The sequence below is a fragment of the Pecten maximus genome, chromosome 5 (genome assembly GCF_902652985.1).
Source record: "Pecten maximus chromosome 5, xPecMax1.1, whole genome shotgun sequence".
Classification (NCBI taxonomy): domain Eukaryota; kingdom Metazoa; phylum Mollusca; class Bivalvia; order Pectinida; family Pectinidae; genus Pecten; species Pecten maximus.
The window spans coordinates 13,000,068-13,124,723 of record NC_047019.1 but is presented as its reverse complement, the minus strand read 5'-3'; the positions used below and the strand labels follow the sequence as shown (position 1 = coordinate 13,124,723).

General features: G+C 36.3%; 5 protein-coding genes and 1 long non-coding RNA gene across 10 annotated transcripts in view; 3 read left to right on the top strand and 3 right to left on the bottom strand.

The window, feature by feature from the left end:
• Window positions 1-23,645: 23,645 nt before the first annotated feature.
• On the bottom strand, window positions 23,646-74,972 carry LOC117327213 (alpha-mannosidase 2C1-like). The gene is made up of 30 exons (XM_033884078.1): window positions 74,775-74,972; window positions 71,138-71,257; window positions 69,693-69,818; window positions 69,211-69,334; window positions 68,552-68,622; window positions 67,688-67,865; window positions 67,231-67,328; window positions 65,755-65,846; window positions 65,480-65,586; window positions 64,895-65,005; window positions 64,233-64,325; window positions 63,836-63,952; window positions 62,513-62,608; window positions 61,037-61,128; window positions 60,704-60,757; window positions 59,951-60,077; window positions 59,373-59,546; window positions 58,571-58,601; window positions 57,885-58,106; window positions 51,075-51,154; window positions 47,124-47,215; window positions 44,187-44,291; window positions 43,292-43,361; window positions 42,515-42,601; window positions 41,341-41,484; window positions 36,952-37,061; window positions 36,407-36,486; window positions 31,986-32,158; window positions 28,694-28,797; window positions 23,646-25,159 (listed from the first exon to the last, which is right to left on the bottom strand). Exons 2-30 carry the CDS (start codon window positions 71,233-71,235, stop codon window positions 25,030-25,032), a joined length of 3,186 nt encoding a protein of 1,061 aa, XP_033739969.1. The 5' UTR covers window positions 71,236-71,257; window positions 74,775-74,972; the 3' UTR covers window positions 23,646-25,029.
• A 351-nt stretch (window positions 74,973-75,323) lies between these two features.
• LOC117327209 lies at window positions 75,324-88,513 on the top strand. Of its 3 annotated transcripts, none has more exons than XM_033884076.1 (6): window positions 75,324-75,432; window positions 76,729-76,848; window positions 78,195-79,148; window positions 85,265-86,155; window positions 86,999-87,118; window positions 88,158-88,513. In XM_033884076.1, the coding sequence occupies exons 1-5, from the start codon at window positions 75,402-75,404 to the stop codon at window positions 87,022-87,024; spliced, it is 2,022 nt and encodes a 673-aa protein (XP_033739967.1). In that variant the 5' UTR covers window positions 75,324-75,401; the 3' UTR covers window positions 87,025-87,118; window positions 88,158-88,513. The 3 variants fall into 3 exon arrangements, with proteins under 3 accessions (XP_033739967.1, XP_033739966.1, XP_033739965.1); XM_033884075.1 differs by having other exon boundaries at window positions 85,265-86,261; XM_033884074.1 differs by having other exon boundaries at window positions 85,265-86,261; window positions 86,999-87,178.
• A 5,208-nt stretch (window positions 88,514-93,721) lies between these two features.
• Window positions 93,722-101,544, top strand: LOC117327210. Its single transcript, XM_033884077.1, has 5 exons — window positions 93,722-93,841; window positions 96,097-96,216; window positions 96,473-97,418; window positions 99,486-100,471; window positions 101,054-101,544. The coding sequence occupies exons 3-4, from the start codon at window positions 96,590-96,592 to the stop codon at window positions 100,412-100,414; spliced, it is 1,758 nt and encodes a 585-aa protein (XP_033739968.1). The 5' UTR covers window positions 93,722-93,841; window positions 96,097-96,216; window positions 96,473-96,589; the 3' UTR covers window positions 100,415-100,471; window positions 101,054-101,544.
• A 1,464-nt stretch (window positions 101,545-103,008) lies between these two features.
• Window positions 103,009-104,346, bottom strand: LOC117327211. Its single transcript, XR_004532598.1, has 2 exons — window positions 103,855-104,346; window positions 103,009-103,797 (listed from the first exon to the last, which is right to left on the bottom strand). It is a non-coding gene; the product is annotated as an uncharacterized LOC117327211 (long non-coding RNA).
• A 4,277-nt stretch (window positions 104,347-108,623) lies between these two features.
• On the top strand, window positions 108,624-110,888 carry LOC117327208 (sex peptide receptor-like). Its single transcript, XM_033884073.1, has one exon. The coding sequence runs from the start codon at window positions 108,774-108,776 to the stop codon at window positions 109,977-109,979; it is 1,206 nt and encodes a 401-aa protein (XP_033739964.1). The 5' UTR covers window positions 108,624-108,773; the 3' UTR covers window positions 109,980-110,888.
• A 6,206-nt stretch (window positions 110,889-117,094) lies between these two features.
• Window positions 117,095-124,656, bottom strand: part of LOC117327207 — a 98,943-nt gene continuing 91,381 nt past the window's right edge. For all 3 annotated transcript variants that reach the window (XM_033884070.1, XM_033884071.1, XM_033884072.1), the window contains one exon: window positions 117,095-118,276. In XM_033884070.1, the coding sequence (XP_033739961.1) occupies window positions 117,457-118,276 (820 nt within the window). In that variant the 3' untranslated portion in view covers window positions 117,095-117,456. The remainder of the gene's footprint in view (window positions 118,277-124,656) is intronic.

Sequence of the window (124,656 nt, the reverse complement as noted above, 5' to 3'; positions counted from 1 at the left end):
GTAATTGTGCACTGGTTGAACAATTTTAAGGTGCAGCTTTATCAGATATTCGACACGAACTCGCCTAAAATATATACGATAACTTGCGCAGTTGCTGCCGAACATCTGATTACTACTAGATAAATCTTCTGAAGCGTACAATGCGACTTACACGTCCACTATACTGAATCGTAGACAATAAAGAGGAAGGAAATGTTTGAAAGGCTGATCAAAATGTATGCCTAATCAAACCGGTGTAGCTTTAAACAAATTATTATCTCTGAAGCCCGTGCTTTTGTCGAGTTTTGTGCAAACTTGTTTATGAATGAGCTGATGGAACAACCGATATGAAAAGAAACCCGTATGCAATTTTCAAACATGTACATGCGATACTCATGCTACTAAATTTCCGTTCAGAACAATTTTAATTTGAACCTTAAAGTCGTACCTTTAAATGGAACGGTTTTGTGTTTTTAACCTTGAAAAGAACATGCATGCTAATGTGTTAAATTGTAAAATAGACATGCCTTGTACAACACACAGCTGTTCTTTCTTCTAATAGTTTGATAATCTGCATACAGAATGCATGCTTTCTGACGATGAACATGGTTTCAATGACATTTTTCGTCTTAAGAGCAACTCAGTACAAACAGGTTTTGTTGTATGTATTGCATAAAACAAGATAGACTGGTTAAATTTGAATTAAATCAGTTGCCGGAAAACAAATAACCCTAGAGATTTCGTGACAAACGCAAATAGTTAATGCGTTTTCCTGCTTATCAATAACAAGGCAAACTACCGTGAAAGTGTTTTTTGCAAAAGCATAAACATAATATCAATACATTTATAGGGATATCTGGTTTTTTCTTTTGCTGCCTAAGATTTCAATTTTAATGAAATTAAAGAATAAAATTGCTTTAACAATACTCATAAGATAATGTTTCGTACATGTGTTGTCTTACTATCAGCATGGTAATAATCCATAAAAATACGTACGCAACAAACAACAGAAGTATGGCGTCAAAATTGCGAACCAATATTACCAAAGTTCTCCCGATTTATCGTGTCTCCAGGACATGTTATTGAGTAGACTTTTATAGAGTGGGTCTCTATTATCAGGAACGATAAGAACTGGAAAGCTTTAAGACTCATTACAAGAATAAATAATGGCATTCTCCTTATTCCTACGTTAACCACTTTGGTTAGAAACTGGCGATATAGGATGATACATTGTCGGGACGTCTGTCCAAGAACCTTGGTATCAACAACATGACTATCGTACACATTGGTAACTTTATATAAAGCTGGCATGATATTCAAAGCGAGATTTGATTCTGTATACCCTAGACGTTATATAGGTTTTCAGATATTTTGTCTTCGAGTCATGGATTAAAGCGAAACCGTGTAACTTTTATTGTATGAAATAAGATATGGCAACATTTTACGTTTATTTCAGTGATGACTAAACAAAAACCCGATGGAGCCTTTTGTAAAGAAACACTCTTTGAACTATTAAAGAGATGTTTTCGCATCAATAGCACGTTATTGTGGCTTTATATTCCCGTTGAAAATAAAATATTCTGTGGAGTATTAAAGATAAACATTTTTTACCAAGCAACGCTAATATGGAGGCCAATACTACAACGTTAAGTCAAAATATTTAAATCATGAGTTTGCGTCAATCAAAATGCCATGGACCAGTTAATTACCATTACGGCATGTTGGTTAAGGAGTATTACCCTAAAGGTAAAACAATTATCGAGCCGCGCCTGGCGTATCCAGAATAAGGCCTGCTAAGTCCTACGTTATCGTGCATTCTTAAATTATTGCGTATCGTTACCATTAACTATTTCGCTAAATGCAATTGTTCACTTTTTTGCCGTGTAAATTAACCCACTAATTGGATCTGAAAATGTTCTAATTACAAATAATTATTTTGATCACACTAAAATCCTACCAATCGGTAACGTCTAATTACCTACAATATTCCATTTGAGACAATGAGCTGTATATGACGATACTAAATCAGCGGTAATCTGAATGTCAGCCTTCCTGTTAATACTGAAACTATCAAAATACTTAATAGCCTTTTATCTAATACTGCACTATAGACCGAGCTCGCTGACAAGTTTAAGTAATCGTTGATGGCATTTAGGTGTCCCGATACTCGTTAAGTGTTTAATGGCTAAATCTTTGCACTAATTTTAGTCTTTAGTATACACAAATGCCTTGATAGGACTGCTGGTACGAATTGTCACAATCGATGATGCAATCATATAACATGTATCAATTGTATAGTTACATTTCACGAATGAGCTTTGCTTTGAATTATCAAACCTAACATTAATTTAGCCTACGTGGCTGGGTCGACCTAATAAGAATTAATATGAAAGGTGCTTCTGTGTACACATTTCTATGTTCAAGTCCGAAGGTCAAATCCCTATCAAATTGTTGGATTGATGTAAGACACTGACTAATTCGCTATGGTTTTTGTCTTGACGAGCGTCTAATTATAAGCATAAGATAAGTTCAAAGGACAAAAAACACAAGAGAAAGTACCCATATGATAATGAAATATGAATTCTAACTTAAATTCGATGAAGTGAGCGGTATAACCATCACAAAATAATGACGTTTTTGAAAAAAGCAATGAATAATAGGACCAAATGTTTCTGCAAGTAAACGTCTTCGATTTCTTCGTTGACATCCGTCTTTCAAATCCAATCAGGCTTTAAGCACATGATAACAATGATAATTAGGATGATAACAACGGAACCACCAGTTATATAAGTAAACATCGAACACGTGTGACGTTTAATGACATTCCTTCTCCGATATACCAATATGACATGTACAGGTGATATTCACGTTCCTCCTAATGGGAACATGCTCCTTGGAACATGTGCTGAACGGATCCTAAAATGCATTGTGTCGTGAATGCATGGGATAAATATTTTCTTCCATGAGTATCGATATTTCCTTTTCCTAATTGAATCAGCCGTACACTATGCAAAAGCATAATTTTAGTACATATATCCGTATGGGTCAATGTCATTTTTTTCAAATATATTTTCCTTTGATGGGGCCCATTAAAAGATGTTGTTCATAAACATCAATACATGGAGAGATGTTATCTTAATGTATTACCATACAAGTATAAAAATATGTTGAAAATGACTTTTCTTAACCTATTTTGCCAATGCGATGGTGTCTGCGTTCTTGTGGAAACGTTTTGCTCAGATATTGCTACCCCTGATAGGTACATCTAAAAGTATTCAGCTCTTCATCACACGATTTTGAATTGATGTAGATGTACATATATGACCAAAAAAATCAACAACAAAAACATGATCTTGCTTAATTGATTTCGATCAACATGTATTTCCAACACATTAATTGCCACAATGCAACACACAAACAGATCATTCACTTTGTCGGGCTTTTTAAAACATTCCCAACAAGAACAAATCTACAACTAGATATGTTGATCTCCTGTACACAGAAGAACAAGTCTATCATATATTATATTTGAAATGACACTGTGTTAAAATGGCTAATTGGCAACGCTAAATCTCTCATTAATATTCCGAAACATGACACTAATTAGGTAATTATGGCAATATCAAGACGGAACCTCCGGTCATTTATATCCACTCGAAGTGAAAGTGAAAACATCCGCAACATGTGCAGAGACTGACAAAGGGTAATTAGAGAGCCCATTGAAGAAGGCATTGCTTTCAACGTTCCACGCGAAATCTGCAAGATAGCAGGAATATCAAAGTGCTCTCGAACTGAGAAGTGTTGAGGATTGCTCTCCATAGGGCAATCATATATCGTAGTGCCACATTGTTGTTGACTGGCGTAATCAATGTAAGACAAAACAGGGGGCGTGCCAGTGGGGCTCCACACTTGCTGAAATGGATTACAGTCTAATAATTGTCACCTTTCATTATAACTGTAGGGAATATTAGGCTTCAAAAACAAAGGCGAGTCATCGAACGGCGTGGGGAATCGGAAATAATTTCACTTACTTTCACCTCAAACTAGCGCCGAGTCCCCACATTAAGCCAAAGACTATTTAGAACAGAACGATATAAATAAGTTGGGAGCATGAACGGAATTAGATTTTAGTAATTTAACAAAATAAAAGCTAGTTTTATTTAGCGGAGGCGTGCTTTAAAAGTAGTATAATGTTGTTATACTCTGTAGCAGTGACTGTTGGAATTTCTCTTAATACATGCCGGAACAGCGTCTTCCACGACATCGTAATTAGGCTTACTAATACAAAGACTAAATCAACCTAACCTTAGCAGGATATGAATTCGTCCTGGTTTAGATCAAATAAAGATTTCTGAGATTTTAATAAAATTGATAAAATAGCTTTAACAACCTGCGTTTATATATGTACCGAAATACATTTCCATTACGTTCTGAATGAATGGATTTGAAATCGAGAGAATAGAAGTAAAATGAAGTTCGTTACAGTCTTTGTGAAGCTCGGTCTCCAGAATGCTGACGAGCAAAACCAGCACTATAGCTAAATGAAGAACCGCATAAATCCAGATTTAGATAAATAGGAAAACTGATTTTATTGGCTCTAATGGTAAAGGAAATGTTCCCCTGATTAGATGAAATTGATATTGTATTACTAATGTAATCAGGAAAATACTTATTCTAGCTGCTAAATTAAATATTTTGTCGGGATGAAAGTACTCCTAACATACAATGTATGTACTTGTACAGGCATGTGATAAGGCAAAGGTCATGAGTATAAAACAATATCTGGTGACACACATTAATGTATAATCGTACATCACAATGTCTTTCATGATAAACAATAAACTACTAAGTCCCCAGAGTGCAGATTGACCATAAAACATTTGAGCCATGTTTAGGGGTCGTAATTTCGAACCAAAGATATTGTCTGTAGAGTGGTTTATTGTTCGTCTTTGTGGCCGCGCGCCTCACTTACTATAGAAACGGAACACGGAACGTGATCGCCAATTATCTCCAATACGGCATCACTGCTGCTTCCGTCGAGCCGTTAAGCACTGACCAGGACCGTAAATACGTCACGGACATTCGCGGTGAACAAACCAGCTAATTGAAAGTCTCAAGTGGCCTAAATCTACGCGATTCCCACTCCACAATTGGGGATAAACACCCTGATCTACAAGATTTGGACGGAGCACGTGCACTACACACTACCGATATCGTAGATACGATATGCTCAGACACAACGGCTGTGTTGATTTATAGAAATAGGTGACGATGATCCTGAACGACTGAAAGAAAAGTTAGGAACCAATGAAATATGTGGCGGGATTAAAAGAAATATTTCATGTAGAAAGCAGAAATTAATTTTGATGGCATTAAGATATTCATTTGGTTATAGATTTAGAACAATACCAGTTATATTGATATTGGATAGTTAATTTAAGCATATTATTTACTAAAGTGAATGTTTTGGGTAATGTGTATACAAACAGTACAATTGTAAAGCTGATCTGTTGCTACCAGAATATATTTTTATATCTTTCTAGTCCTTTGTAGTGTTTATCAGATGAAAGGACATTACACCCAAAACAGACTAAAACTGTCAATATCATTGTTGTTTGCGAAAGTGTAAATGCGAGTCATACCTCATATTGTCCACTACAATCGAACATCTAAAGAAATAACATATGCCTTGCCAATCGTCATGTTCTCTTTTTTAGTTTTTTCATCATGAAGGGATGGAAGCATATCTCTGTGTTTTCAAACATTTTTGCTGTCACTAAAATATTCAACGTGCAAATTCAACAGTGATTTGTCCAGGCTATCAGGCAAAAATAAAATGTTCTCATACTCGAAGCACACGAAGCAACAAGTATGCGTATTATTACACAAGCAATACATGTGCCCTACCGACTCCCGCTAAAAATAGTAGTAATGACCTTCACCTTCACCCAAAATCCTTGAAACTAAAACTATCCGAGATACTATGGTCCTTTTTCGTAGTGTGATGTTTTATCAAAATTTCTCAAGAATGAAGCCGCTAGAGGGTTGACAAGCTTTGGCGTTACCAAAAGGCTATATTCCACCCGGTTTCACCGGCAAAGGACTAATGAAGAGAACTCGTAAATACATCACAGGGCCCGTCCTTAATAGAATGTAATGAGTACGAAAATGTTTACACCTGTTTATCACCAGAGTATATTATATAATGATATTTTATATTTTAAGGCTGCTTTGGAACTTCCGGTTCCCCATTATACCTGAAATAGCAAAGGCCATCTCACTGTTTTAGAACACGGGCGTTGAGTTAGCATGTCACTACGGCTGTGTGTGAGAGTGACGAAACATGCATATGCCATTTAAAGCAAGAGTAATCCATTTATAAAATTGTAAGTGGTAAATGGAACCTCTCAGACTTTACACAGGGAACAAGGATTACACAAAATTCGTGCAGGATTTCCACTAATGAATAATGCATTAAGTCGGTAAAGTGTTAAAAATGGAATGGAATAAATTAGTATTTTTATTTGTGGTTTGTGATACTTCTTTAATCTGTCTAAATACCACTATTTCAGAAAAACTATATACTGAGGAAAAAAAACAACTGTTTAATTCAGTTTGTATTGGGTCAGTTAAAAATGCAAGCTTTCGAGAGATGCAGTTTGTTGTTGAAGACCACAACGATCATGTGAAAGTTTTATAGTCAGTGTCATGGTCGCATTGGCAATATTCTGTTTCTTGGAGCATGTTGAAATGCCTATAGTGGTTCTGTTGTCCTGTGATTTGACCTAGAATTGCATGACAGGTGTTGTCGATGAAACAGAAGACGCTTTCTCATCCGAGACATCTGGTCTTATTATCCTTGTCCTTTTTAAGCATTTTTGAAAAAAAATATTTTTGTTCATATTTCCCCTTCGTTTTATCGAATTTTAGCAAGAATTACTGTTTTTTCGCTGTCATGTCATTGGTTTGCTCATCTTACTAATCTCCGAAGAGAATTTTCAGAGAATAAGAATGGCAACCGAAAGAAAAGAGTCTCTAAAAGTACATGTACTACTTTATATCATCCCTTTTAAAACCACATATATAAAGCTACATTGACAACCCAGCGACATCTGGGAACCGATCTGATCCCGGAACTAATCAAATCATTTGTGCTGGTCTACATGTCATGACAGGTCAGCCTTGTGCTATAAAGGGAACCTTTTCCTGACATAAATCTCCGATTATCCTGAAGTTTGCGCCTTGTGTCAACTGTAAAGGGCGTTAAGGTTTTCAGATATTTATAACTTATATATAGGCTGGGGAACGGACATGAAGTGTCCATTACGATGACTGTCATTTTAATTAACTTCTGGGTATGTCGCGTCTACGTTATCTCGTACCAAGGATTTCACGACTACGTCTAAATTGTGTATAATGCATCCCCAGAGACCATTTTCCCACGGCTCAGAACATGCACAGGTAGATGTTACACCTCCGCATTCTGATATTCCTACAGAGGCGAATAAATTTGGAATCTTCTCTTTCGTCTTTTTTTCATATAGAACATCCTTCTTCCTGACGTTTCCTTTGACACTGCCTCACTTTTCGCCTTCACTTACGCGTTAGCTCCTGTGGGTAAGGCTTTGGTTTCTGTCCTCTGTCCGAGAGTTACCGGAGTCTATAAAACGCTTTACTTGAGCTGCTGTTCCTGCTGACCTCTTAATATTAAGAGAGTGGGACGACTGGTTCGTCCATTGTTTGTATAATGTGACAGGAAGAGGTATGCTACGTATGATAGGTGAAGATCCGAGGTGCGCGATGCGATGCCTCCTACCTATGTGAGTTAGTGTTTCTCGGAATATTGAAACAGCTCGGTCTATGTTGCCGTGGTTATTTCTTGTCGTAAGTTTTCAGTATAGTAGGCATCATACTTCAAGGAGACCCCGCCTCAAAAATGGCACTTAAAGGAGCAATGAACCCAGCAAGTAAACAAAAAAGAAGCTGATGTCCTTAGTTAAGACCAACTCTCGTGCTTTACAGCATATCTTCTACACAGGAATCGTTAAACGGCTAAGAATGTATATCATAATTGTCTCCCAGGAACACTCAGAAAGAAAAACATTGTCTGGTTTTATTTTTAGTATCTGAAGTATTTGTGTTGAAGAACTTATGAAACTTTATATTACATTGAGCGAAAAAATGGCACTTTTGAATGATGAAATTCGGTTGATAATTATAACCGATAAAACGGTATACTAGTTTCCGGATAAAAAGGCGTAAAAGTATATTTTTTATTTATGATTATTACAATGAAAATAACACAAATTAAGATCTTTTCTAATAAACTGATTAAACTTTTGTTGTTTTCCTGAAAAATGGACATGCATCTTTTACGTGATCCTATAGCTACTAACTATCTTTTGTTCCAATTAAATTACCAGTCGCAATGTTCAAACACCAGGCTGTATTACAGTCGCAATCATGACTGGAATCATACCTGAATGATAACTATTTATGGAAATGACTATTTGGCCTAAGATGAAGTGTCATGTGTCGTCTGAAGTATTGTGATTTAGTTTTCTTGTGTTGACGTAATTTCATGAATGATAAATGCTACGTCACACAAGAGGGTAGTTGTACTCTAAAGCAAATGTGCTGGGAAGTCCTACAGACAAATTATTGTTTCCCTGACGAGACGTTAAGATTAAACTTACTGTCAATCAAGTCGTTTCCAGGCCATTTACGTCGTGTATAAGGAAGAACAAGCATGACAAAATTGTTGTATTGGGATAATTTGAAATGGATACGGATTATATGAGGGTTTTCATTATTCCCTTTTTATCAGATTTCATTCCTGAAAGGAATTAAATCAACGGCAAAACATATTTTACTCAACATATTTTCGTTATGAATGGCAAATTGGGTTTAATCATGTGAAATAACAGGGGTAAATTGTCATATAATGATAACAAATGAAGGCTAATATAACTTTCGAGTAAGCTTTTATACAACATATTTCAATACAGACTCTTCGCTTCAGTAGTTCCCAACATCCCGTGATCTGCATTTTATGTCAGATAGAATGATAAGATGTGTGCAGTATATCATTCTAATATGTTTCGTAAGATTACACAATAGATCACAATGTACTTTTATGAAATTGGGACCATTTTATTTACAACATAATATGCTTACGATGAGCAGTTGTCAGCATGTCTCCACCTTCATACAGACAGCAGTACTCTACAGATGACCTCGTGATCCAGATATATCAATTTATACCGAACATGCAGAGATTCGATTGCCTCTTTAGAAATATGACGACATTACCATTGACCAATCATTGGACCTGTTTCTGGACCAATCAGGTCAATGGTTGACCATCACGTGCTAGATTATTTACAACTTACAATCAGAGTGATCGCTGCCAAGCGACAATGGCCGTCTTTCGATCTATAGATGAACAGTGTCAGTATCAATTGATTAGACTATTGCCGTTCTCCAAATCCATATTGTGCTATTTTTCTTCTGTTACGGCTTTATTTTGTTTGATTAATTTCTTGGAGAACATCTAGCGATACAATGGCAGCGTTCCTGACGGCTTGACACGGCCCTCTTTCAAATATTGCCTTTAATTTTCCACCAATCAAATCTTGTCTGCGCATTTCTCTTTTCATTGAGCTTGATAAAGGAGACCCATATTACCAATACCTTTCTTTGTCGTTTGGCATATGATGAAACGAATTGAGTGTCTGAGAGAATATTTCCTCTAAATAAAACATACTTTATACATGTATTTACTTTGAATGTGTTGGGTACTAGTAATGTTATTCGTTAAACCCTAGACAAATGCTGTCTGAAACAGACGCATTTTCGGACGAAAATAAACGGTCTCTGCGTACACAGTGATCCATTCAAACTTGTGTCTTCGTTCAAATCGGTATATAGTGTACATTTGGCCGATTGCTCAGTGGGAAAGACTCTTCGACCTAAGTGTTCAATTATTGCAAGTTCATGAAAACTGTCGACGTCAGGTCCTGTACTCTAGATGCAATATGACACGACAGCTCAGCATAATGATAACTTAATGATAATGAAATGTGTTTGTTTTCAATTGAAAAACTGCAACTCGTTATGTAGCTGCTGCTCATGGCGAATTATGTTTCCTTTTCCCAATTAAGATGTTTTTGGTTTTTTAAAATCGAAGGATATTAATTAGTCGCTAAGATGAAATTGGGGCTATAGATCAGGTTTAGAAACCATTGCACTCTAACTGTGATATAGTGTCAATACTGAGGGAGAGAAACGACGGAAGCGGCATAGCTTTCCGTACCATTAATGCTGAAAGCAGCATCATTCCAGGAATATACGTGTTTATCTGTCGAAAAGGAAAGCTAGTCAAGAAAATGCTAAAATGAAGTTCCAGACTAGAACAAAGCATAGTAATTAACAGTCCTAATTAAAACAGGCTAAAGGACATAAGAGAACTTCCTCTTACACTACAGGTATGCATCATAAGAGATAAGGGGATCAGCACTTATTATATAAATTGTATCATTTACTTCAAACACACAATAGAATATGATCGATATCATAATCCATCAGGACTGAAAAATTGTTGTCCTGCAGGTAGGGCGTCAACATTGTTCCTGTTACCCCCGTTGCATGATCGTAGGAGGCGACTAAATTTGGGATCTTACCTGTTCTCTGCTTTCTGAATAACTTTTTTCTTGCTAAAGTCTCTCTTGACAATACCTCACTTTTGGCCTTGAGATAAGCATTCGCCCATGCGAGGAAGGCTTTTGGCAATGTCCCCTGGCCGAAACATACCAAAGTCTTTAAAAAATGGTAGCTTCTACTCCTGCTTAGCGCTAAGCATATTATGATTGGGACGACTGGTTCGTCCGTTGTCAGTATAATGTGACCGGGTGGGGTGTCCTGCTGGGTGTCTTCGGCAGTATGCCTCAGTGAGGTAGCACTTTAAATCGGCAAACTTTCCGGCCTATCACAAGAAGAATCACCACACGTATGCATATTGCACGCACGGGAGGCCGTCCTTCAATAACCTTAGCTATCAATAGGACGTTAAACAAATCAAGCTAAACCAAACCAAACCAAATTGACCTGTATTTTTAATTTTGGCCATCGATCTGTCTGCCCTCAATTTGAAAAGGAGTGCAGTACACAGGAGAGAAAATGGAAGCTTCTAAATTATATTTCATTTCATTCAAACAAAAGGTAGACTGGAAACATCGATGATTAGTCTCCTGTGATTTTAACACAAATTCAGCATTATCCCCTCCTGTTTCAGTATACTTCATGTGGACCTGTAGATTAGTCAGTACTTAGAGTTTCACGTTAAAGTAACATCATAACAGTCGCATTGTCAACCTTTTTCATTAACGACATAAACTAGTTTTTAGGACCAACTTCAACATCATACTCTGAGTATATATTATGTGTTTTAGAACTTTTAAAGTGTATATACAGTTTTAGGATACTAAAATATTGTGCAACCGGAAGGAAGTCGCGAAAGATAAGTTTCAGTTATGGGAAAACGCCACTATACATCACAGAAGTCACAGAAGACTTATATTGATGTCATCCAGTGATTCAGTGATTCAATGATAACAGACATCATTCGCAGTTGCTGGGTTGGTTTGAACAGATTCAAATAAGAGCTCTTATGTATAACATCACTTTATTTCAATATAACTTCATGCGTTGCTTTTGTTTATCTGTTTAAATTGTCTTTCGTGTTAAATGCAGATGACAGCCATTTGCATTTGTAACGTAACAAAGTCAAATTACTGAATATTGAAAAAAACAAATCTTTAGAATTTCAATGTGCAAATAAACAGGATGTCAATCAGAACAGGTATGATATAGCCGGAACAAAAACTAATGCTCCGGTTCTACCATATATGGATAAATGAGAGAGAACCGTTTGAGAAACACATGACACGTGACAGGAAGTTGTAGATACCGATATAAGAACACAACCCCAATGTCAATAGTTAGAATAAGTTAGTGAATTTGACTGAAATTATTTACGACTGTATGCTTAAGATGACAAATAATGGTATTCAACACAACAATGTTCTCTATCCTTCAACAGCTGTACCCACGGGGTCAGAGCTTTTTAATCACGGTATTGCCAATAGTATCAAGACCTTGACATGCGCTGAGGTATTAGATAGGGGATGGCATTTTAGCGACTGATTAAACTATTGAACTCGTCAAGTGTCACTCCTAATGTCGAGCGAATCGCGAAACTGAGTATACGAGAGACAACTGAGCCAGATATACATCCGGGCACTATTGTCTGAACAGTGCTGGTCGGGCACATGAGATTGTACCACGTCAAACATTTGTTTTGATAAATGTAAATACGTCAACATATTGGATAGCCAGCCGATAATGTTTGAATAATCACTTACACAAGTGAACCTGTCAACAGTAAAAACTTCAACACCTCCATGGACCATTCTGTTTCAGCAGCGAACTAAACTTGCATTGTAAACTTTTTTTATTTTTAATTTTAAAAGTGCACTTTCATTGTTGATGAAATATCTGGCATGTTAATGGATTTGAAAATAGAACTAAAATAATGACGAATTCACACTGCATAACAATGCGAGGATGCAGAAAATTAGATATTGATCTGTAAAAAAACTGAATCCAAAACAATGTGAAAGGAATAACATTTTATGACCAGAGTTATGTAACGGTATGGCACATATAGCGACATTGTGTTGGGCCAGCAAGCGGAGGAGAGTCCTTCATGGGGATATGAATGACAAGGGCTCATGTAAAGGGATATGAAGACTATGTAGAGTCATGTACAGGATACGGAGACCACACAGTGTCATGTACAGGATACGGACACCACACAGTGTCATGTACAGGATACGGACACCACACAGTGTCATGTACAGGATACGGACACCACACAGTGTCATGTACAGGATACGGACACCACACAGTGTCATGTACAGGATACGGACACCACACAGTGTCATGTACAGGATACGGACACCACAGTGTCATGTACAGGATACGGACACCACAGTGTCATGTACAGGATACGGACACCACACAGTGTCATGTACAGGATACGGACACCACACAGTGTCATGTACAGGATACGGACACCACACAGTGTCATGTACAGGATACGGACACCACAGTGTCATGTACAGGATACAGACACCACACAGCGTCATGTACAGGATACGGACACCACACAGTGTCATGTACAGAATACGGACACCACACAGTGTCATGTACAGGATATGGAGACAACACAATGTCATGTACAGAATACGAAGACCATGCAGGGTTTTGGATAAGGAGTGTAAACAAATTCCAGTATACGATACGAGGCCCAGAAGGGTTGCGTCTTCACCTTCAGTAGTGACCGCCAATCTTTCGACTTCCGGTTGTGTCATTTCTTTTAGTAGTGGTCGCCAACCCTCTGACTTCCGGTTGTGTCATTTCTTTTAGTAGTGGTCGCCAACCCTCTGACTTCCGGTTGTGTCTTCACCTTCACTAGTGACCGCAACTCCTAAGACTTCCGGTTGTGGAGTTGCAATAACCAAACCCATACCCATGTACTGTGATTTAGTGTTAGCGTCAAGAACCCCTCTATATAACAAAGGATTGTCGGCGGGGCAGACACCCTGCCATAATAATAATGATCGAATTGATAACCAAAAGCGGTCTTGACTCTGGGAAAAAGAGAAGCCCGGAATACTTTGATAAAGAGCTCGAACAAGAATGATTCGTTTCCTTTTATACAAACAAGGTCGACCCGTTTTCGCATTAATCAGTCTCGGTGGATTTAATGATATAGTTTGCATGTCCGTTACTGAGGGTCGTGTTCCTGATCAGGCACGCTTCCTCTGGTCGATTTTAGTAACGTGAGATAATAATAAGCGTGCCTTTTCTGTTACGGAATAACGTCGGAGTGTAATAGCTCGCAATCTCTAACTTAATATGTGAATTTTGTTCAGTTTACTCAACGCCGTCCATATTCAGTCACATTCATATGCAATCGGCGTCCGCTTAATATCAAGGGCACGTACAACAATTAATGATATCATTGAACTATTTTGCTGTCCGAGATTACTTAATGTAATTGAGATATAAGCTCCAAATCGGTATCAGAAGTGGGCTGGTGTTTAGCTGAAGGTACATTAGTATGAGATCATCCAAGTGTGGTATCCGATTTAAAGTCAAGTTGAACATATTGATACGCAGTTCCTGGTTGTTACTCATGACACGTGACCATACAGGAATATATTAAGTTAGTCCGTCTATCATCTTGCCATGATGCAAGACTTGAACATGAATGTTTGGATGAATGTTTGGTAAACCCAGAGAAATATTTATTTTGTTATGGATTATTTTGCGAGTGCTTGTCAACATTGATATCTATGTAACAGGACCACTGTGCTATTTACTTTTCATTCACATTTCAATTACATTTCAATTAAATAGTCATGGTTTATTTGACCACTTCATTCACCAAACATCATTTAGTTTGTTCTGAACAGCAAGCTTAATATCACAATAATATTGGTGACGTCACAACAGCGATATGACGTCACAAATGTGGTCTCGTGAAGAGTGGTGTAAAATGTCAATGTAGTGCATTGTGATGAGAAGATTCATCAAACAGTCACCTCAGCGGCTACCGAACGTCATACCCATCGAACTGGAATAAACAATATCGTTACACGATTTGTGCAATATACCGACATACACTTCATAACTTGTGTTTATAGTTAGCATTTCTATTTTAACATCAAACATCCTCCTTTCACATCTCACGCAAAAAAAAATGTTACATAAAAAAACATGTCTACCACAATGCGATCGGGGTTCTGTTATCGCCTATAAGGTTAGTTTGTCAATGAAGAATATATTATAACAAAATTACGTCACAATCGTAGAAGTTCCCGGATGTTAATGGCCATAGACAATGGTTATCTGGTAATGAACAGGCAGACAGAATAAGCGGTAAATCTTTCCGCTTTATATACAAGTATGGATTGAATCAAAACATGTTCAGTCTCAAGAATGTATCAAAAAGGATAAAATGTCTGTGAATGTTAATTAAAGTCTCTACAATGGTCTAGCACGAGAGGAAGAAACTGCCCATTTCGTTATAGATCGTCGTTTGTAGCGGCATACAAACCCAGGGCATAGGTGTATAATTTGTAGTCGCTGACAGACACATCATAAGGACTCCGATTCATGTCCTACTGTGTGTTGAAATGAGTAAGGTCAAGTCCTCTGACAGAGTAAAAGAGGTTACCTGTGTCTTACTTAAAACGATAATATAGGTAATTAACTGGCCAAGCTTTTACCTGTGTAGTCAGTAAAACACTACACAGTCGGTGGTTATGCAGAGTTTTGAATATGAGGATATCTTATTCCAAGATAACCGCAATATTGGGGATTACCGGAAACGACACGAGGTATACCTACTCAATGGAACCACAATAATGGGGCATAGCGAAAAAGGCATGAGAACATACTCCATGGGTACCGTAACCTTGGAGATTACCGGGAAAGGCATGATAACATACTCCATGGGAACCTTAACCTTGGAGATTACCGGGAAAGGCATGAGAACATACTCCATGGGTACCGTAACCTTGGAGATTACGGGAAAGGCACGAGGATGACCTACTCCATGGGAACTGTATCCTTGGAGATTACCGGGAAAGGCTCTAGAACATATTCCATGGGAACCGCAACCTTGGGGATTACAGGGAAAGGCTCTAGAACATATTCCATGGGAACCGCAACCTTGGGGATTACCGGAAAAGGCATAAGACATGACAACTTACACTATGAAAATTAGTCAGTTTGGATAAAATCCATATTCGTATCTGATGAATTTGCAAGTAATGATTTGAATTAAACTGACTCATCAACACAATAAACAAATAAACAACAAGGTCATAAAAGGTCATGTGGTAGCATTCAATACAAGGATTTACCTTGAAGGTTGAAAATAAAACATATAGAGAACCATTCGCCAGAACCAAAGGTACATTATAGATGTGACGAAAGTTATAAGTAAAAAAAAGCTGAGTCCACAACAGCTGTTACAGGGTGTTAGTACATTTTCATTGAGAACGAAATTTTAGAAGAAGAAAAAAACATCAAATGTACAAGTACGTACCCTAACCTAGATAACATGTACAGCGTTAACAAATTCAATAGATCAACAATTCCAGGCTTGAATGGTTTTATAGAGAACAAGGTCGCGCGGACGGAACTTTTGTTAAATCTCTACGGTAGATGTGGCGTGACATGTACCACTTTAACAACGTTCACTAATCGCTGCACGCGACGCCATGTTTTTTGTATCCCATGGTGTCAGTCTGTATCTGAATTATCTACAATATAATTTAAACACAGGCGCGTATCTGTCGAACCGAGAAAACAAAATAGAGAAACAAAATAGATAGACATAAAAGTATCTCTCGCCCTACCAAATTTCGCGAGGTTGAACCTCGTAATACCCAGTGACGCTATAATGCCATATCTGCGAGTTATCGCCTATATACTGTCATATCTTATAATACGGGGATAAAAATAAGTTTGTTACATATCATTACTGCAGCAGAGCAATCCCTTGTGTGCGTACAACATAGTCAATTCATACAGATTAAACAACGTTATATCTATGTGAAGGCCGACTTCCATTCGTTTCAGGAAATTATATCGAAGATAAAGGTAACAAAGATAAGGTATGTGTCCGGCTTTCTGTAAACAACCACTGGACCCAAAAAATAACAGTGGTCCACGATACAACCCGAGGACACAAATAATGTTTCCATTGGCCACCTTCTACCAAAATCGCAATAGAATATATTGCGTAAAGCTCAAAACCATACAGCATGAAGGGAGAATAGATACAGCTGTCTGTATTGATCTAATAGTGAAAACGCACGGCTAATGTCCGGAAATGCAAACAATGGTGGCGTAACTGCCTGATTCCAACTTATTCAAAGCAAAGACATTAAACACTTTAGACACACATTCATAATTACAACTTCGATATTCGTACGTGTCCAGAAACAATATATCAGCAAGAATATTAATTATCCTACGAATGCATTTCCGAACCAACTTCACACAAGGCATGAGTCTACTGGTCGATGATACATTGTACTTGGGTATACGGTTCAACGCTTTACGAATTAAAAACATATGCAAATTAATTAGACGATATTATAACATCCGTGAAGATGATTACTTATTCCTTATTCCATTACTTTTTCAATTCCATCATTACATATTCGTTGCTTATTCCTTATTTCATTACTTATTCGATTCCATCATTACATATTCGTTTCCCCTTTACAATTAGCACTTTAAATGGTTCAAAACTTATAATTAAAGTTCCTATTACCTATTCGAACATTTCATTCCTTATCCATACCTTAGTACTTATTCGATTCCTTCATAACTTATTCGTTTTCTCTTTACTAATAACGACTCTAAATGGTTCAAAACTAATTATTTAAGGATTAACATCAGTTATTTTTTCTGTTATACAGTCATAACAGAAAAAACTGGAGTGTACTCTAAATAAACCGCGAAATAAACCGCGAAGCGGTTTATGAAGAGTGTACACTCCAGTTTTTTATGTTATGACTGTATAACAGAAAAAATAATTAATGTTAATTCTTATAATTTAATTTCGTCTTATATACACCAAGATATTTCACTTTCTTTGGCGAACTCTTTTCTGTGATAAATTATTACGCAACGTCATCAGCCAATCAAAAATGACGTTACATTTCGCAACGTCAAAAATTTTGTTATGGAGGTATAACAAAATTATTTCAGCCAATGAAAATGCGTGTTTCATACAAAATTAAATTATTAAACATTCCCATCATCCTGTCGACCATTCCATTCCTTATCCATACAATATTACCTGTTCAATTCTCCCATTAGTTATTTGATTCCTTCTTTACTTATTCGTTTTCTCTTTACTAATTAACACTTTAAATGTAATAATTAGTAATCCACTTCACGGATGTGATATTATACTGTTCTTAAACACTACTCGGTATTGAGTTATAATACATATGATTGAAACATGCTTTTACTTTTTAAAGAATAATGCGTACGAGATGTGCTACTATTTCATGGAATTAACACCTGAATTTTCAAAAGTAACTTTACCTTCTCCATTGAATTCATTCAAATATTTAGGATTGGTCACACACGGGTCATTAAACATATATAATTATGGCGTGTATGGGCTGGACAGATCAGGAAGGGACATGATATATGACTTTACCTTTGTGCACTTGGTTAAATTGTTCAAGCTTTGTTCAGACACAATCATCACCTTTACAAACGTCTTGATGACATCGATTTACAAATTCATAGAAGACTTCGTTAAAACTCTTGTTCCTCATTGGTTTGACCATAAGAAGGGGGGATATTGTCGCCCTTTTATGCTAGAAATTTGCACCTACGCTTCCGTACTTCCTGGCACACGTTGACATTTCTCTTAACCAAAACCAAGTCCCGAATACGATAGACATCATTAATAGCATCACAGCTAAGATGTAGTGGGATTCAAAAAGTCACTGGCCTGCCAACGTATCAAAATGACACGTACGGACGGGGACGGCTATGGTAACCAATTAGAAACAGCATTTACTTGTGATGATTGTCACAGCATGGGCTTGTTTAGAGGGATTGGTACTTGTCTCCAGGTAGAGAATTTCCAGTGTCATCGAGACGTACCAACTGTCACCGCGTGTTATCAATGTTATAAGCGGCAGAACATATACTGAAGCGGAAAACAAGCTCAGTAGATCTACGTACATTGTAGATATAAGCGACAGTCGAACCATTGGATTCCTCGCTTTATTCCTGTACAGAGCCTGGTCGTTGTTAGTAATAGTTTTGCTATCTTAGAGAGCATTGAAGTCGATACGTGGTGGTCCAATAATGAAAAGTCAATTACATAAGTCGACGTAAGTAAATAGTACAGTGATTTATCTAGATTTAAAAAGGGTGTTTTTTAAGATGCGAGACATATTTGAAAATAATTTCCAAATAGATTGAAAAGATTTGAATCAACGTCAGTCCCAGTATATAAACGCCAGTGTATTTGTATTATGAAGTATACAGTTTCCGTAACAGTGCATGATTTCAGCATGTATTACAGATAACACGACATGGAACATCAGATTAAACATTTCCAGACATTGTTCTCCATTACCATGTAACGAAAGTACATAAAGATTGTACACACATTGTTGGGAAAAGCTAGAGCCAGTTCTATCACAAGAATATATATCAACTGTGCATTTATCATTTATCATTTCAGAAGCAGATAATAAAGGAATCGGATAACAATCAATATTATTGAATTATTACACAGAAAGAATCGAAGAACTTATCACAAATTACCGATATCCTCTTCGCATTAAAAATACTCATGTATGCACAAAATAAAGCAATGACGTAATACAAGCAGCATGCCATAAAATAAAACAAACAAAACAAGAATATAGGATTGGTGTCAGATATAAATAAAAATGTTAATAGAAAAAAACGAAAGGGCGTGTCAAAGTTAATTTGTACTTACATGGTTCAGGCTTACCTCAACCAAGAAGTATTCACTTTAAAAAAATTGATACATACACATATTCAAGTAGAAATGCCTATGATTTTATCATTTTTAGCAAACAAAGTATTTCCCGCAATAATGAATTGTCTTAGTTCCCCTTTATACGCCAGAACAGTAGATTTTATTATTAGTTTTCATCTGTGACACACACCCATAAAAATCGTAAGTCCGGCCAAGATCAGAAATTGAAAGGTGTTTACGAATTTGCAAGAAGCCTCTGTACAACATTGTATAACACGTCACATTAAGCAGTGAAATATATATACATGTATGTCTAACTTGACACTGTGTTAGATGCAACAAACTGTTTAGATAAAACATCAGAGTGCAAACGTTTCGTGTAAACGTTTGTCTTTGTTATCCTAACCGTATCTTGAGTGAAGGCCGAGAAAAGTGTTTAAATTCATGATCTAACGTGTGGTGGTCATGGAGTTCATGATTAGTGACCAGCTGTATGACGTCTGTGACAAGACGTCAAGGTTATCGGGTGTCGTTGGTCGAGAACGTTGATTTGACGGTGACCTGGAGCGGGGAAACAATAAAGAGACTAATTACGGAGCACTCATTGCGGAATCTGGAGTGTCAAATGTCCAGTGTTTAGTGAGCATTTACCACTGTGTTGTTGAACTGGACTCCATCTAGAGTTCAGAGGTTCAGGCTAAGAGTCACAGTTGTTGCATTTTCCTCCCCTTTTTACGGGGGACGCACAACCTAATAGCAAGGCAGGTGGTATAGGTCCACGTGTGTGTCTTCGAGGACGAAGATTCTGCAGGAGGAGGGAGGAGTGTAGCGGAAATGGACTGAGTTGAACTCTAGTGGCCAGGTAGCTTGGCTCAATGTTTAGAACATTTGTCAAGAGTTCCGAGGTACCGGGCTCGAGTCTCGGTTTGGTCGTTGTATTTTTCATCTATCAGAAATACATAAAACCTTCTACCAGGGTATTTCTCACAATACGAGATTGTAGGCGGTTACTAAACGTAGGGCTTTATTCAAATTCAGTGGTTTCTACTGAGAGAATACTGACAAAACCACAACCGGTTCGCTGTCACCATCACAACTTTTTGTAAACTTTTATAGTTTCTTTCCTGACTGTTTGTGTTTTGTTATTGTCGGTAACCTCCAGACATATGTCCCCATATGGCCCCGTCAAGACCGCTTAAAACCAAGAAAACCCGTACATATGTCCAAATGTCAAACGTAATAAGGATTTTTACTGTAAGTCCGGGTTAATAACAGGCCAAGTATAAAAGTGAACCCGTATTATATTCGTAAGGAAACGTACATTACGTCAAATACAAATGTAAGAACACGCCAGTGCTTATGGAACAAGGCTACGTGTTATGTTTTTGTAACGTAAAATCAAAACAAGAGGCCGAAGGGGCCTTAATTATTACTCGCCTCGTTCTTATATCGGTACACCAGTTCTACAACAATGGTTCCGGTGTTCAAAACACTAAGAATCCTTAGCTTAGCTGAGATTCATATGTATATGTAAGTTCCAATTATTGACACATAGTCACCATGCCAGTTCTGATAGCATTAAAGAAGGATTGGAATATCTACACATCGTTGTTGTAACGTGAATTCCGACTAGAAGTATAACAGCAGGTCTGTTACAGAGTTATAGGTCAGATTAAAGAAGCCGGTACAAAACACACAAGATATTAACAAATTTCAATACAAAATTAATTTCGTTAAGAGTTCGATATAGTTGCGCAAATTAATGAATTAAAACGTTCCACAGCCGTGTTGTCCTTTGAATGGTTATGATAATGTTCTATATAGTATGGACAACGCAAAGGCGACAGAGGAAATTCAACAAAAGATATAATTACACAAATACATGTACGTGTGGAGATGAGAAGTAAACCTACGATGTAATAAATTTAATAATTTTCAATATTGTATTTCAACAGAAAGTCAAAGTTACTTATATTTCAAACTATAGGAGTTGTGAAAATCGTATGATGGAATTCAAAATTCAAATAAATTGAATTAAGACATTTGAATACCTACATGTAATTCTAGCATTGTAAAAACTTCTTAGAGTGAAAAGATACCATCCAGAGGCATTTGCAAGTATTATGCATTTTATTATTATTCAATTTATAGCTACAGATGTCTGTATTCCATTATCCGTTGGCGGCGCCGTCGTCACGTGATCATGTCTGGCTATTGCGATGTCGTAAAACCGGAAGCAAACAAAATGATATCGTGCGCCTTTTATCTGTTGTCATTCTCAAAAATACATGCAAAAGCGGCTTGGATTTCACTTGAACATATTTTATTTTTATTCTAATCGCATTTTCGGAGTCATGATCTTCCAATCGGCAAATAAAAGAATCAACAGCACACATTTTCTGTAATGAAGCCCGCCTCTGAGACCCAATAATGGTAGCCATCAGCTTTGATCTGTACCGTTTTTAGATAGAAATTGCCAGATTAGACGCAATCTGTGAAGGCCTCACGTCAGGGGTATAGTTTTTGCTGACATTCAATGTAACATTGGCGTCCGAGTCCGAGTGTAGGATAAAGAAAAAATGAACATTCATACTTCCATTATCTTTACATGCAGACAGCTATATAAACCTGTAGTGCAATCATCACATATGCATGTGGTAGCAATATTGATTTAATGAGTCTTGTATGAAGCACATGTTTACATCAATTTCAGACATATACAACTACACGTAGCTTAACTTACTTGCTTTAATACTATATGTGATATCTAATAAGTTCTTGGATGAAACAAACATTTCCGGGACCTGCTTATGGTAACACTATGACTATGTATCTCTATTGTTCCAATAAATATTTATAAAACTCTCGCTTTGAATTGTGTCATATATGAAGTGAAACAGATAAACGTTGGTTATTACGAACCTTCGCTTTTAATTATGACGTCTTCAAAGTAAAGTTGAAAAACATTACGTTGTTGCCATTGACTACACAAAGGAAACTGACAAATTTTCGTGAATCTCCCTTACCTTATACAAATCATGATTACCCGCTCATGTTGGAGACCAAAATGAATCATAAATCATGTTTATTTTACTTAGATCCAAACCCCTTTACGTAGCAACATGGACCTAATTTTGAGCTTTTAGTACCGGCAGAAAAAGGGTGCTTTGTACATCATTCTTGTTGTGATGCTTTTGTTTTCAATAGATACTTTCTAAATACTTTTCTACTGGTTGGAAAGTATGGTTTATGTAAGGATTCTCATAACACAACCAATGAACGTTAATACGTGATGTTTCGATGACTAATACGTAATGTACACTGTCACCTTCATTAAACAGATCAAAAAAGACAAAATTGTCTGATGAAGGTGACTGCATGTGATTTTTCATATAAGTATTTTTACATAAATTACACATATCAAGCAGTATGGCCATTGTATAGGGACTGCATGTTGATTTACTGATCTTTGTACAGCCAGCCAATTGGCTGAGGAGATTGAATGAGCTCTAAACTCTAAAGTACCAAGGTTTCAAGACTGAAATAGCAATGTACATGTATGTCCATTGAGCGACTGTATCATAAATCTGTTCACTACTTTCACTGGAGTCTGTTTGGAAACCGTGTGTACGAATAAATACGAAACTATCAAATGTGTAGCGCTACAATCGCATTTAACTAATACATACACAAACCGCATAACATTGAATTAAATAAGGCAGATGAGGTATGTAGCTATTGAGAAAGGGATAATTCAGTTATTATATAAAAGTGTTTACTGAGTCGGGAAAGTGATAAATAATGTTCGAAAATACTCCCTGTTTGAATATCCATTTTGGTTTCCTTAAGGTAGTTAATGGTCTGGAACCTTTTTTCAAATAAAAAATCATAACATCTTTAAAATTTGGTTATTTTTATTTCACCAAAAATAAAGATTAGCATTAATGGTTAAACATCCTATTTTCATTGTTAATATAACATAGCCTATGTTTATTAATAATAAGGAATATATTTATTCCTGAATAAAATAATAGATTTACATAAAAATTATACACCTATATAACCATGTAAATATATAATCACATCAAACTATATCTATTGTATATGGCTATTGTTCAAAACAGTGATTGCCTTACAAGGGGTAACGTAATTTAATGATAATTAATTTACAGCGATTAATTGTTAATCTCATTTTTAAATACCTGTTCAAATATGAACAACATCACCAATTGATCACAGGAAAATGGTTCTTATTGACAATAAAACATAATCGTTTGTGACTGTATTGCTTTAGAATTATATGCATCATGTATATTTAAAACATTCTTGTGACTTATTTAAGGTAGCAGGTCTTAATGTGATCAAATATAATACTCTGACCTACTATGCTGTATGACAATTTGTTGATACTAGCCTTTGACTTTGTAGTCACTTTTTAACATTTAATAGTAAACGATTGTGGCCCAAGTCACATTAACAATCTCTGAAGACATTTAAACCAAGTCATTGAGTCATACGTCATCAATATGTAAGTCCAAAAGCCTAATGAAGTCCATTCATAAAATTCATAATACTTATTCAAACAAAACTGATTGTCATCCACAAGTCATTTCATATCAAGATCCACAAGCATAATTGTTCTGCACTGAAACACTTTTAAACAGTTCACTGTTCAAAATTTTCCAAGTGTCCAAGCTTGGAGGGAACAGGGGTCATTTTTCATCTTTTAACTTAATGAAGAAAAAACAAAAAGTTTTTTTCTATAACCGTTGTATTACTCAATATCTTTACTAAATGTTGACTTGTGTTCCAGAATCGGATGTGAAAGTCCTATTTGTTTGCCTTAATCAAATAAAAGACAGACTTATCTGTGTATTTCTATTAACACTTGATTTTCCTGTGATTAATCTTTCATTTTTAAGAAATCTGAAAATAATTGCATCTTTGCAGTTAGTATGAATTCTAGTACTTTTGGAGAACTTGTGAGTAAATTCCAGCACATTTACAGTACTGAACCTCCATATTCCAGCACTTTTACTAAATTCTAGCACTTTTCCAGCTGAACCCAAATTTCAGCAATTTTTAGCTCTGACCAAACATTTCAGCAAATTTCCAACTCTGACCCCAAATTCCAGCACTTTTCCACCACAGACCCCCAAATTCAAATACTTTTACAGCACTGATCCAAAATTCCAGCACTTTTTCACTACTTAACCCGACATTCAAGCACTTTTACAGCAGTGACCCCAAATACCAGCACTTTTCCAGCCCCAAATTTCAGCAATTTTTCAGCTCTGACCCGAAATACCAGCACTTTTCCAGCACTCTTCATCTTCTGTACAAACCACGTTTTATGAAATGAAGACAGAAAAATTCCCAGAAAGTAGCAGATTAATTGTCACATGACCCTCCAGATCTGGCGACCTCTACTGAAGGTCAATGATAAAAGAGAGAACCTGAAATGGTTTGATGGTGAATGTAATTTCGTTATTTCCCACATCAAGGTCTTCACTGGTGGTTTCGTCATTTGGTATTGAATCCTCTAAACCATTGCATCTGAAAAACATTTAAAAGAAATTAAAATTGAAAGCGTTAATACACATGTACATGTCGTAACACTCAACTCCAGGGTTCAATGGTCAAGGCCAGACAGTGAAGGCCTAGAAAATCTACAACTGTTCCTTAATGGCATCAGTTTGTTTTACACTTCCTTTCCTTATGTTGTAATAATATATATTTATGTTGGACAGGCACTTGTAACACAGAGACTTGAGAATTTGTAACAGTTGATATGTTGACCCCCGGAGAACATGACACCTATTGATGTGGTATAGATAAACTGACCTATACTCCTAAACGTCACAGTTGGTTAAACAATAATATACACTGCTTAAAAATCCAGGACCCTGTGACAATGATTAAAACATACCAATGATAACACATTCTCATGTCCCTGTGATGTAGATAAAACATTTTTGTGTGCAGAAGGTCACCACAATGTTTAGTGTGACAGAAGACCATGTTTTGTGACAGAAAGCCAAACATATTTCGTATGACAGAAGTGAAAACAAACAGATCCAAGCTTTAGGGATACCAAGAGTATAATTTAGATTCACATGATTACAGGAATTGACAAGGGTTCACAGTGCAAGACTTCAAAACGACCCAGTGTACCAGTTTTTCGTATTGACCTCTTCAGAGATAACTGGCAAGAACAAGTCAAAATCTGTTTTGTGGAAGCAACAAAACCATGATGAGCCATGCAACCAAGGGTATTATTTAGATTTGAATTATTACAAAAGCTAATGAGATTTTACAGTGGGAGATTTCAACATGACAGAGTGTGTGGGAACGGACAAGTGGGGTAAAAACTAGTGTAATCCTTCCTCAAACTCTCTCTAATCTGATCGATATTGATTAACCTCCGACAAAAACACAGCTTAAATCTTAATAGTCAGACTGCCTCTCTCTCTCTGTGACAAAGATCCTCTAACATTGAAAGATTGCATTTTTCAAGTATGAAAAATATAGCATATACACATATACATATTAAACAATTTTTTAAGACAAAGATTGACTGTTCTATTTTGATATACATGTAGCTGGTATTATTTTAGCTATATATTATAGCTCTAATACTATAATAAAAGACTTTGTTCTTCATTTCAAATGTATTCATCCACTTTACCTTAATTACTCAGGATGATATCTGTTGTCTACTCCAAATGTCCTAAACATGGCTATATGTCATCTACTCTAAATATCCAAAACTTGTCTGTCTGTTATTGACTCCAAATGTCCTAAACCTATCTCTCTGTTACCGACTCCAGCTGCCCTGAACAGGAATGTCTGTTATCAAGTTAACTGTCCCAAACTTGGCTGTCTGTTACTGACTCTAACTGTCCTAAACCAAGCTGTCTGTTATTGACTCCAACTGTCCTAAACCTAGCTGTCTGTTATTGACTCTTACTGTCCTAAACCTAGCTGTATGTTATTGACTCCAACTGTCCTAAACCTAGCTGTCTGTTATTGACTCTAACTGTCCTAAACCTAGCTGTCTGTTATTGACTCTAACTGTCCTAAACCTAGCTGTCGTTTATTGACTTCAATTGTCCTAAACCTAGCTGTCTGTTATTGACTCCAACTGTCCTAAACCTAGCTGTCTATTATTGGCTCCAATGTCCTAAACCTAGCTGTCTGTTATTGGCTCCAACTGTCCTTAACCTAGCTGACCGTTATGGACTCCAACTGTCCTAAACATAGCTGTCCGTTATTGACTCCAACTGTCCTAAACCTAGCTGTCGTTTATTGACTTCAATTGTCCTAAACCTAGCTGTCTGTTATTGACTCCAACTGTCCTAAACCTAGCTGTCTATTATTGGCTCCAATGTTCTAAACCAAGCTGTCTGTTATTGACTCCAACTGTCTTAAACCTAGCTGACTGTTATTGACTCCAACTGTCCTAAACCTAGCTGTCTGTTATTGACTCCAACTGTCCTAAACCTAGCTGTCTGTTATTGACTCCAACTGTCCTAAACCTAGCTGTCTATTATTGGCTCCAATGTCCTAAACCTAGCTGTCTGTTATTGACTCCAACTGTCCTAAACCTAGCTGTCTGTTATTGACTCCAACTGTCCTAAACCTAGCTGTCTGTTATTGACTCCAGCTGTCCTACACCTAGCTGTCTGTTATTGACTCCAACTGTCCTACACCTAGCTGTCTGTTATTGACTCGACTGTCCTAAACCTAGCTGTCTGTTATTGACTCCAACTGTCCTATATCTGGTTGGAAGTGCCTCTATTCCACTGGATGTGACACTTCTCCGACGGTTGACCGAGTTCAAACCGTTCTGTTTTAGTTTGTTATTGTAACTGTTGTTGTAACAAACTCAGTCTCCTTCTTTCTCAAGGACATTATCCAGTTAAGCTGGACCAGAGAATGATCTACAGTAAGTCTGTTTGCGGGGATGGTAATTACTGCTTGGCTTTAACCTGTGACAGACTTTCAACAGCACACAGACATTCACACAATCAAATCAATTACACTATTTCTACATAACGTCATTCTACTCTTCCACCAATGATAACATTACCAATGTATCTATCAAGTCAGATTATATATTCGGCAAGTTTTACTCATCAGCACCAGATATTTCCCCCTGGTTTTTCTGTTCTGGTACTATGTTTTTTGCACCAGTCAAGGTTGAGTTTAGGACAGGTACCATGCAGAAAAGGTCCATTTATTAGATATGTTTCAAATCATTTTTATGTTACATGGGCCATTTCATGAAATATTACCACCCTGCAAGCAGTAAATATAAACCTTACCTTCTTGTTTGATCCAAATATATATTGCCCATGACACAGTTTTCAGTTTTACTCCAAATATTAATAATTCTGACATTATCATTACACACACATCCCTTTCAGTTTACAATATCTGTCATCTCTTTGTTAATGCTAGTGATGTTGTTGATGCTTGTGTTTTGTGTCTTGGCTGGTTTTGGTGTTGTTGCTTATGTGTTGATGCTTTTGTTTGTGTTGGTATTGATGTTGTTGCTTGTGCTGATGTTTGTGTTGGTGTTTGTGTTAATGTTGATGCTTGTGTTGATGTTTGTGTTGATGGTTTTGTTTGTGTTGTTGTTGATGTTTGTGTTGATGATTTTGTTTGTGTTTGTGTTAATGTTGATGCTTGTGTTGATGTTTGTGTTGATGGTTTTGTTTGTGTTGTTGTTGATGTTTGTGTTGATGATTTTGTTTGTGTTTGTATTGATGTTTGTGTTGATGTTTATGTTGGTGTTTGTGTTGATGATTTTGTTGGTGTTTGTGTTGATGATTTTGTTGGCTATACCAGGTAATTAAAATCAAAGGATGCATTTGATCAAAGTACTGTAGTAACTATGAAGGTGGTTTAGATATTTTTGTCCCTTATAGATATATTAATGTAAAATCCTTTTATTCAAATTAATTTGTAAGCCACAGATTTTCTAAACTTTCAATTTTTCCTAAGGGGATTTTTAACAATTAATATATCTAATACTAAAAAAAATAACATTACATATTATGTACCTGTATATAAACTTTAAATTACCTGTATATATTGGTGAATGGAACTGATGAAGTAAGACAGGCCCGTGTCTCTCCTCCAAATGCTTCATACAGACGCAATACAAGGCTATTCATCTTCTTCTCGCACTGAAAGTAAACAAAGAACAAAATAAACAACAAATCGTCTATTGTAGTTGTAACTGAAATTTACATTCTGTATCAATGTATATCACTATCAGACTGATGAACAAGAGGCCCATGGGCCTAATAAAAGTCATCTTTTGATATTTTGGCAGATTCAGTTCCAGTGACTTGAATTTGAGGTCAATGCCCCAGCATGATAAAGGAAGGTCTAGATCATTCATTTTAACAATCTTGATAACCCTTCATCCCAGCATGCAAAAGGGACAATATCAGTGCTCTGGAGCTCTCGCTTAATGACAGAATCTCATTAGAGATTCTAACATATTTAACTCCTGTGACCTTGAATGAAGATCAAGGTCATTCATTTGAGCAATCTTGAAAGCCCATTACCCAAGCATGCTATATGCCCAAAATCAGATATCTAGGCCTCCTGCTTAATGAGAAGATGTCACCTAAAGATTTTAGCATATTTGACCCCTGTGACCTTGAATGAAGGTCATGGTCATTCATTTGAACAATCTTAGTATCCCTTCATCACAGCATGTTATCTGTCCAAAACTACATTGTAGGTCTGTAGGCCTCTTGCTTAATGAAATGTTGTTTAAAATATTTTTGGCACATTTGACACCTGTGACCTTGATTGAAGGTCATTAATTTGAACAATCTTGATAGCCCTTCACCCCAGCATGCTATATGACCCATATATTTTGGTATATTTGACCCCTGTGACTTTGGATGAAGATTAAGGTTATTCATTTGAACAATCCCCAGAGTGCTTCACATCAGCATGCTATATGCCCAATATCAAGTTTCTAGACCTCTTGGTTAGTAAGAGGAAGCTGTTTAAATATTCCAGCATATTTAACCCCTGTGACCTTGAATGAAGGTCATGATCAAGGTCATTTATTTAAACAATTTCGATAAGTCTAAGACCTCTTGGTTATATTGAGAAGAAGTTGAAAATGTAAACCGTTTACGAACAGATGACGACGAACAGAAGGCGATTAGAATTGATCACTTGAAACCGTGTCTCAGGTGACCTAAAATGACTCAATTCTTCCGTACAAAATAATTCTATCTTTAGGAAAGTAACCTTTAAATAGTTTCAATCTTATGAGTTCCTGTAATGATTGATATCATGACAAAAACATTTTCACAATGTTTTCTATAAAAGTACTTTTATATCAACTTAGATCCATATCTATTTGTCACCTGTCCAATTAGTGCTCAAGGAGTTCTCTCAGGGACTCATCACAAAAGTCACTAATGTACTTTTCAAGATATTCAATGTGTCACAAAATTGTGAAGATTTCCATAAAACCCATTCTTACTTAAAACATACGTCACAGCTGTGATATCATAATCTTGATTACATGTACACAGGTCTCTAACCCTGTTCACAACAATTACTTCTTATCATCTATCTTCACATTACTTTTTAAATCTCAATAAACTAAATATGGAAATTAAACCCTTGAATTTCATCAAACAAATCCATCAATCTTCTATTTATATGAGTTTTCAGTTATCATTTTTAATGATTTCTCTAGCTGATCAATTTTCTGATCTTAACAGTATTAAACCTATCATATAACAACTCGGCCTGTCATAAAGGTAGGTTGATAAATTAAAACCATTGTCGTGGTTGTTCCACAAGAGCATCATAAAAGTCTTCCCATCACTCATTTTTAATCAATTTATGACAGTTTCGCACTTTTTCCTCTGTCTGAATGTGAAATCAGAAATAAAGAAAATGCATGTGTTGAATCCGGGAACAGATACCAGAATCTTCAATCTATATTCGTGTTATACGAGTGTTATTCGAGGTACTAGAATTTAAATCGATCAGATTCACATCACAGAATATCTTGTCTCTGTCACACAGCATGACTAGATTGAATATCAAAGTTTTCATTGTTCATCACATCAATTTTACAGATGTGTCAATATGGAGCCTCTATAATTTCGAGCTCCCTCCTACAAAACTTGATTCTTAGCTTCCTTTAAGTGATCATTTCACTTTATCATAAATTATAATTTAAACCAATTTAATCTCATTTCTACAAATGTCCATTAATATTTTCTTTAGTTTATCAATAAGGATCCCCAAGTCTATCAACTTGAGGTCAATGGAACTTTTTTAATTAAATCCTTTTAATGGTGAACATATAGGGAGTAATCGTTTTCTCTAAAAAATTTTAAGATTTCAACCCTCACACAGACTTTTTTAAAAACTTTTATCAATGGTATTATAGCATTGTTGATTTGTGATATAAGACTTTTAATCTGAAGTTGAGTGCTGACGTACTTCACCTTAATGAACTCATGAGACAAGTACACTGAATGTATGAAGTTCCAGTGACAAGTAGTACTGCAGGAGATAAAGGCCGGACAAAGTACAGAAGGACGGATGGAAGGATGGACAGATCAATAGACACATAAAATCAAATTAAGTCACCATCTCTCCTAATCCTGTTGGGGGACAAAAACTGTTAATTTCCATTCAATTACTTTTTTCAAATACTTAATAGTAATAAGCTTTTACCATGGCAATTTTCGTTTTTGCGGTCCAGCTCTTTTAAGAAATAAACAGGGACCTGGCAATTTTATATTGTTTTCAGAAGAGCCTTGACAAAGACTTCCAAGGCCTGTATCAACATTTGCAGGTCTGTCAAGTTATATGTTTGAAATATTACATTTAAAAACCGACAATTTGGTTTGTCCGCATAAAAGAACACGCCCCATATCTATTCACACAAAAATCCTGGCTCACTTTTGCATTTTTGTAGAATCCTCAATTTTAAGTATTAAGCTAAAAGTTGTTCAGAAATATGCCCTTCAAAACTTTAATACTGATCTTTTACACTGGGGGAATGAGGTATTTATTGGAGGTAATGACAACATGGCATATTCCACAAAAACATATTCAAAATACAACTGCCTCTTAGTCTCAGACTTATTGAATTTTTGAAATTCCCATACAAAAGTGTACATTGTGAGTTGATTAAGATATTTATTACGAACAATTAAGAACTTATCCTTATCTACATTCAGCATCCAAACTCTGAAGTCTCCAAAGTAGGAATGGTTGGAAGAAAAATGTTCCTTCTTCTGATGTCAAAACCTGACTGTTACCAAAAAGGGTTCATATATTTGCCACTAAACTACTGATGCAGTACTTAACATCTTACCCTTTTCACAGTTTCCAGGATGACCTGTGGGGTGTCCAATTTGAAGAAACTTGTGGGGTCCGGAGGTATATTATTCCCCGGAGTTGTCTCCCCTGTGTTATCTCTCTGCTGTACATACAGAGGGCAGTTGAGGTTATAGGCCTGCTGTATCACGCCAGCCTCTTGGAATGTTCCTTAAAAACATGAAAGCATCCAAAATATTGTTTGTACCATTTGAACTGGTCTAATTATGAGGAAAAACGACAAAATAATCTTGGAGGAAAAAAAAACGTATTTGAGCATTTTTTTTTTTTTTTTATATATACAGTTGTATATATATAAGAATTTTTATATTTTTATCTGTATATTTTTATCTTTTTAACTATTTATTTATATATATATTATATATTTTCATAACTTCAATAATAAATCAATCATACGGAAAGACCAGGGAAGATTTGTCAGTTTAAAGAATGTTTAATTTACATAATGATTATTTTTTAATGAATTTGTAGGAAATAGAAATGATTCAGAGTGATACTTTAGATACAATATGTTTTGGCTTGACAATGAAAAACCACAACATTACTATTATCATATAGTTTGAGTTCATTCTCGTAAAACTTGTTGTCAACAACTGAAGTCGTAATGCTGTGTTCTTTTACAGTTATTAAGTGTGATGTACTGGTGATTCAAACAATCAGTGTCTGGGTACGATGATAGCCCTGACAGCTATAGAGCTGGATTGTCTATTGTAAGTGATATGTAACAAAACATGTAACGACAGTTCTACTTTATCAAACTGTCAGCAGTTTGTAGAGAGTGTACAAAACCTGATAACATTTCTACAGGATAAGCCTGTATTTATGTTTCAGCCAATTTGCCAAAAGGCATGACAACATGCTATCGTACACTTGGATATTTCAGGCACAAATTCTCAATCTTATAGCCCTGAAATTCCTCCTCATAAATGTCTGGCATTTAGATCTGCTGTGATGCTGAGCCAGATTCACCATTGAAAATTCAGCAACAATAACTCTGCGCATGATATTTTGCCATTAAAACAACAGCATTACACATTGAATTATACCGTATATCTATTATCAACTTTATACTAAGTGCACATGCACTTTAATGGATAAGGCTGTCGATAGAATGTAAATAAATCTTCGTTTTATATTATAAAATATAATCATTTTCTATGCTATTGGTAACAGTCATCAAACATCTCAATTCAATTGAAACTGGCTTCAATTCTTCGACAAGATTAGAAAATTATTGGCATATTATTGAAATATTTGATTCTATATTTAAGATTGTTTGCTTGAACACAGAATGAAAATTCACATACCCAAAATTTCCATGAATGAATGCCTGGCTCTTATAAATCTTTCATTATATTTCTAATAGCAAAGTCTCAATTGAGATACACATAACACAGCTACATGCATGTACAGTCATATGACAATATAGCGTACATGTTTAGATGAAAACATTTATTAGGGACATATTTGTTTATGTATACACTTATACATGTATATTATGACAATTCATGCTGACCAAAGATGCTGTAAATAGCAAATTAAGATGTGGTAATTCAGCTCAAATCCAAAATCATATCAAAACCATTCCTCAGAACTAAATGCACCATATTATACTGTACACTGTACATGTATAATAACTCCTAATTCTAAGACAAGGGCAGATAATCAGGTAGAATGAGGTAATAAGACATATACATGTAGTTCATGTCAGACAGAAGAAACTTATCGGGTAATTTTTTAAATGATGTAAAAGGAAAGAAGATCATTTTTATTAAGTTTCTCTCAAAGTTTTAGTTAAAACAAAGTACAGAAGTAATACCTTAGCATTAATTTATACTAGGAATCGCTTCATACAATCATGCAATGGGATACTGCAGGCGATTTTCATTTCAAGATATCTTTGACATAAAAACTGGCCTTTCAAGAATATCTTGGACATCAAAACTGGTTATATGTGAATACTTCTGACATCAAAGCTTTATGGTTGCTTACGAACATATTGACATCAAAACTGGTTGATTGAGAACATTATTGACATCATGACTGGTTATTTGGGAACATGTTTGTCATCAAAACTTGTTTGTTTCTGAATAACATTGAAATAGAAACCAGCTGTCTGAGATATAAACTACAATATCTGCATTTATTTCATAATGAAACAACCAAGGATCTGAAAATGTCACAGTGACGCAAAACTGAAACACTCAATCATGCCGTTATCTTACAACTGGATCAGTTTAAGGCTGTTCTGGACCAATCACCCTAAAATATGTAAATCTCTACATAGTTTCTCAATAAATTTCCTAATGGGTAACATTGTTGACATCTTATTTCTATTGCAAGTCATCAAGAATTCATTGTTCAAGCTTGGCTTGGTGATGTGAGGAGGGATAAGATATCTAGGACAACCAATGCTAGGGAACCTACTCGTCCTGCCAAACATTTCAAGTATAACGCCATCCATCAAAGGCTTCACGCGAATCATATTCAGATTACTCAAGCTCAACTAGGTGCTTGTAACTACATCCATTTCTGCTTCATTTCCATTGTAAAATGAAGTATATGAGAACAGCTGATAGGTTTGAATTAATCAATTTGGCATTTTACATATTAGATAGATGTAATGGTATACCTACAGTGCATGTATACATGTACAGGTCGTGTATACTTTTCAATAATAATTCTGTAATGATGTAAATATGTTGTTTATCGCACTATTACATAATTTATAGCTCTTATGGTTTTTATCCTTTCACAGTTAACTTGTGGAATGTCTTTAACTTAAACATTTACATATAATGTTTCATCATACAGTAATGTAATAATGAAAGTTTTTAAGGAAAAAAAACTGAAAAAAAAAAAAATAATCTGAAAATAAATGAACCCTTTAAAGGAATTTAAATGATCTTTTGTTTGTAATTCCTGTGCAAAATAAAACTTAACTTGGAAATATGAAAAGCAAAAAAAGTTTAAAAGAATTTTGTGTTACAATAAAATATTATAAACTTATTGTGTGCAATTATCATATATTACACAATGTAGACTCATTGTTGAAACAATACTGACTCGAGTTGGAAACAGGGTCTGATCTAGAATTTACTAAACCAGTTTAATAATTTAATATACCAGGAGCCATAAGGCAATCCTCAGATAAAATTATCTAACAAAATAGTACAGTCATGTGACATCACATACCTACAGGTGTAATGTATGATTATATAAGTAAACTATAAGTGTTACTACACATATCTTACGATATTAATGACATTGGCTGTATGACATGGTAGAACGCGAGAGTTATGTGATAAACAGGAATTCTGACATGTGCAATATAGTTAGTTCATTTCAATATTTTGTATTTCAAATAAAAGATAATGTGAAAAATATTTTTTTTCTTTTAAATAAAAGATAATGTAAAAAAAATATTGTTTCTTTTAAATAAAAGATAATGTGAAAAATATTTTTTCTTTTAAATATAAAAGATAATGTGAAAACTAATGATAAAATAATGAAAATAATAAAATGTGTTTGAGAAGAAAACAATAGGACTACTGTTTTGGTCAGCAGCTGTATCTTTATTCTTTAACCCGATATATACATGTATGTGGAGTTCTGTGTAGGTCAATCTCCTACAGAAGACCTACAGAAATAATTTAGTTTGCCTGGACAAAGAGATAACTAAGTCAGCATCTAGTTTCTCATGAATATAAATATACGATATTTCCCTTTCACAGGAAATGAAAACCTTATACAGATGACTGACAGTATGACCTAATTTTCTCATTGTTTTTATCTTTTGTTGACCTTTCCGTGGAAGACAAAGGAAATATGTTCTGGTCAATTAAACTTCAGTCATTAAGTTTCATGAATAAAAATAATTTAATTTGTCAGTACAGATGTAATCTGAATGAAATTGAATAAGTTTTTCTTTTAATATAACAATGATCAACTCTATTCGAAATATCTAAACAATTTATCAGTGACAACCAGAGTTTAAGTTTGATTAATGTCTGTGAATACATTTACACAATCTGTGTATTTCCATCATGTCCATAAATCAAGATGTTCTTCCTATGATTTTTGTGTTGTAAATATGACACATTTTCCTGATATGGGGTCATTATAGTGATCGAAACCTCAGAGTAACTGATTTACACGACAATACATTATATACGGTCTCCGCAATCTAAATGGATACAATTAATCTATGAAATGTAATTTTGGAAATTACTTTATGGATAAAAATCAGTCTTTCCTCACCTTTCAAAACATATTGACTCATTTCTCTAAAACATCAGATTGACAATGTTTCTTTTAAAACTCAAATTATTTTTCTCTATTATTTTTGAAATATTAATTTATCAAACATTTTGAAATGGAATGAAATAAAATCCTTACCAGTATGGGGCATAATTGCGTAGGTGAACTTATGTGTTCCCATATCAGCTTTCATATCAGGTGCTTTGGGAGAGCGAAGTCTGCCGAAAAAGGAAAAAATTTAACATTAAAGCATATTCTATAAAGTAAACAAGAGGCAAAATGGGCCTGCATCAGTTCAGTTAACCAAAAGAAGTTGTTGTGTTTTAACAAAGTTGACTCGATATAGTCACCTTGAGTATAGGTAAAGGTCGTTTCATTTCTAAAACTCTAAAACTGATTTTGTAACTGACTTTTGTAAATTGGCCACTGTGACCTTACATATGGGTCAAGGTCATTTCTTATTGCAAACTCTAGTTTGTGGGGAGTCATGTCCCAGGAAACTTGTCAAAATCCTGATTCTATGCCTTTTGGTTAATCAAGATATCAAATACATGTATGAGTTAAAATCATTTTTGTTGACAAAATTTGTTCAGTTTCCACACCTAACTGATGATAGACAATTATGGAGAATATTCATTTATAGGGATTAAGTTACAACAGTAATATGGATCACTGAGACTTACAGTGACAGTCGGAGTACATTGTCTAGACAGGAGTAGCCATATTTACTGTCGTTGAGTATGGCCAGGCCAAATCCATACTCGGAAATATCTGCCCATTTATGTCCACACACCTGAAAGATAAAGGAACAAATGTATGAAAAAAAGGTGCAGGCACTAATACAATTGGAAACTTAAGTTCAATAGAATAACTACATTGTAAATACATTCTCACAAACAACAACAACAAGAGAAAATCAGAGACATTACAAATTTATTGAAGTCAGACATGTCATACAGCAATTACCGGTACTAAAACACAACATTGTGACATTATCCAAATGAAGGCAATTTAAGTGTTTAGGATAATTTTCTCCCTTCAATCACCGATTGATCTCCCATTTACTTGTTCAAGATTTCTGTACATACTCCCTAGAATGTGATATCTCTGTCAACCCCTTGCTGACGTAATGGTGACAGTAAAATAAGATCAAGGCAAGAATCTAATGAAGTCATGGGAACAATTTAATGGTATCGAGTCAACATAATGTTGCATTGCAATATTTTTTTTCAATGTTGGAACACCTGAACATATTGCTTAATCAAAATAATGTGATGGAAGAAAATAATCACCCCAAACTTCAGGACATGACAGAGAAATATTCAAACCTCAGGATGACATTTTTGATTGTCTAACCGTCAGCTGAGCCTTTGGTTAGACAACTTGGAATTTTTCCCCTTGATCGTGTTGGTGATTTCTCTATCACATCCTCAAGGTAAGGAATATTTCATTAATCTACATCGTACCAAGACAAAAGATTCAAAGGTCAATCAATATCTACCAAGACAAAGATCCAAAGGTCATTGAGTATCAAAGTTAAGAATCCAAGGACAATATCAACCTATAGACAAATGATCAATATCTGTTAAAACAAAGAGTCAAAGGTCAATATCAAATAAGACAAAGGGTCCTACATCAATATCTACCAAGAAAAAGGGTCAAAGGTCAATATAATCAAAGACAGAAGGCTCAAGAACATAATCTATCAAAACCAAAGACCAAAATTATCATTATTTGCCACAATTCCTAGGTAACCAAGGGTACCATTAAATGCCTCTCAGCCAGTTTCCAGGTAACTATGGTAACTATTAAATGTCTTACAGTCAGTTCTCATGTAGCCAAGGTGACCATTAAATGTCTTACAGTGACAGTTCTCATGTAACCAAGGTTACCATTTTATGTCTAACAGTCACAGTTGTCAGGTTACCATGGTGACCATTACAGTTTTTTTTCTAGTAACCAAGGAGGCCATTACTGGTAAATACCTTACAGTCAAAGTTCTCATTTTACCTTAATCAAAGGATTGATTGGTAAAACAATAATTCTATATTCATCTTGTCACAAGTGATTGCTTGCAATTAACATTTAAATCTCACAATTAATGATTTTATCCATCGGTTTTTTTGTTGTTATTTTTTCAAGATGAGAGTACATATCTACAGTCATTTTCAGGGTGCTCAGAAGAACATCTAGATAAAATAACCTATTACTTATACATCATGAACATGTTTACACACCTGAAACAAATCCATAACTAAAACAACTACATTGAGCAATGAAAGCCAATAGGCATGCGGATACATTATTATACTTTGGAAACATGTACAGTTGTAATAAAACTACATATAACTTCAATTTTCTTAAACTGGGAAACCAACATTAACTGTACACCACTTATTTCTTACAGACTAACTACATCATTAAAACTCTTTGAAGTCAGATTCTTATAATGAAACCTGCCATTTCATTTCTGAAAGAAGATGCATTTCTTCTTCTCCATAGGATAAATGTCTTGTGAAATATTGTGTCCACAACTACAATCTGTGCCCACTTATAACTAGTACATTCTTTTGTTAATCCTCTACACCAGATGTATACCCCAGGGATGTCTTATATAATAAAAGAGGTTTTACTTACTGAGCAACCTGTTGGTTTCTCGATTCTTCAATATACATAATAATGAAGCTAAAATAAATATGTAACATATTCCCACAGCATCAACACAAAGAAAGATAACTCTCACCAGTAATCCAAATAACTTGTTAACTCTAACCAGTACTCCAGATAACTTGTTAACTCTAACCAGTACTCCAAATAACTTGTTAACTCTAACCAGTAATCCAAATAACTTGTTAACTCTAACCAGTACTCCAGATAACTTGTTAACTCTAACCAGTACTCCAGATAACTTGTTAACTCTAACCAGGTTTTATTTCTATCCATACCTGGGCTAAGTGCAGGTTCTTATTTATCCCTACTTATGTAAATTTGAATTATGGAACACAGGGTGAGGGAAATCCGTTGAAGGTTTTCTGTTCAGATAACTTCCATTTCCGTGGATTCATTGCTTTAAACATCACTTTAATATACATGTATGTCAATGTGTGTTTCAGGCTGGTCTTACGTCCTGGAAAAGTCTACGCTCATCATAAATTATCTGGATTTTGTTTGAATGAATTCATTATCATACCAAGTTTAAATTATGGTGTTGCATTTATTTTTAAAATATATGCATAAGTCAGCTAGCATACAAATACAATCAAAATTTATTTTCACTGAACAGAAATAATATCAGGTCTGAAAGGTTCAATACTCTCCTCTTTCCTTTGTAGCAAATTGTATTAATTTACAAACATATATTCACATATTAAATCATTAAGATTAAACCACTGATCACATCAGGCAAAATCACCGGTGAATTTAGCACCTGGCTTTGACTGTCATACCATAAAGTCAAAAGAAGATGAATGCTTCACTTTTATTACTTATTTAGCTCAATTAAACTTAATAATTTCACCTTAAAGCATGCAGTATACAATTTTCTTCATTAGATAATACAATGACATTTACAATACTTCACTATATTTCACACCTGACTACTAGGAGGAAATGATCTTGTGGTTGCTCAGGCAGTGTTACTGAAAAGGTATTAGCAAGGATGGACATAGTTCAGTATTGGATCAGGTCTCTTGGGTTTGAAAAGGTCACATGTGTGAGTAATTTATATAATTAGTAATGAATCAGGAGGTTTATAGGGGTTTGGCAAGGTCAGGGTGTTAGTAGTTCAGTACTGAATCGGGTACACAGGGGTTTGACAGGGAGAAGGGTTGGAATAGTCCAGTACTGAATCAGGTACACAGGGGTTTGACAGGGTGAAGGGTTGGAATAGTCCAGTATTGAATCAGGTCCACGGGGGTTTGACAGGGTGAAGGGTTGGAATAGTCCAGTACTGAATCAGGTACACAGGGGTTTGACAGGATGAAGGGTTGGAATAGTCCAGTACTGAATCAGGTACACAGGGGTTTGACAGGGTGAAGGGTTGGAATAGTCCAGTACTGAATCAGGTACACAGGGGTTTGACAGGATGAAGGGTTGGAATAGTCCAGTACTGAATCAGGTACACAGGGGTTTGACAGGGAGAAGGGTTGGAATAGTCCAGTACTGAATCAGGTACACAGGGGTTTGACAGGGTGAAGGGTTGGAATAGTCCAGTATTGAATCAGGTCCACGGGGGTTTGACAGGGTGAAGGGTTGGAATAGTCCAGTACTGAATCAGGTACATAGGGGTTTGACAGGGTGAAGGGTTGGAATATTCCATTACTGAATCAGGTATACAGGGGTTTGACAGGGTGAAGGGTTGGAATAGTCCAACACTGAATATGGTTCACAGGGGTTTGACAGGGTGAAGGGTTGGAATAGTCCAGTACTGAATCAGGTACACAGGGGTTTGACAGGGTGAAGGGTTGGAATAGTCCAGTACTGAATCAGGTACACAGGGGTTTGACAGGATGAAGGGTTGGAATAGTCCAGTACTGAATCAGGTACACAGGGGTTTGACGGGGTGAAGGGTTGGAATAGTCCAGTACTGAATCAGGTACACAGGGGTTTGACAGGATGAAGGGTTGGAATAGTCCAGTACTGAATCAGGTACACAGGGGTTTGACAGGGTGAAGGGTTGGAATAGTCCAGTACTGAATCAGGTACACAGGGGTTTGACAGGGTGAAGGGTTGGAATAGTCCAGTACTGAATCAGGTACGCAGGGGTTTGACAGGGTGAAGGGTTGGAATAGTCCAGAACTGAATCTGGTACACAGGGGTTTGACAGGGTGAAGGGTTGGAATAGTCCAGTACTAAATCAGGTACACAGAGGTTTGACAGGGTGAAGGGTTGGAATAGTCCAGTACTAAATCAGGTACACAGGGGTTTGACAGGGTGAAGGGTTAATTGAGCGAGTCCAGTTATGACAAAGGATGGATTAATTATTGTCAGTGTTAAGGGTCCAAATACATGCATACTTACCTATGTGCTGTTACTGACTGAGGGCTAATCAATAAGTGGTACACAACACTCACCTCAAACTGGGCCCAATCCCAGGAAGTGTTGAAGTGGTTAGGTCGCTGAATGTGACCAAACTGAATGTCATATGAGGCTGCATTGGCAGTGATTGAGGTGGGAAACTCGACCTTGAGGAACTTTCTGTTTTCATGCCACATAACCTGAAAACATTGAAACATCAGGTGTTAAAAGTAGTATGCAATATGTTTCCTTTACATGCCTGCATTTCACATCTGACATTATAAGGGAGCTATGAGGAACCACTTAACTGAGTTCCACATTTGAGTCAGTTTGATTGTATTGTGTTGCAGCCAATCAACAATTTGAGTCATTTAGGGCCAATTGAGTTAAGGATTTATGGCCTTCAAAATGAGTGAATATATACCAGTATATATAAATAAATTTTAGTTGTCCTTGTAAGAGTAAATGAGAAATTGAAAACAGCTTCAAAATATATTGGTGAGGATATATGAAGCCCTTTGACAGCTGTTCAATTAAATATTCTTGCACTTATTACTTATATATGAGGTTTCAATTTTGAGGTTGGGAGTAACTCGAATTTCATATTTAAAGAAGGGAGTAAATAAAGCTTCATATTTGAGGTAGAGAGTTACTTAAGTTTCACTTCTGAGATAGGTAGCTAGTACTTACCTGAGTTTCACATCTGAGGTAGGGAGTTACTTACCTGAGTTTCACATCTGAGGTAGGGAGTTACTTACCTGAGTTTCAGATTTGGGGTAGGGAGTTAATCAAGTTTCACATTTGAGGTAGGGAGTTACTTACCTGAGTTTCACATCTGAGGTAGGGAGTTACTTACCTGAGTTTCACATCTGAGGTAGGGAGTTACTTACCTGAGTTTCACATCTGAGGTAGGGAGTTACTTACTCGAGTTTCACATCTGAGGTAGGGAGTTACTTACTTGAGTTTCACATCTGAGGTAGGGAGTTACTTACTCGAGTTTCACATCTGAGGTAGGGAGTTACTTACCTGAGTTTCACATCTGAGGTAGAGAGTTACTTACTTGAGTTTCACATCTGAGGTAGGGAGTTACTTACCTGTGTTTCACATCTGAGGTAGAGAGTTACTTACTTGAGTTTCACATCTGAGGTAGAGAGTTACTTACTTGAGTTTCACATCTGAGGTAGAGAGTTACTTACCTGAGTTTCACATCTGAGGTAGAGAGTTACTTACTTGAGTTTCACATCTGAGGTAGGGAGTTATGGCATCCAGGACGATGATTTGTCTGAGATAGCTTTTATCACTGATCTTCAAAGAAAACTTGAAAAAAGTGAGATGGAAATTGTTTATTAAAGGAAAAAATACATAAACGAACATACTGGGTATTGCTAAAGTAATACATGTACCCTACTGGCCCCCGCTAAAAATAGTAACAGTGACATTGATCCAAAATCTCTGAAATTTTAACTTGTCCGGGATATTACGGTCCTTTATTATTGTGTGTAGTATCAAAATTCCTAAAGAAAAGATGCTGCTAGAACGCTGACAACCTTTTGCATTATGTACATATATACATATGCAAAACTGATGAAGAGGAAACTTCCCACTGGTGTCAATAGTAGGGAATAAAAGGGCCTTAATAATATATATAATATATATCCTAAAATATGTTTAGTCAACCAATCAAAATCAGGGGATAAAAAGGTCTATAGCATACTGTAAATAAACACAGACCTAACTTCAGACTTTTCCGCACTGAATGTACTAACTACATCATCTGTATACTGTCCTATATATGGCAGGTATTATTGGTGCATACAGATTCATCACTAAATTCAGTTATGCTCTAAAATATTAATTACAATGTCTCCCCAATCAAGAAAGTATTATCGCTATCTAACAAAGTTTTTTGTGTAATACATATATGCTTTTTAAACAAAATTTACATACTTCCATATCTTTAAGCATATGGGATATTTAAAAAAAAATGTCTGTTAGAGATACACCCACCTCTAGTGATACTCTGATAGGCCCAAGGTCATTGATCTTCACACTCTCGATTACTTCTGTTACTGGTTTTCTGAAAAGGTCAAGGTCAATTATAAGATATTGTGTAATCTGGTATATCTCCATGATATATTTCACAATTTCATCTGTTGATAAAAAAAAAAAAAAAAAAAACACTGAAGAATACGGTCAAACTGTATCATTACAGTTATATAAAAAAAATATTTGCATACTAAGAAAATTAGCACCAATCAAAATTATTATCAACAATTTTGTTTAATAAATATACCATCAAGATACACATTTGCATTTCTATGAACAAATTTCTTAAATTTCATATTTCTGAGATTCTGAGATAGTCCCTCACAGAAGTGAAAGTGAGGACAGACAGACTTACAGATTCTAACATGGGTCTGTTCCGTGAACAGGGATATCTCAACCCGAGTGTAAGAGTTTGGCCAGTCGCACGAGGTTTGCCGAGTGCTGACCAGCCAAATCCTTACATGAGGGTTGAGATATATCCTTGTTTACGAAACAGACCCATGTTTGATTTTGCAAGATTTTATGAAATTTTTCATCACGCCATCTTTAATGCTCCTTGGAATGTGCGTCAAAATTGATGACATCATCATTTACAACATGGTAACACAATGTAAAATAATATGACATTACGTTATTGAGAGCAGCGTCATATAGTGCATGCCAGCTGTCTTTACCCCTTCTGGGTGAGATTGATTTAACTTTTCCCTAGCAACCGCAGGATTACTCTGTGAAGTATGTGAGAACCGTACTTTCTACATCTATATAGCTGATGTGGGGTCCTAATAGGTAGGCTAATATTTAACCATATCACCATGTTTAAAACATACAGATGACGAAATAAAGTTGCTGTACTCACCTAGTCTCTAAGTGATAGTCCATCACATCCCAGGCATCCCAAAATAGGGGCACGTCGTCATACATCACAAACTGGTTACCATGGTGACTTGTACTGATAGCATTTCTGTAAGAAACCATAATCACATTTGGAGATTATCAGCAGCTTTTGGAGAACACAGCTCATTTATCTAGAAAATATATATTTTTTGTATATGTACATTGTGTCACAATCGCTTGTATTTGTATATTTGTCATGTGTGTCTGTATATATTGTGAAGTGTTGTTACTACCTGTATGGCGTAACGGATGTTCCGTAGAGGGGGAGTGAGCGCGCACGAGCAGGAGCCATGACAGTGCTCTAACAGGCCGTGTCGACGGATTCGAAGGATTTAACATTATACGGGCACAGAAACCTTACAGTCTGTGGTAAGTATTGTTTTAGCAATTAGTAGTTATATATATTTTGTGATAATCATCGTTTATTTTGTGTAAAAGCGGGTCATTTTACCTTGGAATGTTGTTCATGCATTATGTCAACGTGCGGTCCAATCATGCATATCGTTCAATGATTTGTAACTGTTGTAAATAATTTATATACATTTGTTCAATCATACTTCCAAATATAAACATGTATATTAGGTATTTGGAAGGTATTTAGGTTATATAACTTTATAAAACTTCAGTGCTAGTCAAATTTTATTGTATGGAAGCCCATAGGGATCGTACGGTTAGTTTTTGTATGATTAAGTTGAATTGATACATGGACCAGCACTTTTTCGGGGTAAAAAGTGTCAATATTACATTTCCTATACTTGTATTCATTATTCATGTCATATCTATAGTATTTGCGATACATTTTTAGAAATAATATTTGAAATGTATACTTTGAAAGTAGGTGCAATATTATATAATTTAGCATTATGCGTGGTTGTGTATTTGTGTGTAGCAAGTGTGTTTATATCTCCACAGCAATAATGTGGACTGGAGAGATGTGAAGCCGGATGGTCAAAACCGCCTGAGTCGTATTACAGGACCAGATGCTGCCATACTGGACTTCAGGAAATGATAACACATGATGAAGACAAGGCACAGTTTGCCGAGTTTGTGGGGACCCAGATGGAGAGTTTTCTGACGACGGGATATCATACGTCCGTGATTGACGATATATCCTTCATACAATAATGTCAGCCGTCCGTGCAGGGGTTTGTGCAGACAGACAAGAGGTATTTTGTCTGTGATTTCCTGGTAGGATTTTGCCACGTATTACACTGAGTGTACATCAGACAGACAGACTGGTGGCCTATATCTGTGATCAGAATATGCAGCTGATCTCCATTTTGTGTAGTTTTTCTGGAACATAGGAGACGTGTGCAGAGACTTATTAATTGTGTGTAAGATGTGAGAGTGTGATATGAACATTTGTAGTTATCTTGCTGTATTTTGTATATTGTGTTGTGTATATAAATTTACTATTTTTGTACATATGTGTTATTGAGTTTTCTTTTCCCCAACTGGAGAACAACCTCGCTTGTCCCACGTTACAAAATTTTGTTAAATAAAATACATTATTTATCTAAATTTGTTTGGCTCCTGTACAATTATAAGATTCGCCTCTTAAGAAATGTCATATACATCTCGGTAAAAATATTGTTATAACAGTTCTAATTAATCTCATCATTTGTCCCTAAACCTCTTCCCTGAAGATGCTGCAATAGCCATGAAAATATAAGGTTAAAATAAAAAAAAACTCAATTTTGATTGCCACACAGAAATTAATGTATTTGAAGCATTGGGAATTCCCATGCTGCAATGCCCTACACATCCCTAACCTAAGGGTAGGTTTGAAGGGTTATATACTGAGTATTGAATTTCAACAGATGGTATCAAAAGTTTTACCTGGAAACATGTTTAAAGAGTAATGGCCTAAAACGAAGCAGAACACCTGCAGGTATGCTGCTTTGTCCTCATCAGTTTCACAGGAGAAACATGTACATTGTATTTTAAAAAGATGTTTTTAAATTAGGGTCAGAATAAGAAGTATATTTCAGTAATTTTTTCACCTTGACCTACCCTTCTGTATCTAGTACATCACGTCTACTACATGACCATGACTTACCTGCTAATTCCTAAAGCAGTTATTTCTAACACACGACCTTGACCTACTTGCACCTGGCCAATACGCTAACCTCCACCACAAGACATTTACGTAACTGTCTATACCTGGTACAATGATATTTACTATGTGACCTACTTGTATGTATTTAGTACATGACTTTGACCTACCTGTCTGTTCCTGGCACAGTAACCTTAACCACATGATCATGACCTTGACCTACCTGTCTGTTCCTAGTACTGTAACCTTAACCACATGATCATGACCTTGACCTACCTGTCTGTTCTTGCTACTGTAACCTTTACCACTGTTCATGACCTTGACTTCCTTTCTGTTCTTGGTACTTTAACCTTAATCACAGTATCATGACCTTGACCTTCCTGTCTGTACCTGGTACAGCATCTCTACCACATGACCTTTACCTACCTGTTTGCTCTTGGTACTGTAACCTTAACCACATGATCTTGACCTTGACCTACCTGTCTGTTTCTGGTACAGTAACTTTAACCACCATGTGAGTTGATCAGTACTGAATCAGGTCCATATTGGTTTTACCAAGTTAAGGGTGGGAAAAATTCAGTATTGAATCAGGATTGACCCACTGGGATTTGACCAGGTTAAGGGTGGGAAAAGCTAAGTATTGAATCATGTCCATAAGGACTAATGAAATCTAATATGTGACCTTCGAATCACCTAAATGTATGTCATTTGCACAATAATCTCATACATATGACCTTGACCTTCCTGTCTGTACCTGGTACAGCATCTCTACCACATGAACTTGACCTACCTGTCTGTTCCTGGTATAGTTACCTTAATCCCATGATCATGACCTTGACTTACCTACTTGTCCCTGGCACACTTAGCTCAAGTAGATGACCAGATGAGTTTATAACAGCAGTCAGGTATTGGTTCTCCAGCTCATAGACATCTCCCTAAAAATAGACATTGATCACTACTGCCCAGCAAAGTCATTACAAATCTATTACAAACCCATTACAAACCCATTAAAAACACTGTTTCCATTAAAATTGGCCATTATTTCTCGTTTCCTTTTTTGGGACAAACCTGGAGTTAAGTTATGTAATGGGCATTATTTTTCTAAATTTCAATTACTTTCCTATTAATATTTTCTTTGTAATGGTCATTAACAAAATAATGGCCATTACTTCATGTTTTGTATTTTTTTTAATGGCCTTTATTCTGTTTGTAATGGCCATTAGAGTGGAGTCATCATAATGTTATGGCCATTACTAACTGTGGATTTTATGTACTCCCATAACATTTTCCATTTAATACCCACAACAAATTATAATCACAATGCAATGGCCATTACTTATTGGTAGCTTCATGTAATGCCCATTACATTTTCCATTTAATGGCCATAACAAATTAGGGTCACAATATAATGGCCATTACTTATTTGTACCTTCATGTAATGCCCATTACATTTTCCATTTAAAGACCATAACAAATTATGGTCATAATGCAATAGCCATTACTGAATGGTGCCTTTATGTAATGCCATTACATTTTTTTTATTCTGATGTGCAATTCCTCATAAGTAACATTTTTTTCATGTAATGGCCATTACAATTGTTACAAATATCATCACATCATATTGTAATACATAATTATGACAATATTCAATATACTACCATGAATTGTTGGCCTTAAATTAATGTATTATTTCAGTATCTTATTTTTTATTATATTGTTATTGTTTAATTCCATGTCTATATTACAATTTTGTTGTTAGCTTTAAAGAAGAATAAGGAAACTGTACAGGCTTACTAAACCCCTTTACAATAAGAAAACTTCAAATTTCCCACCAAATTTTCCCGCCAAATTTTTCCCGCCCAATAACTTAAGGGCAGGAGAGTTCCAATACATGGCAGCCATGAGGCTTTTCTCACACAGATGAACATGTTATTTTACAAATGAAGGGAAGTATTTATCTTTAATACCTGGTTCATGATTAATACAAGACTACCAGGAAATGATTTATTCAACTCTGGAAGTATGTCAACCTGTTTATAGGTAAGAATTAACTTAAAACCAATCACCATGCATGTGACCTAAATTTACATAGTGTACATTATATTCAAACAGCTTTGCCATTTCTTAAATTGTATTGCCTATTTATCTAAATTGTACAACCACACATCATATGTACATTGAGAATTAATGCAATAATGAACATAAATCACTCTTACATGTATCTGAAGAATATTAAAAGGATTTTGGGTCCACATGATTGTGTACAATACCCATTTTTGAAGCATTTATAAATTTGAAACAAATGATGGATCAATTTGAATGCAATTTTTAATGGAAGGACTACAAGTACAAGGATATATTGTCAAACATGCATAGTGATACAGTTCATGAATGACTTTGATGAAAATAAGTGGTAAAATGCATTTTCTAAATTTTCTGAATGCGTCTCATGGTTACATGTAGGTCCATTAATTTTGTATACCTGTATATATATAATGGCCATTACACTTTTGTTTGTAAAAACGTAATGGCCATTACAATTATGTTGATCTCTGAACAGTTTTTGTACTTTAAAAGTAATGGTCATTATATTTGTAAAACTTATGGCCATTAAAGTGTATTTTCTTGTAATGGGTCTATTAGTTTTGTACACCTTTAATGGCCATTACACCTTTTCTGCGAAATGTAATGGCCATTACAGAGTACACTTCAGAAAGTAATGACACTGTTAATGGGCATTACAAAAATGGTTTTGCTCCAAACCTAATGGCCATTACATTACACCAAAACGTTTAATGCCCATTACATTGAAAACTAATTATTGATGGCCCTATTACATTGTTATGGCAATTACTTAGTGAAAACTTTAATGGGTTTGTAATGGGTTTGGCCATTACTTTAGGGGCCATTAAAGGTGTACAAAAGTAATCCCAACATATGTAATGGCTTTTTAATGGGTTTGTAATGGGCAATTTGACAGTAGTGGATGTCACAGGTACAAATATAGAGACATTTTATATTAATTACTGACAGTCGAGAGGCCCAGGTACAAAGACATTTTACATTATACTGACAGGAGAGAGGCCCAGGTACACCCAGATACAGAGAGATTTTACATTATACTGACAGGAGAGAGGCCCAAGTACACCCAGATACAGAGAGATTTTACATTATACTGACAGGAGAGAGGCCCAGGTACACCCAGATACAGAGATATTTTACATTATACTGACAGGAGAGAGGCCCAGGTACACCCAGATACAGAGAGATTTTACATTATACTGACAGGAGAGAGGCCCAGGTACACCCAGATACAGAGATATTTTACATTATACTGACAGGAGAGAGGCCCAGGTACACCCAGATACAGAGATATTTTACATTATACTGACAGGAGAGAGGCCCAGGTACACCCAGATACAGAGATATTTTACATTATACCGACAGGAGAGAGGCCCAGGTACATCCAGATACAGAGAGATTTTACATTATACTGACAGGAGAGAGGCCCAGGTACACCCAGATACAGAGAGATTTTACATTATACTGACAGGAGAGAGGCCCAGGTACACCCAGATACAGAGAGATTTTACATTATACCGACAGGAGAGAGGCCCAGGTACAGAGACATTTTACATTATACTGACAGGAGAGAGGCCACAGGTACAAATTCAGAGATATTTTACATTATACTGACAGGAGAGAGGCCCAGGTACACCCAGGTACAGAGATATTTTACATTATACTGACAGGAGAGAGGCCCAGGTACACCCAGATACAGAGATATTTTACATTATACTGACAGGAGAGAGGCCCAGGTACACCCAGATACAGAGATATTTTACATTATACTGACAGGAGAGAGGCCCAGGTACACCCAGATACAGAGATATTTTACATTATACTGACAGGAGAGGCCCAGGTACACCCAGATACAGAGATATTTTACATTATACCGACAGGAGAGAGGCCCAGGTACACCCAGATACAGAGATATTTTACATTATACTGACAGGAGAGAGGCCCAGGTACACCCAGATACAGAGATATTTTACATTATACCGACAGGAGAGAGGCCCAGGTACACCCAGATACAGAGAGATTTTACATTATACTGACAGGAGAGAGGCCCAGGTACACCCAGATACAGAGAGATTTTACATTATACTGACAGGAGAGAGGCCCAGGTTCACCCAGATACAGAGAGATTTTACATTATACCGACAGGAGAGAGGCCCAGGTACAGAGACATTTTACATTATACTGACAGGAGAGAGGCCACAGGTACAAATTCAGAGATATTTCACATTATACTGACAGGAGAGAGGCCCAGGTACACCCATGTACAGAGATATTTTATATTATACTGACAGGAGAGAGGCCACAGGTAGAAATTCAGAGATATTTCACATTATACTGACAGTCGAGAAGTCACTAGTACATATATGGAGACATTCTATAATACGAACATGAGAGAGGCCATATACAGGTACAAATACTGAGACATTTTGTATTAATTACTGACAGTCGAGAGGCCACAGCACTATAACACAGAGAAATACAATTGAATAGCAGCTGCATTCAGTTACTTGTACCTAAGGAATATATTTACACTTAAGAAAAAAAATCATTATTATACGTATATTTTTCTTTCGCTAATTTTTCAATATAACCATACTTTATCTTTTCTAACATCTGGACAGGGAATCTGTTTACTGAAGGATAAAACAATCATAAAACTGGATTATCATCAATGTCACTGAAAACCATTAGTATCCCCACACAGTACTGTACCTGTTTCACCACTGTGACGGGGAACTGACATTCCTGGGGTAGAAGACTTGTATAACCACAGCTTGGAACCAACACAATGGCTGTAATATGTACAAAACACAGTGATACACCTAGGTCTATAATATATACTGTAAACTTACACATTTTAGTGGTTATCTTATTTTAGTGGTTTAACACTCAAAGTATTACTCTAAATTAGGTGCTAATTGTAGTTTATCTATATTGTTGTTTACTGCAAGCATTGTGTATTTGCGAATTTAGGATGGCAAGTCACTCCATTTTAAGCCACAAAAACTTGCTATTAGACTAGGCAGCTGATGCTCAGATACATGAACGTCAAATCATACCTTTTCTGTTTTCTTATTGTTTCCGATCCTTAAGTAGATCGATACACATCGTAATATGTACATTTCTACATAAAAAGCTTCTATGTTATATATTACAGTATACCTATCCACATACTAGGCCTATGATAATTGATTATCATAGGAATTCCTTCAAATGAATGCCAGAATATATTATATAAAGGTATATATTATAATTAAAATGTTACTAATTATGTAATTAGATGAACAAACTTATTCTTAGAATCTATAGCCCCCACTTTTCCCCTTTCATGAGGTGGTAATCTGATAGTATTTGTTGTCGCTATTGCACAGAAACTTCCAAAAATTGCATTTTTCGTTAATCATGGGGCCATAACTCTGCCAAATATTGTCCGCAAAAGAGTTGTGATGGAACATGGCAGAGCCATTTAGGCATTTAACACAGTTTCAAGAAAATCTGAAAATATTTGTTGCCCTTTTTGCATGGAAACATAAAAGGGGCCATAACTCTGCCAAATAACGTTCGCAAAAATTTGGAATCTAACATCACCGAGCCGTTTAGGCATTTAATAAAAAATCCGATAATATTTTATGCTGTTATTGCACAGAAACAAAGTGTGATAGACCAACCCAAATCAATATCCCCCGTTACGGTGAAAGCGGGGGATAAAAAAGCAATTTTATGTATATCACTTAGAAAACAAAAAGAAAAACTAGAAAATGTCTGTTAGATATAAATGCCCCCACTGCCACTTGACATCCCAAAATAGAGTTTGGTGAGGATTGCATTGGCAGTTCCAGAGATAAACTAGTTACATTGCATCGGGACGCAATTGGACAATATAATAATCATGATCAACAGGCATGCTTAAATAAATATAGCTGATTTTGTTTTACCCATGTTGTTTTTGACTGGATGCCGATTTTTAACGTACCAATTAAGAATGTTACTGTTACTGTAGACATCTATAACTTACTGTAGACATCTATAACTTACTGTAGACATCTATAACTTACCATGACTGTTACTGTAGACATCTATAACTTACTGTAGACATCTATAACTTACCATCACTGTTACTGTAGACATCTATAACTTACCATCACTGTTACTGTAGACATCTATAACTTACCAAGACTGTTACTGTAGACATCTATAACTTACCATCACTGTTACTGTAGACATCTATAACTTACCATGACTGTTACTGTAGACATCTATAACTTACCATCACTGTTACTGTACACATCTATAACTTACCATTACTGTTACTGTAGACATCTATAACTTACCATTACTGTTACTGTAGACATATATAACTTACCATTACTGTTACTGTACACATCTATAACTTACCATTACTGTTACTGTAGACATATATAACTTACCATTACTGTTACTGTACACATCTATAACTTACCAACACTGTTACTGTAGACATATATAACTTACCAAGACTGTTACTGTAGACATATATAACTTACCAAGACTGTTACTGTAGACATATATAACTTACCAAGACTGTAACTGTAGACATCTATAACTTACCATGACTGTTACTGTAGACATATATAACTTACCAAGACTGTTACTGTAGACATCTATAACTTACTGTAGACATCTATAACTTACCATGACTGTTACTGTAGACATCTATAACTTACCATGACTGTTACTGTAGACATATATAACTTACCAACACTGTTACTGTAGACATCTATAACTTACCATGACTGTTACTGTAGACATATATAACTTACCAAGACTGTTACTGCAGACATCTATAACTTACCAAGACTGTTACTGTAGACATCTATAACTTACCAAGACTGTTACTGTAGACATATATAACTTACCAACACTGTTACTGTAGACATCTATAACTTACCATGACTGTTACTGTAGACATATATAACTTACCATGACTGTTACTGTAGACATATATAACTTACCAAGACTGTTACTGTAGACATATATAACTTACCAACACTGTTACTGTACACATCTATAACTCACCAAGACTGTTACTGTAGACATCTATAACTTACTGTAGACATCTATAACTTACCATGACTGTTACTGTAGACATCTATAACTTACCATGACTGTTACTGTAGACATCTATAACTTACCAAGACTGTTACTGTAGACATCTATAACTTACCAAGACTGTTACTGTACACATCTATAACTTACCAAGACTATTACTGTAGACATCTATAACTTACCAAGACTGTTACTGTAGACATCTATAACTTACCAAGACTGTTACTGTAGACATCTATAACTGGGAATATCAAGACTGTTACTGTAGACATCTGTAACTTACCATGACTGTTACTGTACACATCTATAACTTACCAAGACTGTTACTGTAGACATCTATAACTGGGAATATCAAGACTGTTACTGTAGACATCTGTAACTTACCAAGACTGTTACTGTAGACATCTATAACTTACCAAGACTGTTACTGTACACATCTATAACTTACCAAGACTGTTACTGTAGACATCTATAACTTACCAAGACTGTTACTGTAGACATATATAACTTACCAACACTGTTACTGTACACATCTATAACTTACCAAGACTGTTACTGTAGACATCTATAACTTACCAAGACTGTTACTGTAGACATCTATAACTCACCAAGACTGTTACTGTAGACATCTATAACTCACCAAGACTGTTACTAAAGACATCTATAACTTACTGTAGACATCTATAACTTACCATAACTGTTACTGTAGACATCTATAACTTACTGTAGACATCTATAACTTACCATGACTGTTACTGTACACATCTATAACTTACCAAGAGTGTTACTGTAGACATCTATAACTTACCAAGATTGTTACTGTAGACATCTATAACTTACCAAGACTGTTACTGTAGACATATATAACTTACCAACACTGTTACTGTACACATCTATAACTTACCAAGACTGTTACTGTAGACATCTATAACTTACCAAGACTGTTACTGTAGACATCTATAACTCACCAAGACTGTTACTGTAGACATCTATAACTCACCAAGACTGTTACTGTAGACATCTATAACTTACCAACACTGTTACTGTACACATCTATAACTTACCAAGACTGTTACTGTAGACATCTATAACTGGGAATATCAAGACTGTTACTGTAGACATCTGTAACTTACCAACACTGTTACTGTACACATCTATAACTTACCAAGACTGTTACTGTAGACATCTATAACTGGGAATATCAAGACTGTTACTGTAGACATCTATAACTTACCAAGACTGTTACTGTAGACATCTATAACTTACCAAGAGTGTTACTGTACACATCTATAACTTACCAAGAGTGTTACTGTAGACATCTGTAACTTACCAAGATTGTTACTGTAGACATCTATAACTGGGAATATCAAGACTGTTACTGTAGACATCTGTAACTTACCAACACTGTTACTGTACACATCTATAACTTACCAAGACTGTTACTGTAGACATCTATAACTGGGAATATCAAGACTGTTACTGTAGACATCTATAACTTACCAAGACTGTTACTGTAGACATCTATAACTTACCAAGAGTGTTACTGTACACATCTATAACTTACCAAGAGTGTTACTGTACACATCTGTAACTTACCAAGATTGTTACTGTAGACATCTATAACTTACCAAGACTGTTACTGTACACATCTATAACTTACCAAGACTGTTACTGTACACATCTATAACTTACCAAGACTGTTACTGTACACATCTATAACTTACCAAGATTGTTACTGTACACATCTATAACTTACCAAGACTGTTACTGTAGACATCTATAACTTACCAAGACTGTTACTGTAGACATCTATAACTTACCAAGACTGTTACTGTAGACATCTATAACTTACCAAGACTGTTACTGTAGACATCTATAACTTACCAAGACTGTTGCTGTAGACATCTATAACTTACCATGACTGTTACTGTAGACATCTATAACTTACCAAGACTGTTACTGTAGACATCTATAACTTACTGTAGACATCTATAACTTACCAAGACTGTTACTGTAGACATCTATAACTTACCAAGACTGTTACTGTACACATCTATAACTTACCAAGATTGTTACTGTACACATCTATAACTTACCAAGACTGTTACTGTAGACATCTATAACTTACCAAGACTGTTACTGTAGACATCTATAACTTACTGTAGACATCTATAACTTACCAAGACTGTTACTGTAGACATATATAACTCACCAACACTCTTACTGTACACATCTATAACTCACCAAGACTGTTACTGTAGACATCTATAACTCACCAAGACTGTTACTGTAGACATCTATAACTTACCAAGATTGTTACTGTAGACATCTATAACTTACCAAGACTGTTACTGTAGACATATATAACTTACCAACACTGTTACTGTACACATCTATAACTTACCAAGACTGTTACTGTAGACATCTATAACTTACCAAGACTGTTACTGTAGACATCTATAACTGGGAATATCAAGACTGTTACTGTAGACATCTGTAACTTACCAACACTGTTACTGTACACATCTATAACTTACCAAGACTGTTACTGTAGACATCTATAACTTACCAAGACTGTTACTGTAGACATCTATAACTTACCAAGACTGTTACTGTAGACATCTATAACTTACCAAGACTGTTACTGTAGACATCTATAACTTACCAAGACTGTTACTGTAGACATCTATAACTTACTGTAGACATCTATATCTTACTGTAGACATCTATAACTTACCAAGACTGTTACTGTACACATCTATAACTTACCAAGACTGTTACTGTACACATCTGTAACTTACCAAGATTGTTACTGTAGACATCTATAACTTACCAAGACTGTTACTGTAGACATCTATAACTTACCAAGACTGTTACTGTAGACATCTATAACTTACCAAGACTGTTACTGTAGACATCTATAACTTACCATGACTGTTACTGTAGACATATATAACTTACCAAGATTGTTACTGTAGACATCTATAACTTACCAAGACTGTTACTGTAGACATCTATAACTTACTGTACACATCTATAACTTACCAAGACTGTTACTGTACACATCTATAACTTACCAAGACTGTTACTGTAGACATCTATAACTTACCAACACTGTTACTGTAGACATCTATAACTTACCAAGACTGTTACTGTAGACATCTATAACTTACTGTACACATCTATAACTTACCAAGACTGTTACTGTACACATCTATAACTTACCAAGACTGTTACTAAAGACATCTATAACTTACCAAGATTGTTACTGTAGACATCTATAACTTACCAAGACTGTTACTGTACACATCTATAACTTACCATGACTGTTACTGTAGACATCTATAACTTACCAAGACTGTTACTGTAGACATCTATAACTTACCAAGACTGTTACTGTAGACATCTATAACTTACCAAGATTGTTACTGTAGACATCTATAACTTACCAAGACTGTTACTGTAGACATCTATAACTTACCAAGACTCTTACTGTAGACATCTATAACTTACCAAGACTGTTACTGTAGACATCTATAACTTACCATGACTGTTACTGTAGACATCTATAACTTACTGTAGACATCTATAACTTACTGTAGACATCTATAACTTACCAAGATTGTTACTGTAGACATCTATAACTTACCAAGACTGTTACTGTAGACATCTATAACTTACCAAGACTGTTACTGTAGACATCTATAACTTACCAACACTGTTACTGTAGACATCTAAAACTTACCAAGACTGTTACTGTAGACATCTATAACTCACCAACACTGTTACTGTAGACATCTAAAACTTACCAAGACTGTTACTGTAGACATCTATAACTCACCAACACTGTTACTGTACACATCTATAACTCACCAAGACTGTTACTGTAGACATCTATAACTTACCAAGACTGTCACTGTACACATCTATAACTTACCAAGAGTGTTACTGTAGACATCTATAACTTACCAAGACTGTTACTGTAGACATATATAACTTACCAAGACTGTTACTGTAGACATCTATAACTTACCAACACTGTTACTGTAGACATCAATAACTTACCATTACTGTTACTGTAGACATCTATAACTTACCAACACTGTTACTGTAGACATATATAACTTACCAACACTGTTACTGTAGACATATATAACTTACCAACACTGTTACTGTAGACATCCATAACTTACCAAGACTGTTACTAAAGACATCTATAACTTACCAAGACTGTCACTGTACACATCTATAACTTACCAAGATTGTTACTGTAGACATCTATAACTTACCAAGACTGTTACTGTACACATCTATAACTTACCATGACTGTTACTGTAGACATATATAACTTACTGTAGACATCTATAACTTACCATCACTGTTACTGTAGACATCTATAACTTACCATCACTGTTACTGTAGACATCTATAACTTACCAAGATTGTTACTGTAGACATCCAATTGCAGTAAATCCTGATCTAGCTTTAATCTTTTGGATGAACTTTCTGAGATTTCCTCGCTTTCATCTACAGGCACAATGATTACATCTGACCGCTCCCAGCTAAGGGTGTTGACCACTAGTGGACAGAGGTCAGACTGACCAACAGTTAGATGGGAAAAGGCACGGTTCCATAATGCATTTCCAGACTTCAGTATATCTGAAATTAATCATGTTGTCTAGTAGGATGTGTATGTATAAGAGTCCTATAGGGCTCGTACCTTTCAAACACTAATGACTTTGAGCAAATAAGTAATTTATAAGTCTTCAGTGACTTCTACAAGATGAAATTTAAAAAAAATGATCATTTAAAGATTCAATCCATTTACCCCTGTAAAGAGTACCTGGAACAACTACCGTTTAAGTCATATTATAGATTTAAGTGGTATATACCAATGATATACATATATACCAGGTACATATTTTCCCAGTAATGCTATTTTAGCTATTTTCAATCCGAAAATATTATGCTATTTTTTTTTTTGCACCTAATATAGTTCTTTCTTTATACTCTTTCTATTAGAAAATAATTTGGGTGCCCCGATTGATCAATGTGCTAATCTGTTAAAATTTGGAAATGCGCTAAAATATGCTGAACTGTCCGTGATTGATGGAGAAACTTACCTATGTAGTGATTATTTGCATCCTTGTATACCTTGATGGAACAAAGGATAAACATAGCAGAAAGTTACATGTATATCACAACAAACAAATCTATGATCAGTGAAGTAATAGTGACAGTACAGTTAACTATAAAATTTTCAAGGCCCCTTTGGCTACAAAAGATCACAAAAAAGAGATGTCAAATATATGTCAAAGAATCATTGATGGAAGTGAAATGTTAAATGTCATATTCAATATATATACTCATTCCATCGTTACTGAACCAAATGTTCACTTACATATAACAGACCTACATGTATCAGATAGATTTTCTTTCCTACAGCACCTCTAGTAAATACATGTCCTTACACATGCTCATCATGACTTGGTTTTGTGACTTTCACTAAACCATCTTTTTAAAAATTTTACAATTTTATTGTACATGTGATATTTGTTACTCCCATACATTGTTTGCTGTATAAACACATCTCAACTTGGCTAATGCTACATTGTCATACTTATAACACCATCATATTGACGTAACCAAATTAAGGTCTATTATTCAAAAAATATATTATAACACATATAACACAAAGTAAAACTATTTATACACACTAGGATAAACTATTATTGACCTATAATCATTATTAATTATTACCCTGTTAAGTAGCTTTTGAACACACCAATTTTGTTAAATAGTACAGTATAATTTTGCCACTGAATTCAAACCTTATTAATACTTAGCATAAAAAAACTGATTAGCATACAAATTTCATGAAATTTTACCATATAATTTGCCATTGACCTTAACTAATTAGCATACCAGTTCTATAGATGACCCAGGAAGTACATCATGGAATTGGTTCAGCAGTAACAGTTTCCAGAGTCTGAGGAGTTCGTCTGCTGGATAGTCGTAATCATCTGCGGCCAGCGCCAGGCTGTTCAATAACTCAACATCATGGAGCAAAATCTCACATCTACGATTGAGTTCTTTTATCTTAAAATGAAAAATGACAAAAAAGATTGAATCAAAGAAGCATGTATAGCACATCAATAAAACAAAATTAGAATAAACATTTTCTTTTAAGAGTCTTATATTTTAAGATGCTACACGTACATCTCTGGCACACAGCGATTATCGCCTAAGTATGATCAATTAAAAACAGGAAAAAGTTGGTATATATTTCTTTGTATACAAGAAGTTATATACTTTATGCTGTTACCACCATCCACAAGTCTGTACTTCTATTTTCATTCAAATTCAAAGCTCATAATTAACTGCGTCCTAAAGAAATTCTATAGTGTTTTGCCTCTTTTTCATTTTGAATTGCTATTGTTTGGCAATGTCACATAAAGAGTCCGATAGATAAATAAACTTTTTAAGGTAGGTAATAGTCAGACCTTGGCTTGGGTGGTATATGTGCCATTGTGAAGCTCTAGGTATAGCTCTCCTGTCCATTTACATAATTTGTCACCATCATTCTTCTCAACAGTGGAGAAATATTCATCAGGTGTGCTCATCTTGACTCTGTCCAAGAAGAAAAAGACTTTATCTCAGCATGATGGGTATTGCTAAATCAGCTACATGTGTCCTACTGGTGCTTGCTAAAAACAGTAACAGTGCTCTTGACCTTGGCCCTAAAACAGACAGACGGGGAGAAAACCTATGGTCCCCCTGTTTTACTGGATAGGGCCTATAACACATGCACCATATCAACAAGAGGCTCAAAGGGCATGTATTGCTTATCTAGGTATTCCAAAATCAGAACAAACTATTCTCCTTGCATATATTACAATTTTTTTTTAATATTTTAGGATGTCTTACAGTAAACATGGGTGGGGGGGGGGGGGGGGGGGGGGGTTAACATTTTTCCTTATAATAACAATGTTTTGGTTATAAGGATGACTCAACTTAAATTCAGTTGAAAAACACTCAGCACTTCGTACTTCACTCACTTTCCTAACGAAATATTTATAAGAATTTGCTATATTTCTCTAATTACAACCCCCCACCCCCACCATAATGAGCCTAGTGTTATTTGCTAGTTAATTAATGGTTATATTTACATCTGCACTGCAACTACAGGAATTTAACTAAAACTAACGACCACTGAGAAAGTGGAGAAGATATTTACACCCGGTAGAGTTACCTACCTTGGCAGACCGTCTGTATCCTCTATCCTATGTAGTCGCTGGAGCATGTCCTCCCTGTCACATAAAACACAGCAATTATCTTGTTTGTATGTAAAATTAGTGCAAAATGACCTTCCATCCATTTTTCATTTCATTTATAACTTTCAGTTTAAAATTGAAAGTATTCTGCTAATTCTATTTACAATATCTAAGATATATACATATTTTTTTAAATATCTAAATGACAATCTGAAATTTTTTTTATTGAAATAATACAAAAAAAAAGAAAAATTACTGCTGAAGCAATAACAATAATAATCTCAATCAAGGTATAAAGAATGTTAGAGATCTTACGAAGGACCGTTGCCGCCGTCACCATAACCAAACAGGTACATACTGTGACCAGACCGCCCCTTGTCTTGGTAGTTAGACAAACTGAACAGTACCTAGACATATCAACATATAATAATAATTAAATTCCAGTAAATTTACTAATTTTTGTATATATAAATTTCAGCACATTGCCAAATATTACCACAAAAATCTCAATGATGAATTGGAGCACAAATACTTCTTAAGTTGTCCTTAAGGAGGATTACAACATAAATTGTCCCTATGAAGGATAATAGGACCTAAATTGTCCCTATGAAGGATTATATAAATTGTCCCTATGAAGGATTATAGGACATAAATTGTCCCTATGGAGGATTAGGACATAAATCTTCCCTATGGAGGATTATAGGACATAAATTGTCCCTATGAAGGATTATAGGACATAAATTGTCCCTATAGAGGATTAGGACATAAATTGTCCCTATGGAGGATTAGGACATAAATTGTCCCTATGGAGGACGTAAACTGTCACTATGGAGGATTTGATGTAAATTGTCCCTATAGAGGATTATTTAGGACATAAATTGTCCCTATGGAGGATAAGGAGGTAAATTGTCCCTATGGAGGATTAGGACACAAATTATCACTTTGGAAGAATAGGACATAAATTGTCTCTATGGAGGACGTAAACTGTCACTATGGAGGATTTGATGTAAATTGTCCCTATAGAGGATTATTTAGGACATAAATTGTCCCTATGGAAGATAAGGATGTAAATTGTCCCTATGGAGGATTAGGACATAAATTGTCCCTATGGAGGATTATTTAGGACATAAATTGTCCCTATGGAGGATAAGGATGTAAATTGTCCCTATGGAGGATTAGGACATAAATTGTCCCTATAGAGGATTATTTAGGACATAAATTGTCCCTATGGAGGATAAGGATGTAAATTGTCCCTATGGAGGATTAGGACATAAATTATCACTTTGGAAGAATAGGACATAAATTGTCCCTATGGAGGACGTAAACTGTCACTATGGAGGATTTGATGTAAATTGTCCCTATGGAGGATTATTTAGGACATAAATTGTCCCTATGGAGGATAAGGATGTAAATTGTCCCTATGGAGGATTAGGACATAAATTGTCCCTATGGAGGATAAGGATGTAAATTGTCCCTATGGAGGATTAGGACATAAATTATCACTTTGGAAGAATAGGACATAAATTGCCCCTAAGGAGGATTAATTAGGATGAAAATTGTCTCCAAAGAGGATTAGGACATATAATGTCCCTATAGATGCTAATTTATTGTTTTGAGGCAATGTGACATATCAACATTTAGACTTACTGACAAAATGTACATTGTAAGGGAGACAATCATGATCAAATAATGCTTATAATGGTAAGATATGTATTATTATAATCCAGCTCCAGAATATGTCACCATTACAAAATTTAAGTATTTGACCTGCAGTCAAATAGAACTGTATACCTCTTTGACATGGCCTTTCATCTCGTACGAGTCACCAGGAGGGAAATGGGAGAGGACTTTGCTGCCGTCGATGCCCTGCCACCAAAATGTGTGGTGCTGAAACAATATAACCCATAGGTTGTATTTTTATTAATTGACAATTAAGCTACATCAAAATGCCAAAATTCATAAATATGATATATTATACACCTTTTTACAGCCCACAAATAAGTCCCATTCTTCATCTGTGCAGGATTACCAATATAAAATATTATAATTTAAAAGTGGCTAACAAAAAAGACCTTCATAACTTTTCATACTAAACTTTTGCACTAGGGGAAGGGGTTTATTTGAGAATAAATACAGTATGATGAATTAGGGCAAAGTGTGTTTCTGCTTATTACCAATTTATCCTGTTATAAGCCCAGGGGAAAACACAGATATGATGGGCTTATTTCCAAAAGTGGGCTCATTTATAGATAAATACGGTATAACAACAAATCAAATATTCTTAATGTGCTATTTTTTTTGCTTGTAACTGAAATGCCATGTTGAAAACGATCAATCTTCTATCATTAGGAATCTGTTACAGCAAACTTATCCACTATATATTTACAGGGAACTTACAGCAAACTTATCCACTACATACTTACAGGGAACTTACAGCAAACTTATCCACTATATACTTACAGGGAACTTACAGTAAACTTATCCACTACATACTTACAGGGAACTTACAGCAAACTTATCCACTATATACTTACAGGGAACTAACAGTAAACTTATCCACTACATACTTACAGGAAACTTACAGCAAACTTATCCACTATATATTTACAGGGAACTTACAGTAAACGTATCAACTGTATACTTACAGGGAACTTACAGTAAACTTATCCACTATATACTTACAGGGAATTTACAGCAAACTTATCCACTACATACTTACAGGGAACTTACAGCAAACTTATCCACTATATATTTACAGGGAACTTACAATAAACTTATCCACTACATACTTACAGGAAACTTACAGCAAACGTATCCACTATATATTTACAGGGAGCTTACAGTAAACTTATCCACTATATATTTACAGGGAACTTATAGCAAACTTATCCACTATATACTTACAGGGAACTTACAGTAAACTTATCCACTAAATACTTACAGGAAACTTACAGCAAACTTATCCACTACATACTTACAGGGAACTTACAGCAAACTTATCCACTATATACTTACAGTGACTTACAGTAAACTTATCCACTTTATATTTACAGGGAACTTACAGTAAACTTATCCACTATATACTTACAGGGAACTTATCCACTACATACTTACAGGGAACTTATTGACAAGGCTCCAACTGAGTTTCTGAGTCAGGAAGCGTTTGATATTACAGATGTTCATGATCTGAGGAAGTTGAGCGGAGTATCCGAACGTGTCTGGCAGCCAGAACTATTACAAATCAAGTATAGATATATATATCAGTTAGAATTCAATGTTTTTTAGCCACAAATCTATTTAAAATTGTGATCAAATCATGAAAGGCTTTGCTGATAAAAAAAACTTTATGACAGGTTTCAAAACAACAAATAGAAACAACCCACTGTATCATACATTCTGTACAAATTGTATTGAACACAAAATTTCATAAAATTTCGATTAAATCATGATCACCATTTAAATATAAAGAATCAAGCCAACTGAATGTATTTACAAAGAGTAATGTTACTACCTCTGAACATGTTTTGCCAAATTCTTTTTGAAAGAATAACTGTCCATACAAGAACTGTCTGATAAAGGATTCTCCACTAGGAATGTTTCCATCCTGTTTTGAGAAAGAAAAGCGGTAAAGCATTAAACAATAAGATCACTCTCAGCTCAATCCTTAATCCTAGAAAAGAACTTTTGTAATAAAAAAATCTATCTGTAAAGTATCTGTAACCCTGGTAAATACTAATAGCTGCAATATATTGCACGGCAAGAAAGCTCTTCTCTTTAGTTTGATCGGTTGAGCGTAAGACTAGTAAGCCAGCGGCTCCATGTTCGATCACTAGAAGAGCATGCAGTGATTTAAATCTAATGATCATACACTCTGTTATATAACTCTGTTACCATGGTAACATATATATGCAGCATTAAACAAATTGAAATATCTGCTGCTAAATGGAAATACAACTATGATATTCCATACTAAATCAAACTGTACTTTGGAAATTAAAGTTTCTCAACCATATCTGACTTAACCAAATCGATCATCAAGTTCTTCCATAAAACTGTGATGATGAACTGAAACAATACACTGTCTTGGAAACATATGTCTATAAAGTGGTGGCAAGGTATGCAAGTTTTCTTGTGAAATATTTCATTAAAATTATACCTGAATCATATACCTACCATTTCTACCCACGTACCACCAACCGGTATAAACCGACCCCTCTGTACAAAGGACTTGATTTTGTCATACATGACTGGGTAGTGCTGCTTCACCCACTCAAACTGTTGTGCCTAGAAAACAGAAACCTTGATATTGTTTTTTATCAAGAGGGAAACAGTCCATGTAAATTGGTAGCTCTGCAGAAATTCACAATAAAGAAGTCTTTTCTATGACTTTGACAACCTTACCTTGGCATTTTTAAAATATAGCAAAATGTATTACACCCGTTAACAAGAGGCTCAAAGGGCCTGTATCCCTCACATAATGGCATTGACTGCTTTAACAATTTCTGCCTTATAGTTAATTCAAGAAGTTTCTTGAGTAATTTAACAATCTAAACCTAAAGTCTGTACATTACATACCTGAGTGATGTAAATCTGACATGACTACAAAGTCTGTACATTACATACCTGAGTGATGTAAATCTGACATGACTACAAAGGTCTGTACATTACATACCTGAGTGATGTAAATCTGACACGACAACAAAGTCTGTACATTACATACCTGAGAGACTGATTAACCATCATTATATCTGTTAATACCTGTGAACACGTGAATGTGAAGTCTGGGTACTGTTCCATCAGCTGTAATGTACATGACCAGCTCCTCGCACACTTCCGTATCGTCTCATCATAGGGCCACAGCCACGCTGAAACAAGATTATGTTCATATCCTTGAATTTGTTAGTGAAACTAAAGTATTGGCATTGAATTATAACTTGACAAATACCAGAGACAAGAGAATATATCACTGAGGATAACGTACCTGTTCAAATTTAGAGGAGTATTCCATAGTATGCCATCACTTAATTAATTACCTGTGTCTATGTGAGCATGTCCCATAGCATGGAGTGTGTGCTGACTAGCTCCATTTCCTTGTTTAAAAAACTCTTCTGCTATTGCATGAGCTCTTGAAAAGGAAATAAAGACAAAATTAGTACGCAAGCATTGTACATGTGCGACAATTTCAGGGTTTTGAAAAAACATTATTTCCATTGATGAAATGTTTTAACCGTTTAATTATATATATAGCTAGCTTGTATCAGGCAAATATGAAATATAAAGTAAAGGTCTTTCCCCTCAGTTATCTACTATTCTACCATGTTTGCTATGCAACGCCAGTTTTGATTGGTTTAAAACCATGTATTATTTTCCAATAATACACGCTTGTGCCAATAATACACGGTCGGGAGTCACAGCTGTAACGATTTTATATATCTAATATTCATCCGTTTTAATAAAGGTTACTATAGCCGAGTGGGCTAATGGGTTAGTCTTTCATTCATTTTTATCACGACGCGAGTTCAAATCCTACGGAGGTCCACCTTTTTTTTTCTTTTTTATTTCTTTTTTTTTTTATCCTTTTTTTTTTAATTTTCAAAATCAATGCCATATGAAAGATGCTCTTGATCGTAGTACTGTATTGCCTGTATATTTCATCAACAAATAATGCAATACTCAAGAAATAAATTACAAGGTTTTCTCTGGGTTTCTTTGCTGTTTTTCTATTAGAAAGAGGTCGATCTAAGAACTAAACACTACATGGTAGAATAGAAATAATCAACTTTGACTCATGTATTGTTGCAGGATATACAACTCGGACTCGGATATTTTGCAATTTTAATTAATAACTCAGGCCTGCGGCCTTCGTTATTAATTTAATTGCAAAATATCCTCGTCCTCATTGTATATCCTGCAATAATACACGAATCATCGTTAATTTTTTCTTAAATAAATCTCATTAAACGAGGAAACATTTCTCTGCTTGCCATACACTCAAAGTTTGAACCAATCTTTCCCATGAAAATGCAAATAACATGTCATATGATTGCAATTCATTTGGAAATGATCACTTATACAGATGCTGGTCTCCTTCAGCAATATGCTGAGCCTGAATGTTCTTGTAATGGATTTACTTTGTGTATACTTTGCCTGCATTTCTCGAGTGTGTTATAAGGTATGACTTATATGTACCTTTGGTAGGTAGAGGGGTCCCTGTGAGGTTTGACTTACCTGTGATAGGTAGAGGGGTCCCTGTGAGGTATGACTTACATGTACCTTTGGTAGGTAGAGGGGTCCTTGTGAGGTATGACTAATACCTGTGGTAGGTAGAGGGGTCCTTGTGAGGTATGACTTACCTGTGGTAGGTAGAGGGGTCCCTGTGAGGTATGACTTACCTGTGGTAGGTAGAGGGGTCCCTGTGAGGTATGACTTACCTGTGGTAGGTAGAGGGGTCCCTGTGAGGTATGACTTACCTGTGGTAGGTAGAGGGGTCCCTGTGAGATATGACTTACCTGTGGTAGGTAGAGGGATCCTCCACATTACAGGTATTGATGAGCTTGTTCACAGTATACAAAGCTTGATAACCTCGCTCTGTGTTTTCTGGTAAATGCTGAGAAATAAATTCAAATTGATATGATCTAGCTAGTACGTTTTGATAATCAATTTATATTTTCTTTATTGATAAAGAACCTTAATGCATATTTACCATCTGGATTAACTACTAATAATTACAAACATTTACTATAATAAGAAAATATAATAATAGAAAATCAGGAATTCCCTGGAAAGCCTAAAAATAGAAAATAAGTAAATCCCTGTTCCATTCAAGCAATGACTTGTTAGATTGTTATGGTAAAAATAACTTTGAGAGGAGTTTAGAAATCTTTCTCTGAACAGAGAAATGACAAATGACTTCAACAATTGTTTTATTTCTGTTGATATATATTGACTTGATAATGTTATATCTACCTTAGCCATATCATGTAACATCTCCACATCTAAGATAAGGTTGTAAATTCTACGGTCAAATATGGCAATTTCTGCCTGAGCCAGGGTGAAGAACCGATTCGAGTCTGGATGTTCTATCATGCCGTTGTTTCCTGCTCCAAATAGACCATTGCAGGCCATCTCTATGTGGATCTTCTGTCTGCGGACATACAATTAAACTGTATAGTGTGAAACCTGTCTATAACGACCTTGATTTCTATCTGAGGTCAAACAACATTATACATTATATATATAGCATGACATCAATAAACTAGTCTCGTCTGGTAGCTGCATAGCTACACACCCTATGTCTGGGGACTTGAAACAATATTGTATGTATGACATATAAAAACCTGTCATACAATGATACCTGTCTATAACGACTTAGATTTCTGTCTGCGAACATACAACAAAATAGTATGACATGACACCGCCATAGAACCTGTCTATACTGGCACCTGTCTAAAATGACCCTGACTAAGGATTTACTATATGATGTGACAACATAAATCCTGTACTTACTGATACCTGTCTATAACGACTCACAAGGTTAGAAGAATGATCATATAACATACAGCTGGTAAAATTGTATTAGAAATCATCATTTTTTTCACGGTAGAAATGACAAACCATTGCAAATATTCATGTGAATCTGACCAAATAAACAAGAACAAAACTGAAATGCAAATGATCAGTGTCATGACAATATCAACAACAATCTCAATGGACAGTGTTAAAATTTATCATCAAGAATTCTCATCTTTATACCTTTCTCATATGATGATGTGCATAATGAAGGACATAAACAACAATGTCATAATTATCAAAATCACCCCCGCTACATACCTGCATTGGTTCTTCCATATTGGACCATTAGCCAAGGGAAATGAATGTCTCTTGTGTTCCCCACTCAAACCCTGTACAAAACAAAAATAAAATAAACTCTTTACTAGTGAGTCTTATTGGTTTATTCATGTTAATTTATTCAAATTACATTATAAAATGTTTCATTACTGTTTATTATATCATATATCACATCTTAACCTCATCTACATGATAATTAACTCCCTTTAATTATTATAAATGTACCGTCCCTTCAGTAAAATGAAGAAAACTTTATTTATATTACAATTGAGAAAGTGGTTACATATTCAGCTTATATAAATATTGATATATATATGCCCATATCGAAATGCACCAGGGATATCTTTCTGTGGGAGGAAACTGGAGTACGAAGAAAAAACCTACATGGACGGACAGGTGACCAACATACAATCAAATCTCAGTTCACTTTATCTGCCCGAACAGATATGCTATACTTCCACACGAGCGTCTCAGTATATTAATTGACCTAGCCAACTGGAGGTCTGTTCTTCCAAACAAGTGTCTCAGTAAATCATTTATCAAGTTAATGGAGAACTGTTTATCTACCTGAAAATGTGAGTCAGCCTTCCACACAAGTATCTGAGTATAAACTAACTTTACTGGGGGTTGGGTTTATCTACCTGAACAGGTGAGCTGTCCTTCCACACGAGCGCCTCTGAGTTAGAATTCCACAGCAGACACACTTCTTGTCCCACCCAGTCCTCAGGCACTACGATGTTCAAACAGAACCAATGTGTTGACCAGCTGAGAACAATAGAGAGGACCAGCATCGCATTAGTATATCAACAAGTATTTGTGCAAACAGTTGGGATATATCACGGCAGAATCTAAAAATTTTAAGAGACATTTCGTTTTAAATGCAACAGAAAGGAGAGAGCAATTCTAGTTAACAAATAATATGAGTTTACAATTAAATCTTCTAAAAGACACTTCTTTAAATGCTACAAAAACAGAAAACAGTTCTAGTTCACAAATAGTATAAATATTTACATAATAATGACATCATATATGACTCAATTTATGAAAATGAACTTTAGAGATCAGTATTAATTATCACATATATACAGGTATTACATATCAAGTGTAGACGCATGAAACATACGTTGGTCCAAATGACTGTCCGATCTTTGTTTCTGTATAAGTTCCTGCTAAAGCTTCCTCTACTGGGATTCTGCCTGGAGCCTCAAAGTGTGAAATTGATGCCAAACTCGCTTTCTTGGGATACAATCTGCAAAGAAGAAGAAAATCAGTTCTTTCAATATATATACATTGTGTATATCTATGTGTTGGTGATCCGAAGATATAGATTTGAATTTCCTGTCGTAGTTGTACTGAGAGAAATATATAATATATGTACAATTCGTATCCATGTATGTAAATACATTGCGATCCAGGCATTCATATCATTTTATAGACGACTTCCACAATGATCATGCCAGGGTATCGGGCTGATCATCACTGTGCCATTGAAACGTTCTTTTTTAAGAACGCTGATGTGGCGCAGCGGTATTAGCTACGGGTATTTCTGGCTTGGCGATTGGGTGCCGTGGATCGTGAGTTTGAGGCCCGGTCAGGGCACGAATCAAAAAGTTGTCTTCCTTCGTCATTTGTGTTGCTAAGTTATATATATATATATACTGTAAAAGTGGAAATATTCGCGGTGTGGAAATTTTCGCTTATTTCGCAATCAGTAAATCTCAGCGAAAATTTCCACATGCAAATATATTAACACATAAAAATACTAAATATAAAAGATACAAGTAAGCGCAAAAATATCTTGACGGCGCGAAAATATCCACACCGCGAAAATATCACATTTACAGTATGTGTTGATCTGATGTTAAAAGAAAGTTCATTCTTCCTAATATTTAAATTTTGTTCAATATTCAGATATGTTTTAACCACAAAAAGAAAACCTACAGAACCAAATTTGGAGCACATACAGTAATACTACTTTTATAATTTTCCCATGCACATTTAATGAACTCTCAGGAAATGATGTTTGATTATACGACAGTTGGAACTGAGAACTAGCTAGCTGTACCAGGCCCTGAAACAGTGTCTGCATTCACTATTACACCTTTCATTTCATCCTTTCAGTGATCGATAATGGCTTTGAAGAGTTGTTGTGACTAATGAATTTAATCAATAATTAGTTGGTTAATCTCTATAATGACTTAGTCATTATAGTCAGAGGTAAAATGATTAGAAAATCAAAAAAATGTATTATTTATTTTGTGATTAATCATGGTTTTGACTATAACATGAAATTTTTTAGGAATTATCGAGAGTTACAGCCAACTTAAAAAAATAATAAATTAACCAAATCACAGAGAAATTTAAATCAAAGAAAACAAAATTTTAAAATATAGCTTGGTGTCTTAAGACATATATCTACAACTTTTCTACGTCCTGGTTAATGTTTATGCAGACGTTCCCTTTCATTTAAGATATTATGATGATCGATCATTAATTTTAAAGTGATTGTCAGCAATAATGGCTTGGTTTTCACTCAAGCTTTGTAGACAAATCAACTGTATCCTGTACCTGCTTCTGAGATTGATGTCAGTGAAGTGATGTTCTGATATGAACTTCTCTGCTCTTTCCAGAGTTGTCCGTTTGTGTTTAATAACAACAGGCTCCATAATGGCTGCTGATCAAGATAACCTACAACATTAACTCATATATATAAATAAACATAATGATCAATGAAGTACAGTTAAGTGTAAGCTAATTAACCTTTACACCCTAGTGCACTTCTAGTGCACTACATTTAAGCTACAGGTAAACTAGTAGTGCACTACGTCCAGTCAGGTGTGACCACAAATCCCCCTATACAGGTAATGGACAGTGCCACTGGACACCTGTGTTAGATACCTGTAGTTGTTAACATATACGAGTGTAGGACAAAAGCCCCCCCGGACATTACCCCCCCCCCCCCCCCCCCCCCCCCCCCGGACATCAGCCCCTCCGGACATTAGCCCCTCCAGACGAAAGCCCCCCCGGACAAAAGCCCCTTCTTTATAAATCTAGCTGATATACTTGATATAAATCTATACTTTTGAAAAACAGATACTCTATATATATATTGTTGTTTTTGTCTCTGAAATTTGGAGAATAATTGTGAGGAAAATGAAGGTCCTTAGTTCAATGTCAGTGTAGCATTATATGTCTGTGGTTATATATATATAAACATCATAATTTTTTTTTTTTAACTTTATATTATTACGTAAGCTAAAAATTTCAGGAAAGCTCTCCATGATGAACAAATTGTTACTCATTAGTCATTACACATAATTTTTGACTTCCTTATATACTGCAAATATTGATAATCAAAGAAATGTCTACAAAAGCAATAAACATTAAATTTTGATCCCTATTTGCAGTGTCTCAAATTATAATATAATAAGTACCTAACCAAACATGTTGTTCTGTGTTGTAATAAGTTTAATTTAGGAATGATTAAAATCAAAGAAACAATGAAGCCATTAATGATATATTTCTTTCCAGGAGAATACAACATCAATGAAAAACCTACCAAACACCTGTGTAACAGCTTATTATTTATGTAACAGCTCAAGTAGTTGTTGTTGGAACCGGTTGTTTACATTGCCGAAGCCACTGATGACATATGTATATGTAGCAATTAAAAGTCATAAAAAAATAAATATCATTTATTTTTATGAAGGGGCTTTTGCCGAAGCCACTGATGACATATGTATATGTAGCAATTAGAAATCAATAAAAAAATTAATATCTTCTTTTTTTTATGAAGGGGCTTTTGTCCACTTTTTGATTAGTGTGAAGGGGCTTTTGTCCTAGGGGCTAATTTTCGGGGGGGGGGGGCAATGTCCGGGGGGGGCTTTTGTCCGTACCTCAACATATACAGACCTGTGTAAATTGACTGCCTTATACATGTATCTGTCATCTTGACTTTACCAGGTATATTTAAATGTTGATAAAATTTTATATAATGTTAACTCAAAATAAAATTGGCTGCAGTTCTTATATGATATATTACACAAGAGGAATAAAAACTCTATCAATTGGATTTGTATTGGGTTTTTTATCATTTTTTAAATTTTTTTAAAGATTTCATTATAGTGTAAAAATAAGGTTTATCTTCCTGATTTCAAAATTTTGATGCTTTTCATTTATTTTTTTAAAATGTTATTGATATACATTTTATATTAACGATTAATTCTATCTTAGGCCTTGTTGACTGCATGTTTGTAGATTTTTTTCTCAATTAGTACACCGTATATGTACATATATTTTAATGTTTATTATTTTATAAGACAAAAATATTCTTAAATTCAATGTATTGTTACTTCACTAATATCTGTTAATTCAATCATGAAATCATTTCATAGTACATAATCAAGAATCAGAAGTTTCGTATATTCTCATTTATGTTCTGTAAGAGACATATCTACACAACAAGTTATATGTGCATGTACCTATGTATAATTGGTATTCTCAGGACTACTCCTACTCTCAGGACCACATGCCTGTTGTCATGGCCACCTGGGCCCCAGGGCCCAAACCCCACCTTACCACTACCTTAAGGACCTCCATAACACCTTACCTATATATATGTATCAGATGAGGATCAGTCTTAAGGTGTGCCTGTTTTAACACCTGGCTATAGCCAAGTCCCCAATTACCCCCCAGGGGTCCATTTATAGCATGCTGTGCCAGACTCCTCTGCCTTATCTACCTGTAATTAGCATCTAACACTACCAATATATAATATCTACCTGTGGATGTTTTTCAAAAATGTATAGGTTTTTTTTTGTGAATCATCAAAAATTATTAATTTTTATTATACATTTTTCTTCACAATAAAGATATTCAATAACTATACTTTACTGTATATGCTGATTTTATTTAATTACAAGAAGAGGCAAAATCCCCATCAGTTATACATTTTAAGGTAAAGAACAATTAATCATTTTCTTAATGCAATAGGAAAAATTTAAATGCTGATCAAAATGTATCCGAAAATTTAGTTTTTAAACAATATTGCAAAAAACATGTTAGTATGAACTGAAAAAAAAACTTTGGCTTAATTATAATTAAGGTCCACATGATCCACATGTGTATATAATATATTTGTTAGCAGGTAACTTTATAGAAGAAAATTATGAAATTACAAATACAAGTGTTGAAGAATTCAAGTGTTGTATGACAAGTAGGCCTACAGCTCCAGATACATGAAGTGTGTTATATCGCTTAAAACTGCTGCCCTCCCCAAGTTTGCCAGTGTATGTATTTCATAACAAAAATGACATTAATTGTTCACTCGGGCCATTATCTCATTCTGTGTTACCTGTAACTGATAGAGACAGTGTAGTTTTATTTAAACAACTAGGTTACTGCACGTTCTGGGTTGAAATTAACATTTCTGGCTATCTGGAGATCTGAATGAAGTCTAGATCTTCTTGTACTTCCTCAAAGCTCATTCAGTTTGGAACAATTTCGAAAATCTGGAAGGGACTCAAAAATACAGGTAAGCACCAACTTGCATTCACACATCAATCTACCACAACCGATGGTTAAAAGGAAAGTGTCAATGGTCCGACCTAATGAGATGACCTGTACTATCCACTTTTAGGAAATACAAATGCCATCATGGAACCCAAGATTACGTTTGAACCTTCAGCTGCAGACAAATCTGGAGGCATAAAAGGGATATGTCACAGTTGACCGACTCTTTTAATTACACAGTTGACCGACTCTTTTAATTAACTCCTAGGGGTCAATTAGTGTCACTGACCATAGCTAATTATGCCCTTTGTCGAGTCTGTATAGTGGACAACGTTTTAGTCAGAATTTGAAGCATCAAATTGATGCACGTCATGTCCAAGGCACTTGAATAATCGGGAGTCTCCAGCCCAATCACTGGGGCACTGAAGACTGCATGGTAAGGCTGTTTGTACAAATAATGTACTTCCCGGCCCGGCCTAAGTTCAGAATATACAAAAATGCAGATCTACACTTCATATGTATACTCTACAAGTCTATGTCTGTGGTACAATGTATTAGCCTATTTATGGTTTTTTTTTCTCTTTATAAATACATACAGATACAGCTCTACACTGCTTACATCCATAAATAACTAATTATATAAACTGACGTCCAGTACAATTCTGTATTGCACTGTGTGCAAGTGTTTACCCACCTCATCTATCTGTATCTCTAGGTACCGTGACACTATGGTAAACTGCTATCAATAAAAGCCACCATCAATGCACCATTACAACAGAGGTAACCTCACGTGTGACGCTACTATCGTTTTAGCCTAGGCTATCTAACTGGTCCTCTGGCACCGTGCGGAAATGGAGCAACAGGACACAAATTGTACATCCGCTTTTGTGAGTTTTCATCACTGGGTTTCTCTAATGATTAAATAGTTTTTCAGTTTGATATTATTGATAACGTCAACGTCATGTTGATTTAGGTAAAGAGAATAAAGTCTCATAACGTGTCATACTGTAGTAATAGAAGTTTCTGTGTAGGTCTATCTTTGGATTTTTAGTCATTCTACTTTCGATTTGTTTTTCAAAATATAGTCCCTATTATGCTAAAATAGTTCATCAACAAATATTATTATTAAATGTATATATTATCTATTTTGTGGAAATTCATATATATTCTAGTGTTTTCGGCTAAATTATGTTACTAAATATAAACAGTGAGTCTTGTAAACTTCCACGCGCATTATTTACCTGGAACTATTTTCAGGTTGCGATTTATATTGATAAAGCAAAAATGACGTTGCTGGGTACACATTTTCCAAGACAAGAAAATGGATAGGCCTGAACGAACCATGGGAGACGGTAAGTACTGATTCACACGTATCATATATTATCTCCAGTGGCATAATTATTTTATATTGTCTAGATATGAAATTCTTAATCGTCTGGTCTGCGGCTATCGAAGTTATTGGATAGTCTTGTACAAGTCCCGAAATGTTAGAACTGACTACAGTACATTTAGAACCTGTCTAAAAATTGTAACCTGTCTAGAGAGACCATCCATATCATGTTACTACAATAATAAAACCTGTTTAGAGAGACCATCAATTATGTTACAACAATAATAAAACCTGTCTTGAGGGACCATCCATTATGTTACTACAATAATAAAACCTGTCTAGAGAGGCCATCAATTATGTTACTACAATAATAGAACCTGTCTTGAGGGACCATCTGTTATGTTATTACAATAATAAAACCTGTCTAAAAAAACCATCTATTATGTTACAACAATAATAAAACATGTTAAGATAGACCATCCATTATGTTACTACAGTAATAAAACCTGTCTAAAGAGACCATTTATTATGTTACTACAGTATTAAACCTGTCTTGAGGGACCATCCATTATGTTACTACAGTAATAAGACCTGTCTAGAGAGACCATCCATTATGTTACGACATTAATAAAACCTGTCTAAAGAAACCATTTATTCTGTTACTTCAATAATAGAACATGTCTTGAGGGACCATCTGTTATATGTTACTACAATAATAAAATCTGCCTTGAGGGACCATCCCTTAGCTATTGTAGCTGCTTGATATACTACACAGTATTAGAACTTGTCATGAAAAGATGTTTTGTTACTTTATTTGAATACTGCACTTGAACTTGAAATTGTTAAAATACATGTATTGATTTGAGCCTTGGGATTAAGATATATATATGGCCTAAGTGATCTCACTTAAAATGACTGCATGATCATGAGACAAGATGGTTTTTTTTCTGTTTGTGTGAATATATTAAAGTGATATATCATTTAAAAGTTATCTTTAAGTGATATATCATTAAGTTTTTTAAGTTGAATCACTTAGTGGTTTAAGTGATAAATTATCAGCCATTCAAACTTTTGAGTGATATATCACCAAGTTGTTTAATTGATATCATTTATACAACCAAGTGATGTCATTAAATGGGAATAAATAGTAAAAGGCGCCTCATATTGATAACCATTGAAACTTGATAAATGTGGTGAATAGTGTCAGCAATATATGCAGAATAGATTAAGAAAAACATATTGTTTAACAAAAAATGTGGCTTGGAACGAAATGACATTGTGTACATTGTTTTTTTTTTTTTTTCCTTTTTATTTTCAGAGACAGATAGTTTGACTGCTGGAGCAGCTTGGCTGCAGATCCTTTTGAACAGACCAGAAAAAGAAATTATCAAAATGATACAGCAAAACCCCCAACTTGTGTCCCAAAAAATATCATTAAGTAAGTAAAATTCCATCTTTGAGTACTGTGTATAAAACTGATATGTACAATCAACTTAAGAATATTGAAGTTGACAATAAACAAATTTTGGCAACAACAATTGTTTCAACCTGATTTACTTCACTACAGTGTGTAGGTATATATAGCCTGAATAAGGAATAAAAAGCTCCAGAAATAATGAAATGTTTTTTCCTGAATATTTCTTATTTGCAAGGTATACTTTATATATGTTGCATGTTATTTGTTTAATCATATCTAGAATTTATAATCGTACTGGAACCGCCTGAATGCTGGTGGCCAGATAGCTCAAGTGGTTAGAGCGTCTGTCTTGAGTTTGCGGTCCTGAGCTGCAAGGTCATTAAATTTTTCCTCTGTTATTAGTCAAACGACTAAGATATGTAATTTTCTTGAAGTGGACTATAGTTTCAGGATTACCTCCCCTTATAGCCATGAGAAGTGGACTATAGTTTCAGGATTACCTCCCCTTATAGCCACGAGAAGTGGACTATAGTTTCAGGATTACCTCCCCTTATAGCCACGACAAGTTGACTATAGTTTCAGGATTACCTCCCCTTATAGCCATGAGAAGTGGACTATAGTTTCAGGATTACCTCCCCTTATAGCCAAAGTGGACTATAGTTTCAGGATTACCTCCCCTTATAGCCATGAGAAGTGGACTATAGTTTCAGGATTACCTCCCCTTATAGCCATGAGAAGTGGACTATAGTTTCAGGATTACCTCCCCTTATAGCCAAAGTGGACTATAGTTTCAGGATTACTTCCCCTTATAGCCATGAGAAGTGGACTATAGTTTCAGGATTACCTCCCCTTATAGCCAAAGTGGACTATAGTTTCAGGATTACCTCCCCTTATAGCCATGAGAAGTGGACTATAGTTTCAGGATTACCTCCCCTTATAGCCAAAGTGGACTATAGTTTCAGGATTACTTCCCCTTATAGCCAAGCAGACAGAAAAATATTATTAGCATTATGACATGCTATTCACCTATTCATCCAGCCCATTCAATGTAATAATGGTTCATATCTACTATTCTAAGCAAGTGATCAAATTATCTTCAGGAAAACAACTTAAACTCTGAAGAGGTACTAATTCATATTATCTGAAAAGGAAGGACCATATTTATTTATAAAATCTGTGTACATTAAACCCTGTAGTCCAAATACATGCATAACATCACAAATTCAATTGTTCATACATTTACCTACACAATTTTTTTTTTTAATTTCTATTAAAAAATATTATGATAATTATAAGTTTTGTGCACCCCATCTGATTTAATTAATCAAACTTGTACTATGTACATTTACTTGTTTTCACAATTTCAGCATGTTTGAGTCCGTTAAATGTAAACGAGAGCCCAGAATGTAACTGTTCCCGTCATCTAGAGACTTTACAAGGACAGGGAAGTCAGAAAACGGAAGAACTCTTAGCGGAGTTTCACATGTCAATACTGCTGGGTGTCTGTCCACATGTTCTGTCCATTCTCCACAACTATGATGAAACATCTTCAGGATCAACAGCCAATAACCCTCAGATCAGAGAAAATATTCATGAACTGATATCTCGGTTGTATAAAAAGCATAAACCTTCTGCTGAAGTCAACATGAACCAGAATCTTACTGATCCCAGTGAATGCTCTGTGAGGTCGTTCATGCTCAAGAGCCTAGTCCCATATTCATGTACAGCCAGCATTTCTGCTATTCACATAGTAACAGCTCTTGGAAAACACCAACTTCTTCGGAAAATTTTGTCAGACAGGGTGACACCAGTTGGCAGTTTATGCTTTCATTTTGAATCTGGATACCACAGTGCTTCTCCATTTCATATCGCTGTATTTCATAGACAGTATAAGGCTATTGATATTCTGGGGAAAAAAATTCCGCAAATGCATATGGCTTGTAACATGGATCAAAATTTTGGTGGAGGAAACATCACCCCATCAATATTGGCAGCACAAATGAGTGATCTGTCTGCTTTGCAGCATCTTTTGAAATACAGAACTCCTAAACATAGTTTGAACTCTGAGACATTGCTTGCTTCTCTTGAAAATCGATCAATGGACTGTGCCGAGTTTCTTGCTAAAAAAAAGCATGCTTGCCTAAGCAGAAGCTTCCTGAGTCAAGAAGTGGCCTGCATCTTTGATTTACAGGAGTCGGATCAAACCCTCAAACTACTTAAAGAATTAATCATGAACCCTGCAGAAAAAAACTTCCTCAAACTTTTAATAGATTATTCTTGCTTCCCTATCGACAGGATTATTTCTTTTAGCGTCCACCTAGGTAAGATGTCAATAGTCATTCAGTGTGTTTCGAAACTGGCTGTAACCATCTGTAGGAAATGTCAATAAATTTGTGTGTAATGTAATAGAATTAACATATATATATAGGCAGCTTCACATTGGGTATACATGTACTTTTATTTTGCTTTTCAAACATCTTTGACTGTATGTCCATGTGTCCAGCCGCAACCTTGTGTTAAGGTTTTAACTGATTTAACTGTATAATGTTTAATGAAAAACATGAAAAATATGAATACCGTTGTAGTATGGTAAAGTGAAGCCAATGGTAAAGTTCATTTTACCATGCTTCAAAATACCATGCCATATCCCGATAGCTATGACTTTATCTTTCTGTGGTCAAGATCTTAAGTTAAGGTTTCAGTTAAGGTTTCAGTTAAAGTTTTGTAATCATCATTCACAAAAGAATTGTTTACATACACTTTGTCTTTGGGGCTGACATTGATGTTGCAGAGTAAAAATATTTTCATTTTCAGCTCACTTGGTCTGCAGGGCAGGTGAGCTTATGCCATAGAACTGTGTCCGGTGTCCTGAATCCATCTGTCAACATTCTCTAAAAATCGCTGCTTAAGTCATGAACATCCTAGCTGATTTTTACAAAATTTGGTCAGAAGCATCCTAGATATTGGTAACGAGGAACCAATTTTGTGTAAATTGTGGGTTTTGCCCCTGTGGGGCCTGCAGAGTGGGGCTCGCCAATAAGGGAAACTAATTCTTTAAAAGCTTTCTTCTTCTGTAGGAATGAACGGATTTTGTCCATATTTGGTCAGAAGCATCCTTGGATGAATGGGAACAAATAGTTATGTATAAATGGTACTGAGTGTGGCCCCTCAGAGGCCTGTAGGGGGTGGCCCAATAGGGTAAATATAGCAAAATTCTTTAAAATCTTTCTTCTGCAGCCATGAACCATCGTTTTGGTGAAGGAGAATCAATTTTGTATAAATATTTGGTTTAAATTGAACAACAAATCAACTGACCAGAAGTGAAGTTTAAAGGTCGTTGTCAGAGTTGTATGTTTTCACTGGTTAACATTTTGTAATGACATTATGAAACAATGTTGGTGAGAAATATACATTGAATCAACTGACCAAATACATAGTGAAGGTTACTCAGTCAGAGATCAAGGTCAAATATTGTATTTTTTCACTTGTAAACATTTTGTTATGATCTTGTGAAGTAAAGTTTGTCAGAACAGTAAGTCAACTTATCAATGGTTAAGGTCACTGGGCCAAAGGCCAAGGGCTAATTTGGTATCTTTTCACTAACAAAAACATTTTATGATAGCATTACAAAAAGAATGTCAACTAACTAAATGTTCAGGTTGAAGGTCAAAGTTAGTGTGTCCAAAGGTTAAAGGCCAAGGTCAAAATTTCTAATTTTCTACTGATGAACATTTTGTCATGACATTATGAATAAAAAGTTGGTCCGAGATTAAACAAGATGTCATCTGACCAAAGATCAATTTCATTGTGTCAGTCTTTAAGGCCATGTGTGTCCTTAAAAGGTTAAGGGCAGAGCTGATCTCTGACATTGTCTCCTGATTAGATTAAATAAAGTGAATATTATACCAGTATATGGAGGTGGAAGGAAACAAGAGTTCCGTCAATGTCAATTGCAATTGCAATTGCTTTTGAAGTCCAAATGTCAAAATATCTCTCAGCGATATGGGCAGATAGCTTCTTGATGATTGTCGGGTGTGTATAGCTACATGACGGCCGGGGCCTTTAAACTGACCTGTCAGTGTTCTAGTTTTCTTTGAATTTTCTTTGAAACCAGAGCACTACATTTATTAAAGGAAAGCTTTGACAGTAATACATGGTTATACATTCTAATCTTGCATGTATCAATATCATAATATATAGTACATTTTGTACTTATACATGCGAGATTAAAATTTATTTTCCATATTTTATAGCATGGTACAGTAAAGTTAGTATTGACTATGTGTAACACATAAGGAAAATCTTTATATACTTTTCCCGCTACCAGCTCTCACTGTTATTGATGTCCTTTGATTGTGCACTATATGCATTACAGGTACAACATTCATAACTTGTTATACGAAGTAAAGATGGGGGGGGGGGGGGGGGGGGCGGCACTGGAATCAGGTTGTCTGTCCGCCGTCCGTCAGTCTGTAGACACAAAGATGTACCAGCTTCTCCTCCTTAACTACTGAATTTCAACGAAACTTTATGGCAATAACCCTTATACATTGTAGATGTGCAATGTTGTAATTTTGTGGTTACCATGCTTACCAAGTCACTATACTTCGTTTTTTGGGTGAGGGGGAATTTTGTCCAGTCAACTCCTCATAAACCTGTGAACTGCTTCAAGTCAAACTACACAGGAGCTAGTGATAGGGACCATGTGTAAATGTGCATGTATGATATTTCTCTACAGAATTTTAGGTTTCCATGGTTACCAGGTTGCAATACCCATATTATTGTGGAAAACTTAATTGTCGAGACAACTCGGACAACTCCTATATAGCTATCAACTGATTTTATTTGAAATACACAGGAATGTTAGGGACCCAAAATGTATACATATGCATGCAGTTTTTTAGCCCACCATCATCAGATGGTGGGCTATTCAAATCGCCCTGCGTCCGTGGTCTGTCGTCCGTCCGTCCGTCCCTCCGTCCGTTAACAATTCTTGTTATCGCTATTTCTCAGAAAGTACTGAAGGGATCTTTCTCAAATTTCATATGTAGGTTCCCCTTGGTGCCTAGTTATGCATATTGCGTTTTGAGACCAATCGGAAAACAACATGGCCGACAGGCAGCCATCTTGGATTTTGACAATTAAAGTTTGTTATCGCTATTTCTGAGAAAGTACTAAAGGGATCTTTCTCAAATTTCATATGAAGGTTCCCCTTGGTGCCTAGTTATGCATATTGCGTTTTGAGACCAATCGGAAAACAACATGGCCGACAGGCAGCCATCTTGGATTTTGACAATTGAAGTTTGTTATCGCTATTTCTGAAAAAGTACCGAAGGGATCTTTCTCAAATTTCATATGTAGGTTCCCCTTGGTGCCTAGTTATGCATATTGCATTTTGAGACCAATCCGAAAACAACATGGCCGACAGGCAGCCATCTTGGATTTTGACAATTGAAGTTTGTTATCGCTATTTCTGAGAAAGTACTGAAGGGATCTTTCTCAAATTTCATATGAAGGTTCCCCTTGGTGCCTAGTTATGCATATTGCGTTTTGAGACCAATCGGAAAACAACATGGCCAACAGGCAGCCATCTTGGATTTTGACAATTGAAGTTTGTTATCGCTATTTCTGAGAAAGTACTGAAGGGATCTTTCTCAAATTTCATATAAAGGTTCCCCTTGGTGCCTAGTTATGCATATTGCGTTTTGAGACCAATCCGAAAACAACATGGCCGACAGGCAGCCATCTTGGATTTTGACAATTGAAGTTTGTTATCGCTATTTCTGAGAAAGTACTGAAGGGATCTTTCTCAAATTTCATATGTAGGTTCCCCTTGGTGCCTAGTTATGCATATTGCGATTTGAGACCAATCGGAAAACAACATGGCCGACAGGCAGCCATCTTGGATTTTGACAATTGAAGTTTGTTATCACTATTTCTGAGAAAGTACTGAATGGATCTTTCTGAAATTTCAGATGTAGGTTTCCCTTGGTGCTTAGTTATGCATATTGCGTTTTGAGACCAATCCGAAAACAACATGGCCGACAGGCAGCCATCTTGGATTTTGACAATTGAAGTTTGTTATCGCTATTCCTGAGAATGTACTGAATGGATCTTTCTGAAATTTCATAAGTAGGTTTCCCTTGGTGCCTAGTTCTGCATATTGCGTTTTGAGACCAATCTGAAAACAACATGGCCGACAGGCAGCCATCTTGGATTTTGACAATTGAAGTTTGTTATCACTATTTCTGAGAAAGGATTTAAGGGATCTTTCTCAAATTTCATATGTAAGTTTCCCTTGGTGCCTAGTTATGCATATTGCGTTTGAGACCAATCTGCAAACAACATGGCCGACAGGAGCCATCTGGATTTTGGACATTGAAGTTTGTTATCACTATTATGGAAAGTATTTTTAGGGATCTTTCTCCAAATTTCATATGAAGTTTCCCTTGGTCTGGATTTTGACAATTGAAATTTGTTATCACTATTTCTGAGAAAGTGTTTAAGGGATCTTTCTCAAATTCATATGTAAGTTTCCCTTGGTGCCTAGTTATGCATATTGCATTTTGAGACCAATCTGAAAATAACATGGCCGACAGGCAGCCATCTTGGATTTTGACAATTGAAGTTTGTTATCGCTATTCCTGAGAATGTACTGAATGGATCTTTCTGAAATTTCATAAGTAGGTTTCCCTTGGTGCCTAGTTATGCATATTGCGTTTTGAGACCAATCTGAAAACAACATGGCCGACAGGCAGCCATCTTGGATTTTGACAATTGAAGTTTGTTATCACTATTTCTGAGAAAGGATTTAAGGGATCTTTCTCAAATTTCATATGTAAGTTTCCCTTGGTGCCTAGTTATGCATATTGCGTTTTGAGACCAATCTGAAAACAACATGGCCGACAGGCAGCCATCTTGGATTTTGACAATTGAAGTTTGTTATCACTATTTCTGAGAAAGTATTTAAGGGATCTTTCTCAAATTTCATATGTAAGTTTCCCTTGGTGCTTAGTTATGCATATTGCATTTTGAGACCAATCTGAAAATAACATGGCCGACAGGCAGCCATCTTGGATTTTGACAATTGAAATTTGTTATCACTATTTCTGAGAAAGTATTTAAGGGATCTTTCTCAAATTTCATATGTAAGTTTCCCTTGGTGCCTAGTTATGCATATTGCATTTTGAGACCAATCTGAAAATAACATGGCCGACAGGCAGCCATCTTGGATTTTGACAATTGAAATTTGTTATCGCTATTTCTGAGAAAGTACTAAAGGGATCTTTCTCAAATTTCATATGGAGGTTCCCCTTGGTGCCTTGTTATGCTTATTGCATTTTGAGATCAATTGGAAAACAATATGGCCGACAGACCGCCATCTTGGATTTTGACAATTGAAGTTTGTTATCTCTATTTCTCAAAGTACTGAATGGATCTTTCTCAAATTTCATAAGTAGGTTCCCCTTGGTCCCTTGTATTGCATTTTTGGACCAGTCTGTCCTGAAAACAACCTGGCAAACAAACAGCCATTATCGTTAAATCTCAAATTTCTTATATAGCTAGGATTCCCTTGTTTGAAAAGTACTGGAGGGATGTCTCAATTTGCACAGATTAGTAAAATAAAGGGAAAAGTAGAGAAAAGATCAATCTGACATGGAACCTATGAAGATCATTCAATGGTGGGCGCCAAGATCCCTCTGGGATCTCTTGTTTCTCAACAAATCTAGGTTACTGTGGTAACCCGTTCACTAAAAACAGGTTTTTGTTGGAAAATCTTCACCAGAGGGGCGGTAAAGGAGCGAGGCGTATGAGTTGGCCATATGGACGACAGTTCTAGTTGTCACTAGGCTTAGTTTTTATACTTTATACCTGAATGTTTGTATTTTAAATTTGTTCTTACTAGTCAATTTTTTTATTCAAGCACGATGTTGTTTTGGTCATCTTTACCCTTTGAATTTTCACTTGAATGGTTTTGGCTGTTGTCTTTTCATAATCCGAGATGCTAAAGTTTAACCTATAGAAAATACATTTCACATTCCCATGAACTTAGGTACATGTACAGTTGAAATATGAAGATGACGAATTGTGCTTCTTAAGGTATTAGAGACAATTTATTATCGTTACGTGTTATAGGGATTATACATTGAGATGTACACTGTACCTTACGGGTGATATTACAGAATCTATCTTGGTTGCGGATGCTGAATATATAAGACCTACACTTTTACAGTTCATTGGCACACTATAGCTAGATCGGATATAACGAGTATGAATTTCTTACTTCAATTTTATGATTTTACTTCAATTATAAAACAAACAAAAAATAGGGTCAGACGGTCCTTTTATACATCGATTTGCTATACTGTTGTTAAAACAATACATACAGTCACATCTATTCGGTGTATTTATTCGCTTCTGTTCTTAATATTTTCAGAAGCTATCGAGACAACGGAATATCTACTTCAATCCACAAAAGCAGCCTCACTGACACGTTCTCCACTTGGTTTTATGCGCCTGCTTACCATGGCAACTTTGCAAAACTCTCCTGGTCTTCTAAGCGTACTGGTCCGCTATGTTGGACCAAAACGTTTGCCCCTGTATACACTCGATTCCTCTCTCTACTGGGCTAAAGTTCTGCAATATGACAAATGTGAAAACATCCTGGCAAAGTTGTTATTAATAAATAAAGGAAATTTTGAAACTGACATTACATCAAAACCTCCATTTCCTGCCATATTCCACGAGTCCATGGAAGTTGTCCAAACTGACCTGCTTGGAACTGTGAGGAGGCTGAATGACATTGGTTATGATATCAATGCCACCACTGGCAAAGGTGAATCATGCTTAAACGCAGCCTCAAGTGAGACATATCTTGCTGCTTCAGTTAAAAAGTATGGGCCACTTGTTAGTCTTCTGCTAGAACTAGGAGCAGACGTATTTGCTACAGGAATGTATAACGTCCCAGATCAAGTGATGCACCCTCCGATGCTGTTACGCCTGCTGTGGGCTAATGTTGATATCTGCGGACCACCACGACATACTGGAGGTACTGTCTCAGGTCCACAGAGCTACACACCTCCAATTATCATGCCAATGGTCAAGTCTCCAATGCAGTTGTTAATCCTACGTACAGCTCACACTATTTGCAAAGACAATATTGACTTTTTGAGGTCCAAATTGGGGAATTATGATGAAGGCAGCACAACAAATGGCGACCTCTCTGACCACCTTAAGGAATACATTGATAGCCCACAGCCACTGCTACGTCTGTGCAGGAATTCCATTCGAAGATCAGCTGGCATTCGTTTACACAAGTTCATGGAAGGTCAAACATTACCAAATAGACTTGTCAATATATTGACGCTGAAAGATGATCTAGAACCGCATTGGCAGGGTAGTGGAGACACATTTTGGAAATCCTTCTAGAATACGTAGGTTACTGATGATTCTTAACTTGCAGCTTTCTTTAAATGTATTACCGTATTTAAGTTAAGGAAGGACTTCTTATATGCGAGTCACTTTTAGCATACATTTTACTAAGTTCTGTAATAATCTATGATTTTTAAAATGGAGACTTTAATAAATGCACCAGGCTTATTTTTGACTGGGTGTTGTCTACAGATAAATAAAGTATATTATATAGTCAAATTAGTAAGGACGGCCTAGCAGAGGGGAATCTCAATGGATCCAGTTATTAAATTGTCTTGTGTGAGCTTAAGAAAAAGGTTAATTTCTTAGATATAACGGCAAAAAGAATTTTCATCCTTTTTAAAGTTATTATTAGACAGTTCTTGATTGGCACAAGGCATTTTAAATGGGGGGAGGAGGATCAAAATGACGATGTGTACTTGAGTGGGAGTCTTTTGGAACCCTAATTTAAATTTTAATCCTTTTTTACAATGTTTAATCAGAGATCTGTAAATATCCACAATTCGTTTTCAGTTATCGATGTCACAGTTAACCATTCTAATGTATAATTATGAAATTTGAATATTTCCTAGAAATCATCAAGCTTTTTTCAACAAATTAATTTTTCTTCTTCTTCCGATGTCATTTATTCATATCTTATTGTCACTGGTTCAGAAAAAAAATAGTTAAGGAAATATGAAATCTATATGTCAAAAATAGTTATTTCATAACTGAGAATTGTTTCATTTCTTTTTCACAGGTAATGAATGCTCCCTCCCGATTTAGGATCTACAATGTGGCAGTTATGTACCTGTATGTTGGTAATAGAGATGATTCTTGGATTCCATGTCAAGGGAATAATTCATCGCAGGAATCCCAGGTTATAATTTGAATTATAACGGAACAAATCAACAATCAAACCAGTACATTTGTAGATCATGTTTGTAAATATTTATTGAATTAACATGAGAACCACTAATACAATATTACATCTATCTTTAGCTCCACTTGCCTGAAGGTTAGCTTACCTTGCAAAAGGGCAGGTGAGCTTATGGCATGGAGCAGCATCTGTTGTCTGACGTCAGTTTCGTTCAGTCCTGAACTTCTGAATGGATTTTGGTTTTTATCATTATTCAAAAATTAAGGAGATCCAATGTTTTATAAACAGAAGTTTCCCCTGCTAAAGGGCCCTTGAGACTAAAGGGGTGGGGAAAATATTGCAACAAAACTTTAAAATCCCTCTTCTTCTTGGCGAATGCCAGGATCGCTTTGGTTCACATATGGTTGGAAACTGTTTCAGGAGAAGCAAGTCAAAAATGAGGAACAAACAATATCTTTGTAGTATAGCTTAATTGAGAGTTTTGCCATGATTACTGAAAGAAATTACATGTAGGTGAGTGATGCAGGCCCTCTAAGCCTCCTGCAAAACCTTGTACCTTAATAAATAGATATGCGAATCGCATTCCAACTCATATTGGTTGTAACAGTGATACTACAGCTGTTTAGTCAATCCTCCCACTTATAAAGATTGATGGGTATATAGTAACTACTTGGTATGATCTCGTTAACCCCTGGACACATAACACCATCAATATCTACACCATAATAAGTTTTAATGGTCATTGGTCAATATTAAAGGTCAAAGATTGCACTTGACCACCATAGCTTTTAAAGTAAAATGATGGTTTTCACGATATCTCATGAACTCCTTATTTGGAACCCCCTCCCCTTACGGTACTTTCGAAAATATGATTACCAAAATATCCCAGTCCACGGGCTAACACATAGACATTGGCAGGCTTATTGTCAGATAAATATGAATAAGACATATTCTGATTGTGCTATCATTCTGTTTATAACTCTGATTTTCTATTGTTAATGAATCTATTACAACAAACGTATCCACTATATACTTACAGGGAACCTATTGGCAAGGCTCCAACTGAGCTTCTGAGTCAGGAAGCGTTTGATATTACAGATGTTCATGATCAGAGGAAGTTGAGCGACGTAACTGAATGTGTCCAGCAGCCAGAACTATTACATATCAGGGATTGCATTGTGATAGCTAGGACTGATATGATGTGTACGCAGGTGTGGTGCTGAATGCACCTTCCGCAGCGTGAGGAGGGGCTGCATTTCTCCTCCTTCTAGGGGGTGTTGGGGTCTCCCCCAGGAGAAAATGTGATTTTCTAAAGGTCTTTGGAGCACTTAACATGTTTTAGAGCCAATTTTCTGGTATAATGAATAAAAGAATAAAAACGCTCACGTTCTTCTGCAATAGTCTCATTTTTTATTCTTTTAGCGTAGCTGCATTTTCCTGCTCTTCTGAGCTTCAAATTGGTCTATCACATTATCCAGATCAATATTGATATGATGTCCTAGTGATTGTGTAGAAGAGCTAATGCTGACATTCTTTATTCTCTCTTATTCTGTTTTACCTGTGGTACGTTTTCAGCCATTTCGAAACACAGAAACTGCTCTCTGCAGTCGATGATGTTGGTGACATAATGAGGATATAATTTTTATGACTCCGAACATTGATGGGTATAGCTGCCTGCTTGTTCAGTTCACCGTTTCACAGATACCAGTTGGCCATTGAGCATTGACAACATCAACCATCGTACCTTCCACCGTTTCATTTCTCACCTGAAATCCTCCTGACTGCCGGTATCAGATTTGTACGCCGTGAAGATTTGGACTGTCAGTAGTTGAACCTTCGTCAGGGTTACATGTACTGTGTGATGAAGAGATCTCCCTGTCTGACTAGAAAACTACAAAATTCAAGTTTCAACATTTTCGTCTTTTATTTTTTCATCTTTAATTTGATTTAGCCAAATCCATCACCAAGTTCCTCTATAAAACTGTGATGATGAACTTTACAATACACTGAATGAGAGATCAATGTTCTGGTAACTTGATAATTTTTGGTACATCTGTATACATATAACTGAAAATACATCTATCTTTAATTAGTGACAAGGTACACCACTTTTGTTGTGAAATATTTCATTAAATTATACCTAAATCATTTACCTACCAATTCTACCCACGTACCGCCGACCGGTATAAACCGATCCATCTGTACAAAGGACTTGATTTTGTCATACATGACTTCTTCACCCACTCAAACTGTTGTGTCTATAGAAAACAGAAACATTGACATTGTTGTTTATCAAGAAGTAAATACTCCACCTAAATTAATATCAATTCTGTAATTCACAATAAAGAAGTTTTTCCATGAAATTGGCAACCTTACAATGGCATCGTTTAAATATACATGTAACATGACATACATGTATTACACCCATTAACAAGAGGTTTAAAGTGTCGGCATCCCTCACCTAATTGTTTGAAGTTAAATTGACAAAGAAAAAACAAGTCTCCACCATGGCATACATCCTTCGGGCAGGTGAGCTTATATTTTATCAAGAACAAGAGGCCCATGGGCCTTAACGGTCACCTGAGATTTGAAATATTTCAATTAATCTAATTGACCCTTTTTGGTCCCACCTATTAGTCTAAAGGGTCAGTCAGGGCCAATATGTGCATACCATCAAACTGTTATCACATGCTGATAATGTTAACCAGGTTAGAATGAGTTCAAATACAAATCCAACAAATAAATATATATACATGTATATATAATAGTCAAAAAATGTGATTTCCCTATATAAACTATAGTAAAGTCTACCCCCTCCCCAGGGGCAAATGTGAGACCCGAGGGTCGTGAAATTCACAATTTTGGTAAAGCACCATAAGACCCTTCCATCTATGAAAAGTAATTGATTCTATCTTAAATGGGTATTGAGAAGAATATTTTTTAAATTGCAGTCAATTTGACCCTTTTTAGCCCCACCCATCAGCCCCTTGGGCTCAATCAGGGCCAACATGTGCATACCATCAAACTGTTATCACATGTAGATAATGTTAACCAGGTTAGAATGAATTGCAATACAAATCCAACAAATAATATTCAAAAATGTGATTTCCCTATATAAACTATAGAAAAGTCTACCCCTCCCCAGGGGCAAACGTGAGACCCGAGGGTCATGAAATTCACAATTTGGTAAAGCACCATAAGACTCTTCCATCTATGAAGAATGTTTAATTCCACCTTATCTGAGAGTAGAGAAGAAGATTTTTTAAGTTTTAGTCAATTTGACCCTTTTTAGCCCCGCCCGTCAGCCCCTTGGGCGCAATCAGGGCCAACATGTGCATACCATCAAACTGTTATCACATGTTGATAATGTTAACCAGGATAGAATGAATTCCAATACAAATCCAACAAATATTCAAAAATGTGATTTCCCTATATAAACTATTGTAAAGTTCACCCCCTCCCCAGGGGCTAACGTGAGACCCCAGGGTCATGAAATTCACAATTTTGGTAAAGCACCATAAGACCCTTCCATCTATGAAGAATGTTTAATTCCACCTTATCTGAGAGTAGAGAAGAAGATTTTTGAAGTTTAAGTCAATTTGACCCTTTTTAGCCCCACCCATCAGCCCCTTGGGAGCAATCAGGGCCAACATGTGCATACCATCAAACTGTTATCACATGTTGATAACGTTAACCAGGTTAGAATGAATTCCAATACAAATCCAACAAATAATATTCAAAAATGTGATTTCCCTATATAAACTATAGTAAAGTCTACCCCTCCCCAGGGGCAAACGTGAGACCCCAGGGTCATGAAATTCACAATTTGGTAAAGCACCATAAGACCCTTCCATCTATGAAGAATGTTTGATTCCACCATATCTGAGAGTAGAGAAGATGATTTTTGAAGTTTTAGTCAATTTGACCCTTTTTGGCCCCACCCCTCATGCCCCTGGGGGTTGGGGACCATATAATTCACAATTTTCGTTGACCTTTAGCTATAGAAGCTTTTTGCCAAATTTCATTGAATTTGGCAAAAAGCTGGTTTTGGAGAAGAAGTTGAAAATGTAAATTGTTTACGGACGGACGACGTCTCAGGTGACCTTAAAATCCTACTGTTAATATGACATGACTACAAAGTCAGTACATTGCGAACCTAAGAGATGAAAATCTGACATAACTACCAAGTCTATACAAGATCGTACCTGAGGGGGCCCAGTGATGTATGACTTACCAGTAGTAGGTGAGATATGACTTACATGTGGTAGGTAGAGGGGTTCCTGTGAGGTAGGACTTACCTGTGGTAGGTAGAGTGCCCCTGTGAGGTATGACTTACCTGTGGTAGGTAGAGGGGTCCCTGTGAGGTATGACTTACCTGTGGTAGGTAGAGGGGTTCCTGTGAGGTAGGACTTACCTGTGGTAGGTAGAGGGGTTCCTGTGAGGTATGACTTACCTGTGGTAGGTAGAGGGGTTCCTGTGAGGTATGACTTACCTGTGGTAGGTAGAGGGGTTCCTGTGAGGTATGACTTACCTGTGGTAGGTAGAGGGGTCCCTGTGAGGTATGACTTACCTGTGGTAGGTAGAGGGGTTCCTGTGAGGTACGACTTACCTGTGGTAGGTAGAGGGGTCCCTGTGAGGTATGACTTACCTGTGGTAGGTAGAGGGGGTTCCTGTGAGGTATGACTTAGCTGTGGTAGGTAGAGGGGTTCCTGTGAGGTATGACTTAGCTGTGGTAGGTAGAGGGATCTCTGTGAGGTATGACTTACCTGTGGTAGGTAGAGGTGTCCTTGTGAGGTATGACTTACCTGTGGTAGGTAGAGGGGTCCCTGTGAGGTATGACTTACCTGTGGTAGGTAGAGTGTCCCTGTGAGGTATGACTTACCTGTGGTAGGTAGAGGGGTTCCTGTGAGGTATGACTTACCTGTGGTAGGTAGAGGGGGTTCCTGTGAGATATGACTTACCTGTGGTAGGTAGAGTGTCCCTGTGAGGTATGACTTACCTGTGGTAGGTAGAGGGGTCCTTGTGAGGTATGACTTACCTGTGGTAGGTAGAGGGGTCCCTGTGAGGTATGACTTACCTGTGGTAGGTAGAGGGGTTCCTGTGAGGTATGACTTACCTGTGGTAGGTAGAGGGGTCCCTGTGAGGTATGACTTACCTGTGGTAGGTAGAGGGGTCCCTGTGAGGTATGACTTACCTGTGGTAGGTAGAGTGTCCCTGTGAGGTATGACTTACCTGTGGTAGGTAGAGAGGTCCCTGTGAGGTATGACTTACCTGTGTTAGGTAGATGAGTCTCTGTAAGGTATGACTTACCTGTGGTAGGTAGATGAGTCTCTGTGAGGTATGACTTACCTGTGGTAGGTAGAGGGGTTCCTGTGAGGCAGGACTTACCTGTTGTAGGTAGAGAGGTCCCTGTGAGGTATGACTTACCTGTGGTAGGTAGAAGGGTCTCTGTGAGGTATGACTTACCTGTGATAGGTAGAGGGGTCCCTGTGAGGTATGACTTACCTGTGGTAGGTAGAAGGGTCTCTGTGAGGTGTGACTTACCTGTGATAGGTAGAGGAGTCCCTGTGAGGAATGACTTACCTGTGGTAGGTAGAGGGGTTCCTGTGAGGTATGACTTACCAGTGGTAGGTAGAGTGCCCCTGTGAGGTATGACTAATACCTGTGGTAGATAGAGGGGTTCCTGTGAGGTATGACTTACCTGTGGTAGGTAGGATATGACTTACCTGTGGTAGGTAGGATATGACTTTCCTGTGGTAGGTAGGATATGACTTTCCTGTGGTAGGTAGGATATGACTTACCTGTGGTAGGTAGGATATGACTTACCTGTGGTAGGTAGGATATGACTTTCCTGTGATAGGTAGAGGGGTTCATGTGAGGTATGACTTAAATGTGGTATGTAGAGGGGTCTTTAACGTTGCAGGTATTGATGAGCTTGTTCACAGTAAATATCTTAAACATCACTAATGATTTAAAGGTCCAATCGTGTCCGTAAGCCGCCCGATTCTGGAAATCGTCTTTTGGTCCGGTGCACACAGTGAGTTTATTTGAAAATTACTTAATAATTCATATAATTTTGCTAAAATTAGGCCATAATAATTTCAGGATATGCTCGTTTATAATCAAACTAAATGCATAAGTATAGCCGAAACGGTCCAATTCTACTCCTATCCTGCTCGATCCTGCCCGTTTCTGCCCGATCATGAAAACTCCTGCGGACCACCGTGCGGAAATAGACAAATTTGTACATCCGCTTTTGTGAGTTTTAATCTCTAGGTTTCTCTAATAATTAAATAGTTTTTCAGTTTGATCTTATTGATAACGTTAATGTCATGTTGATTTAGGTAAAGAGAATAAAGTCTCATAACGTGTCATACTGTAGTAATAGAAGATTCTGTGTAGGTCTATCTTTGGATTTTTAGTCATTCTACTTTCGATTTGTTTTTCAAAATATAGTCCCTATTATGCTAAAATAGTTCATCAACAAATATTATTATTAAATGTATATATTATCCATTTTGTGGAAATTCATATATGTTCTAGTGTTTTCGGCTAAATTATGTTACTAAATATAAACATTGAGTCTCGTAAACTTCCACGCGCATTATTTACCTGGAACTATTTTCAGGTTGCGATTTATATTGATACAGCAAAAATGACGTTGCTGGGTACACATTTTCCAAGAGAAGAAAATGGATAGGCCTGAACGAACCATGGGAGACGGTAAGGACTGATTCACACGTATTATATATATATGTAACCCTGGTAAATACTAGCTCTGGCTTATTAGTCTTTCGCTCAACCGATCGAGCTAAAGAGAAGATCTCTCTAGCCGAGCGGTATATTGCGGCTAGTATTTACCAGGGTTACATACTCCCCCTCCAGGAAAGAACTCGTCCTCGAGTTTCAAGGGGTTACAGCGATGCTTTCGCAAGCAGCGATGAGTATCATTCCCGAGCCCCACGTTGGGCGCCATTTGTCAACGGGGTCGTATAACGCAAAACCCAAGACAAGTTTGGTTATTATTGGTTGATTTATTTCTTCCCAGAGAGAGAAAAAAACCAGGCCTCCCACCGGCGGTATCCAGTTCCCGTTGCAGGGGTATAGGAAATCTGTGACTCTAGATCTATATATGTATGAATTATAGAGAGCTATATATGAACGTGCTCTCGCGAGCACGGTCCGATCTAGAGTGCTAGAACGAGCGGTGGCGGCGTTAATTGGGGTGGAAATTGGCGGGAGGGTCCGTGGGTCGCATGCAGGAGTGTGGTGGTCAGTGAGCCGTCAATGTCAGAGGTCATGTCACATATTTATATACATAAATAACATGGACAGCACATATAACACGTGACGTAAATTAAAGACGACTACTACTCACGGGTACTATACCCGTCCTACTAACTACTCCACATGTGTATATATAGAACATGAACACGGGTTACATATATCATCTCCAGTGGCATAATTATTTTATATTGTCTAGATCTGAAATTCTTAATCGTCTGGTCTGCGGCTAGGGAACTTGTCGAGTACGATGTACGCAGGACAGTACCTGTAGCTGGCTCCTAAAACTCACCTGGCACAGTTATCAGGGGTGTCAGGCCAGAGTCAGTCATGCATGACCAATAATAATAGAAATTAAACAGATACTGTCATTCATTATGGGTAGTCCAGAACTACATACTTGTGTGTACGTTATGTCAGAACATTAATTTAACTAGATAATGCTCGTAAATATGTACAGTTGTAAATGTATATTTTTCTAATGATACATTTAAATATATAACCTATATAAACTAAAATGATTGTTTATTTTATAATTACTTGCCTGAATTGAGTACATGTATGTAGAGAATGTCTTATTAAAAAAACAAATAATTCATTAAATACTGTAAACTTTCAATAACATAATATAGATATATTATCTAAACTTCCTTTACAGTCGTGATATATGTACAGTAATAAATATTCTAATTGAAATAATTTTCAATTCCTTAATAAAATGAAATACAATTTACTTATTGAAATATGAAATGATAAGCAATTAACTTTCATAGAAACCTGATTATAGCATAAATTGCATAACTGTCTTTTATGGATCTTAATAAATATAAATTTAGCATGAAGGCATTATTACCATGTATTAACAATAAAAGAAATAGTAGACTAAACAAATGTTAATAGTAATATTAACAGAACAAAAGTGATTTGTAAAAATCTATTTTTATTTATATGTAAATTATATTTAAAGCATCAAAGTATTAATATATATATATATAGTCTGCTTATAGAACTGGGGTTGGCATGGTGTCTTATAGGACTCCAGGTAGACTCGGAGTCCACTTGGAGTGCACTCCAAGTTTGGAGTGCACTCCAAGTTTACCTGGAGTCCAAACGGAGTGCACTCCAAGTCCAAATGGAGTGCACTCCGAGTGCACTTGGGTGTAACCTTTAGTCTACACTCAACTGTAGTTATGGGATAGTCTTGCACAAGTCCTGAAACACTGGAGTGGAGTGTTATAACTGACTTCAGTAATACAAGAAATGTGTAGAACATGTCCAGATATTCAATATTGCCAGTGAGACCATTAAATTTGGTCTGTCAAGAGAGATCATTCGTTAATATGCAACTACAATAATATAACCTGTCTTGAGGGACCATCTGTTATGTTTCTACTTGATAAAACCTGTCTTCAGGGACCATCCCTTACAGCTACATATGTAGCTGCTTGATATACTACATAGTATAGAACTTGTCCTGAATATCTTTTTAGGTACTTTATTTAAATACTGCACTTGAACTTGATATAATATTAAAGTATATGTATTGATAACCATTGAAACTTTATCAATGTGGTGAATAGTGTCAGCAATATAAGCAGAATAAATTAAGAAAAATATATCGTTAAACAAAAAATGTGTCTAGGAACGATATGATATTGTATAATTTTTATTTTCTTATTTCTTTTGATTTTCAGAGACAGATAGTTTGATTGCTGGAGCAGCTTGGCTGCAGATCCTTTTGAACAGTCCAGAAAAAGAAATCATCAAAATGATACAGCGAAACCCCCAACTTGTGTCACAGAAAATATCATTAAGTAAGTCAAATTCCATCTTTGAGTACTGTGTATAAAACTGACATGTACAATCAACTTAAGAATATTGAAGTTGACAAAATGTTGGCAACAGCAATTGTATTATTTCAACCTGATTTACTTCACTACAGTGTGTATGTATATAGCCTGAATCAGGAATAAGATACATTAGAACATTATAAGTTTTGTGCACTCCATCTGATTTTGATTATTCAAACATGTACTATGTATATACATCTACTTGTTTTCACAATTTCAGCATGTTTGGGTCAGTTGAATGTAAACGAGAGCCCAGGAATGTAGATGTTCCCGTCATCTAGAGACTTTACAAGGACAGGGAAGTCAGAAAACAGAGGACCTGTTAGCGGAGTTTCACATGTCAATACTGCTGGGTGTCTGTCCACATGTTCTGTCCATTCTCCACAACTATGATGAAACATCTTCAGAATCAACAGCCAATAACCCTCAGATCTTAGAAAACATTCATGAACTGATATCTCGGTTGTATAAAAAGCATAAACATTCTGCTGGAGTCAACATGAACCAGAATCTTACTGATCCCAGTGAACGTTCTGTGAGGTCGTTCATGCTCAAGTGCCTTGTCCCGTATTCGTGCACAGCCAGTATTTCTGCTATTCACATAGCAACAGCTCTCGGAAAACACAAACTTCTTTGGGAAATTTTGTCAGACAGGGTGACACCAGTCGGCAGTTTATGCTTTCATTTTGAATCTGGATACCACAGTGCTTCTCCATTTCATATCGCTGTGTTGCATAGACAGTATAATGCCATTGATATTCTGGGGAAAAAATTCCCGCAAATGGCTTGTAACATGGATCGACATTTTGGCCGAGGAAACATCACCCCATCCACATTGGCAGCACAAATGAGTGATCTGTCTGCTTTGCGCCACATGTTGAAATACAAAACTCCTGTTGAAGGTTTGAACTCTCGGGCATTGCTTGCTTCTCTTGAAAACCGATCGATGGACTGTGCTGAGTTTCTTGTTAAAAAAAAGCATGCTCGCCTAGACAGCGTCTTGAATCGAGACGTGCCCTGCATCTTTGATTTACAGGAGTCGGATCAAACCCTCAAACTACTTAAAGAATTAATCCTTAACCCTGCAGAAAAAAACTTCCTCAAACTTTTGATGGATTATTCTTGCTTCCCTGTCAACACGGTTATTTCTTTTTGCATCCACCTAGGTAAGATGTCAAGTGTATTTTGAAACTCACTATAAATATCTGTTGGTAAATTTCAATAATTTTGTGTTGAATGACACAAGTTTGAAACCCACGTGGGGCAGTTGCATGGTACTGACTGTAGGCTGGTATTTTTTTCCGGTTACTCCAGCTTCCCTCCAACTCCAACACCTGGCTCACCCGTAAATGACCCTGGCTATTAATAGGAGGTTAAACAAAATAAACCAACCAATATCATCATCTTTTGATTCAAATGTTTTCATCTCAATTAAGAACCAATAGGTCCAGAGACATGATATTGGGCCTGTATTATGCTTAGATAAAGGGCTACTAAGTTTATTCAAATGCATAACCTTGACCTTGACCTTTGTTCAAGGTCACCGGGGTCAAATAGACTAAAATCTTTAATCATCTTCTGAAGAACTAAGAGGCTCAGGGACCTGAAATTAGTCCTGTAGCCTGCTAGGGGTAAATTAGGGCTATATATATTAAAGTATCAATTGCTCAGATTGCTAAAAATCTTAAAAGAACATCTGTTCAATATTCAAGAGGATCCTGATGTTGGGCCTGTAGTAAATGTTGGAAAGAAGTGCTACTAAATTTTGTTCAAATGAATGCCTTTAGTTCTCAATAAGCAAGAGGCCCAGAGGCCTTATGTTGGGCATGTTACATGCTTGGATGAGAGCCTTCCTGATTTGTGTGAATGAATGACCTTGGCTTTTATCCAAGGTCACAGGGGTCAAATTCAAAAATTCAAAAATTCAAAATCTGTAAACTCGAAAGTTTTACTGTAATGACATTTTGGTTGTGATATGCTGTGATGAATGCCAGCCAAATAAATAAGGTATCACTATTCAAATGTAAAGATATTTCAACTTAAACCCATTTCTCAAAGTAATGCCAAGTGAGCGATACAGGCCCATTTGGCCTCTCGAGTTATATTATTAAATAATGTTTTGGCAGAAAACAAAAAAAGCAATATCTCGATTATGAGAGTGAAAACAAACAAAAAAAATTATTTTTGATTCATTTGATATAACTTGAGTGTCTTTTCCCAGAAAACTGGACATCTATTTTCCATACAAATATTGTAAATCCTATGACATTTGCAGTCAAGGTCTTCAAATTAAGGTTTCACTGAAAGTTTTGTAATCACCATACACATAATAAATGTTTAAATACCTTTAAATTAGATTAAGGGTTGTCTCTGGGTCTGATGTTGATGTTACAGAGTGAAAGCCGATTTAAAAAAAAAAAGAAATAAATTGTTGCTATGTTTGTTAACAGTCCTTTCTCTAAATGATTATTTGTCAAAATTGCCAGGTTAATGTTCTGGTTGAAGTTTTATAACAGTAAACCATTCACTGAACATCTGTATTAGGACATTGATTATTTGTTATCTTTTGATAAAATTGTCACCTGGAATATCTGACAGTCTTCATACCCTGCTGTAGTATGTGAAATTGCTTGTCCCTTTTCATTTTTGACATGTTTGGGACCTAAATACTTAATTATTGGCAAACAATTTTCATGCACCTGAATGAATTTGGCTATATTCTTTTCATAAGCCCAGGAATCAAAGTTGCACATGCTGAATTTTAACCTATAGATATCAGGGGCGGATACTGGATTTTCAGTTAGGTGGACATGTGCCCCCCACACACACCCTTAAATCTGCCAGTGGATGTACATTTCACATTCCCATGAACTTAGGTACATGTACAGTTGAAATATGAAGATGAAGAATTGTGCTTCCTCAGGTATTGGAGACACGTAAGTTGATATAGGGATTATACATTGAGATGTACACTGTACCTTAGGGGTGATATTACAGAATCTATCTTGGTTGCGGATGCTGAATTTGACCTCCACTTTCCATTACATGGACACACTGTAGCTTGATTGGATAAAATGCACATGAATTTATTTCTTCAATTTTAAGTATAAAACAAACAAAAAATAGGGTCAGACGGTCCTTTTATACATCGATTTGTCATGCTGTTGTAAAAACAATACATACAGTCACATTTATTCGGTGTATTTATTCACTTCTGTTGTTAATGTTTTCAGAAGCAATCAAGACAACGGAATATCTACTTAAATCCACAAAAGCAGCCTCCATGACACGTTCTCCAAAGTACATGTGCCTGCTTACCATGGCAACTTTCAAAAACTCTCCTGGTCTTCTAAGTGTACTGATCCGCTATATTGGACCAAAACATTTACCCTTGTATACAATCAATTCCCCTCTCTACTGGGCTAAAGTTCTGCAATATGACAAATGTGAAAACATCCTGGCAAAGTCATTATTAGGAAATAAAGGAAAATTTGAAACTGACATGGCATCAAATCCTCCATTTCCTGCCCTAATCCAGGAATCCAGAGCTGTAGACATGGACCTGTTTGGACCTGTGAGGAGGCTGAAGGACGTTGGTCATGACATCAATGCCACCATTGGCTTAAGAGTATCATGCTTGGACGAGGCCACATATGAGAGAGGTCCTTTTGCTTCAGTTAAAAAGTATGGGCCACTTGTTAGTCTTCTGCTAGAACTAGGAGCAGACGTATTTGCTACAAAAATGTATAACGTCCCAGATCAAGTGATGCACCCTCCGATGCTGTTACGCCTGCTGTGGGCTAATGTTGATATCTGCGGACCACAACATACTGGAGGTACTGTCTCGGGTCTGCGTAGCTCCACACCTCCAATTATGCCAATGGTCAATTCTTCAATGCAGTTGCTAATCCTACGTACAGCCCACACTATTTGCAAAGACAATATTGACTTTTTGAGGTCCAAATTGGGGGATTATGATGAAGATAGTACAACATATGGCGACCTCGCTGACCACCTTAAGGAATACATTGATAGCCCACAGCCACTGCTACGTCTGTGCAGGAATTCCATTCGAAGATCAGCTGGCATTCATCCTACACAAGTTCCTGGAGAGTCAAACATTACCAAAGAGACTTGTCAATATATTGACACTGAAAGATGATTTGGAACCGCATTGGCAGGGCAGTGGAGACACATTTTGGAAATCCTTCTATAACAGGTATGTTGATGATAATTCTTAACTTACAGCTTTCTTTTGTATTACCGTATCTTTCCGTAAGTTGAGTTTTTAAAAAAGTTTAGGAGGACTGTTATTTATATGTGAGCCACATTTTGCATGATAATTTAAAAGGTCTTTAAAAATGTGATGATTTTGAAAATGAAGAATTTCATTAGGGGGCTTATTTTTTGGCAGGGGGTTGTCTGTATAGAAAAACAGTATAGTGTATAGTCAAATTATCACTGTAAGTATAAGACCACAGTCTTTGGAATCCCAAATGATAATCCTTTTGTTACAACATTAATCAGTACATATTCACATTTGTCGTTGTACGTTCAAATGCATAATTGTGAAATTTGAATATTTTCTAGAAATCAAGAAGCATTTTTAAGCTTGATTCTCCTTCTTACAATGTCATTGATGTCAATTATTCAGTTTATAAAACAAATTTCTTTTAATGTCATTTTTCTGTAAAAATTACAGTTAAGGAAATCTGCAATCTATAAATATGTCACTGGTATGATTAATTTAGTGAAAAAATAGTTATTTCATAACTAATATCTGTTTCAAATTTTTTCACAGGTTATGAATTTTCCCACCTGATTTAGGATGTACAATTTGGCAGTTACTTGTATGATGATCCATGGAATCCATGTCAAGGGAGGTAATTCATCACAGGAGTCCCAGGATATATTGTACTGTGATTTAGTTGTGTACAAAGCAGAATTTTATTTGAATTATATCAAAACAAATCAATAATGCAAACAAATACATTTTTATATCATGTATGTAAATATTTATTTAATTAACATGAGTAACAGTAATGCAATATTAGAGCTATCTTTAGCTGAACTTGTTCAAAGGGCTGGTGTCCAGCTTATGCTATGGGACAGTGTCCGCTGTCTGTCGTCCATTTCGTTTAAATTGTTACTAGTCCTGAAAACCTGAATATTTTTTTATTTAATTTTGTATAGAGCATTATTGGGCAGAGGAAATCCAATGTTTTACAAACGGGAGGGCATTTCTCCCTTGGGGCCAAAAGGGTAGGGGAAATTATCAAATATAGCAAAAAAGATTTAAAATCCTTCCTTCTTTAGAAATGCCAGGATTTGGTCCACATTTGCAATTGGTTTGAATCTATTTTAGGGATAGCCAGCTCAAAAAGTAGGAAAATACAATGTATTTGGGATAGATAACTCAAATGAGAATTTTGACATGATTACTGAAATATCAAGGTGAGTGATGCAGGCCCTCTGGACCTCTTGTTTATCATGGAAACCTTAAGAAGACCAAGAGGCATAAAGACCTGATATTGGGCCAATACTATGATAAACAGAGCTTGTTCTGATATTTGAATCAAGTGATAATCAGCTTATATTAGTATCTGCATAAATGACCTAGATCAACTTTTAAAGTTGCTTAAATTTAGAAACAGGTGAGCGATACATGCTCATTTGGCCTCTGTTATAGATTATATTGGAGAAAACATAATGGTTTGAAGAAAACATGATATTAACAGAAAAGTGTCATTATCACATGTGATATTAACAGGAGTGGACTGTACTAGAAATAGAATTTTAAAATACTTATTTGTACGCCTGAACCCAGTTTCAGCATATACTTTACTGAAAGAAATCCCTGAGATTTTATATTTTTCCATAGGAAAGCATTATTTATGGAAAAAATGTCAGTTAAGGAACTTTCCCTAAATTCTGTTATGCTTTCCTATGGAAAGTTTTAAGCTAAGGAAATTCCTTACGATCAAGAATATTAATTAGGAAATGGGGATCTCATTATCTTGAGATTGCAAACTTCATGAAGCTTATAGTGTCAACAGTATATAGACAAAAATACTGCGGCTTAATTGTGAATAAATTCACTTGTGTCTAAATATGCATAACTTCATTTGGGGTTACACACTTTTTAATTGGTATATTTTAAATCCCCCGACAGTAAAAGGGGGGTTGACTATAGGTTTCCGCTTCGTCCGTCTTTTACATACATGTATGTATAACGCCAAAGTTTGTCAGCTCTCTAGCTACTTCATTCCTTGAGGGATTTTAATCAAACTTCAGACAATGATAAAGGACTATCATATCTCTGACTAAAATGTAGTTCAAATTTCAGGGATTTTGTTTCAAGGTCATTTACTTTTTTAAGCAGGAGCCAGTTCGGTGGTTCATTTTCTGTCTATCAGGTCATAGAGAGAAAAAAACAAAGTGCAGGTTTTGATGACGTCACACATCACAACTAGTTTTTTGGCATTAGTATATTGGTTTTGGTGATTATTCAGTTAATTGTTTGCAATCTTCTATATATATTGTAGACTATTAGCATGTCTTTTGTGATATTGAGATTTAACTGCAAATGGCATGTGGAAAATTTAAAGCAAGGCCTATGGTTGGTAAAATTTGAAACTTATTGCGCCTTAAAAAAATGCTGTTATGGTTTTGAATTAGATGTATGATTCAATAGAAAGGATAAAACATTAGGGGTTTATTGAGATTGCCCTTTTTTTTCTTTGGGGGGGGGGGGGGGGGGGGGGGGGGGTCAATAAACATCAATAGACCAATTTTACATTTACAATGTATTATCTTGTTCAGTCTTTAATATTATATACTCGACTCTTCGTACATGTCCATTACTACATGTAGGTCCCAAATAACCAATTTAAAATTGTCTTTAAATGCTTTTACACAAAATTTATATTTCTCTTGTTAAGTTTTATATAATGAAATTGTTATAAGTAATGAACTTTTACCTACCTATATATATATATACTGTTACAAAAAATATGTTAATCTAGTTTTAAAATCATCAGTGCAATTATGTCCACGGAGGCAAAAACTGTTGGATGGAGAAATCAGATAATAACATGACAGATATTTTATTGTTGCTAACAGGACAAGGATGGAACCCTTGGATTTCAAAGTTGGACCTACAGATGTCCATATATATAAACACTGTTAAAGCATTTAGGTCTAATGAGAATCTGCAACATATATGAAGTAATATGGATGTAAATGTGTAAGACTTTACCTGTCGGTTGCCTTTGAAGTTACCTGATGGTTGCCTTTGAAGTGACATGTCAATTACCTTTGAAGTTACCTATTGGTTGCCTTTGAAGTTACCTGTTGGTTACATTTGAAGTTACCTGTTGGTTACATTTGAAGTTACCTGTTGGTTACCTTTGAAGTTACCTGCCGATTACCTTTGAAGTTACCTGTTGGTGACCTTTGAAGTTACCTGTTGGCTACCTTTGAAGTTACATGTCGATTACCTTTGAAGATATCTATTGGTTACATTTGAAGTTACCCGTTGGTTACCTTGAAGTTACCTTTGAAGTTACATGTCGATTACCTTTGATGATATCTATTGGTTACCTTTGAAGTTACCTGTTGATTAACTGTTGGTTACCTTTGAAGTTAACTGTTATTTATTTTTGAAGTTACCTGTTGATTACCTTTGAAGTTACCTTTGAAGTTACCTGTTGGTGACCTTTGAAGTTACCTTTGAAGTTCCCTTTGAAAGTGTTCAAGTTGTAGATTGAATTTAAGAAATTTAAAGAAGATTATCTGAAGTTATATCTAGACTAATGTAGACTTTTTTTCCTATGCAATGTAAACTTGTATCATGTGCTTACTCAATATTTCATCCTTTGCTCTGATCTTTCTCCTCTGCCAGAATGATATTACTAGGTAAATTTTGTAGATCAACATGCTCTTTGATTTCTATGTGTCAATGTTTGTGATACTTTTACGTTTGCTCTGGTAAAAATATAGAATTAAGAATGCATTTAGTATATGTTTAAATATTTTGTTATGTTTACGTTTTTATTCATGTACACCAAGGTCTGTGATTTTAATAAATTCATGTTATTTATACATTAGCATCCGATTTGTCCTTGTGATTTCTAGTACATGTACAGGTATACACTTTTGTATGCATGGATAACTTTCATACTAATTTAATGGGAACGCCAGAGTCTGAGAAGCATAATAATAAAAGCTATATGATTAGTATAAGTATCTGATACTTGCCAACTTTCCCGATTTAGTCGGAATTTCCTGATTTCAGACTACTTGCCCCGTCTCCCGATCATATTGATAAAACATAGGGTATTCTCCCGATTTTGGAGAATATGTCTTGATAAGTTTACTGAGAGAAAGCTCGCTAGAAAGTGATATCATTGTGATAATTTACATTCATTGACTGACATATATCTTTAACATACTTATCATAACATATCTAAGTAAATACTTTTATTTAGAGTGAGCAGTGAGTTAAATAATTTCCAGAAATAATTAAAAATAATTTAATTTTGCATTTATTATTTTTAACTTGTTGCTTATATAATCATCTTTCCAAACTTGAAGCTTGAAATAAGTTTTTTTTCTCCTTTTTCATGCAGGGAAGTTATTTTCCAATAGCAAATTATCTCCCCTTAGTTTTTGTTTGCTACATGTGTCGCCGGTGAAATGTGTTTTCCGGTCAAAAATGTCGCTCACGCACTTTCTCCCCAATGAGGATTTTTAAAAGTTGGCAAGTTTTTCGGCATAGCCGTATAATGTTCTTTTGGCCCCGGATATGACGCGACAGGTGGCGTTACTGGTCAAGATGAAGTATGTGATTGGTCGATTTAGTGGTAAATGGAAAATGCAAATATGCAGTTAAAAACGAAACAAAGTTAAGATTGAATGCAAGCTGAATAAGTGAATGTATCTTTTCAAATGACACATTAATACAATTATATTCCCGATTCAAATGCAGTCTTATTATCACTAAAAATGATTCAAACCGATATAATTTTGTTATCTGTGCTGAAACGCATTCGTTCGTTGATTAATTTATTTCACCAGCAGTTTTACATTATAACCACCAGCATCAAAACTATGCCGTTTATCTTTTTTAAAGATACTTCTTGTTATTCCTATCATTGAAGTTAGAATATGATACTATCATATTCTAACTTCAATGGTGGGGAATAAAAAACTTATCATTTGTTTTAAACATATATCTATACATATAATACATGTAAACATATGGACCACGGACTGGGAATGACTGCTCAGGCCATGTGGCTGCATTCTATCTAATAATATCTGGTAAAGTGATAATTGTCTTGATTAAAGCAAAAGGTTATATAGATATATATCTTACTAATCTGCAAATACGATTTTCATGACAAAAAAAAAAGCAAAGACAGTCTTGGTAAATATATGTGAAAGCCTTACGCAACGAGACCGTAAAAGTACCGTGAAGTTCTAAGAAAAAGAAGAACACATTTTGTATGATCCGCTACAGATCGGAATCCTACACAAATGCAAGACGGAATTGGCTGAGTTTTTCCAGTAATCATCGTTAGCATGCATTCGTAACTACTCGGCCGATCGAAGGCGTTCCAAGTGTTACCAACATGCACCAACTGTACATTACCGCGGTGATACACACTCTGCCAACGCATTGTGGGCCGATCTGGCTTATACACTGGCAAAAAGCAATCGTCGCAAGCATTTTAACTAAAGATAGACAATTTGTGTATTCAAATAAAAACTAAAAATAAACACGGACTCGTTTCGTATACGGAAAAGGTTTCGTTTCATCCAAAATTATGCATGACGGTTGTTGGGTCTTTTCCTCAACACAGCTCCATACTTCAAATAAAATTATGCAATTAACGAAACTAATAATATGAGACAAACGATAAGAGTGATAAGTGTAGCGTAGCGTTGTGCAATCAACCGTGGTTCTACAACTTTTTGACTCGTGCCCTGACCGGGCCTCGAACTCACGATCTACGGCACCCAATCGCCTAGCCAGAAATACCCGCAGCCTATACCGCTGCGCCACATCGGCGTTCTTATTAAAGAATGTTTCAATGGCGCAGTGATGGTCGGCCCGATACCCTGACATGATCATTGTGGAAGTCGTCTATAAGATGATATGAATACATATATGTCTCGCACGTACCATTACCGAAAACAACCAAACCTTTACTTTGAACTGTATACTTATTTTAAAGTTCATATTTAAGCAATTGCCATTGTCGAAACGGGTGTAAATATTGATTCGTTAAAAACCATTACTAAATTTCGCAAAAGTATTCATTGTCAGACTCCGCCTAAATATGATATTCTTCCAGAGAAACGAGGAGAAATTCTTGGGTCGTAATCCCCAAAATAGCATCTTGGTATGTGATGTATGTTACCTTTGTTTGAAACTCAATCATACTTTAAGGTATGCAGTAGCGTTTCAAGCTAAATTTTAGTTAAGTTCCCCTTTTCCAACCCTTTCCATCTGTCTCCCAGGGGTCGAACCAGTGTCATTTATTTCAGAAATGATTGCCCCCACAAATGATGTTTCAGACCAAATTTGGTTGAAATCCGCTTTAGCGTTAAGGAGGAGTAGCGTTTTGAATGGAAAAGTTTACGGACAACGGACGAAGTGTGATGACAATAGGATATGTTGACCCTATAGGTCAGATAACAAGAGGCGTGAATCCTGAAACAATGGCACGACAAAGAACAAATTACATAGAAAACAAACACAAAACGGAACACACGAATTAACACAAAATGTGGTGAAAGGAATAGCATAGAAATTATTCCTACCAACCGCCGAGACGAAAAAAAAAGCCTGAGGGACTGAACCCTGTAATAAAGGCACAAACCCTATCAACAATGTTTAAACAAACGTATCACAATGTTTCCTATCATATAGCGATTGAACGGTGTTTTTATTGCGTTAACGGTGGTATGAACGCAATGACATACAAACATAATCTATATAGTGCGTTATATATATTTACATCGAACAAATCGTTGAAATAACGTACGAAGAAAATAAAAGTCGTGATGTGTTGCGACGTTGGTAACTACGGCAGTCGTGGTAGCTACGATAATATAGCTCCAGTGAATCTACGTAACGACACCAGTATTGTTAACAAAATTAAAAAACAAAAAAACAAAACACACACACTCAACACTTGTTTAATACCTTTTACGTTTTCAACTTATTAATACATTCACAATCCTTTATTAATAATGGTTGTCAAGTACAGCGGTGGCCGAGTGGTTAAGGTGTCCCGACACTTTAACACTAGCCCTCCACCTCTGGGTTGCGAGTTCGAAACCTACAATGTACGTGGGGCAGTTGCCAGGTACTGACCGTAGGCCGGTGGTTTTCCTCCGGGTACTCCGGTTTTTCTCCACCTCCAAAACCTGGCACGTCCTTAAATGACCCTGGCTGTTAATAGGACGTTACACAAAAACAAACAAACCAGTACGGCGGACATTGACAGACTTAGTAGTGACGTGGTCGAATGTTCTATAGGAACTGTACGCTTCAGCCATTTGTTGTTAGCTTACCTCGTGGAGAAGTTACATATCCACTCATTTCCACAATATGCAGTTTAGTTTTTGACAAAATACTCACTTGACGTTAGCTTTTTGTACAGAGATCGTCGGTTAATAGGAGAAAACGCCTAGTTGACGTTGTGGTAACGTCACAAAGAAACGACGTCATGATTATGTTACCGATTCCCGCCCTTATTAGTTAATTAATCCGCTGAGCCATTTTTCACTGTTTTACACTAATTTTAACGCAGTCATAGTTTACAAAGCTGAAGAAAGGAAAGATGTAAATACATCAATATTAATACATACATTAATATGATTTTGCAGTAAAACCTCCCTGGATTCTGGTCATTAAACCCTGTATCCATGCACTTCCGGTCATGAAGGTATTTCCTGTTCTCGGTTATCGCCGAACAATTAGCCCAGACATTCACTAACGCACTTCGTCTGACACCGAGGAGTTAATTACAAAGTTCAGCTACTCTGTTTCTGTCCGCCATGGCTACTGACCGGGGTGCTATCAGGCTTCAGTTTGCTGTTAACGTCAAGAATATGTCCCATCGCCAAACCAAACAAACACTCCACCCTTCTCGGACAAACGTTAAAGTGTTAAATAGGCGGTCATCACTCGGACACACTAACTCGCCATCGCGGTATTATCGCAAATTTAGGCCCATTTAAGTGAAGTTTTCGCCTCAGTTTGGACATTACATTGCGATAAGGAGTGAATTTCGTCATAAGAGGGTTTCGTGTTTACAAAGGCATTATGGCGCTATTTCGATTGTTGTGTCAGTCTCGTGGACGTACTCGTTTAGTAAGGACGTGGTCGAGACCTTAAACCGACGTACATGTAAAATGTAAATGGTAATTTCAATATTGGAAAGAGTTAACTGTGCATTTCTAAAAATCAGTGAAACCATATTATATTTAAACCACAAGGAACAACCATGGAAGAGACAAATATAACATCTTTGGGAATGAATGTGACTAATTTCACTTTGGGGACAGGAAACCTTACCCAGGATGAATATTATTACTATTACTATTATAACGAACCACCTCCCTACCAAGTCCGCCCTATCGCCGTGGAGATTCCATTCAAGAGTTACGTGTACCCGATTTTAGCCATTGTTACCATCCTTGGGAATATTCTGACAATTTCCGTGTTTATCAAGGAGCGGATGCGGACCGCTACATCTGTTCTTCTCATATGTCTCGCTGTTTCCGATTCGGTCATATGTGCCGCGCTCCTCCCGAACTTTTTGTATATTTATCCAACAGGAAACTTCAAGACATATGTTTTATATGATTGGTGTGTGGCGCTGCAGATATTTTCCAACATCTACCGCGTCGCGAGGACGTCTTCAAATTGGATCACGGCCGCCATAGGCCTACAGCGGTACATAATAGTTCGAGTACCATTCAAGGCCAAGCATATATGTACTATAAAGACGTCTTTGATAACATGCTTTGTCATCACCATAGCTTCAATTTTGATACATCTGTTACAATTCATGGCTTTAGAAATCACACCGTCGACACCGCCATCAATGCTGCAAAATGTCACAATGCCGACCGGATGTGTCAAGCAGTTTCCGGTTTGGGTAATTGAGACGTTTCAGGACATGAAGAGAATGGTCTGGATGCACTACCTCTTCACTGGAATCTTCTCTAGTCTCCTTCCCTGTGTGATGCTTCTTGTAACCACAATCCTCCTCGTCCTCCAACTCGGAAAGAGGCGAAAGAACCTCGGCAAGGACGGTTGCCATGGAGACTCCTCTGATAGGAACACAAGACGGGTGACAAGGTTTGTAGTCGCCATCTTGATTGTGTTTCTTCTTGCCGAAATGCAAGATGCAGTGGCGTTCTTCATTTACGTTTACGAAATAAGTTCCGACAAAGACCGGAAGGTGCTTTCACGAGAGGCGGATGTGACGTGGGATACATTCACTGTCCTCGTGGCTCTACTCAGCTATCATGTAAATTTTTGGATATACCTTCTCATGAGTAAGCAGTTCCGGGTCGTGCTTCGCGCGCGATTCTGTCCTAAGAATGGTTTCCGGGTCAGCAAGAGGGACGATAGACTGACAACTGCCTCGTTTTTGCCAGAGACCTCTACCTCACAGGTATCGACTGCACAGAAGAGAGGCTGAACGTCACGTGATTGAAAATGTGTATGCACGTGTAAAAATTGATTGTTATATAAATTGTAAAGAAAAAATCTACTTTTCACACTTGATCATTCGTATTTGATGCAAATATTACAAATAAGCCAATTCTTGATTGAATTATGGTATACTTTTTGACTCTCATAATTCGTAGTTCACGAATTCATGATCACGATACTAATTCTTTTGTTGAAAGTGTTATGCTTAATAGCGAACAGCCGAGATTTATTGTGTTGAGAAAAGGCTTTAATAAGATTTGAATATGACTTTCAATAACATGCATAACTAAGTCTTGTTTTGTTGAGTAATTGATATAATATGTTGAGACATTCGATTGATAGAATAAAGTACAATGTGTTTCTTTAAATACAGAATCATGTGGTAGCCGATATCCCTGTGATTAAAACTATAAATCAAACGAAAGACTGAACAACTGAATTCTATAAGTTGGATATTATAGATAATATATTTATTCCGAATATGCTTCAATGAGTCCAAACCAATTTCATTTAAATCAGAAAAATAGGCAGTAAATCTACATATTACCTCATAAGATGTCACTGCCGTTTCGTGTCTTAAAATAGATACAGTGTAAATGTATTTTCCCCACTTTGAGGTTACGCTATATTACTAGGAAATGGTATTTCATATACTTTTACAGTAAAAAATCATAGAAATATTAAAAGTATAACGGTCACTTTTTTTCTGGAACACTCATGATCAGGGACTTACAATTTCCATGCACGTGCTTTGATGCATGGTATAATAGAACATGATGCAGGGTCAGATAGACTTACCTCCCCTTTCCTGACTATCGACTGCAACAAGTTTTCAAACAGTTGCATGTATTGTGTATATGGAAAATGGTACAAGTATTAAAGATACGTATCAAAATATTTGTTTTTGTTGATTTCTGGATAGGTATGAGGTATCTTAGTTTACAAATAATTTTGACATCACTTCAAATCCCGTAACATTGCAGGATTGTGCTATACAGTTTTATATAATACATTACAGCGAGTTTGAACTCTTTTGGAAAGAGGTACACTTTACAGCGAAGTTGGTCATCCTTAACGAAGTGGATACGGAAAATCTATATATCACTTGTGTTCTTATCAAACATTATCAGAAGGCAATATTAATTCACGGGTATAGGTAAAAGATCATGACAAATTACAGCGAGGCGATTACCTTTGAGCGACTATTTATTGTGTGGGTATCGACAGTAAATAGACAGTATACAGTGTATTCAGTTTTAAATTACTGCAAAACAGTTAGATTTATTTCCATCACTTAAGCATTCAGTTTTTAGACATAATATGCGATCTGGAAACAAACGCTCATTTTGAGGATGCGACTTGAACCAGATTTGAACAAGATTTGAATGGCGGATGTCGTCGATGAAGACGCTTTCACCTCAAGAGCACATGGATAACTGATTGATTGATTGATGGGGCTTAACGTGCTTGTTCCGGTTATAACCGAGCCTAGGACACTCATGGATAACTTATATTCCGTGTACTTTTTAAAGGGATACAATATTTTGCACTTGTTTTGTCGCTTTTGAACTAGCATCGCGGTTTAATTGTATGCAGGTATTCTCCGTTTGTATAATTTTCTCTCCCATATTAGAACTTAGGGTTTAACATGGAAGTTTAACATGGACCCGAACATTTGTTAAATATAGGCGCATTTGTACACATGCTGTATCTTAACATGTATCACACCTAGGACGGATCATTTGTTAAATCTGGGCGCATTTGTACATGAACCTGTATCCTAACATGTATCACAGGAACCCAAGGATTTGTTGAGTCTAACCTACATTTTGTATTTGTACATTTACCTGTACTAGTATTACACAGGGGCCCCGAGAATTTTTACAGTTAAGGCGTATTTGTACATGTATCACAGGGACCAAAGAATTTGTACAGTCTATGTGTATTTGGCTGTAAATATACATATTTTAGTATTAGAGAGACCAAAGAATTTGTACAGTCTATATGTATTTGGCTGTAAATATACATATTTTAGTATGTATCGGAGGGACCCCAGAATTTGTAGTCTATGTGTATTTGTACATGTTTGAACGTTGTATCTATCCTAGTATGCTTAAAGTATTACAGGTGTCCAGGTGGCTAAAGTGTCATCTAAGGTACAAATGACATCTCCAATGGTGTCTACCTGTATCTAGTACTGTTGATATGATCCACAATGTCACTTCATAACATACAGTTCATTTTGTAGTTAAAGATAAAAAGTTAAACATTAAGTTTTGATGGTTTTGTTTAAAGTGGCAGTATTACTCTACAGTACACTAACATATATCCATGCAGGATCTGGTTAAAAGAACTGTGATGTGACAGAATTTATATTTCCAGTCAAAAATTATTGTGGTGTGGAAGAATTCATGAAATCAACCAAACATTGCACAATTACCAAACCTTTGAATGTCAATCATTTCATAAGTCTTTAGACTGTATATAGTACAAATTGTGACATAAAAAGAACAAACGCATTGGTTTTATATATAAATAATTTTAATGATTTATTTTTAGAAAGTGCCATATCTGTTAAAGGTGTCCTGCAGCTACTGAAAACAATTCAATGGATGGCAATGTCCACATTGTCCTTGGTGTCTGGTAAAAATGACATTCCTGCTATAAATGGTATCCTTGTTAAACAATACAGTATATCTCAGTACTTTTTTAACAACATGTTAGACATGAAAACCAAACAGTAAAGAAGTGAATTCTTCTTACACAATATGATCAAACTCCTCTTTAGAAGTAAAATGTAGGCAGTTCAAGTTTGGTTTTTATAGTTCATGTCAGGACTTACTGCATAGACCTTTTGTAACATTACCAAACCATGTTAAAATTTTCATAAAGGTAAAATAACTGAAACTTCAAATATCAGTACAACTTTACCATATTAAATTGTGAATCCATTCACATCTAATTTAAGGAAACATTTTAGAGGTTTTTTTCTAGACCAGACATCGGTTATTAATTCAATCCCAGAATTCTCTGACCCTCCCATCCAATAGAGAGCCATCATGAAACAGTCCAGAATGCAGATAAATCAGTTTTACCAATATTTGAAGATCCTGTACATTTCTCTACATTTATCTGTGTACTATTTTCAATGTCAATAGTTGCTTTTATTCACCAGCTAGTTCTACTCCAACAATGTTAGAGGTTTTACATGGTGAGATACTTTTGACAGGCGCCGTGTAACGCAGTCGGCAAAATAATATCCGATAGAAAAAGAGCCGACCAGCAGCCTCTTATGTTACAGGAGTACAGCTAGTTGATAAGATTTCTTCATAGCACAAGGCTCACTATTACCTTCTTGAGTTACTTCCCCTCAATTGATAGCCATGTTACAAAACACTCAACGTCTTCCTTTGCACACTATGAAATGAAGAGAGTACCATGTACTCAGCCCACAATTCTAGCCCTCTCCTAAGATGTTTACAGCCCACAATTCTGGCCCTCTCCTAAGATGTTTACAGCCCACAATTCTGGCCCTCTCTTAAGATGTTTACAGCCCACAATTCTAGCCCTCTCTTAAGATGTTTACAGTCCACAAATCTGGCTCTGTATTAGGAAATTTAAAGCCTACAATTCTGCCCCACTATTAGGATGTTAACAATGTATAATTTTGGCCGGCTGTTTATGTTCATGATTACAGCTCAAACGTTTGCCCTCAAATAGTGCTCATTCTAGGCCCTCTGTTAGACAAAGGTCATGTGTTAGGGTCAAAGGAATAGACTGCAGACAAAACCATCATTGTAGTTCATGCTTTTGACACTTCCACTCTTCGAATAAATTGTTATTTCTTACAACATTCATATTGGATGTGAACATTTACTCATCCTCGATTTGAAGAACAACAAAACAAAAAGAATAAAACCCAGAAAAGTTTCAACTCTATGGTAATGTATAAAACACATGACCACATGAGTTTCCATGGTTACAGTGATTCTATGATACATTTTACTTACACCATATGTTGTCTATATCTACATGACGTGAACACTACTTCATACCTATATGACAACATCTGGAATGATTAGGTAGATTTTATATATTAACTGCTATATTTCTGTCAATCAAGAAGTCATTTTAATATATTTGGGTGATACAACATACACATTTAATTTAATCTGACAATAATAAAGTATGAAAATGTAGACAATGAGAAATTGATATATTTATAATTTGCTGCAATTTCATGGATATGATGTCAATAAATTATTTGGGATATGAGTACATATGATAGTTGTATCAGGCAATAAGTGTTTGCCTGGTAATAAGCCAATTCAATACAGTTCTGTAGCATAGTAGCAATGCTAATTAATGTTATTCCATTGCCCACCAATAAGCCCACATTGACCTTTGGGGTCAAATTCTATGTGCCAATCTTCCCTTTCTATGCTCAGTATACAGGACAAAATCTGATGCACTAATAAGATATCACTAATTAGCAACAAAAAAGGAAATTAATGCTTGTCAACAAAACAAAAATAATATAAAACAGTCCTTAACAACGGCATGAAATATCGTTGCAGCTTCAATATTCATTCAGATTTTATTTTGTAAGTGAACAAGTGCATTTTGTTTTATGAATTTGGTCATTTTTGTGTAAAAATTTGAAAGTTTTATGAAATGAGAAAAAATATGCAAGCTTTGTCATGTAACTTACAAAATAACTTTGCTTCTGTACAAACATATTTCTTTCAAACATAAATCCATACATAAACTATTGTTGTTACAAAACTTTTCCAAATTAAACATATTTTTGTAAAACTTTTCTGATATAAATAATATTTCTGAAAAACAATTTCCAGCGTTTAAGTGAAGGAGTTGTGAATTTTTGAATTTAATACCACTGAAAAAAAATTCAAAGAGATAATGTGGTACAACATATTATAGGTAGTGAAAAATCTGATTTCATGAATTGGAAAAAATGTACACAGAACAATTAATGTTACATTTTTATGATAACGATACTGTAGAAAACATATCATTTCATCTATAAATATTTGTATATATACATTTTGATGAGAGAAATGATCAGAGTATTAAAAAATGTTTATGAAACAAAAGAAAAATGCATCACATTTTACATTATAATCAAAATGAACAAGAGGCCCATGGGGCCTGTATCGCTCACCTGGTTGAATTGGACCAAATGTCAAAATAATGTTCATATTGAATTTGTTTTATTTGTAAATCTCTAACAATGCTATATATGGTTATAGTGTGGGAATCCGAACTGCTTAAAAGATTAATGAAGTCCAGACTCTCTAAAGGTCTGAAAGATCTCAAGAATAGTTTTTAGAACATGCATGCATTCATCACTTTATAACTAGTAGCACTTTAAAGGAATTACATCTATTTCCCCTATTGGGCCCCACCCTTTTGGCCCCTCGGGGGGTCAGAGTCACCATTTATGCAAAATGTGTTCCCCTTTCCCCCCAAGGATGTTTCTGACCAAATTGGGTTCAAATCCATTCATAACTTTATGACTAGTAGCGATTTAAAGGAATTACATCTATTTCCCCTATTGGCCCCCACCCTTTTGGCCCCTCGGGGGGTCAGAGTCACCATTTATGCAAAATGTGTTCCCCTTTCCCCCAAGGATGTTTCTGACCAAATTGGGTTCAAATCCATTCATAACTTTATGACTAGTAGCGATTTAAAGGAATTACCTCTATTTCCCCTATTGGGCTCCGCCCCTTTGGTCCCTTTGAGGTCAGAGCCACCATTTATGCAAAATCTGTTCCCCTTCCCCCAAGGATGTTTCTGACCAAATTGGGTTCAAATCCATTCATAACTTTATGACAAGTAGCGATTTAAAGGAATTACCTCTATTTCCCCTATTGGGCCCCGCCCTTTTGGCCCCTTTGGGGTCAGAGTCACCATTTATGCAAAATCTGTTCCCCTTCCCCCAAGGATGTCTCTGACCAAATTGGGTTAAAATCCATTCATAACTTAATGACTAGTAGAGATTTAAAGGAATTACCTCTATTTCCCCTTTTGGGCCCCGCCCCTTTGGCCCTTCGGGGGTCAGAGTCACCATTTATGCAAAATCTGTTCCCCTTCTGCCAAGGATGTTTCTGACCAAATTAGGTTCAAATCCATTCATAACTTTATGACTAGTAGCGATTTAAAGGAATTACCTCTATTTCCCCTATTGGGCCCCGCCCCTTTGGCCCCTTTGGGGTCAGAGCCACCATTTATGCAAAATCTGTTCCCCTTCCCCCAAGGATGTTTCTGACCAAATTGGATTAAAATCCATTCATAACTTTATAACTAGTAGCGATTTAAATGAATTAACTCTATTTCCCCTATTGGGCCCCGCCCCTTTGGCCCCTTTAGGGTTAGAGTCACCATTTATGCAAAATCTGTTTCCATTCCCCCAAGGATGTCTCTGACCAAATTGGGTTCAAGTCCATTCATAACTTTATGACAAGTAGCGATTTAAAGGAATTACATCTATTTCCCCTATTGGGCCCCGCCCCTTTGGCCCCTCGGGGGTCAGAGTCACCATTTATGCAAAATCTGTTTCCCTTCCCCAAAGGATGTTTCTGACCAAGTTGGGTTCAAATCCATTCATAACTTTATGACTAGTAGCGATTTAAAGGAATTACCTCTATTTCCCCTATTGGGGCCCCATCCCTTTGGCCCCTCAGGGGTCAGAGCCACCATTTATGCAAAATCTGTTCCCCTTCCCCCAAGGATGTCTCTGACCAAGTTGGGTTCAAATCCATTCATAACTTTATGACTAGTAACGATTTAAAAGAATGACCTCTATTTCCCCTATTGGGCCCCGCCCCTTTGGCCCCTCGGAGGTCAGAGTCACCATTTATGCAAAATCTGTTCCCCTTCTGCCAAGGATGTTTCTGGCCAAATTTGGTCAAAATCCAATAAGAACTTCTTGACTAGTAGCGATTTGAAGTAAATGTTGACGGACGACGGACGGACGGACGACGGACGGACGGACGGACGGACAGACGGACGACGGACGGACGACGGACGCTGCGCCATGACATAAGCTCACCGGACCTTCGGTCCAGGTGAGCTAAAAATCATAAGACCTCAATTTTTGTAGAATACCAAAAATCTGATTCTCTGATTTATTCTAAACTTACTTCAAATCATATCTGATCAGACTAAAAGGTTATTAGCAGACTTATATAAGTAGCAATATATAAATAAATTAAACCTGAGTTTATTACTATAACAATTAATATCAAAATATTGCACAGAAATAAAGCTAAGAAAAAAGAAAAAAGAAATAAAGCTTGACAGTAAATGAGAGTTATGCCCCTTTAGATGTAGTAGACTTTGATAAGACCATTTAGGAAGGAGTTAAATTTGTGTCTGCTAAAATTAATCTCCGCATTATATATATAATAATGTATTTACATATGTATGAAGAAGGCCCATTATTACACACCAGTCTCAAAACTTTTGGGTTTGACCCCATTGACCTCTCGGTGATTATTGGCCCTATTTTGTGCCAGCAAATATTCAATATTGTCATAAGCACCCTCGTCCATAGTTGTAGTCGTCAGCGTCTTCCATAACTCCTCCATTTCCGCCAGTTCCATAGGATCTGGTGTGTTCACTGGAACAACATTTTCATCTGGGGGAGGGGGAAGGATCATTACCCGTTTGGCCTCCTTCAGGTCTGGAGACTCGGAGCCATGCTTTCCCTGCAAATTCTGATAAATGTCTATTACATTGGCTAAATTTCTGTCACCATCAGAGCCAATCGACTCCTCTGACCCAGAAGGTAAGGGAGTCACCATAGCAACCGGAGAAAATGTCACTGACTTTTTTGTTTTCCCTCTATGAGGTAAAGAGGATGTTACTCGTATTTCTGCTATTTCTGTCTTAGGTTTCTGCGGATGCATTGTGTAATATTTCTCCAATTCTCCGTTATATACAGGAGGTGGTGTCATGTCCAGCAGAGCCGGGTCCGGAGACGGTGGTCGGGGAGGTGCCCCGTTAGGCACTAAATGCGCATCATCTTCTGGAGTATTATCCGGTGCCAGAAAGGCCTCCTTTAACTTTTTGTCTGAATCTCCATCAAATTCAGAGTATTTGGTCATTTTCATTGGAGATCTCTTGATAGAACAGTACCGTTCCTCGTCATAGTTGTATCTCTGGATGGTAGCGTCAGGCTCATCATTGTCATATGATTTCCCGCGGACCATTGGCGACGGAATGACTTCGGGTAATTTGGGGTAGCGTTGCTCCCGGACTCTAAAACACACAGAATAAACATTCAGGGTTGATAAGAATCACTAAAGTTATATTTTCTTTCAAATTGTCTTTTCCTTCTCTTTTTAATGCAGAGTTGTCTGCTCTTGTGAACAGGTATCGATTGTTAAATATCATTTGTCTGTGAGAGTAACGTCACTAATTGGTGGGAAAACTTTATTTTGTCATGTAAACTAATGACGTAACAATCAATACCTGCTAACAAAAGAAGATAACTCTGTATCACAATAAGACGGAATATTAGGAATATAGTACTGGCAGACATTTCACATTCCCTTTGATCAGGATTCACCATACCAAAAATGCATACTGGGTTTTGATAAAGCATTACATGTCCCATACCAGCCCCAGACAAAAATTGTAAGAGTAAGACCTTTACCCAAAAACTTGTAAACTTAAACTTGTCCAAGATATTATAGCTCTTTCTTATTGTGTGAAGTAAATTATGTCAAGGACAAATAAAACATATATCTACAGTAAATTATGGATAAATGAAATCTGTACGTAAGTATACTTGTCCTTGAAATATACATACAATAGTATAATATGTCATTACCTCATATGTATATTACCAAGAACAATGAATACCATCATATCCATTACTGTTACAGACCCAAGGTGTTACCTAAATACATATGTAATGACAGATAGTTTGTAATGTAATGACATCTGATTCAACATCATCCAAAACAGCCTCGTTACAACTAGGAAAAAAGCCAAACCCAACAGAACTATTTCACGTGGCTGATATTCGCGCAGATAAGGAACATTTAAAGTAATATGTCTCTACACCATGGCCGTAGACAGTACACACCCCGATATAATTGGGACATCACTCCGAGATCCTGCAACATTGTATTCAATTACCATGATGTGAAACATGGTTGTACACAAATCTTCTCAAATCTATGCATAATTTGAGACGTGCTGGTAAATTACTGTTTGATAATAAGGGAGATAAGTCTATTAGATGCCAACTGTTGCCACTTATACACCGTAAACTGAAGATGGCAGAGCACACACAAGAACGATTATGGTTGTAGGACTTGGTACAAATCAACACCATTTAGAATCAGTGAGACATTTGTCAGAATGTCTCCCATACAACATACACAACATTTCTGAAAATAAGAATCCTATCCAAATTTTTTTCTGATGTTAATGTATTTGGATAATATACCCCTACTGTGGGGACTGATGAAGTGTAGATATCTACAGGTTTGTGACCTGTATGAGAGGAGACATCACTAAGTGAATGCTATCAGTAGACATTTTAAGCAATCATACTGTATTTTCCTGTAGTAAACCCAGGGACCAGCATAAAAACTCTGACTATAAATTGGGGATTGAAATAGCATTGTTTGCATTTCCTTCTTATAAAACAAGACATGGTCTTCCAGTCAGAGAAATATTGTAGCAAGGCACTAAATAAAATTCAGAATTAAATCTCAATATACATTTAAAAAGTTCCAAATAAACTTCATGACAATATATATATTATCAACATGCTACCAACAAATAAGTCTCCCCCCTCCCTCTCCTTTTTTTCTATAAAAAAAACCCTTCATTTTAAGAGTTATCTCAAAATGGTTCACAAATAAACCCTCTCCAAATTTTGATAATTTAATTATCAATTATTTCTAATCCTTTGTGGCTTTGACTTTTGGTATTTCCCTATCCACCCTTAGTTGTCCTGTATACTTCTCTACTTCTGAGTTAAATACATTTATAGCCATCAGTGACCTTGACCTTGGTATTTTCCTATCCACCCTAAATTGTCCTGTATACTTCTCTACCTCTGAGTTGAATACATTTATAGCCATCAGTGACCTTGACCTTGGTATTTCCCTGCCCACCCTAAATTGTCCTGTATACTTCTCTACCTCTGAGTTAGTTACATTTATAGCCATCAGTGACCTTGACCTTGGTATTTCCCTGCCCACCCTTATTGTCCTGTATACTTCTCTACCTCTGAGTTGAATACATTTATAGCAATCAGTGACCTTGACCTTGTTCCTATACTCTATAATCATCGGTGAATTATTAAAATTTTCATCTGTGTATTATGAAAGAATAACTTTTAGTAAAGTTTTCTGAAGTCATGGTCCCAGGGAGATAAAGTGGAGCCATTTTGTATCTGTTTTGAACATCCTTGTTCAACAACAGGTGTGCAGTACCAAGTTGGATAGGGAAGATTAAAATGGTGGAACGGACTGCTACAAATTGTCCATATCACCAAAGGAATTTCATGAGCCAGCTTAAGCCTCCCATCCCCCATCTCCTCCTCCCCATCAGTTTATTTACACACTCCAAATACAAAACAAACTTTCAATTCTATATTCAGGATAAGGATCTTTCTGCCATGATTCTGATCTACCACAGCTGATAACAAAGATCTGATAGTAAAGTTGAACCCATCTGAAATACATACAAAGTGTCAGAATGTTTCAACCCTCATTAAGATCTTCTCAAGAAGCACATAAATATCCTCAGCAACATCAAAAATATTAGGGGAAAAAATAAATAAAAAGATGAATCAAACAAATTTAGTTTATATCAATCTAAAATGTATTGGACATATAATAAGGATTCTATATATCAATTAATTAATGGTTTATGACCAGAGGTCACCATCTAGTCACTACACCTTTATGGGTGGTAAGGATGGAGCTAAGAACACATTAGTCTAAATCCTATTTACGTTCTGTCTAGGCCAGGAAGCTACATGAACTTTTTTTCGATTTGACAGTAGAGATTAAATCTTGCTGTGTACATCTTTTTCGTATTACTCTTCAATTTTTCATGAGAGGATTACACATCCATAACTGGAGGAAATCACAGTTATTTTAGACCAGTATAGATCATAATTAACCTACATAAAGTTTATAAACCTAACTAACCTACTTGTAGATTATTTCTACATCGTGCTGAACAACACATCAACACTGTGAATACTGGGAACCTAGTGACCATTTCTATGTACCTGTCCTAGTGAAATGGCTCCCGATAATTTCAGGTCATGACATTTTTATATATTATGTACAATATTGTCCTGACCCACATGTATTTATACCTTTTGTTTTTAGTATATCATTGTGTAATAAGTTATCTTTTAAAAAAAGGCCCAGAGGGCCTGCACTTGGAAGTTTTATTCTGTTGAAAATCATTTTATGTGTTAAATATCCTATCTATACTTCCCAGACCCACACTTTATAATAACTCCATGTCGTCTTCCCCAGAGGAAGTTGATGGGAGGATTAGGTAGGTGTGACCCTCTATTTGCACAAAATTAAGTCCGCTTTACCCAAGGATACCAAGCAAACCAAATTTGGTCAAAATCTTTGAGACATTCTGGAGCAGGAGCATTTTAAATAAACAGTAAAATACTGTGCCATTGCATCATTTGGACCTGATGATCCAAGAATCCATATAATTATATACAATTCTCAAAGCACATATTGTAATCAGACTTACAAACCTATACCTACTACAGATAACTACATATTACCAAGAAAGTGGTACAAGTAGATACAGCCCATACAGACACCTGAGAAGGCAGGCTATGATTGGAAGATCTCCTGATGTTAACCTTTATCAAGGAGCTGAATTCTTCTTGTCATGACCTCTATAATGGGAGATGATTGGTGTAATGAACCTTACCCATCAACTCTATAAACAAGTGAGACCCAATCTTGGTTCTGACAGTCAGTCTGTTACACTGTTACACAGATGACATTCCATCAGGAGCTATCGCAGATTCACATTTAATAGTTTGACCTCATTTTTCCAGATCTGAGTATTTATAAAATTACCCAAGAAATATACTGAAAGACATCAACCTCATTCACAGTGAGACATACACACCCACAATAACTTCATATACTGAGACACACCAACCTCATACACTGAGACGCATCAACCTCATACACTGAGACACACCCACCTCATACACTGAGACACACCAACCTCATACACTGAGACACATAAACCTCATACACTGAGACACATCAACCTCATACACTGAGACACACCAACCTCATACACTGAGACACACCAACCTAATACACTGAGACACACTAACCTCATACACTGAGACACATCAACCTCATACACTGAGACACACCAACCTCATACACCGAGACACACCAACCTCATACACTGAGACACACCAACCTCATACACTGAGACACATCAACCTCATACACCCAGATACACTAACTACACACACTGAGACACATCAACCTCATACACTGAGACACATTAACCTCATACACTGAGACACACCAACCTCATACACTGAGACACACCAACCTCATACACTGAGACACATCCACAATAACTTCATACACTGAAACACACCAACCTCATACACTGAGACACACCAACCTCATACACTGAGACACACCCACCTCATAAACTGACACACATCAACCTCATACACTGAGACACTATAACCTCATTCACCGAAACACATCAACCTCATACACACCAACCTCATACACTGAGACACACCAACCTCATACACTGAGACACATTAACCTCATACACTGAGACACTATAACCTCATTCACCGGAACACATCAACCTCATACACACCAACCTCATACACTGAGACACACCAACCTCATACACTGAGACACATTAACCTCATACACTGAGACACTATAACCTCATTCACCGAAACACATCAACCTCATACACACCAACCTCATACACTGAGACACACCAACCTCATACACTGAGACACATTAACCTCATACACTGAGACACATCAACCTCATACACTGAGACACATCAACCTCATACACTGAGACACTATAACCTCATTCACCGAAACACATCAACCTCATACACACCAACCTCATACACTGAGACACACCAACCTCATACACTGAGACACACCAACCTCATACACCGAGACACACCAACCTCATACACCGAGACACACCAACCTCATACACTGAGACACACCAACCTCATACACCCAGACACACCAACCTCATACACTGAGACACACCCACCTCATACACTGAGACACATCAACCTCATACACTGAGACACACCAACCTCATACACCCAGACACACCAACCTCATACACTGAGACACACCCACCTCATACACTGAGACACACTAACTTCACACACTGAGACACACCAACCTCATACACTGAGACACATCAACCCCATACACTGAGACACATCAACCTCATACACTGAGACACATCAACCTCATACACTGAGACACACCAACCTCATACACACCAACCTCATACACACCAACCTCATACACTGAGACACACCAACCTCATACACTGAGACACACCAACCTCATACACCGAGACACACCAACCTCATACACCCAGACACACCAACCTCATACACTGAGACACACCAACCTCATACACCGAGACACACCAACCTCATACACTGAGACACACCCACCTCATACACTGAGACACATCAACCTCATACACTGAGACACACCAACCTCATACACCCAGACACACCAACCTCATTCACTGAGACACACCCACCTCATACACTGAGACACACTAACTTCACACACTGAGACACACCAACCTCATACACTGAGACACATCAACCCCATACACTGAGACACATCAACCTCATACACTGAGACACATCAACCTTATACACTGAGACACACCAACCTCATACACTGAGACACACCAACCTCATACACTGAGACACACCAACCTCATACACTGAGACACATCAACCTCATACACTGAAACACACCAACCTCATACACTGAGACACATCAACCTCATACACTGAGACACACCAACCTCATACACTGAGACACACCAACTTCATACACTGAGACACACCAACCTCATACACTGAGACACATCAACCTCATACACTGAGACACACCAACCTCATACACTGAGACACACTAACTTCACACACTGAGACACATCAACGTCATACACTGAGACACACCAACCTCATACACTGAGACACACCCACCTCATAAACTGAGACACACCAACCTCATACACTGAGACACACCAACCTCATACACTGAGACACACCAACCTCATACACTGAGACACACCAACCTCATACACCCAGACACACCAACCTCATACACTGAGACACTATAACCTTACATATCAAAACACACCAACATTTATCCTGATTTCACTATCCTGTAATGCTATACCAAGGGCTCCTATACAAACGTAGTTTTAACCTATATAGATGTGTTGGTGTACTTTTGAAATCTGATATTTCCTTTGTTATTAAACATTGTGAAATAGCACATGCAGAAATCCTTTTAACATTTCACCTAAGTGCTTTCTGGTTTCTGTTTTGTTAAGAAAAAATGCATAAAG

Excerpts from the sequence above, each read along its gene's own strand:
- LOC117327213 (XM_033884078.1), bottom strand. The coding sequence starts at position 71,235 with ATGGAGCCTGTTGTTATTAAACACAAACGGACAACTCTGGAAAGAGCA. Across the intron at positions 67,866-68,551 it reads ATATGGAAGAACCAATGCAG|ACAGAAGATCCACATAGAGA; the intron begins GTATGTAGCGGG and ends GTATGTCCGCAG. Across the intron at positions 36,487-36,951 it reads AATGTACTCCGACTGTCACT|ACTTCGCTCTCCCAAAGCAC; the intron begins GTAAGTCTCAGT and ends CTTTTTCGGCAG.
- LOC117327209 (XM_033884075.1), top strand. The coding sequence starts at position 75,402 with ATGGATAGGCCTGAACGAACCATGGGAGACG. Across the intron at positions 75,433-76,728 it reads TGAACGAACCATGGGAGACG|AGACAGATAGTTTGACTGCT; the intron begins GTAAGTACTGAT and ends TTTTATTTTCAG. Across the intron at positions 76,849-78,194 it reads GTCCCAAAAAATATCATTAA|CATGTTTGAGTCCGTTAAAT; the intron begins GTAAGTAAAATT and ends TCACAATTTCAG.
- LOC117327210 (XM_033884077.1), top strand. The coding sequence starts at position 96,590 with ATGTCAATACTGCTGGGTGTCTGTCCACATGTTCTGTCCATTCTCCAC. Across the intron at positions 97,419-99,485 it reads TTCTTTTTGCATCCACCTAG|AAGCAATCAAGACAACGGAA; the intron begins GTAAGATGTCAA and ends TAATGTTTTCAG.
- LOC117327208 (XM_033884073.1), top strand. The coding sequence starts at position 108,774 with ATGGAAGAGACAAATATAACATCTTTGGGAATGAATGTGACTAATTTC.